General features: G+C 43.2%; 2 protein-coding genes and 2 long non-coding RNA genes across 6 annotated transcripts; 2 read left to right on the top strand and 2 right to left on the bottom strand.

Moving 5' to 3' along the window:
* Nucleotides 1-63,957: 63,957 nt before the first annotated feature.
* On the bottom strand, nucleotides 63,958-96,233 carry CYLD (CYLD lysine 63 deubiquitinase). 3 transcript variants are annotated; one of them, XM_090062290.1, is made up of 17 exons: nucleotides 96,109-96,233; nucleotides 90,100-90,763; nucleotides 88,409-88,711; nucleotides 87,155-87,260; nucleotides 84,011-84,109; nucleotides 83,652-83,768; nucleotides 79,711-80,090; nucleotides 77,890-78,055; nucleotides 76,908-77,049; nucleotides 76,382-76,504; nucleotides 74,562-74,653; nucleotides 73,440-73,506; nucleotides 71,078-71,210; nucleotides 70,245-70,353; nucleotides 68,567-68,685; nucleotides 67,608-67,824; nucleotides 63,958-65,997 (listed from the first exon to the last, which is right to left on the bottom strand). In XM_090062290.1, exons 2-17 carry the CDS (start codon nucleotides 90,604-90,606, stop codon nucleotides 65,813-65,815), a joined length of 2,865 nt encoding a protein of 954 aa, XP_089918416.1. In that variant the 5' UTR covers nucleotides 90,607-90,763; nucleotides 96,109-96,233; the 3' UTR covers nucleotides 63,958-65,812. The 3 variants fall into 3 exon arrangements, with proteins under 3 accessions (XP_089918416.1, XP_089918417.1, XP_089918418.1); XM_090062291.1 differs by having other exon boundaries at nucleotides 84,029-84,109; XM_090062292.1 differs by having other exon boundaries at nucleotides 88,544-88,711.
* A 10,979-nt stretch (nucleotides 96,234-107,212) lies between these two features.
* LOC149857235 (uncharacterized) lies at nucleotides 107,213-138,020 on the bottom strand. Its single transcript, XR_016444283.1, has 3 exons — nucleotides 137,884-138,020; nucleotides 108,431-108,481; nucleotides 107,213-108,316 (listed from the first exon to the last, which is right to left on the bottom strand). It is a non-coding gene; the product is annotated as an uncharacterized LOC149857235 (long non-coding RNA).
* On the top strand, nucleotides 115,238-126,914 carry SNX20 (sorting nexin 20). The gene is made up of 4 exons (XM_090063385.1): nucleotides 115,238-115,361; nucleotides 118,017-118,189; nucleotides 122,023-122,174; nucleotides 125,400-126,914. Exons 2-4 carry the CDS (start codon nucleotides 118,024-118,026, stop codon nucleotides 126,066-126,068), a joined length of 987 nt encoding a protein of 328 aa, XP_089919511.1. The 5' UTR covers nucleotides 115,238-115,361; nucleotides 118,017-118,023; the 3' UTR covers nucleotides 126,069-126,914.
* On the top strand, nucleotides 133,283-137,862 carry LOC149857236 (uncharacterized). Its single transcript, XR_016444282.1, has 2 exons — nucleotides 133,283-133,335; nucleotides 137,429-137,862. It is a non-coding gene; the product is annotated as an uncharacterized LOC149857236 (long non-coding RNA).
* Nucleotides 138,021-144,179: the final 6,159 nt, after the last annotated feature.

Genomic DNA, 144,179 nt, shown 5'->3' with positions numbered 1-144,179 from the left:
GGGGGCAGTCCCTGCCTCTCCTCCCCCCCCCCCCCCCCAAAAAAAAAAAAAAATTCTGCTGGAGCAAACAGCACAGCCCAGCCCAGGGCTGGAAAGCATGCTGGGATGCTGGGGGACTATGATTTAACTTAAACCAGGAGGGAGTCTGGGAAAGAAGTTTCATAAACTCGTTTGACCCAAATCAGTTAAATCTGATACTACGTTCACCCAGGTTTATCTTAAACCATTTTCAAGCATTTTGAAACTGGTTTATGTGCACTGAACTTCTGTTTTCTAACAGGTTTAAACCAGTTTCTGATGACTTAAACAGGTTTGTGTGTAACCTCTGTCCCTAGCCTAAAAGAAACTTCACAGAGCAAAAGATAATGATGATCTAAAACTAGACTTGATTCCATTCCTAGTCTTACACTTAACTTCATACTTGTGAGTTGTTCCATTGACTTCAGTGGAAATGATCATTAGGAAATGATCATCCTGGCCCTGTTGTTATTAGTGAGAGTTTTGTTAATGACTTCAGTGGATCCAAGATTTCATATAGTACAAAAATGAAAGCAGGTTTTAATTTTTGCAAAATCAGTCAGTTTTTATTTTTGCTACTAGTTTTCTTTACTTTTCTAAAATATAATCATTCAGGCTTTCCTTTATGCTTCTGATCTGATTGATCAGTGAGCATGGGGGGGCCATGTGGGTTGACTTATGTTACTGTCTTTCTGTTTGTTTTCTGTCTTTTCTCTTATTGTGAAAGTGGCCTTGTATTGTTAAACAGGATGATACTGAATTCCTTTGACTTCACTATGGTTTGAGGTTGGAAATGGGAGTAGCACTCTCTTAAATTTCATCTACAAAATGGCCTCCACCCATAGAAAAATGTCAAAAGAAACTACTTGCATGAGCTTGTTCAAATGGTCAAAATATTAGACTACTGCCCAGCATGCTAATTTATGTTGTCTCATTGTTACCTTACATTCTTCCCTTTCTCTGTCTGTATCCATACCTTGTATCTTTTCCTACACATGGATTGGACACTTTTTGAGGCAACAACCTTCTTCTATTCTGTGTCTGTATATCACCTACCACAACGGAGTCCTCATTCATGGCTGATGTTCCCAGGCCCCATGGTAATACAAATAATAATACATAATCATACAGTTCTGTGAACTCCACTGGGACCACTCAGTGTGGCTTTAGTAGGCCCATGGGCTTTGCTCCTTTCTGATTGGAAGGGGGAAAGTAAGAGATGGTATCTTCCAAATACCACCTATTTTTACTACCTCTCTCTCAAAATCCAAAATCAGATACCACTTATGGAAAATTGTGCAGATGTGTGACACACTCCCTGCACTTTTCTTACATGATTAATTCAGTCATTCACAATATGATACTAACATTTCCATAACCAGGCATGTGAAAACCAAACAGAAATAATTGGCTTTACTTGTAAATTTCCCTTCTGTGAAGCTGTTTGGATTGTTTGGAGGGGCCTACCCTCTTCCTGCAGAGGGTGCTAAGCATTATTGACTAAATAAGGTCCAGATCCTGTTGCCCCTGACCAGTAATATCTTAACTTTGAAGGGAAAAAAATGGTGTCACGATCTCACAGAATCCTGCACAGAGGACACAGAGGGACTATAATCATTCCTAGGTCTGCAGGTGTAGCAGGTACTTCCTGCAATCCATACAACCGATAAATTGCAGAAGGGCCAAAATGAATATTGGCTAAGGGTGAGAGGAAGCACGGCTGAGGCATTCCCACCTCCTGGCTGCTCCAAGACCCAAGATGGCAGAGCTAATACAGTTTAGTTAATGCAGCCCTAACATGACCTGGTGGCCAAACCAATCCAAAGATAGAAAGAGTCTGCTTCAGTTCAGTCCTGGCATTGGATCCAGCACTGCTGCTGGCATGAATCAGGCTATTATTAGCAGCATAGAGAGGGCATTTATGGGAAAAATAGAATGTGCTGAACAAAACAATTCAGGTTAGTTGGTTTATTTTTAACCACTCTATCAAAATGCTTTGAGAATTAGATCTCTGCCATGGAATGGTTAAAAAAAATCTATGGGGAGGTCTGTTAAAATCTCCAAATGATCACAGCAATTTCTATAGATCCCTACTAAAATTCTATGCTATCCCTTTCAAAATCTATCAGACTGTTTTATCAAGGGTGAAGGAAAAAGCTGGTCAAAATTCAGTGACTCATGAACTGGGTATCTGGTTTCAATTAGTAGTTTATGAGTTGCTTCATTGCCACACTATTATTTAAAGAACATATTCCACAGGATTTGTGTTGCTTTTACAAACTTCACTTCCTTTTTTGAAATAAATAAAATTAATTTTAATAGAAATCAAAGCTATGGCTTTGAATTGACATTTAGGTCCTGGTGAACTGTATTTAATTTTTTATAATTTCCACAAGCAAATGTAACACCCATGCACACTAAGCCTGTGCATGGTATAATGTGTGCTTTTGGCTCTGTGTGTGAGTGTGTGTGTATATGTGCATGTGTGTGTGTGTGTGTGTGATTTTTATGTGGGCAAGATAGCCTCTGTTGTTCTGGCCACGTGCTCCAAACATGGAAAGCTGGGGCCTGTATTTGGGCAAAATATGCCAGCAGAAGATTCTCAAGGGAGATTCAGTAAGAGAAAGGCTGGAGCATGGCACTCCCTTGGGTGGTATCACACCAGGTATATAAGAACAGCTCAACTAAGGTTTTTTTTTTTCTCCTGTGGTTGCTAAGAACTACACAGCTGAATTGGGAGTCAGAAAAACTGTTTTTCATGGGGGAGTCTACCCCCCCCCGTCCCCCCCCCTCTCCCCCCCCCGCTTCACTGGAGAGGTAAGCGAAAGCTATATGAAGGGAAAGTCTCAGGTACAGGGAAAGAAAGTCTGTCTCAGAGTTTGAGGCACCTATTTCCTCCCTCTATCCCCCCTTTTATTTGAGTGGAATAATACCATGGGGATAGTAATCCATGGAGCAAACTGATCAGGAATGGAGTCCTAGCAGTTACTGGCCACATGGGCCTGGCCCCCTCTGTTTTGTAACTGTAGGGCATTTCTACATGTCACCATATGGCAACATTGCTATGGCGCCACACTTTAGTACTTCCTTTTGGCAATCCTAAATCATGGCACACTAACTGCCCATACTGCACCTTGCAAAAGGACATGGTTATTTTTCGCCATTACATTGCCATAGCAGTCTGCTAAAATGGGGTAAAATGGGGGCGTGCACTGCTACGGCAATGTAGCAGCTGATCACATGTAGAGCCGTGTGATTGCTACGTCACTGTAGCACACTGTATGTCCCAGACTGCCTGGGCATTGGTGAAGCCTCCCCAGGAGGGTGCCATTTATACCCTTTGCTTTGTAGTTACTAGTGGGGTTTTTTTATTATATTTAGTGTTTTCTTTTGGTTTTTTGTTTCTATTTTTTGTAACAAATGTGGGGTTTTGTGTTTACATGGCTTGTGAGGAGGGGCGGTTGTTTATATGAAATACCCTAGCACATTTAGTGTACCCAGATTTCTGGATGGGGGCCTGAGCCACTGGAATAATTTATGGGGTATGCCAAAATGTGAATCCAGCCCTTTTGCTGCCAACTGGTGCCCAGCACATGAATTGCACCAACTATTGGTGAGCAGTTACCTATTATGTAGCAAAGAAAGCATCATTTGAATTTCTTGAGAGGCTCATGAAGCCCTAGCTAAATAAAATAAATAATATCTTAAATATTCTAGCCCACCTAAAAGTGCAGTGGACCCTTGCTTATCTAAACCCCAGTTATATGAATAGTCAGAGTATGTGAACTCCCAAGTGCTTAATGGAGATGCAAAAAAAAAAGTAATATATGTGTACATACAAGTTATTTTTTATGCTAGGTTTTTATAATATTATTATAATGTTTATGGACTGTTGCATAGGGTTACTGCTTTCATGCTTCTCTCTCTTTTTGGTGCTATTTTATATTATAGATGTCTCATATCTGAATGTTTTGTATATATGAACATGTGGCATATATGAACATACAGGATGATCCAATAGGGTTTGGTAAAGTGAGGCTTATACTGTAGCAAAAAATCTGGTCCTCAGTAATTGTCCATAGATGTATCTTTTGAGCTTTTTCTCAATAACCTGCAGTCATTTAACCAACAGCATATGAATGTAAAATACCAGTAAATCAAAATGGTAGCATCCCTCATTGCACTTGCTTGACTGTGGTGGAATTAAGTGGAGAATTAGGCCTATGTACACAATGAATACTATGTGTATCAGTCAACAACTGTATTTATGTATATGTATATACACACACATGCACATACATATATAAATATATGTGTATAGGTATCATATATATAATATGAGCATTAGCTCACTAAAAAGCATACACACAAGGAAACACAGGGCCATACTCAGTGAACTGAATGAGCACTTCAACAAGGTTAATAAGTGTTAGGTACTGCTGCCATGAGCCTATCTGTCAAAATAAAGAACCATTTAAGAATTTTCTGGCATTTCAGAATGGAGAGAGTTTTTAAATAATACATTTCCATTGGAATATCAGTAATCTCTAGCACTTACTATTGGAAGAAGAGTGAATAAAGATTGTAGCTCTCAGAGTAAAGCCCCAGTCCTACAATTAGTTCTAGCCGATAGATGTCTGCAGATCAGAATACAAGTTTGGCGTCTTTAAAACCATCACAGTTTAGGACAGATCTGTCATCCCAGCATCTTATAAAGCCTTCTTCATCCTGTTTCAATCACATATTGTATATATTTACATCAAAAATGGAAGGAGAGGAAATTCCTCTTGAAGAGAACCATTTTCTCTGATTTATAAGAATATTCCTTCACATTAATTTTTTCATCCTTAATTTTTTGTATAATGCTCATTTTCTCAGTGTGAAGCTTTTCTGTAATCTTCACCTACTGGGAGACAAAGAATAATTGGCAGGACTTGGCAGAATTAGTGATATTATTGAACCTGTAATTGTCTAGTGTCTCAGCTTACAAGATAGAAAGTCAATACAATATGATGTCCCCCAAGCCAAATTAATATAATGTGAAATGTGCTGGTTCTTTTCAGGAATGGTTTGATATCCCATATAGTGGGTTCATCTACACATTTGTTAGTGCTTAGTAGTTACTGTGCATTTAATTTAGTACTTGCTTAATCAAGTACTAACTAAATGCTCAGTAACTAGAGTTATTGAGTGGTAGAGCTGACGCATAGGTTTTTTGTGATGCTTACTGTGCAGTAGCCTAATAACATTGCACAGTAGCATATTAGTATAGTTTTTGACTGGCATATTACTGTACAGTATTATTAGGCTACCATCCAGCAAGTGTCGCATGTAGACCTGCCCAGTCTGTATCTAGTGATTCAGAAACCATTTAGTGTAAGTAGCCAAGCAAAACTTTCTTCGAGGATAAGTTTACCTCTTCATCTCTACTTTATGACTTCTCTGTGCTGCGTCTTATACAGTAAAACTATTTTCCGACAAGGGAAAATACTGTAACTTAACCCTATATGTACACACTTTACTATGCCATTTCCTGACTTCCAGCATTCCACTTCGCAACCTTATCTTTCTTTTAATGTGGCGTTCAATATGGATTTCATTACTGACCTGAACTTTCATATTTTATTGTCAAGCACATTGGTACTTGCTTCCATTTCATAAATTCCACCATAACATCCATGTCGAACTCTTTGTATACTTCTCTATACAAAAGGACTCCAATCCTCAACAACATGTATAGACATTCTTATGAGGATGCTTAAAAGTTACTGAAAGTTATCTTTTGCATGGAGTCACTGAAAATACAGGGTGATATTTTCACAAATATTCAGCATTGACTTAGCAGTATTAACTGTATGGTTTGTATTTTCTGTATTTAACCATTCTGTAACCACCATCAAAAAAGCTGGTTTCTTTTAAGTAACTTAACCAACCAGTTGTATGCAAAATGAAGTCATGACTACAGTTTGCTACCTGCATTTGATTCACAAAGTATTTTCCTGGTAGGCATATTGTCAAATGTTATTTTGTATGATAAAATATGTCCTTTTGTGATAATCAGGACAATTAATTTTGCAGAAAATCAAGGTCACTCCAGCTGGTAACTTTTGACACAATATAACAGTGTTATAAATGATCGATGTCAACAATTGCCTGGATAAGCCAATAACAAGGCATACGTTCTAAAAGTCATGATCAATGGTTCTGACTTTATGAAGCTAAATCCATCAGTCTGACATTAAAATGTCATAATCCATTGATCTCATGTCACAGTCATGGATTTTGACTCTTCTGCTAAAGGCATTTATATATACCCATTTCATGAGCAAAACCTGAAATGATCATTTCAATGATGCCATTAAAAAACTGACTAGGCAAGTAAGTCCCTTCGCTCATGTCTTAATCTTTATTAATAGCTTCCATCACTTCTAACATAGTTGCTTTGAAACTTCAAATAATCTTAGATCCATGTATTATCTATAAAATGAAGTAAAACACCTGCAGGCTAGAGAGAGCTGAATGGATTGAATTCCCTACTGCGGGTCATTCTACCTCTGCTCTCATGGTTTGTGATGTCAACACAGTCTTTCAAAGAATTTACTTCCTGATATCTCACTGCTGCCCATCTGTTATTTTCTATATCTCCCAATGACATGTCACCAGCGGTAGTGACAATTTTTTATCCAGGGCTGTCAGAAAAAGAACAGCTTAGGAGCCTAGAAACAAATTTCAACCAAAAGTTCCTTTGAAGTTTGATCTGCTATTCAGTGAAGCACAATGTAGAGGAAACAGTAAACATATTGAGATAAAGGGAAGAAAAAGAACAGTAGAAGAGAATGGATGATCATGCACTCTATTTGCATATGCATCCACTGTGTCTTTTGGGCCTTCATTCTTGCAAAGATTTACATGTGTATTTCATGTTAACCCCATGTGTAATCCCACTCATTTCAATGATAATACCCATGTGTTTGAAATACCTATGTGCAAAAGTCTTTACAGGATCAGAGCCATACATGTATGTTGTCCCTGATGGCCTGAGTTTTTAACAATAGACCTAAGTTCTTACTGGATCACTTTTTCTAAATGAAGTTTCTGTTTTAGGGCACTGACAGCTGTGCAGCTCCCCACTCATGGCTCTTCACAGAAAGTGCCATGAGTTAGAGAGACCCTTCCCCCCCTCCCCCAAACCCAACAGACATTCACTGTTGGGTCGGGGGGTGAGGGGTGGAATTGAGCTCCACTTCATAGCTGATGCAGAAGGAGCTGCCTATTTGCAGCCTGTCTCTTCTGGCCCTGTCCCCCTTCCCCCAGCCCCAGTGCTGTCTGCAGGAAGGGAGGGGGAGGGAGCTAAAGACTGGGTTTTGCCCAGTCTGAGCTGGAGGGGGTGTGCATGTGGATTGGAACCCGCCTGAGACACGGGGCTACAATCCATATGCCACACTCCAGCTCAGGCTGGGCAAACCCCAACCCAGAATTCCCTCCCCCTCCCTTCCTGCAGACAGTACTGAGGGTAGACAAACAGAAGTTAATGAAGGCACTCCACTTTGGAGTACCTTCATCTGAGCCCTCATTACATGAAGGTTAATTTGTCATGCAATCAGCTACTTTAAAAGCACTCTGTACCCATGCACTTCTGTCAGAGCACAGCTGTAGAGTGCTTTCAACAGGCCAGTCGTACAACAAATGTCACTTCTGTCAGCACCCTTAGTGAATAGGAGCCTAGTACTGATTTAGTGGAGGATTCCAAACATCCAAATGAATAGGCACTAAACACATTAAGTAAAACCACTGGCCTAGGTCCTTGGGGTTTGCCAAGACCCTGGTGCTGCCACAAAAATCGTCTGAGAAAAGTGTGCTGTTCCCAAACCTTTCCTTCTGCTTGCCATATCCCCCATTACATCCACATACCATGGGAATGGTAAAGGCATGGAAATGCATGCATGGTTATGACAGTTCTTTCTTATCAGGGAATTCCTTAAATAAGTGTTTCTTCCTCTGACCACTTAGGAACATTTTCTGGCTACTTTGCACTTTGTAGCTAGGTGGGGAACTAAGGTTCTGTTCCACTGAAAGCACCCTACTGTATGTATAGTTCTCATTGACGCTAATGGGCTTCCAGGATCAGGTGGTTTATTTTGATCAATGTTGAGTCCTTGAGGCAGAGCTAATTGACTAATTCAATCATATCAGCTATTTAATTAATAAGGAGGGCCAAAATTCCACATGATATGGGACCCCAAGAATGACCTATGATAATAATAAAAGATAATTGCAACCAAGAATTGCATTATTCAGACTTTGTTGTTGACATTATAAGCACTGCCATATGCCATGCAAGCTGTAATATGCACCCTGGTGATCACAGGTATAATAAGAAGATCTCCACTGCTTGGAGGATTTCAGTCAGACTTAGGGCTAGACAATATATATTATTCTAAATTTTTAAAAAATGTTTCATAGCAGTGACAGCAAAACTGTGCCTTGACCACTTCATTCTCTGTGATAAAACTGGAAGAGTTACACTCCCAAAATTTTGGATAGGAATATTCAATCTAAAAGAATGTAACGTGACTGCTATTGATGTTATACTAAGAACTCTAGGGAAACACAGGACCACATGTTTAGATCTGTCTCAGTTGCAGCCAGCCAGCTGTTAGGAAATTTGTAGTGGCCCACATAACATTTGTATAAGGGCCAGAGGGCACAACATGTATAGCCTCTAGGATCCACAGAAAATTAAGAAACTTGGGTGGCAAAATAAAGGTCTGGCAACTGTATTGGAGGATTTTGAATAAACCAAGCTCATCAAGGATAGCCAAAAAACCTCTTCACAAAGAGAAAAGTGTGAGATTTCCTTTCTTTTTCAGTTGCAAGCTCAAAGGACATTACATGTGATCAGTATCAGGAGGGATGTGGAAGGAAGGTAGATCGGGACTTGAGAGCCCCAGGGGTATTCTAAAAAGAAACATGCTTAATACTTTCACAACCAACAGTTGTCGTGTTACTTTTTTAAACAAAGTTCCCTTTGTCCCATCTCCACAGGTGCTTTTTGCAAACACCTATGAGATGCCCATCACATATCCCTTGTCCTGACATCCTAGTCATTTAGAGTAACTGATCACTGAAAGCTGCTGCAGGAATTTGTGCCCTCTCTGAAGCTGTATCAAGGGCTAAATCTTAGAAAATCACACTCTGCTCTGGAATGCATAAAATGTTTGTATCATGTATCAGACATATTACTCTACCCCAACTGTTTATAGTACTGCTGAGCAGTTTTCCTCTAAGAAGTTTTCCCTCTTTTCCTGTATTTCTTCTGTAAATGTAATGTTTAATAGAATGCACAATTCTTAGGCAAGGCTAGAATTTCTGTTGACTCCAAAACTATTTTTCCTCACCAGAGATATGCAATTATTCTTGACATACAGAAGTCATAAAATTAAGACTGCTCAATCTCTACCTAAAACCTCAACAAAGATGCAAGCTCTTCATCATTCCCATGTAGGTATATTGCTCTCATTCTTTCATGCAGTTCATCTCAGCCTCTACCTCGATAATCACTAAAGCACGATAACAACACATTCCTTCATTTCTCTGAGGATGGTGTCATGTGAGAAGGAAACTTTTCTTTGTTGCTCTGATATAAGTTCAGGACATACAGGGAAGAGTCACTGACTAAAGGAATAATAGCAAGAATAGACTACCTAGAAAAGGATTTGTATTGAGTTTTTTAAAATAACATTTTGTGTTAATTTTGAGAGAGGGTAGAAAGGGTAAGCTTTGATTAAGGTATGGGACTGGGAGGATTCACTTCCATCAGAGACTGCCTGGGTGACCAGGGTAAATCTTTTAATCTCTCTCTACCTCAGTTACTTATTTGTAAAATGGGAAGGTAATACTTCCTTTTTGCTCTCCTTTGTCTTGTTTATTTAGGCTGCACATTCCTGAGGGTAGAAACAATAACTCAGTGTGCTTCTATCCAGTGCAAAGTGAAGTGCGACTCCAATCTTGTTAGCATTCTTTAGAATTTACAATAATGCAAATAATAATTTTATGATTTTTTCCCTCTGGTTTGCTAAAGAGCTTCCCAAGGTATATCGATCATTAAAAGCCTGGCTCTGAGAAGCCGATGCATTTGATTTGTAATGAATGTAACCCTTCAGTAAGATCACAGCTGTAATGTTACAACATCACTCATGTAAAGAATAGTCCCTGCAAGAAAACCTACCTGCTCTTTTTTCTCTTTAACCTCAATAGAGCGGTTCTTTTGTTAATTACAGTTACTGCACACTGTGATATTGAAGTGCTCTGTTCTCAAACATATTCTTATTTATTTTAGTCCTTTTTTTCCCAGGTAATGAAATGTCAGAACCCTACTTTTTCTGTTTTTGTAGTATGTTGATCAAAGTGACCTTTGCTTTGCAGCAGACACAAATCAATATAGCGCTCTGCAGCATTTGACAGATAAAGGTGCAACATATAATAAATGGCAATCACTGACGAGGAGAGCAAGAAAATACCTGCCAACTTCAGTTCATACCAGCAATTTTCAGACAATGCAGCATGTTATGTTCAAAGTAAAATTCATTTGTCCATCTAATAACAGAGATGGGGGATATTAAAGGACTCAGTTTTGTTAAAGAAATGTTTCATCTCACAGTAATAATTCAGAGTCCAGTCAGGGTCTACAGTGGTTGGCTGTGTGTAAAGTTATTACATTTTGAACAGAGGTTAGAAGAGCAATTTTTCTTATGATGGGCAGCTGTGGGGGTGGGGTAACTTTTATTTAAGAAATGAAACAGTGGGGTTTATACATATATGTGTGTGTGTGTGTATACACACACACACACACACACATATATATATATATATATATATGTATCAACATTTTAGTGACAAATTTCTGCAGTTCCTGTGAAAAAAATCCTCCACTATGTATTTCACACCAATGGGCACACACAAAACTATTCTTGTAGAAGCCAACTAATTAATTGTATCCAGATATACCTGTTTTTCACATGAAATGCCTGTTCATTGCAGGTGCATTGTGGGGTCTGCCTTGCCCGTCTGAAATCATATGACATTCTTATCCTTCTGTAAATGAAGTCTGTATGTGCTGGCTAAATGGCTTTCCTGGGGTTTAGCTTTATCATAAACTCACATAGTAGGTGAACATTAAAGCTCAGGCCAAGTTTCCTTGCCAAGCCTGTCTGTTTCTGGGTGCAGACAGAAGTGACAGTTTTTGCCCAATCTGGCCATAGGAAGTGGTCTATAGCCATGAGCAAACACAAGTGTACAGCTGCAGACAGCTTCAAAAATGGTCGATTGGGTGAAAATCTGAACCCTTGTTGCATGAGGGGTCAGATAAAGATGTTTCAAAACATAGCAACTTCTGTAACTTCTGTCTGTACCATCTAGTGTTATGGGTTGGGCTCATCTCATTGAAGGTGGTGGTTGATGAATAAATATATATATTAGAATAATTATAAAGAAGCAATAAATGATATAACTGAAACAATTTATATAATTATTATATATATAATATATAATAATATACTTGAAACATTAGGGCTCCAACCAAAATATAGACACACAGCAGTGCTTGCCTACAAGCTGTTTTGTATAGCTTAAGTGGTTTCCATAGGGGCAAACATCAGAAGCAAAGATCAGTGCATTGACTGGTGCAACTGGTTTTTGTTTGGAAGGCTGAGAGAAACCATATGATGACCAGGGATCCTGGAGATCTGTTTGCCATGGCAAAATGCAGAATTTGTGTTTTTCCAGAGAATGTTTAGAGTAGCCAGGAAAAAAATAAAACATACTGAAAATAAAATGCTAGCTTTTCTGTGGATGCCAGCAGGTCTCACAGCCGCTGTGCCACGCCCCTCTGCCAATCAGTGTCAAGGGGTGGGACTGCCAGAAATGCAGTCCTCTCAACCAATCAGCATTAAGGGGTGGGGCCACCACCAGGGCCTTTCAGCCAATCAGCATTGTGTGAGGGACTCGCTGTAGAAAAATGCAGATTTTTATAGGTTTTTTTGTAGATTTTCTTATTTTTTATCATGAAAAAGGTGGATCCTTGATGATAGCCAAAATGCCAAGGAAGGCAGCCAGGAAGCATCAGCCACAGTAGCACTAGTAGTAGAGTTCTACGAAACAAGTAAGAGTCAGAGCTTTTGGGTTGAGTGCTGGCTGTAAGAGATTGGCGCTATGAGAAAGATTCCTGTCATTAGAATATTTCCTAAATTGCAGTGTGTTTGTTCATAGAAGCCTTTGTAAAAGGACGGCACCAGAAATACTTGTCTCCTTCATTAGTTTCTCCTCTAAATGCAAGAAACCTGCAAGGCCTTCAGTTTAAAGTTATAAGGTTGGAAAAGACCAACTCCCTGCACAAGTGCAAGATGTGCTCTTCTTATCCTATCCCAGATAAATGCTTATGCAGCTTTTTCCCAAAAACTCCAATGAAAGTGATTCTGCAGCTTCCCATGGACAAGCATTTAGGCAACTGAAAACAGCAATGAGATGAAGCACAAGGGGTATGGCCCTATAAATGTTTAGAGCATTTGGGCGATGTTGCACAGGGATTCCATTCTTTGTGTAAGTACGTTTGTGTACCTTTTAAGGTTGTCTCTGCAAGTGCCTTAGGGCCTTGTTACATGGCAATTTTAGTTAGCTTCTGCAGTTCTTAACCCCTTGATTAGCTGTACATTAACACCTTTAAGTGGCTTAGAGCACTCATTATTCATCTTAAAGTTACATCACTCCAGGGCAGGATTATCTCTAATCCACATAACCTTGGTTCTGTTCCATTAAAGTGTGGCCACTTCTGTGACAGAATGCCATCACAGTATCTCCCCAAACTTTGCTATCAGGTTTATCACCTGTTGTCAATTTGGTTTCCATGGTCACTGTGGTGAGCAGGCAGCCACCCCCTTCCCCCCTCTTCCCCCCATCTTTCTTTTGTAACCCTGAGTTGTAACCTGAGCTGGAAACATTCCTGAGCGAAAGGGATCCTGCTCCTGCAGACATGAGAAGCTACAGGTAGCCAAGGGGGGAACTCCACATCAATGACCTAATGGCCTGGGGTAGGGTCTTGACTCCTATAGGTGATGAGTGTTGCTTTTTAAACTGATTGATTGACATCAGACAACATCTGCCTGATTGGACCTGGAAGGTGAGGTCACTTAAAAGCACCAGGCATCAGCTAATCGGGCTGCTTCTGGTGGGAACTTAGTGATGAGGTCACAACAGGGATATATAAGGTTCCTTGTTCCTGGAAGGGGCAGAGCCATCTTGGGGAGAGCCATTTCTGACACCATGGGAGCAAATAACCAGACAGAGGGGGATCTTTCCCTCTCTCTCCCTCTTTCCCTTGAAACAGGACACACATTGAACTGGCTGCCTCCAGAGGAAAGCTCAACCCACCTCTGGATGATACTTGTGAGTAAGCTACTTGAAACCTATCTAAAGATATAGCTTGCAGTACAGCAGATGAGTAATCAATGGCTACCTAGCCACACTGTTTGCTCTAAGGTTATTCTGTGCTTCCTTCTTAGCTTGAATCCTCCCCCAAACGTCCTCTCTGTAACCAATAAAGTTCTCCACTGTACCTAGCATGATAGATTCAGTGGGAGAGGGAGAGGGGCATGCCTTTGTGACCCCTTGATCTGGCTGACTAAGGGAGGCTACTATTTGTGCTTCATGCCAAGGGAAGCACCCTAAGTTCTTGCAGTGGATCAAGCATCCTCAAGGTCTACAAGGCCTGTGTATCCCAGGGGGCACAGGGCTGCAGACAGACCAAGACTCCTGGTGGTGGCATGGTGACCCCAGGCTTGCGGGTGTGCTCCAGAAAGGGGGTCAGCCAGACATGAGGCATCCCCAGGGAGGTACCTGGCGTCTGGTAGGTGGTCAGGTGCAGTGAGGTGGGTGGCTCAGCTCAGGAGCACCCTCTACTGGCCCACGACAACTTCCCACAGCTGTTCAACCCAGGTGGAGTCCTCCAGCATCCCAGCATGCAGTGGCCCCTCCCAAATCCTCCTGTTCAGTGGGGTCTTAGACTCTTGGATGCTTCTGCTAACATTATTTCCCATGTGATGGGTTTTTTCATCCTATGCCAAAAGTAGTTGTAATTCTTTTGGTGAAGGGCGAGGAATCTCCATGCAGGAAAAGGTCTGGGAGAAAGGAGCTGGGAAAGGGATAAATAAACAAGAAATCATCCTACTGCTGCTGCTTTCTTTCTCCCCTCCATTAGGTTAATGTCAGATCTCCCTTTGGGTCATGACAGGTCCAGGTCAGTTCCAAGGAAATGAGCATCTTTAGTGCAGGGAAGCAATCCCAGGCAGCAATCCCGACCCTAGGTATCATGTTAAGAGCTGAATGCCAGACAGAAGTAGCTGAGTGCCAGTGCTGGGCAGCCCATCAGTTGTGCTGATCACCACAGATTAGGAAGGGGGCTTGGACCAGGCAGGAGCCAGCATGAGGGGCCTGGTGCCATATGTTTGTGGAGCCAGTGTTGTTTTTGGCTACAAGCAAATGAAAATGGAAACCCTTGTAAAGGCACTGATGCAGCCCAGAGGGCCTGGACAGAGGCAGAGGTGGAGGGAGCAGGCTTGGCAGGGGTCTCTGCAGATGGGATAACCCCAAGGCTCAGACTGGGCTTGGATTGGCGGACAGATAGGGCTAGGAAGGGCAGAGAGATACAAGTCCCAGCACCAGGCAGCATCTCTGCCTCCCTCAGACTTCTTGTTCTTTGTGATTTGGGTTTTACATGGGAGTTGGGCAATGATATTTCCCAGGCATTGGGCATGGAGTGGGCACCCAGGCAGCTGTGATCATAGGCCCTCCCCCCAGCATGGGGAAACACGCTCCCCCCCCCAACTTACTTTGCTGGGACCCAATCCCATGATCTTCCCCCAGGACAGTTTCCTTCCCCCCACCTGGGGCAGCTGGAAACTGGGACTCCTCACTTGCAGGCTTGGTTGACCTCCCTGTGCAGTCCCTTACCGAGTTACTCAGACACTCTCAGGGGACCCTGCCACCTCGGTCCCCTCCCCGCAGTCTAGAACACTGCGGCTGTGGTGGGCAAGGGACAGGTGAAGCATAGAGAAGTAGGGCTGGAAGGGACCTCCTTGCTCACCAGCCCTCTAGTGGCAAGTCACAGATGTGCAGGTAAGAGGCCAGTCAGAGAAAGTTTCTAGACTAAAGATGTGACTGCTTGAAACTCCAAGCTATCACTAAGCCAATCAACATTTGTGCAGCTTACAGCATTAGGTGTAACAAGGCCCTTATTTTCTGTATCCTTTAGGTTACTGAAATTCCACAGGATTAAGCAAGGAAATACAGGAAAACGAGCCTATTTGAGGGATTTTGCCTCACACAAGTTTGCATGACTCTCTATAAGGGAAAGCAGCTAGAATCACAAAGAACTATTGCTAATTTATTTCCATATTGGCAGTAGCATTTGTGTGAGTGATGCATGCATGATTTTCCATGTCCCTAGCTGCTGTTCTAGAGGGCAACTGTTCTTTATTGGCTAGCTCTAGGAAATGCTATGCAAGACCCAGCAGTTTTATGTGGTGGCAGTATGTACATTACCGTCTTTGAGTTTTGAAAGATATATTTAACCTCTATATTTCATAGTGATTTTTTGCATTTGAGCAAAACCAAAAATCTCAAAGCAAAATGCTGTCAAGGACAAATTACTTTCTCCCCAAGATTTCTCAATGTCAATGAATATGAGTTGTCAATGATTTTGACATAAACTGTATCTTCTCATGTTGTGCCAAAAGTGGGGCTAACAACCCAAATTATTTGCAAACTTTACCAAATTTAATAGGTGCCTTGATTCCACTTTATAATTAAACCCAGGAGTTCTCTGTGTTGTATGGTTTCACTGTGAAACTTGGGCAGTTTTGATGGGATGTTCTCAGTTTAATGCATGTCTTCATGACCAGCATAGTTTGGCTGGTTTTTCAAAACTGTGTAGGAGATTTGAACATCAAATGCCCATTAATTTTACTGGAAACTAAAGTTGTGGTTTGGTGCCTGTGTTTCTGGTACCTGGTTTACCATCACCTGACATGAGAATTTTTTACCTTCTACAGGTAAAGATTACTAAAGAGCTGATATTCCAGCTCCATGTACCTTTTGGACCAGAGTGCTCACATTCCTAACACTTCCAAGGTGTTCAAGTGTAAACTTGGCTATGTGCATGAATTTCTATTTATAAATGTTTCCATTGTATCCATAGTATCGTATCCAAGGGCCTCATCACTAAAACCAAATCATTGTAACAGTGACAAATAATTTCACATAGAGTAAAGCAAATTAATTTGCTGCCGTTAAATCTGTATCTGTCATTAATTTGTGACCAAATGCTCCTCCCACTTCATATCTATTCAGTCAAAGACCCAACTGCACAAGCATGTTGTTAAAGGCTGTTAATATCAACCTCTGGCTTCAGGGATGAATCTCATGCAGTCTCTGACTTAAGATGAGGATGAGGTTTAACATGCAGAGTAGGGTATCCTACATCTGCCTAGTTTGGGGTGTTTCCTCTGAAGCAAGTAAGGTTTACCACAAGAACACTGGACAAAATGCACATGGATCTGGTTCATTATAGAAATGCTTGTATTCCCACATTCCTAAACCCTTGGCTTTTATGGGCTGCCAGAGGAAGCTAATTACCGAGTCTTTCTGGGCACCTTGGATTCTTTTCTTTCCATACCTGAATGTGGAATGTGGAATTTTTACATATTGTTGCTGAAAGGCCCTTATTCAGCTGATTTTTTTATTACACTTATGTCTTTAGCTTCCAAATATGAGATATATCTCATCTTCATGGCTATTTTAACAACATACGTTTGATCTAAACAGTCTCAGATTGCAAAGTAACATTATGGCTCAGTCTAATTCTAGCGATTAGTATGAATCTTTAGGGCCTGATCTAGTCTTCTGACTACTGGCTTTGGGCCAGACCCTTATAGTCCTTTTATTTGAATCTGCCTTCAAATGGATCATCCTGTTGCTTCTAATCATTCTTGATGGACCACTTCGATTTCTATTATGGCCTGTATGAGATACGATGACCCAAACTAACCATGGTATAGTAAACAGGTGATGAATTCTCCCCAATATCTATACTATCATTACATTTTCTGTATTCTTTTTCTAACCTTTTTTCATACGCCAATACTGACTATAGCGCCAATGTAAAACTATTCACAGTAATTTAGATCTTTTTCTGATCCACTGAAGTTACTCTGGACTGAATCAGTATTACTGAGCACTTTAAATTGCTCTTCCAACATATCTCCTACCCTTCATTTTTCTGCAGTCAATTTTATCTGCCACCAGAAAATCATCAGTACATTACCATATTAGCATTAACAGGTTGTTAAATCCTTCCTGATTTTTCCACAATTCCACTTTCTTAGTCTTATGTAAAACGATCGTCTTGCACCTTCATAAAATTCTGCCACTTCATCATCAGTAAGGCCTCAGTTGGGGGTTCCTTGCTTGAGTCTTCACATCATCATTTTCAAACAGCTTCAGAAGATTCCTTTTGAACGCCATAGCTTCAGTAGTTCACTGCTGAGTGTCTTTTTCCCATTATGCTCTTCAGCACCGGTGGAGAAATGTTTGCAACTTTTTGATTGTAGATGGGACTAAGGCTACTACTAAGCAGATGTAGGGTGACAAGCATCAATTATCAGCAATTAAACTAACTTGTATAGCAGTAACAGGCCCTGATGCATGTTGGAAGTACAAAAAGGACACTGGAGTATGGTCAAAGGCCATCTTTTTTATATTAAGAATAAAGATGGTTAGCCTTCTAAAGCCACTAAAATTACAAGTACTATACTTACCCAGATCCAAGATGACTTCAAATTTAATATGACCCGCACCAATACATTTATTATAATTTCCACATATAGAATCTAATTAGAGGATGGTCATCTTCAAGTCATCCCCCTCATTGCTGTGGTGGGCAAAGCAGTGGCAGGGGCTGAGGGGCGAGATCCCTGCTCCTTGCCCCCTGCTCCTCTGTGCCTGTGCCTGCCCCTTGCTCAGTGGCATAGTGTGGGTCTCCAGGGGCCAATGCTTGCATTTGCGGTGCCCCTCTAACCCCGTCTGCAGCAGGGCAGAAGGGGGGCAGGGAGGGTGCCCTGGCAGCCAGTCACCGAGCCTGGAAGTGCCAGAAGTGAAACCAGAGGTGCTGGTTGGGGACCAAGTACTCCTGGAGCTGGCAGTTGGCATGCCATTTCCCTCCACCCACCCTCCCCAGTGACTACGGTACTGCCCCTCCTGCCTGGACATGGCTTAACTGAGGTAGGAAGGGGAGGCAAATTTGCCCGGGTTCTTACCAGCATCCATCTGATGTATTTCTAAAATGTGAGAGTTAAAATGCTCATGCTCTGTTATAGTATGAAAAGCCATGACTAAAAGACAAAACTCCAAACTTGCTTAGTCTTTTTCTGGGATTGTATGGCAGGGCACATGTTTTGGTAACTGCTTCACCAAGGCTTACGGTGTGTTTATTTTTCCAATATTTATCCAAAGGTTCCAGACTTTCCCTTATTTAGAAGGAAAATGGTTATGAAGAAATGTTATGATCAGGCTGAAGTTTCAGCAGGCTATGACTACTTTGGGGTTAATGTGAATGAAGTGGCATTGCCAGCTGTGCGAAGCTTTGGTCACCGATTTGATCCAGAGGAGATTCGGCCCAATTTGGTGGCTGAATCTCTGAATCCAAATCAAATTGGGAGATCCATTAAAAGGTACGAATTGAATATGAAGCCTCCAAATTGATTTGGAGATTCGGATCAGCCAGGGAGAGAGAGGCACAGCTGGGCAGCTGCGGTTTTCCCCGTGTCTCCTCCGGCTGTGCCTGCCTCTCCCCAGGTTGGGGGAGCAACAGGAGAGACCACCATGGCTGCCCTGCCTGGCCCTATCCCCTGTCCAGCCCAGCCTCCTGGCACTTAAAAGCCCCGCACCCACTGGCTATAGCAGCCTGGGAATCAACAACAGCAACAAAAAGCCCCATGCTCACCAGCTGCAGCAGGGACTGTGTAGGCTCTGGGGCCATGTGGCAGAGCCCCCCTGTGAAGCCCCTTCTCCTCAACGACTGCCCTGCCTGGCCCCAGCATCCCAGCAATTAAAAAAAAAAAAAAAAAAAAGCCCTGCATTTACCCGCTGCAGCGGCGGGAATCGGGGTCTCTGGGTGCTTGTGGCGGAGCCCCCCCCCATGCGGTGGGGGTGCAGCAGGGATTGCCCCCCACTGCCTGGCATCCACACGGCAGCTGGCCCATGGTGCGGATGTAGCACAGCTCCCTGCACTGTCTGGGAGCTGGGGCTGAGCGCTGCTGGGCTCCGGGTGACTGTTGGAGCCACCCTAGCTCCCAGACCGCACATGGCGTCCTGCCAAGCCATGCTGCACCCGCACTATGAGGCAGGTGCCAAGTGGGGAGAGGGGACAGTCCCTGCTGCCCCGCGCTGTGCGCGGGGGCTCTGCCATGAGCCCTCAGACAGAGACCCCGATTGCTGCTGCTGCAGCTGGGGAGTGTAGAGGGTTATTTGTTGGTTTTTTTAAGTGCCGGGCAGCCATGGGGGCTTTGCCCATGGCTCCCCCTACCTGGGGAGAGAGGCGGGCACAGCTGGAGGAGCCACGGGGGGGCCTGCAGCTGCCCAGCTGTGTCTGCCTCTCCCCGGCAGATCTGAATCTCCAGATTGGTGTTGAATTGGCGCTGAAACTCTGATTCACCCGAATCAAATGGGGACAGTGATTCGAATCTGGCTAGCACTATGGAAGAAAGAGACTTGGAGGTCATCATTGACCACAAGATAAACGTGAGCCTGCAATGCGATGCTGCAGCTACTAAAGCGACCAAAACACTGGCTTGCATCCATAGATGCTTCTCAATCAAATCCCGGGATGTCATTGTCCCCTTGTACTCAGCCTTGGTGAGGCCGCAGCTGGAGTACTGCATCCAGTTTTGGGCTCCACAAGTCAAAAAGGATGTGAAGAAGCTTGAGAGAGTCCAGAGAAGAGCCATGCACATGATCAGAGGTCAGGAAAACAGACCTTACGATGACACGCTGAGAGCCACGGGGCTCTTTAGCCTGCAAAGTCACAGGGTCAGGCGTGAGCTGATGGCCACCTATAAGTTTATCAGGGGTGACCACTAGGATCTGGGGCAACATTTGTTCACCAGAGCGCCCCAAGGGATGACGAGGTTGAACGGTCATAAAATACTGCGAGACCGTTTCGGGCTGGACATAAGGAAGAATTTCTTTAGTGTCTGAGCCCGCAAGGTCTGAAATAGCCTGCCATCAGAGGTCTATGAAATCTATGAAATCACCTGTCCCAGCCAGGTTACTTAATAATCATAGTCCTACTTCTGACCTTGCCTGTATGAGGAAGAGATGCTACACCAATTGGTAGAATGTGTTCAATATAGTATTCTTTCAAAATTTTTAGATAAAGTTGTGTTTTACTTGTAATAAGACAGTGCACTAAGTTGCATCCTGCTGTTAATTACCAGTTATGAAAACACAATATGGTTCTCAGGACCATCATTGTAAAGTTGTGTGTATTAACTCTGTCAGTTTGTGGGGGTGGTCTCCAAGTATCATAAATTTGCTGTGGGGTTTGTCACCCCAACTGGCAAATGCTTGACTGTGAGCAACAGATTTATTACCTGACATAATTAATTGCCTAGATAGTGACATTTCCCATATTATAGACAATTGTGAATTATGAGCCCAGCTGCTAGCCTTCTCATTCACTGAAATCGGTTGATAAATATGTTTATTCGAGGTCAGCTTGGCCTCATCCATTAGAAATATTGTTTTTCTAAACATTACATTGATTTAATTTAACTCTAATCAATTTAAAATGGTTCTGACAATTAACAAAAGCTTCAAATATGACCTTAAAGTAATAGGATTCATTAGCTATGTTTAGGATTAAACTTATCCTAATAGGGCTATTTTTCTTCTGAGGGCATGTAGGAAGCCGACTGGTGGTCAGTCAAAATGAAATCAATTATTATAAATTATACAGTTTAAGTTGATTATGAAGTACCTGCTAATTTGTATAAATAAGGACCTCAAACAATAGAAGCAATTTATTAATAACTATCTGTATCACAAACCTGTATCACACTTTATGTTACAGCTGCAGGGTCATCTGTTAACCATGAAGTATTATATTCTCTGCTGCTAGACATATATGCTAATTAAACCCATAATTAATTGTAACAGTTATAGTTAAAGTCAAAATGCTGACAGCCTTTTTGGCCTATTATTCATGGTAATCAACTGATTCAAAAGGCAATCTAATCAACAATTCATAAGCTAGCTGGGGGATCATAGTACAACGGCAGTACCAGTGACAGCTGGCACCCACAGGTCTTTGACTACAATAAGAAATATAAACCTCTAGAATTGCTGTGCTTCAACATGAAGTATCCCTATTGTTTTCCAGTACAAATACAAGCATAAGTAATATTTAAGAATTGAAGCCCTGATCCAATAGCTAATGAAAATGCAGTATGAGCTATCTTTCTGTAGAATCCATCCTGAGGCTTTAATACAAATATACAGGAGCAATTATAAGAGTTCATTATAACCATTTAATATCCTCTGGGAAACAGCTACAGCTCTCCTCAGGCCTCTTTGTTCCTCCTAGAGTTAAGTCCCATTAGTTTTGCAAAGAAAACTTAAAGAATTTTCACATAGTAAAGCCCATAGTTTATGGGCTCTGCTCTAACTAAATGTCCTGTTCGGAGGTGTCCAGTGAAAACAAATGCAAAATATGCTATACTGGGATACACTTTTTACCAGAATTAGCTGGACATCAGAAAGGGCACATATGCCACATATGATATTTGTAAATCAGAATATAACTGGTTATACAAAGGCCAGGCTAATTGTCTGTCCAGCTTAGGAGACCCTTGAATTCTAAAGACAGTGCTCATTCTGACTGCTTTTGTGGCCTGAGACAGGTCACTTTGGGCCAGATCCAAAAGAGGAGTTAGACCTCTATAACAGAACTCTGGAAGATTTTAGGGACCTAACACTAAAATTCCAAACACTTAAAACCTTTACTCACCTTGATGCCCAGCCTTGGAAGCACTCACAGCTCACCTGGTGTTTTTGCTTTGGATGTGAAAGCTCCCTAGGCTCCTGCAATCCTACCTTCTATATATGCCCAGTTGAACTGCCCTAGTATGAGCAGTGTCTAGCCCCATTTGCATCTGGAAACTAGGCTGTAGGTTAGTCTGGACATAGGCAACCTCTCCTGGTAAAGTTGAATCACTATACAGCAAGAATGCAAGGTGAATGGGGCCACAAGGCATGCAAGCAAGGGCAACGTTAGTTTGTAGCCTAGTTAGGGCTGAGAAAGTGAGGAAGGTTTTGGTTCCAGTCCCTGCTATCATAGATTTCACAGAAATTAGGGCTGAAAGGGACCTTGCAAGATCAGCAGGTCCAGTCCCCTGCCCAAAGGATAGGAAGTCAGCTGGGGTCAAATGATCCCAGCAAGATAGGCATCCAAGTGTTTTTTGAAAGTATCCAAAGTAGGTGCCTGCACCATCTCTGGGGGGAGTCTGTTCCAGATCATGGGGATTTGGACAGAAAAGAAGCTTTTCCTTATGCCTAGCCTAGAATTGTCTTCCAGGAGTTTCTGACCACTGGACCTTGTCTTCTCTTGGAGGTGCCCTGGTGAACAGAAGTTCTCCCAGTTCCTGATCCACACCCCTTATGTACTTAGAAGCTGCCACCAAGTCACCCCCGAGACTACGCTTTTCCAGGCTGAAGAATCCCATGGCTCTCAGCCTCTCCTCATAAGGCCTATTCTATTCTTCTCTAATAATTTACATGGCTCTCCTCTGAACTCTTTCAAACTTCTCCACATCCTTTCTGAATTGCAAAGCCCAGAATTGGATGCAGTACTCCAGCTGCGGCCTCACCAAGGCTGAGTAAAGTAGGAGGATGACTTCCTGGGTCTTGCTTGAGATACATCGGTAGATGCATGCCAAAGTTTTGTTTGCTTTACCGGGTGTGGCATCACACTGGTGGCTCATGTTCATCTTGTGGTCAATCATGACCCCCAAGTCTCTTTCAGTCATGGTGCTAGTGAGTGCAGCACTGCCAAGACCATCAGTGTGGTGTGAGTTTTTCTCTCAACGTGGAGCACCTTGAATTTCTCAGTGTTGAATGCCATCAGGTTTTGATCTGCCCACCTTGTAAGCCTGTCAAGTTCAGCCTGGATTTCGGCCTATCCTCTAAGGTGACCATACTTCCCCATAGTTTGGTGTCATTAGAGAACTTAGTCTATCTACTTCTGACACCAGAGTCCATATTATTTATAAATACATTGAAGAGTACAGGTTCAAGTACGGAGCCCTTGGAGACATTACTAGTCACCATGCGCCAAGTCAGCCGGCCCTGACAGTTTACACCCCAGGGTACTCAAGGAGCAGGCAAGCATCATAGCTCAGCCCCTGGCATGGATCTTCAAGAGCTCCTGGAGCTCTGGTGAAGTGCCCGAAGATTGGAAAAAGGCCAATGTGGTGCCTATCTTCAAGAAAGGGAGGGAAGTGGATCCAGCAAACTACAGGCCCATCAGCCTGACCTCTGTCCTGGGGATGGTCTTAGAAAAGATTATCAAAGAGGCCACTCTTAACAGACTGGCTGATGGCAATATCCTGAGGGATAGCCAACACAGGTTTGTTGTGGGTAGGTCTTACTTGACCAATCTTATTTCCTTTTACGACCAGATGACCTATCACCTGGACAAGGGAGAAGAGATTGATATCATATACTTGACTTTAAAAAAGCCTTCGATCTGGTATCCCATGCTGACCTCTTAGCAAAACTGGATAACTGTGGCCTTGGCTTCACCACAATCTGCTGGCTAGGGAATTGGCTCTGTGTTCGGACCCAGAGGGTGGTGGTTGATGGAAGTCAATCATCACGGTGCACTGTGACCAGTGGGGTCCCTCAAGGCTCTGTCCTTGGGCCCATACTATTCAACATCTTTGTTAATGATGTGGACAGTGGTATCAAAAGCAGACTGACCAAGTTTGCCGATGACACCAAACTCTGGGGTAAAGTGTCCTCACCTGAGGACAGGAGGGTGATCCAGACTGACCTTGACAGGCTTAGGATGGGTGGACAAGAACCTGATGGTGTTTAACACTGAAAAATGCAAGGTTCTCCACCTTGGGAAGAAAAACCTGCAACATGCTTATAGGCTTGGCAGTGCTACACTGGCTAGCACTATGGAGGGACAGGACTTGGGGGTCATGATTGACTACAAGATGAACATGAGCCATCAGTGTGATGCTGCAGCTAGTTCAATGAGCAAAACTCTTGCTTGCATCCATAGATGCTTCTGAAGCAAATCCCAGGACATCATTCTCCCATTGTACTTGGCCTTGGTGAGGCCGCACTGGAGTACTGCGTCCAGTTTTGGGCTCCACAATTCAAAAAGGATGTGGAGAAGCTTGAGAGAGTCCAGAGGAGAGCCACGTGCATGATCAGAAGTCAGGAAAACAGACCTTATGATGAGAGGCTGAGAGCTATGGAACTCTTCAGCCTGGAAAAGTGCAGGCTCAGGGGTGATCTGGTGGCCACCTATAAGTTTATCAGCTCACCAGGATCTCAGGGAACGTCTGTTCACTAGAGTGCCCCAAAGGATGACAAGATTGAACAGTCACAAACTCCTCCATGACCGTTTCAGGCTGGACATAAGGAAGAACTTCTTTACTGTCCAAGCCCCTAAGGTTTGGAATAGACTGCCGCCGGAGGTGGTTCAAGCACCTACATTGAATGCCTTCAAGAGACATGTGGATGTTTATCTTGCTGAGATCCTATGACCCCTGCTGACTTCCTGCCCTTGAGTCAGGGGGCTGGACTCAATGATCTTCCAAGGTCCCTTCCTGCCCTAATGTCTATGAAATCTATGTTGATTCAGTTCCATCAACTGTCACTGTCTGGGTCCGTCCACAGAGCCAGTTCCCCAGCCATCAGACCACGAGATTGTTGAGGCCACAGTTCCCCAGGTTTTTCATGAGGACATCATGAGACACCAGGTCAAAGGCTTTCTTGAAGTCCAAAAATATGATATCCACCTCTTCGCCTTTCTCCAGGTGATGCATCACCTGGTCATACAAGGAAATGAGATTGGTCAGACAAGACCTACACTCAAGGAAGCCGTGTTGGCTATCTCTTAGAATGTTACCTTCTGTTAGTCTGTTGTTAATCGTTTTCTTAATGTCATTTCCAAGATCTTTCCAGGGATTGGGGTCAAACTGATTGGCTTCTAGTTCCCTGGATTTTCCTCCCTTTCTTGAAGATAGGCACCACACTGGCCCTCTTCCAATCATTAGGCACCTCACCAGAGTGCCATGAGTTCTCAAATATCCTCGCCATTGGCCGTGCTATGATGTCAGCCAGTTCTTTTAGCACTCTTTGTTGCATTCCATCTGGGCTGGCTGATCTGTGGATGTCCAGCCTCTTAAGGTATTTCCTCACAATATCTATGCCGATGATGTTTGCCCTTCCCCTGGTGATCCTGCATCTTGTCAGGCAGGGTGATCCCATTGGGCTGATGGAAGACTGACACAAAGTAATGTTTAAGGAGAGTGGCTTTTTCCTAGATGCCAGTTATCAGCTGTCCCAGTTGGTTTAGCAAAGGTCCAATATTGCCTTTTTTTTTTTTCCAACTTCCCACATAACTGAAAAAGGACTTTTATTGTCCTTGATTCTTATAGCCGGTTAGAGCTCTGTTTCAAGTCTTGGCTTTCCTAGCTTGCTCCCTATAGGTGTGGGCCAGTGCTAAATATTCCTCCTTAGTGGTGTTTCCCGTCTTCCATTCTTTATAAGTTTCTCTTTTTAGGTGCAGGAGGTCCATGAGTTCCCTATTGAGCAAAGGGGGTCACCCAGCCCTTTTGCTACTTTTTCTATGGGCTGGAGTGGGCTTCCCTTGTGCTCCAAGGATTGCATCCTTGAGGAGCGACCACTCATTATGGACTCCTTTCCCTGTCAGGTTATGGCCTCAACAACTAACCTCCTAAGCTTGTGAAAGTTGGCTTTCCTAAAATTAAGGACTTCCACATTACTTACTGACTTGCCATCTTTGCGGTAGATAAAATGTTCAACTTGTGGTTGCTGTCTGCCAGCTTCCCTTTGCTTCTCAGGTTGCTCACTAGATCATCCCATTTGGCCAGTACCAGGTCCAGCAGCACATTGCCCCTTGTTGGTTTGTAGACTTCTTGAGACAAATAGAGCTCATCAATGCATGTGATGAAACATTGTGACTGATCGGATTTGTCTGAGTGCTCTTCCCATGAGATGTCAGGGTAGTTGAAGTCACCCATGACAACCACGCACTGAGAGTGTGCAGCCTCAGTCAGTTCCCTGGTAAATTCATGGTCAAGTTCTTGCTCTTGATTAGAAGGTCTGTAGTAGTCTCCTACTGTTATATCCCCTTCACCACATTCCCCCCTTATTCTTACAGAAGGTCTCAAGTGACCCTCCTTGGCTGCCAAACTCTGCCTGTAGGGAAGTGTACTGCTCCTTCACATATAGAGCTACACCACTGCCCTTTCTTGCAACACAATCTCTCCTGGGGTATAGCCATCTATACCTGTGGTCCAGTCATAGGTGGAGTCCCACTAGGTCTCCATTATCCCTATGAGATCATAGTCATTTCTGTTTGGCAGAAGGGCCGGTTCCTCCTGTTTGTTGCCCAGGCTCCTGGCATTTGTGTATAGGCAAGTGAGCCTGCCATCAGAGGCCCTAGGCTTCTCTGCACTCATAGAAGAGCCCTGTCCCTGGGCTGGGGTAGGAGTGAGTTTGTTTGTGCAGCCTGACCTACTGATTTGGTGGTTGATGCTTGGTGGGCTTGCACTGGTGGTTATCCATCCATCCCCTGGCAAACTTAGTTTAAAGCCCAGTCAAACAGGTCAGCCATTCTGGCCAAGAAGAGCTACTTCCCCATGCGAGTGAGGTGGAGGCCATACCTTCCCAATAACTTGCTGCCCCTCTCTCTGAAGTGTAGACTGTGGTTGTAAAAACCAAATACTTCACAATGGCACCAGAACCTCAATCTTCTGTTTACTTCTTGAATTCTTCTCTCCCTCCTATGCCTGTGACCCATAACCAGAAGGACCAAGGAGAAAGCCACTTGCACCCTCAACCCTCTGAGTCCCGCTCCCGGAGTCCTGTAGTCATTCATGACCTGGCTGGGATTGCTCCAAGCCATGTCATTTGTGCTCACATGGATAAGGAGCATGGGGTAGTGGTCGGAGAGCCAGATAAGTTTCAGGATCCTCTCTGCTACATCCCGGATATGGGCCCCTGGGAGGCAGTAGATCTCATGGGCTAAGGGGTCAGGGAGGCAGATCGCTCCCTCAGTACCTCTCAAGAGGGAGTCTTCCAAAACGATCACTTTGCGTTCCTTCTTAGAGGTGGTTGCAGGTTGTCCTTCTTCCTCAGGTGTAGGAGCTGGTGGCTTTGCTGGCTCTCCTGGTTCTGCGACAATTTTGTACCTGTTGTGAAGGTCCAGGGGAGTGATGACCCTTGTGCAGATGCCTTGGGACTGAAGACAATGTTCTTCTAGGAATTATTTATTTTCCATCCAATTGCTGTCTAATTTAAAATACATAGCCACTCCAGGGAGTAGGGACTAGAGCCCAGGAGCTGACTAAATTCAAATATCCCACTTCCTGGGTGAGAACTCAGAGAGAATTCAAACCCAAGTCTTTTCTCTATCCTTCCTCCCTCCTTTCCTGGGAAGTGCTCTAGATTAGGCCAAGTGGGGATGTTCTCCACCCTTCCTCCCACCTGTATCCAAATGGAAACTCTGGTTTTAATTACATAGCGGGAGCCCCAGCTTCTGTTCTCTGTACCCAAAGTTATTTCTGATTATGTTGTTTTTTCCTTCATTTTCCACTAGTGAAGACCAAGTTCTGTTTCACCTGTTAGGTGCCTTAAGTGAATTTAAGTACATAAATGCAATTCTAATCCAACCTGTTAGTGCATCTACTTGCATAATTCACCATCTGACTGTTAAGAGTGATTCACACAAAAGCAGTGAGGAGGATAACCACCCACCTTTTGTGTTAACTGTTTTTCAGGGACTCAAGGAAGGTGGAATAGAATAATGCAAAATGTGCAATGAATCCAACGTATATCATGGTCCTCAGAGCACTCTTTTGAGAGGTGACATATGTGGGGGTTTGAGTCCTCTAAAAGTGACAACTTTGCCACTACATTTATTTTGTTACTAACAAATTGATGGGGGGAAGGGAATGATGGGGGGAGGAAGGGGAGCGGGGACTTAGCACCACCACCCAGCACCCCGCAGTGCTGCTGCTCTGCCTCTGGCTCTGTGCAGCCCTCCCACCTGCCACGTCCCCCTAACCCCTGCATCTGGCCCCATGAACACCCCACCCCCCGCATCCAGCCCCATTAACCCCCTCCACCCCCTGCCACTCCCAGTGCAGCCCCATGAACCCCCCCCAATCCCTGCTGCTGTACCCTGCACCACCACTGGCTCCCAGAAACAGCATGGGGAGGGAAGGTTGCACACTGCAGTGGCTGCCGGCACCCAGTGCCCCATGCTGCCAGTGGTCGACATCCAGCTGCACACAACTTCCCTCCACCACCTCCCCTTCCTCTCTCCTCCCTCCCTCACTGCCACCTCCCCCTCTCTGCCTGCTGTTGTCAGGGCTGAGTGGCAGCAGTGGAGGTGGCAGCCGGGGGGGTGGCATGGTGTCGGGGGTGCTGGCACCAGAAACCCCCACATTCCCTGTCCCACTCCCCTTCCTCCCCTCTTCCTTGCCACCTCCCTCTCCCTGCCGGGGAGGATGGCAGGGATGGAATGCCACTACCCACCACCCAGCACTGTCACCACCTGCTAGGAGCAGGGGGGAGGAAGCTTGCTTTGCCATCCCCACTGCCAACACCTCGCGCCACCGCTGAATCTAAGAGATGGCCTGCCCTACCCCTGGCCCTGCTCCTTGGAGACGGCGGTGGCATGAGGTGCTAGTGGCACAGTGCTGGCCTCGCTTCCTCCACTCCATCTCCCCTGTAATGGTGGCACTCCACCGTGCCAGTCCATCCCTGCTGTCCCCCCTATTCCTCTCTGCTGGTGATGGAGCACCCCCATGACAGCGGGGACAAAGCTGGCCAGCACTACCGCCACCTCCAAGGAGCAGGGCTGGCATGGGGCAGGCCACCCCTTGGATGCAGTGGTGGTATGGGGTGCTGGAGGCGGGGATGGCAGGGCAAGTTTCTGCCCCCAACTCCTCAGTCCCCACTGTCATGGCAGCACTCCGCCGTGTGTGTCTTCCTGTGCAGAGCACTTTGATTGGTTGTTTCAGTAAGTATTGTGATTGGCTGCCAAGACAACAACTCAGAGTGCGCATAAAGCATTATGGACAGACAGACAGACAGAATAAGGCTTTTATTATATTAGAAGAAGATTCTCACCGTGCCCCTCCCTAGACCTTGTGTTTCTTTGCCCAGCATCCTCATTATTTAATTATCTAGTTCCAATCTTCAGGCACATGCAACTCTATTTTGCTATGCTCTAGCAAGCTTAAAGATTCAGCTATATCTACATCACAGGCTGCATATATAGCACAGAGCTAGACAAGAAGTGAGGTAAACTAGGTCACGTGGAGCTGTGACTAAGCTGTTTCTGATACCCAGCCTTAGCTTGTTTTATACCCACCCCAGGCAATTCTACTTTACCCTGAAGTTTGCAATGCAGGCCAATCCTCAGTAGCAGTTGAGGCTTTCCCTGCACACCCCCACACCATTTTTCAGTCTCTTGCTTTAGGGTCACATAGGGAGTATAGCAGGTGCTTGACTGAGGCTCTTTTAAGCTCCACAGACCCCGGTCTATAGACTACTTTACATTGCCTGGTGGGCTCCTAACTGCTCTTAGGAGTGGAGAAAGGTGTCTAGTGGCAGGTTTTGTTCCCACTGTTGTGCCCTTCACCAAGTGCTTCTCTGTCAGAACTGTGTATTTAGATGATCTTTGTGAAGTTATTGCATCCAGCATGTGTCTCCATACTGTTTCTTTCATGCTTTATCTACACATCATTTCAGAGGTAATCTCTGTGTTAGCCAGCCATTGTGGCCTCAGATCCCCAATCCATTTCCAAATATCTCCTTCTGTCCTTAAGTACATGTGAGCCTACAGTATTACTCAGGCAGCAAGTCTTTCTGTGTACAATTCACTTCAAATATGCCGCTGCTTAAACTAGGTTAGCTATTGTTAATAAGATTTGCAGTCAGTTACAGAGATGCATGTCAGATCTACAACAAGAAAATGTATGTACATTGCATGGAAGTTGTTCTGTTAAATCTCATACAGTGTGCGGCCACAATAGTATTTTTCACCACTAAATATATTGTAGCTGTGATTTCTGATGCATAAAATAAAATAAAATAATAATCAACCTTTAGCTGCCATTTCCCCCTAGTTACTGAGCTAAAGTTAATGACTGGCTGAAAAGTATTTGTCAACACAACAGCTGGAGAGCAACACTTTCTTGTAGCTTTATGTCACAGCATATGCCAGCCACTCAGAACATGTGATAATTCAACTGGAGCTGATACTACAATAGCAGATGGGTTGAAGCATTGTTATTCTCACTCTAGCTCCCAGCCCTTGAGGGATCACTAAATAAAATCAAAGCAGATGGACCATTACAAGCTCATTTGTGTTCACTACAAGCACCTCAACCTCCAGTTGTGATATACTGCACCTTTGTATAAAATGACATGTATGGTAACATGACCTAATGAAAATAGCATCAGACTTGGCAAGTGAGGAATGAGGCTGGGAAATATGCACAGATCTATTTATCACTGAGTTCTTACCTTGCAGAAAGCAGTTGTTTTTATCTCTCTCCATGTTATCATTTTATTTCTATACACTTAATGCAATAAATGGAAATCCCAAGGGAAATGAACACTGGGCTCTTCCTTAGAGCCTCTGGAAACTCTACCAGCATCCTGGCCTCTGGGAAAGTTACTCACAGCAAGGGAACTAGGCTCCCCATCTCCCCTGTTGATAGAAAGTAAGTATTTTGACTAAGTAGGTATTAAGGGGCCTAATTCACTTACTTCAATACCTTTAAAAAGCTAGGACTTCTTCTGTGGCCATCCCTTTCATATATCTCTGGGCCTGCTTCTGACACAGTGCTTAGTCCTAATTCAAATATTCTTCTGATTTTAGCCCCTATATCAAAGTAACACCACCCAGCTAAATGATCCTTCCTTGTGAGATCAGAACTGGCTCATCAGATTCTCCTCTAATGTAATGGTTGTTGGGCTTGGGAAAGAAGCTAATATGTGTTAACAGTCAGACAACCAGGGAAAAATCCTGAAGAGACTGAAGGTATGCCACAGCAATCTGTCAACCAGACAGTAAAATCTTGCTTCCCTTTATTTTTACTCCCTCCTCCCCCATCAGGATTAAAAGGTTACAGATTAGATAATTACATTTGCAAAACTAAATCTCCCTACTGCAGTGTGATCTTTTACTACCTGGCTTTTACTGTCCTCTATATGGTGTTAAATAGTTGCCATGTTCTTCACCAGAATCGTTCTGATGTAACGCTGAGAGGTGCCCTGCGCTCCTGAGTCCTTCACATTTTTTCCATTGACTTCCTGTGGATGCAAGATTGAGTTTATACTATCACTTAGATACAAAAATCAGTTAAAAAGTCTTTACAATCTGGGTGAATGCTTCTGTATACATATATACAGGTCAATATTTCATGAAAGCCTACTATAGGCCTACACTGATCCACACTGCTGGATTTTCAAGGCAACACACAGATGTAGCCAAAAAAATAGTTTCTTTAATGGTGATAAATGCATTCAAATGTCTTTGAATGGGATTTGCAAGCTGGATAAAACCTTGTCAAACTACTGTCTGAAACAGCTGCCTCCTGAGGGTTTGAACTGTGTAAAACAATGCATGAATCAGCTAGTATTTCTCACATCAGCAGAAAACTCCAAGGAAGTAGAACAGAGTATTGATTCCTAGGTAGCACATTGCAGTCCATGTCCCTGTTTTTTCCTGGAAGTGGGATCTCTGGAGAAGTTCTAAGGGCAAATTCTCAGCTGCTGTAAAAAGGGCTAGCTCCACTGCATTTCCTAATGTGCAGAAGCCAGTTATCTATATTACCCATTTAACACCCACACACACTTGAGGTTGTGTGTGGTAAAGTGTGTTCTGATTTTATGGCTGTAGATTTTGCATCCTGTAGGACTGAAAGAGAACTGCCTCCCAGCCCCCTCATTGTGTCCCAGCCATTGTCTTAAGATTCCCTCCAAGGAACCTGTGGAACCAGTTTGGTGACTCTGGCCACTTCACCAAGAGGGCTGACCACCTTTGAATGAATTGGTCTGCATTAGCACTGTTCAAATAATGCTGCTTCTTGATTGGGGCCCTGTAGTGATGTCAGAAAAGTTATTTAAGGGTCAGGTCACCTGGGCTGGCTCTCTTTTTTTTTCCTTCTGGGGCTGCTGAAGCCTGAAAGCTGAATTGGGAGCTTTACCTGGCAGGGGAAATACCAAGACCACTAAGGTAGTTTTCCTAGTTGCAGGGCTAAGTCAGTCTGTTGACAGGAGGTAGTACCTGGTAGGGAAGCTGATAGAGAAGCATCTGGTAGAGGAGCTGCAGATTTGTGATCACCTTGGGGACAGTGACCACCAATCAATTGAATTCATTATACAGCATAGGGTGGGTAAGATAACTAGTCAGGTGAAAGTCCTTGACTTTAGGATAGCTAACTTCAGTGTGCTTAGGAGTCTAGTCAATGATGCGCTGGAAAAGAGTATGAATGAGATGGGATTCCAGGAAGGGTGGTCATTCCTAAAGGAAGTAATCCTTTGGGCATGGAGGAAGACTATCCCAGTATGAGGGAAAAGGGGGAAAGGAGCCAAAAAGCTTCCTTGGCTAAACAGGGAAATCTAGGTAAGCCTAAGGGCAAAAAAGAAGGCATATAGGTGGTGGATGCAGGGGGAAGCTACCAAGGAGGAGTATACCTACTTGGCCCACACTTGCAGGGAGGCAGTTAGAAAGACCAAAGCAACTACAGAGCTGAGGCTGGCAACACAAATTAAAGACAACAAAAAGTATTTATTTAGGTATGTAGGGAGTAAAAGGAAGGCACAGGGCAACATAGGACCCCTACTGAACGAGGAGGAGCAGTTAGTGTCAGATGGGGGGACAAGGCTGAGCTATTCAATGAGTTTTTTGCCTCAGTGTTCCTGAACAGGACTCAAGATAAGTCTCCTAATGGGTTCTTAGGTGGGCATCAGAGGGACACCAGCCCACCAACTGTCAATGGTGACTTGGTGCAGTCACTTGGATGGACTGGATGTGTTCAAGTCAGCAGGCCCGGATGAGCTGCATCCGAGAGTACTAAAGGAATTGGCTGGTGTCATAGCAGAACCACTGGCACGGCTGTTTGAGTGCTCATGGTGCTCAGATCAGGTCCCAGAAGACTGGAAAAGGGCTAACATGGTCCCTATTTGCAAGAAGGGGAGAAAGGAGGATTGTAGTAATTATAGACCAGTCAGTCTCACCTCCATCCTTGGAAAGGACTTTGAAAAGATTATGAAGGATCATATTTGTGAGAGTCAAGAAGGAGAAATAATGCAGCAGGGAAACCAGCATGGATTTGTTGCAGGTAGATCATGCCTGACCAATCTGGTTTTGTTTTATGACAGGGTCACAAAAAGCTTAAATGCAGGAGTAGAGGTGGATGTCATTTTCTTGGACTTTAGCAAGGCCTTCGATACAGTATCTCATCCTATTCTCATAAATAAATTAAAAGGCCGTGACAAAGATGTTACATGGTCCGGTGGGTGGCAAATTGGCTTAGCAGTCACACCCAGAGAGTAGTAATAGATGGGGTTGGTATCGACCTGGAAGGATGTGAGTAGTGGGGTCCCACAGGGTTTGGTCCTTGAACCTGTACTCTTAACAATATCTTCATCAGTGACTTGGAGGTGGGTGTGAAGTGTACTCTGTCCAAGTTTGCAGACGATACTAAATTGTGGGGTAAAGTGCACACTCTGGAGAGTAGGGAACAATTGCAGGCAGACTAGGACAGGTTAGAAAAGTGGGCAGTACACAATAGTATGCAGTACAACAAGGACAAGTGCAGAGTGCTGAACCTAGGGCACAAAAATATCCAGCAAATGTACCAGCTGGGAAGTGACCCTCTCAGCAGCACAGAAGCGATAAGGGATCTTGGAGTCATTCATAGTGGACTCCAAGATGAATATGAGTTGTCAGCGTGACTAAATCATGAGCAAAGGTAACCACACTTTTTCATGCATCAGCAGATGCATGACAAATAGATCCAAGGAGGTGATCCTTCCCCTTATGTGGCACTGATCAAGCTGCAGTTGGAGTACTGCATCCAGTTTTGGGTGCCGTACTTCAAGAAGGATGTTGATAGTCTTGAGAGGGTCCAGTGGAGGGCCACTCGTATGGTTAGGGGCTTACAGGACAAGCCCTATGAAGAGAGACTGAGGGACCTGGACCACTTCCGCCTCAGGAAGAGAAGGCTGAGAGGTGATCTTGTGGCTGCCTACAAAATCATTAGGGGGACACAACAAGAGATCAGAGATGCTGTGTTCACCAGGGCACCTCTTGGGGTAACAAGAAAAAATGGTCACAAACTGACAGAGAGCAGATTTAGGCTAAATATCAGGAAAAAGCTTCACGGTAAGGGTGGCCAGAATTTGGAATGGGCTTCCAAGGGAGGTGGTGGGAGGGGGGGGTCTTTAAAAGAAGGCTGGACATGCACCTGGTGGGGTCATCTGACCCCAGCACTCTTTTCTGCCTAGGCAGGGGGCTGGACTAGATGATCTGTTGAGGTCCTTTCCAACCCTAGCATCTATGAATCTACTTTGGCCGAGGTAAGGCACAGTGTCCCATTTTCTCTTGCAGAAGGAAGATCTTGGCTATCTGTCTACTTTATGGAAATGAAAAACTCCTCTCTAGCTTGCTCCTGCAGCTATATGGCTGAGGGCAAGTGAAACTTGGGGGCATGCAAACCCCACACCTCCAGGGTTGGGCCTGCACGCAGAATGCCCGCCAAAGGATTTAGAAACATCTGAAGCCCCAGGCCAGGGTAGATGTTTATCAGTAGTAGGGCCACATGTGGTTCTTCAATGACTCATGATTTAGAATTGATTTGGCTGATTTGGCTTGAAACACGAAAAATTTTCCTTATAAAAAAAGGCTGAATTGAGAGCCAGAAAAGCCTGCTTCCCAAGGGGGGGGGGGGCGCGGGGGTGTCTCTTCCCTTCCTCCCCTCTTCCCCCTTTCACTGGAGAAGCAACCTGAAGCTATGTGAAGGGAAAGCCTCAGATATGGGGAGTGAAAGTCTGTCTCAGGGCTTGAGACCTCTGTTCTCTCCCTTTTCTTTCCCCTTTTGTTTTTTCTGAGGTTTGAGTAGGATGATGCTGTGGTGGGGGTATTAATCCCTGCAGCAAACTAGCCAAGGTTAGAGCATGGCTGGTAGATTTGGGCCAGGGTGAAGCCTGCCCCTGGCACTTCTTGTCCTTTATCCAAGCCTCAGTGCTGTATAAGCCTGGCCAACTTTTTGCCACCTAGTCCAGGCCCAGTGAAATAGGCCTGGGCCTTCCTTCGTCTCCCTTGCAGTTTATGTCCCAACCAAGCAGTGTGGTTGGAGTCCCCCTTCTATTGTTTTACAGCTGTTGTATCTCAGCATAGTTGTATTGCTGATCCCCACTGTACATTTGCTGCATGTCTGGGCCTGGCTTGAGGGCTGGCACATGTTTGTTGCTTTTGTAGCTCTGTGTCGTGACCAATCAGTGTGGTTGGTGCTGGTTGCAGTTCAGGCTCTTTTGCTGGCTTTTCTTTGAGTTCTCTTGCAGTTTCCTGCCCTAGCAGAGCTGGGATTAGGACTAGAAACTTTGGGGTGCAATATGCAGATGAAAACTGAAGTTAACTCCTCAAAGCCACCATTTAGAAGTGGAGATCAGTGCTACAGCTTTGCAGGGAACAATGAGGGGCCCTTTGCAATGCAGTAGGACCTACACTCTTTAGCAGCTCCTTGCGGTGCACCCATGGAGCAGCTCATTGGACTCTCTGGTGTGGGCCCCCCTCTCCAACCCATTGCTAAAGGGCAGGTTTTAGGAGTGCAGGCCCCCAGAACTCCCCATTAGGGAGCCCCAAGTCCCAGACTGCCTGGGTAAGGGTAAAGCCTCCCCAAGAGAGTGCCACCTATAGACTTTTTTGTAGTTTATAGTGTTTTAAAATTATAGTTAGTGCTTACTTCTGTTTTTTCTTTATTCTTTGTAATAAATTTGGATTTGGTGTTTACACTACTTGTGAGTGAAGGGTTGTTGGTTTTATTGGACACTCTAGTGCAGTGGTCTCTAACCTTTTTAAAGTGAAGATCACTTTTTGAAATAAAGCGCATCCCAGGATTTATCGCCCTTCCCACCTCGCCAGGCTGAATCAGGAGCACCCTGCTGGGATCAGTGGCACAGACCTCTCCTGTTTCCTGGGTCTGCTTACTCCCGCCCCAGCCCCAATAATCTCCAAGCCCCAGGGACTCTGGGCTCCAAGTTAGGTCTGCTCAAAATTTCGCTGGCAGTTTCATTTTGACACTGTTTCAACTTGTTTTGAGCTCGAAACAGAAACATCAAAATGAAACAGAGAGCTCCAAAACAGCCTCAAAATGGAAGGGCAAGTCAAAACATTTTGAAATTTTTGAAACTTTTCAAGTTTCAAAGCTCAAGATGCCAGTGACTGTCATCCTTTCCTGAGGTCCCTTTCAATCCCAGTGCTCTGGGGGCGGGATGGAAAAACTGCATACAAGGCAGCATTGTTTGAACTGCCCTGCTTTCTGCTTTGGTCAGTTGAGTGAGGGTGCACCTTAACACACACACAGTGTCACCCACCCATGTCACAAGTTTTGCCTGTAAGCAGCTAGAGATGCAGGGCCCCAGAACCCCGATTCCCCCTGCACCGATCTCCTTGAAAGCTGGCAGGCTTTGTGGCCTCAGCAGGGACTAGCATGCCTGCAATTTTGACCCTGCTGTGGCTTAACACTTACATGTGACATGAGTTGTTTGCTTTCAAGACTTTGAGGTGCAGTTTCCCTGAAACCTTTGTACTTATCTCCTTGAAACTTGGCAGGCTTCATGCCCTCAGAAAGGGCTACGATTCCTGCAAAGTTCATCCAAATCAGGCCAGAAATGACAGTTATAGGTGGTTTCGAGCTTCCCCATTATAGCCTATGGGTGAAACGTCTAAACAGTGTTGAAACAGCAAAACTGTTTCGACGAAACAAAATGGACCAGCAGTTTCAAATCGAAGCAAAATTCAAAACTAAATGCTTTTCTGTCGAAACACAAGTCGAAATGGAATGGTGCCATTTCGTACATCCCTACTGCGAGTTCCTGCCTTCCCGGCTCTTTCTCCCCCAGCCCCTCCCCCCCTGCCAGCCAGGTGAAGTGTGTCCTCCCGGGCCTGGAGCTGCAGTGGCGCTGGTGTGGGGAGTGGCTGGGAGCCTGGGGCAAGTGGAGCCAGGTTCTCCCCTCATCTCTCTGCATCTCTGGGACCCTTCTCAGCCCCAAGACCTTGCCCTTGTTGCTCTGCTGAGGGGAAGCAGGTCCCAGCCTGAGCCCAGTGCTGAGAGCGGGGTGGGGAGGCTGAGGCATGGAACCTGGCAGGCACAGGGGGCAGGGGGTGAGCAGCATCTTCCTGGGCACGGCCTGTTCAGGGTGGAGTGGAGTGCCCCAGAGCCCTCCTCCTCTGGCCCAGGTGCAGGGCAGGTACAGGCTGGGCAGCCCTGAAGCAGGGTTGGGTCCCAGCTGGTCTGTGCATCCTGCCTGGGGGGGTGGGGAGGCTGCAAAGCAGCAGTGTGGGACCTGGCTGTGCAGCTGCAGCCCTGCAGGGGAGTGTGCCAGGATACTGCTGCCACCTGCAGCCATTAGCGGACTCAGGGAGAGCATGGTGGACAGCATGCAGTGGTGGGACACCCCCACCCTACACGTGCCTGGACAAGCCGTCCAGACTCCGACCCTCCCCTGGCCTAGCCACAGCACCACTCATGCAAGGGCAGAAAGTGTGGCAGGGGCAGTGGAGGGTGTGGCTCAGCCCAGCCACATGCATCCTGCCATCATCCCGCTGCTTGTATGTCCTGCCACTCCCAATCATGGAGCCTCTGACAGTCGACATATGCACTCAGCACCCCCAGACTGAAATCAACTGTCAGAGGCTCCACGATCAACCAGTCACTCGAGATCAACCAGATAGTGACCACTGCCCTAGTGATTCATTTCATGTTTTCCAGGTAGACTGGGTGGGGCTCGAGCCAAGGTAAAATATATTTAGTACCCCACCATTGAACCCAATCCTTATTGCTGTTGACAGGTAGTCAGCAGAAGGGTTACACTTATGGTTTAATATCCAGCCTTTCCATCAACCAAACTAATTTGCTAAGATAATTCTGTTTCCAGCCCTCTATAACAATAAATCAATAAACTGATGTTGTTCCATTAAAGCCTGTGCCAGCTATGATCTGACCTTATTATTTTTATACTATACAAAACAGGAAAAATCCAACTGTTTATTCCTCAAACTTATAAAAATATGAGATATTTTGACAAATCATTTGATGTTTTGAGCTTTCCCAGTACTGGGTCACTACTGCATAAAATGAAACTTTTGCAAGACAGTAGTTCATTTATTTCATTATAAAAGTGCTCTCTGAATTATCAGCTCTCAAAGGTAAGAGCAAATGCATTAACTAATCCCTAAAGGTATCAACATCTGACATAGTCTTCTGATAAAGATTAAAATAAAAATTGTGACACGGAGCTAGAGAATCCTTGGTGATGGCCCCTTAAGATGGGAGCTTAGGGACAAATTGGGAAGCTGTCCTATGCTAATTTTACTTTACTTAAGTGTACTGAGTAGAGGAGCTTTTCAACAAAGTATCAATGGGCTTTCCTTCAAGAAATGTAGTTTTGTCATAATTAAAGTATTCCATGGAAATAGGTCAATGTCAACAGTTTTCTAAATGGGGAAAAATTTAAAAAATCAGCTTTTACATTAAAATACTTTATACATTTAAAGTATTTAATGTATTATCTATTTTGTCAGCTGGAAAAATTTCTAAATTTCAGGTTTTTGCTGCAATATGGACTGAAATTGTGTCAGAATTTCTTGGAAAAAGACAGTTTTGTTTTTAGACTAGTGCCATTTAGTATAAAACTGAACTCTATTGTATAGTAAGTTGTATTATCAAAGTGATAAGGCAGAAGGACCCAAGACATAGCTGGCAGGATCACTGAAGCAATCATTTGGCAGAAGCATGTTTAAAGATAATTGCACGTTCCCCTTTAAATATTCAAGGCAAAAGTCACAGGCGAGCTGATAATTTGATGATAGTAATGAGGCTGAAGATGAGTATTCTGGTGTGAATCCATGTATCTCTTGGTTTCATTTACATGTTTAACAGCTGTTTGTTTCTCCGTCATATAAAGATCATCACCTGGCTTGAAAGCGGAGAAGGGAAGTCTGCTCACCTTTGGGCAAATATCTCTGCATTCATTAATAGCTGTTGCCCATCTCATTATACATTTAATTGCAACATTATAATTTATTTATTCATTGATTTATTGCAATAGGTGGCTGGAAATAGAATTATCTTAGCATATTTGCTTTACTAGGTGGGAAACCTGGATAGTAAATAACATGCAGTGTGGAGAATTTAAGTGTGTGCTTGCAGAGCTCAGACAGTATTATCTAGTAGATAGCATTTTGCATTATACTACAACATGTAAACTGGGAACATTAAGGAAGTGAAGGTGAAGCATGCCAGTTATTTAATCATTAGACAGGGAGAGTGGTGGTTGTGCACATCTAACTTATGGGCATTTATCTAGCTCAGAGGTTCCCAAACTTCTTATTGCATACTCCCTTCCAGATTTGCCAGCTGCCTGTGTATCCCTACCAGCATATGTTTTTAATATTTTAATGCCTTAAATGCCAATTATTATTACAGTGAAAATTAAATCTGCTATTACACAATTTCTCCCACATACCCTCCCGGGATGCCTTGTGTACCTCCCCCTCCCCACCCCCCGGTTCACATACCACAGTTTGGGTCTAGCTCATGGACAGCAATATTTATGTGATACTACTGGATTTCTTTTCTGGAATTAAGAAGTAGAAGAAAGATATCAAAAAACAGTGAGAGGAGAAGGAAAAAAATTGAGCATTAGAAAAACAGAAGTAGAAAGTTTTGCACAGCATTTGTGTAAGTTAGAGCTGGCCTTCTGTCAGTACATTTCCAGGCAGCTTTCACACTTACAAAATTAGTATTTATGTAGCTCCTACCTTCACAATTTACTAGCTTTAACTACCTTGCAGATGGAACATTGGCCAGGGATACCACCTTGCCTTTCACTGCTCTGCAAACAAACAGAGCAATTTTGCAAAGCTAAGTAGATGTGGGTAAGATCCACAAAAGGGCTCTAGATATTCCAACTCTGATTATTTCAGTGCCTAATTTCTAGGTGCCTAGCAGAATTCACAGCCCTGAGTTAGATGCCGGCCCAGATCATCAAAAGTACTTAACTCTCTTTGGGCATGTCTATACGTGCAATTATTTACAAATAAATTTACTGTGCATTAAGCTAATGTGCAGTAAGTGATTTTTGGCAGGTGTCTGCATGTGCAGGGACTTGGCACTAAATCTAGTGCCAAGTTCCTCCAGCCTTGCTATGTGCCCCTTGGCCACCAGGGGGAGCTCCAGCCTCCAACATGGCAGCCTTGTTGAAACCAGAGCCAGCTGCCAGTACTTGGCAGCCGTCTTGGAAACACAGCACCACCCTCTGATCTGTGGCCATCCCCTCCCCTGTCCAGGACATGTGTGACAAGTGCAGGGGCAGCATGCATCAGCTCCCTCAATGTTCACCCTGCCTCTCCGTGCCATGGCTGCCCCTGCCCCTGCCCCTGCCCCTGCCCCTGCCCCTGCCAGCAACACCCAGTGCCGCACTCTAGTGGCCCTCTCCAGCCCTGCTCCTGGCAGTGACAACCAGTTCTCCTCCTGGCCATGGTGTTGGCTCTGCTGGCCCCAGCAGACCCCCCTGCCCAGGACCCAGAACAGCCACGCACCCATCAGTGGGGGCCAGAGCATTGGGTGCAGGAGGCATTGACTGACCCCCTCCTCCTGCATTCCCTGCTCCAGCCCACTTGCCTTGCTGCCCACACATTCCCTACCTCTTCCCACCCCCAAGCACCACTCTCAGGCCATGCACATAGTTGAAACAAAAAAGCTTTATTTCCACCACAAGCGCCACCCCCTGCTCCTTTCCTTCCCAACACAGAGAGCCTTTCTACCACCCTCCCCACCCACCAACAATAAAAAACCCACTTCTGGATATGAAAACTATTTACAGCAGCCTCAGTCTCTATCAAAGTCCTGGAGTGGGGGGCTGTGGGATGGAGGTACCTAGGGGGCAAAGCCCAGGGACAGGCACCCAGGATCCCAGCCTTGGCCAATTCCCCCATAGGTCTGGGGGCCACAGCAACCACAGTGAGTGGCAGGTTCATCTGTGGGTGATGCCAGACAGTGCTTCTCAATGCTGGGCGCCCCTTCCTCCACCACCACAGTCCAGGGACAGTGTCCCTTTCTGGTTCTGTGCCTGGCACCTCCAGGTCCTTGGGCACATGGACTAGGGGTGAGCGGCAGGGCTGGGCCCAAATGGGTGGCAGGGGACCCAGGGCAGGGACTGGACCAGGGACACCAGTGGGCAGGAGGTGCCCAAGGACCTCCTCCCGGGGTCAGCCAGGGGCCTGCTGCAGGGCAGTGGGCAGGACCCAGGGACCCTGCGGGGACATGGGCGGGGGGGGCATGGACACAGCCGCCAGGCCCGGGGGGGTGTCCAGGGTCTGGCAGTCAACATCCATGGCCTTCACTGCCCAAGCAGGAGGGCCACCTGCTACTGGGGCATCTCAGTGCTCCAGAGTCTCCATCTGTGCCTAGTGCCCCTGCTGCACCTGGTCCTGTGCCTCCTTCTGAGTGGTCTGCCAAGCAATGTCCTCCACCCACCAGGCCTATGCCCATGTCTCCAGCTCCTCTGCCACCACCAGCAGCCACTGCACCAGGAGGGCTCTATCCAAGGTGTGCCGCTGGTGTAGCCAACACATGCAAAGGGCTCCAGCACTGGGCAACCTGGAGCCCACATCCCCGCTGGGACTGGTAGGCTCTCCCCTGCATCCAGATGTTGGTCCTGCAGAGGCAAGAGACAGAAGCTTTTTGTTAAAGTTTGCAACATTTCAGAGATAAGATGTTCTGCACCAGAGGCTATGCACTGCACAACTTCAGATTGGGGGTTGGCCACACACGGGTGCCCAGGGACCATGGTAAGTTGGCTGGGCAGGCCTGGGCCCAGACAACCACCAGCTGAGCCCCCCCATCCCCATTTGTTCCCCTACACCTGGTGGCCCACTGGGTGCTGGCCATTGGCAACCTGTCTCCCCTGCCTTCGTCCGAGGATGGGGCAAGCCAGGCTGCTGACAGCACCTGCTGCTGCAAGTCCAGACCCCACACTCCCACTGTCTCCCTGCAGGCCAACCACTCTCCTGAGCTGCCACACAGCCCATGGTGCCCGGGCTCAGTATGCTCCTTTCCCCAGACAACTGCGGCACGGGGCTGGCCACACCCCTGCCCTCTCCAGTGGTGCTTCTGAGGTGGTGCCTTGGGGCTGGCCACACTGACACTCTTCCCCAAGCATTCCCCTGCTGCATGTTCCCCAGGGGTGCACAATGAGCTGTTTGTGCAGACACAGGCTGCTGAATAAAGTTTGGAACTATGCATGCTGTGGGGGAGCTCTCTGCATGCTGTGGGGGGCAGAACCCAGGACCGGGGAGTGCAGGTGGACCAGGCCAGAAGTGGGTGCAGGCTGGAGACAAAGGCAAGGTCTGGGACTGAGAATAGGGGCAGGGGAAGGGACTGGTAGGGCCCTCCCCCAGTGCAGGACTTAACTCGTGTTAACTCACTGGCTGGTGAGGCTGGGGGTTTGGTACCAGTCTGTCCATCAACGATGACATCCAGCTGCACCTGGTGTCCTTGTCCCATGATGTATGGCAGGCTGGCATCCAGCCAGGCCAGGCCTCCCCCACCACCACTCCCACCCCCCAGGGAAGAGCTGGTGCTTCTGGCAGCTGGCAGTGTCATGGCTGGCCACTCCTCATGGTGGGACCTGAGGGTGTGGAGCTGGCAAGGCAACCACTGGGCAGGGCTCCCCAAGCTTCTGGTGGATGCAGCAGCCAGGGAGTTGGGCGAGGCAGAGCGCTGAACACCTGAGGGCCCATCCTCCGGGGAGGTGTCACCATTGGAGGGGTGGGGGCAGAGCGGAGGTTTGGGCAGCCACCCCTGCTGGTGTAAACTGCAGGATTGCACCCTGGGTCCCAGGGTGCCAAAATATTGGTCAACTGCTGCATAAAGAGTGTGGTTTTGTGGGCACAACCAGATGGACAATTGTGATGGTCACAGCCCACCCACTGTGCCCACAAGGCCTTGATCTTTATGCGGCCATGCCATCTAAGAGTGCCCTTACTCCTGCATGCCACTGGACAGGGCCTCATAAATATAGGTGTTCAAGTGTCTACCCCATGCAAACTGCCTCTGAACCCCCAGAGGGCCATGAGGTCACCATAATCTCCTCCTGGCTCCAGTTGGGTCCCCAGGTGGAAAGCTTGGGTGTGTGTATGTGGGCAGGACCAGTCCTCGATGGGGAGGATATGGTAATGCATCCTGCTCTGGCTATCTGGGCCCCTGCACAGCTGTTTCTGTGCAGCCAGAGCACTCAGAAGAGGGGCACAGCCAGGTATGGGGAGCCACATGGTAAAGGCAAATGGGCCACGGCACCTGCAAAGACAGGAGACAGCTGGGGGTGAGCAGCAGCAGGGGGCAGGCACTGCCAGGTCATGTCTACATGCGTGTTACTCATCTTTAACCCATCCTAAATTTGATAACTGCATGCAATTGCAGGTATTAACTTTTGTCGCAATTAGCCACTTTTACTGTGCAGTAGGGATACACACATGTAGATGTGTGCCCATACCATGCAGTAAACCAGGCCCTTCAAGTGAAATAGGGAGGAAATGGCTATGACAAGACATAGATGGCATCTAGACTAATAGATCTTGTAGGCTCTTCTACTTAGGCATCCCAACACTTAAAAGTTAAATGCCTTGCTCCAGGAGGGAAATCCTAATCAGTAAGGTGGACCAGCCCCAACAGTTAGTGGGAATGCCAGTAGGCAGCCAAAAATTCAAGATTAATGGAGCCAGACAGAGAGCACACCAAAAGTAATGTGACACCCCTAGACACGTTGTTATGGCACTCTCTGGAAAGGGAGCCCCGAGTTCTTATGGCCATGGTTATTTGAGTTTTAAGATTAAAGTGGAAGTTAGTCAAATGTCTATTGCAAATGTCTCCAAAATCCATTGAAGTGAATGGAAAGACTTGAACTTGAACTTTAGATCAGGCCCAAAGAGAACTACACCTACAGGATGTTGGCTGTGGGAAACTGAGAAAGTTTCTACTTGTTTTGGCTCCCTGCTGTTTGATTTCTCTTTCATAGAATTTCTGGGGCCAATCCTTGTTCCAGTTCTGCACCTGCATTCCTGGTCTCATCAAAGTTAGCAGCTAAACTTCTTTTAACTTCAGGGGGACATCTTTAGTGTTCAGGAGGATGAATTCACTAAAGATTCTCTATAATTTGGCATTCTTGTGCCAAGAAAAATAGCTGTCCAAAGACAAAGACCTGACAGCGGCTAATTCAGAAATAGAGCTGTTCAAAATAAATAAGCAAATGATGTAACAGTTTAGCCAGGGGACCTTTTTATGGAAAAAATCTTGGTTTATGTCCCTGATTAAACTGATTGTGCATATTTGCTGATGGTTTGAAGTGTTATCTTCATGGTTGGTCATGGTATGTTTATTTCAGCTATTGCCAGGCATGGTATATAATTAGTCATGTGGTGTTATCTCTTCTCCCTGATTCTATGACAAGCATTTAAAGAGACATAATGATAAATAATTTGAATAGCTATAATCCCATCTTCAAACTGTGTCCAGACAATTGATGATTAATGACAGTATTGGCACTGATACCTTTTTCACAGACATGTCAGAGGACAATAGGTTTTATTTCATTGTGCTTGGACTTGAAGGTTCCTGCCCATATCCCTCTCCCTTTTGACTTCTTCATTTATTGAATCTCTCCTGGGGCATCTGATAAAAGACGAAGTCCCTCTGAATCATATTTAGTATTTTTTGGAAGACTTCTTTGCTTTTTGTTTGTCAGACTCTCCACTTTTCCACAGTCATAATTATTCTGAGCTATTTTTCCTGAAGCAAGCTTCCTACTGATTCCAAGAAGGATCCCCACTGTGGGTGTGGGCAACCTGAGTGTAGGCGTAGCAGCAGAAAAACCAGCAGTAATTCTGCAAGGAAAAACAATAGCAAGCAATGTGTGATCCAAATCCAGCCTTGTTTATAGCAGTCCTGTCTTTCCAAAAAAGAGAAACCAGGTCAGAAAAACTTATTTTGCAAAAATCACCACCCATTTTTATAGTGTAACTAGCCAATTGCCCATCATGAAGCGGCTTTAGAATCATGGTGGCATGCCCCTATGCTTGAAGCACTCGGATTGGCTGTTTCCGTCAGCCAGTCAGAGTGAGAATAAAGCATTATGGACAGACAGACAGACTTAGGCTTTTATAATATTAGAATTCAAACACACATCTTTGTCTACCTCCCACAGGTTTTCATCTAGCATTACAGATGTTTAAGGTACATATATTTCTCCTGAAAAATAATGGCTTTCATGAAGAGTGGAAAATGTTTGTAACACTCAAAATCATTTTTCAGAATGTTATTTTAAGCGATTTTGAGAGGTTTTGTATCTTACATGGCTGCTAGCATCTCCCCCTCCTAATAGGGAGAGCAGGCTCTATTCCTATGGCAGACTTCAGTGCATTGGAAACAGAAGACTGGTATCACTGTTGTTTTCTCATAACATTTTAAAGATTGGTTTTGCTCCCAGTGCCCAGCAAAGATGTCTACTGGACTCATCCACCCATGGCAATGCTGGAACCCATTTTGAAAGCTCTTCTAAACTACATACTAGTACACAAGTTATGAGCACGTAAGTACAAAGGCTGCAATTGAAGTCCTAAAATGTCAATTTATCTAATGATAAATTGTACTAAAATTCCTGTGAAATGAAAGTATGAAGGAATGCCAAATGATTTCCCTGTGATCAATGGCATTACAATGAGTACAAAATAGCCTCCTAATAAATGGACACTCAGTGTCGCTACCAAGGCTTTGCTATGGGTTTTTGTTTGTTTCATAATCAATTAGACATATTCAAAGCTTTCACTAACATTTCAATAAAATGATTTTCCTTTCAGCATGGACTAATGTCCTTTCAACTTCAGAATAATTGGTTATGAATTGAATTTAAACTATCTTGTAGATTAAAGTAGGATTTAATTAATTAACTAGACACTGAATATGTTTTGCAGTCACTCATCATGAACTGTTTGGGGAAGTTACTTGTATTCTGTAAACAGACTTAAGCTGGAAAAGCCACATGACTGTTCAATTGTGAGGCTGTGTGTGTGTTTACAGTCATATTTGCAGGAAATCTTCAGGTATTTGAATGTCCTGTGGGATACTCAGTGCAATCGGATAATGAGCTCAGGCTTTTTATAAATTCTTTCTGGTCCCTTAAATTGCACGCAGAAATGAATTGGCAGCCACTGGAAAGGTGAGCAGCCATATGTTAAATTAATGGAGCTGCCAAGCAGGTTAGCTTTGCATGAAACAGGTTGCAAGTGGTCTTTCCTGGAGGTAACAAAAATATGGCTTACTGTAGTGAAATATGCATCCAAAAATAGTCAATCTTTTGCCTAGCTGAGGATAAAATAAAGCGGTCTGGGGCAAAATTTATAAATGGACTTACCTAGTGAGATCTTTTCAACTGTGCCTTAGCAGGCTAGGTGCCTAAGTGCCTTTGAAATGTTAGGGATTTAGGGTCTTAAATTGATCTAACACATCATCTGCATCTTTAAGTGCCTAAATTAGGCACTAAATTATCCTCTGGTTGTGGCTATGGCTGCTCTCTGGATACAAAAGGAAGAATATAATAACTCCTGGTGCCTGCAAACTTCTTTGGCTATAAGTGAACAGAAACCCTCCACTGAGGGATCAGACCTTTTCTTTGCCAGGTCTTTAAAGTGTTTCCTTCAGTGACTTAGGATCACCGCTCAGCATTGAGGCTGGCTTTCATTCTTATCCCTGTCTGTGGCAGTTATTGGGAGAGAAGAGAAGTAGTCCTGTCAGTGTGCAAACAGACATTGCCCTTGTGTTGCTATAAAGATTGTTATGGCAGAACAAATTAAAAGCAAACAGATGTCCTAGCATCTTCCAAGTGCCCAACAATGTTGCCAAAACCAAAGGTAGTCACAGTTTGTGATGCCTTAACTGGAAGGATGTCTGCTTGCTTGTTGTATGCCACTGGAATTCCCCTGCAGGGGTTTCTCACGGCATGTATATCTGGCTGCACATCTACAAACTGTGGACCCTATGAGGGTTCCCTCACTTGCAAATGTGTGCCCCAAGTTGAAGTACAGCAACCAGGTCCATCATCCCACAGGATGGGGCCTCTGAAGCCCTGGAAGCAGCAGAGACCCAACTCTGTGGGACAAGGGGCACAATGACATCTGCAGAAGTAAATGAAGTGGATCAGCTGTGCCAGGACACATCGCGGCTTAGCTGATCCTGCGTCAAAGACAACATCTGTTTATAGTCTCAGGGTCAGCATTGACCTGTGTCTGTGACAGCATCATATGTTCTGCTTCTAGTTCTGCCCTAGAGGGCTTGGAAGAATTGAACTGCAAAGGAGGTATGGCAGAAGCCCAACAGCTGTGAGCCCCCTGAGAAAAGAGCAATTGGCCACCATCCCCACTACCATCTGTTTGTTTGGCTTCCTCTAGGACAGTTATTCCCACTCTATCAGGCTGTAGCTGACTGGTGGCATCTTGGGACTGACTGTGGCAAAGGCCACAGAAAATATAGTTAAAAAAAGCAGGCCATTCAGGTGTGTTTATACTGCTGCTTAGGAACACAAGGCTGGTCTCTCTGCTTGTGTGATTTGCATATGCAGGTATCACAGTGTTTGTAGACAGTACAGGTGGCGCAGATTAGCTGAGCCCAAAACAGAGGTGTAGCTATCTCTTTCTGGGCAGGGTTGCTATCATGCGCCAAACTAAGACACGTTTAAGTTGATTATAGTTTGTCTTTCTTCCAGGAGCACTTCAGTGAATTTAATTACTATCAGTCAAACATCATCCACTGACTTTAACTAGCAAAAAAGGGTGAGGATGTAGCTAGTAGATGGCTTTTATAGCTTTTAGCCATTTTCTCAGTCCATGACACTATACCTGTCTGTGCCAATGTGAATTCATTTTTAAGAAGTATTTGCAGGGAATTCTCATATACAGATGTATCAGAATGGGGCTCTTGCCTAATAATAATTCGTTCATCGTTCTCTCCAGGCACTACTCTGCTTTTGTCACACAATTTTTGTTCTACATAAACCCACACAACTGATGGATCACTTCTTGTTTCATTATCAGTTGTCTAGAAATTTCTCCCTCCCCTGCATGCCAGTATTTTACTAAGATTAAACTTTCAGGATAAATACCAGAATCACATTAGCTGAAAAATAATACTGTGTTACCATATTATTATTTCAGAATTCTAAAAAGAGCTCCAATATCACTGCCATATTTTTCCACATTAATTTCTTTCCCCTTTTTCTTTTACAATAGGCAACTTGTTTTCTCCATGCTATTAGTTTTTACCTTGATACTGTTTTATACTGAACCCATTGTTTCAACTGATATTCATTTTCTTCTGATACCCTTAAGAATGCCCCTTATCTAGAGCAGCATTTCTCAACCTGTGGCTCACGACTCAAATATGGATCACAAGAATATGCGAAAGAGTGATGAACAAACTTCAAAAATGGATCAAGAAGCTTTAAAAATGGATTGTCCTTTAAAGGAGAAAAATCTGGAAAAGGGTGGCTTTTCCCTTGCAGACTGGCAGAGTCCAGCCTGCCAGGGGCTGCTTGGGGACCCCCATGCCCCACACACCCACCCCCTGCCCCACAGACTGGAGGGCTGGGGCCTGGGGCAGTGGGCAGGGGGTCAGGACTGAGGGACACTGGGTCAGGACTGGTCATCAATGTTTACAAATTGGTCCTGATACAAAAAGTGATGAAAATGACTCATCTAGAGCATTCTGGTTTGTTTGCTCCTGCTTTCTTTCTTGATTCAGGTCATTCTGCTTTAAAATTGCAGATTTCTACAGATTCCTCATGAAGCCATATGACTTAATTTACGTTATTTTTTCCACAGGAACTTTAATTTGTTGTGCTATTCTTATCATAAGCCAGATCCCAGTTCCATTACCCACATGGTATAACACTTTCCTTGGCATGTGGTTTTCCTGAATTCAGTAGAATTCAGTAGAAGGAATTTAATATGACAGCAGGTGGTAAAATATGGCCAACCTTCAGTTCAGAATTATTCACCTTTCTTCCCCTTCACCTGACTATGCAGGGGTGACACATGGGGTGCACACTTACCCCCTGAGTGTGGCAGTGCACCCCCTACAAAAAGGTGCTGCCAACATTGCGGGAGCTCCTGCTTGCTGCTGCCATGCTCCTGCTGCTGCCACCACGCTCCCGCTGCTGCCATGCCCCCCCAGCCGCCAGGGGCACGCATTGTTCATGACTCCATGCCTACTTTTTTTCCAAGAATCACTTTCTTTGGAATGCAGTAACCTTGGTACTGATCATTCATTTCTTATTATGGTGCACTTGAGTTGTTCCCTTTTACAGATAAGCGACTAGGAGATGTCTTCTGTGTTTGGACAGAATTCCAAACTTGTCTCCTTTGTAACTGAACAATTTTGTGGATGATGAACACTCAGCAGGATTTGTTATCCAATAAATTTTTAGTGGTAAAGTTTACCCAGTCCCTTGTACTTAAAAGAAACTTGAAAGCTGCCCTAGGTACTGTGTTTTCCTGGTTATCTAAAAGCTGATGTCCACAGTTACTTTAATTTTAATTTCAGGGGAATGCTTTAAACTAACAAATAAAGCTGACATTTTTTTCTTTGATGCTTTTTTCCAACAGACTTGTTCAAAAAAGTTTTTTAAAGTTGTTCTGTTTCATTTTGTCTGATTTGTCAGGAAAAAAAACCAAATAAAACATTATAACCCCCAAAAACCAAAGCCAAAAACACCTCCTCCAAAAGTCTGGCCTGAGTTCAGCTTTAAGCTATTAATGAGTGGAGTGGTAAAAGGAGAGGTTTTATCCGCATTAATATTTATCTCTCTAATTATAGATCCATTTATCTTAAAAGCTCAAACTTTAGTTCATATTATTAAAACAAAATCAGGATAAGATGGTAAATAAAATTCTGTTATGAAGGGTAGTCTTTTCAAGCAGCAAAAAGAAACTTTAAAATACTCTCTTAAAATCCCTCATCTGTAGCTGTTTAGAACTGAAAAATAGCACAAGTTGTTATATTTTTTTCCTTAAGGTCAAAATAGTTATGAGCACCTTGAATAACTAAACAATACTTGTAAGAGACATCAAAACACACGGACTTTGGAACTTCAATCACAAGGAATTGAGGCCAAAATATTTTCTGGTTTTGACCTCTTCAAATACTATATTGTCTGGCTCAATTCCTGGTGTTTGGTTGTATTTTCTGAGATCTAAGTCAAACTGTGCTTTCTCTCTGTGGTTATTTTCTCCCACCCCTGCTCCCTCCTTTTAATTCCCCAGCTGGGTGTATTGACCATTTAGGAAAAAGCAGTTCCCTTTGCTTTTGAACAGTTTGATTGTTTAAATAAACTTATTTTAAAATGTGTTTGATGTCTTGGACTGAGTCTGAGAGAAGTTTTGAGGCTGATTCCAGGTTTCAGCTAACTGTACACTAGATAGGGAATAGCTGAATCCCTTCCTTACAGTACTAACAGGTCCAAACAAGGTTTGAAATAATAGTCTATCTGAGGCCATGCAGGCCCTTCTAGTCCAGCTGATCCCAGGCAATGAAAATGGGGTGCCCCCCCTCTAGTGAAGGGGGAGGGATAAAGCAAATAGAATTAGCTCCTACACAAAGGCCACAGTAGGCAGGGATGGAGGATGTACACCTTTTTATTCTTGAACGTTAAAACATATTTATTTACATGGCTTTGTAGAGTTGGAAGAGAATATTATTGCATGTCTTCCTCAGCCCTTTTATGGTGGCATGGCTACAGTATTAGAATAGTAAAAGACTACTTTTGTCAAAAAAAGCTTTGCTGAAGAGCTAACCAAGGTTACCAACACCTCACCAAAGGCCAACCCAGTGATTCAGGTTGGGTGCCCTACATATTACTAAACTGTTTGCATATACTGTTTTCAGTGCCACAGAGATCCTTCTTAGTGAATAGTTAATCAATGATCTTATCCAAAAGGGTTTTTTCCCTAACTTGTGCAGAGTTTTGAAAAGCATGCAGCAAACTAGCATGCTACTTTCCTCCATTAGGAAATACTGTATTATGCATTTCATGATTACATGATGTGGTTAACAGTGAAATTGTCTTGAAAATTAAACATTTTTTTACTATTAGTTAATAGTTAATATTTAATTAATTTATGTTCTTTTTCAGTTTTCTCAGTGCTCTCCTGAAAGAACAGGCCTTGACATAACTCCTTGCTGTATCAGGAAGGCATAATGACAACTATATTATAGAACAGGTTAAAAAAAGCAAGAAAAGTCCTAACTACTACTTCAATTTAAAGTTATGGTACGTAGAGCGTATATGAAGATGTTAAGCTGTTTATAAAAATATATTAAGATGATTATACAATGCTTTTTTAATATAAAAAGTAGTCTGTAAATGCCATTGTAAAGATTACTACAGTCATGGGCATGCTACTATGATTGATACTGGCACTTAAATGTAAATATAGACTTAAGTTTCGGGTTGTTTTTTAACTTCTTAAATCATAGCATGTTTGCTCAAAAGAGAGTGGAAAACAAGAAGCCTCTGGTGGAAGCAGCAATAAAGCCTTTTTGCCACGAGATGGCACTACATGCATGCAGTCATGTAAAGGTAAGATCCCAGACTAATGAACAACAATTGCTTGCCTTATTACAACAAGAGAAGCAAATAAGTTATATTTTGCTTTCAAACTCCGTTTTGTAGGAAGAGGAGTGGAAGACAGAAGTTGGGGGAGGTCAGCTGACACAAAAAGGAATGATTTGTCATATGAGCTCGAGATTATATTTTTTTTCAGTGTTACAAGGTGAGAGAGACCCCATTGGCTAAGTCCTCAACTGATGTAGATGGGTATAGTTCAGTAGTTCATATCACTATGTTGTTTTATTCCAGCTGAGACTTTGGTCCATAATAAAGCAACAGGGTTGAAAACTTATTCATATGGATGAGCAAATGTGGACAAGCTTTAGCTGGCCACCTCCAGTCAATGAGGGAGACATGGAGTGTCTCTGCATGTAAACACTGGATAGGAGGGCTGCAGGGGACTAATACATTACAAAGCAAAAGCTGCATCAAATGAGCCAATCCAAACAGTGTAATCTAAGCAGGTTAGATGTGCTTGTGTGAACAAGTCCCAAATTCAGGAAAATAGTGTCTTTTATTTTCACAGGAGGAGGGGAACACTGGACATTGTTTTTCACACTGGTGTTTGACATAGCTCAGGGAGAGCTATTTACAAAGAGCAAAGAGCTCTTACAAAGCTCCCAGCAAAGAGCTTTGGAAGCGAATGAGCTTTGGAAGTGATTCAGGATGATGTAAAACAATGAGAACTGTTTTAGCTATGTTAGAAAGCTAATCGAGAAAGCTTATCTGAAAGTCAAATAATAATCGGACTTCAAACACTGCATCCAAATCACCTGTAGTTTTTCTGAAGGGGGAAGCGTGAAAGGAAGACAGAGGGGTAGAACTGAAATGTCACAGGTGCAAGCTTTGAGGGAATTCAAGATGCTAAATCAGACTGTGAGCAGGAGCAAGAACAGCTATGTGTTTAATGTTTTCTGCCAAAAGCAGGAACTGAACACAGGTCTCCACTGAACGTTGTGCGTGACCCTGAGTAAGTCATGAAGTTCTGACAAATATATGTCTGTACCAGATACTCCACTAACGATGAGGAGGGTAAGGTGATCCCTACCCAGGCAGTTCTGTCACTAATGTAGGGGAACAATATTTCTATGAAAGGATACCGTGGCAGAGCACCTTTGGGAGGTGCTTGCCACTCGAGGGCTTTCACAGGCTCTGAGAGGAGCCTGCTTTGGCGGAGCAGCAGGGGGAACCTCCCCAGGAACTATTCTGTGGGGGAGCTGTGTGGCCCAGCTCTAATGCGTGGCCATTTTAATGTGACGGGCTGGCTGGCAGTGACTTAGACCAGGGGTTTTGAAAGGGCAAAAGATAATCAGAGGACTTGGGATTCCCTTTCCTCACCAATCAGGCCCCAAAGACTCATCCTCCATGCCCCCCAATTGCCCCCTTGGGTGACCTGGAGGGGGATAAAAGAGGCAGTGTTGCTGACTCAAGGGAGACCAGCAAGGGACCACAAGGAAGGAGATTCAAAGAGCTGGCAAAGAGCTGGGTCAGCGGGGCAGGAGCCTGGAGTAGGACCTGCCCCAGGAGAGCCTGAAGGAGTGGGACCTGCAGGCAGCAGTTGGACCCTCAGCAGCGCGGCGTGCGGCCGGCAGGAGAGGCCCCCGCTGGGCTCCGGGATCCCCTACGAGAGGCTGCAGCTGGCAGGAGAGGCTCCCCAGATCCAGCAAGCATCTGAGCAGTGACCTGAGAGGTTCCCAGCACTGCTTCCAACTCCTCCAATTAGAGGCCAGGCAGCTTGACATGAGGCCAGGGCTCTGGGACTGTCAAGACCCCTGGTAGTTTGGCACAGCAGCTGTGTGGTTGAGTGTCTGCTTATCACACAAGAGATCTAAGTTCAAGTCCCAGCTGGGGTGGCTTAGGGTGAGTGAGCTAATGGGGAAATTCTTGCAGTGGAAAGGGGCTGTTGTGCTTTCTCACCCCTAGTACCTAGGCCCTGTATTCCTTGTTATCTGACATTTTGTACCTTTTATATTTCACCAACCAGTATTGTTCTGTTGTTTGTGTTTTACATTTTGGTTAACCCTGTCTTTCATCAACTGGATGAATATGGCTACGATTGTTAGTAACATGTAAGATTGTAACAACCTTTGTTGAATCCTGCCCCCTCAGGGCATTGTAGGGTCCCCTATACCCCCTGATTTATACTGGTTAAGTTCCCAGTATTGTTCTCTCATTAAAAGGTATATGGTTAAGTTCCCATTGGTGGTCTATAGGGGGAGGAGAGTCCCTACATTTCCCGTAGCACTTGTGCACCTGCTTTGATCCCTTTAATTGGAGAGGGAGTACCTCTTGGAGTACCACCCAGGTTACATTAAGATCCAGGCCAGCAGAGCTGGAGGCAGCAGTCTGCTGCCTGGCACCAAGGAAACAACATCTCCTGGTGGAGCTGCTGCTCCAGTAACACTAGGAGGTACAAGAGCACATGGGGATGGTTAGGAGGCTCTTGGTCCTGGGCATGACCCAAATTGCACCCTGCCAGGGATGGGTGGCCTGATGGGGCTGTTCGTGGTGGAACAGTCCCCCAAAAATGCCAGGCCACTTACCACCCCGGTGGAAGGTGAGTAGAGGCACCTAAACCCCAGCCCTCAGGTGGGTCATTTAACATTGCAGGCAGTTGGGGGCCAGGTATGGCTGTGGCCACCTGAGCTCATGTGGGATGCAAGACCCTGCAGAGTGAGAATGGTGGGCCAGGCATGCCGGTGAGTGGCACCTGAGCCTGCAGGGTGTGTGTTTGACCCCAGGCCCCAGTGCAGGGGGCAGAGTATGTGCCTCAGTGGAGGCAGTGGGGTAGAACGGGGTGCAAAATGGCACCTAATGGCTTGCACCAGAGGGGCAGTTGGGAGGCCCTGAAGAGAGTGGAGGCTGAAATGAGGCCCTGTGAGGAAAGGGTGTGAAGTGGGTCCATCTGACCAGGGGGCTTGAGGGTAGGCCCTGGTAACATGGGGGCTGAGTTACGTCCAGGTAAGCCTTTGGGCGCCTGAGGCCACAGGCGGGCCAGAGGCCAATTGGGTAGGGCAGCTGAAGAAGTGCTGCAAGTAAACAATGGGGCAAGTCAGGAGCCCCTAATTCAGAGCAGCTGGGTGAGCGACCTGGTGAGGGACTAGCGGCAGAGTCACTCCAGTGTTCTGCACACTGCCCAGCACTCACTCAGATAAGGGTCGCCCGAGAGGCTCTCCCTGCTTGCTGGCCTGGGAGTGCAGGGAAACAAGCCCCAGGACCCTCCGGGCGAGGGCTGGGTGAGACTGGCCTACAAATGCAGATATAAAATGTAGGTGCAATTAAATCACACCAATGCACATGTAGACACAACCTAGCACTAACTTTAGTACCAGGTCTGTCCAGCCACTAGGGGCACATGGCAAGTGCGCTAACTTTAGTGTAGACACCTGTCAAAAAATCACTTAATGCGTATTAAATTTAGTCATGTTTAAATGCATGTGACGATGCACCCAATATGAAGTGTTTTACTCCTCTCTTTATGATGTGATGTTGCTACCCTTAAAGCAAGTTCAGTGGGTGGGGGGAGTTGCAGATACAACATTCTCATCTCGCTAAATTATTTTTTCAGACCAAGAAAAATAAAGGCTGCTTTAATAGAAAGGAGTTTTGTAAATGAGCTAAGACTGATAGTAGTAAGGGACGTTTTGTTTTAACTTTCAGGTATGTGCAGAAGAAACTTTGGCAGGTCTTTTTAAGCATTCAAAAACCAACCACTGAGAGTTAAATTCCTGTGTCCAAACACCACAGAGAACATATTTGGATAAGCAGTTCTTCAGCTGTTACAAGCAGTGCCCTCTTGTGACAAGATACTAGAAATATGCACTTCCATTTCCAGAAGTAGTCACTGATTAGTATGTCCCAACTACATGGCAAATGACATGCTCCTTGTAGACACTGTCTACTGATGAGTTTCCAGGGTTTTTTTTGAAGATATTCTTAGTGGAAATAGTGAAGTCAGTCTAGGTGCTGTAGAAAACAAGTCATGGTTTTACTGAAAAGCCGCTCCCAGATAAGAAAAATTAAATTGCAGAAAATATTATTATACTCACGATAGTCTTTCCACTGCAAAATATTTGCACAGTCTTTAATAATTACTTGCATTGAATCAAAGACCAGTGAGGTCAGCTGTCATTTTTGTTAAACATTCAAATTGATACTATTCATTTTACAATTCCAGTGTCTTTCCTATCTGTGTCCTTAAAGCAGGGGAGGGCAATTATTTTGGGTGGACAGTTGCTTACTGAATTTTGGCAAGCCATCAAGGGCTGCATGAGTAGCCCCACCACTTTTCAGGTGCCCCGCCCGCTGGTCACCATGTGACCAGAAGTCTCGCCTCCTGACCCCTGACCTGTGCCACCAGAAGTCCCACGCCTTCCTCCTGGAACTATTCCTTTCAGCAAAATACCAAAGTATATTCTAAAAAAATCAAACATGTACTACAACATTCATTAATTTCATTTCAAAAAATATTTTTCTCATATGTACATGTGTTTGTGTAGTGTACATAGAATTGATCGTATAATAGCTTAAAATGAACTCTTACTCTTGTATATTGTGGGAGGGTGCTGTAGGTTTGTCAGCATGTGCGGGGCTGTGGGGGGGATTTTTGAGGAGTGGAGCGGTGTGGGGGTGTGGGTGGGGATGGGTTTTGTGGGGGGCTGTGAATGTGTGGGGGAGGGTGGCTGAGAAGGGTTGTGGCTTACGTGGAGGGGGGAGGATTTGCCTACAGCCTGCCCCCGCCAGCACTCCTGCAAGCCCAGGCTCTGCGCTCCTGCCACTTCCGGCCCTGGGGCACTGGTACGGATTCCATGCTCCTGCTTGCTGCCCCTTGTCCCCCACCTGCCACTGCTGTGCTTCTCTTGCGGGCCACTCGAGCACCACATCCCAGCTGCTCTTGCAGTCCTGCCCCTGCAGCTGGGAACCATATGATGCCGGAGCGTGGTGGGGCAAGCAGGGAAATGGCTGTGGCAGACGGTGGGGGGCAGGAGGGGGCAGTGAGCAGGCGCACAGGGTGCAGTGACAGCCGGGCAGGAGCGTGCAGCTCCCGCGGGTGCACTGGGGCCAGTGCCAGCGGGACCCAGAGTGGGGCAGCAGCAGCGCAAGGCCTGGGCTGCCAGGGGCTCTGTGGAGCTGGGCTGTGCTGCTCAAGCTGGGAGAGGAGGGCCCCTGCCAGCCCAGGCTCTGCGCTCCTGCCACCTCGCTCTGGACCTCAACGGTGCTGGCCCTGGTGCACTAGCATGGGTCCCACGCTCCCACCCGGCTGTTGCTGTGTTCCACACATCTGCTCGCTGCCCCCTCCCCTGCCTGCTGCTGCCATTGCCCCACTCTCCCGCTCTGCCTGCTGGCCAGCATCACGTGTTTCCCAGCTGCAGCACTGGGACCACCGGAGCTGGCCTGGCCAGTCTGAGGACTGAGATGATCACTCACAGTTCTCCCCTGCCTCCCTCCCCACCTCCTTCTTATCTGTATTTCCCTCAGTGCAGGGAGGCAGGAACAGTCCCAGGCCAGAAGCCCCTGCTAGGCAGAGGCTTCTGGCTGGGGCTCAGGGGGAATGCAGGTGGGATGGGGCTGGCCAGATTTGCTGCTGCAGCTGTTTAGTTCTGCCGCTGGCTTCCCTGGGGTCTCACTATACCTGTCTCCTGTCATTTTGGACAGGCAGCCAAAGGCAGATAAATGTCAATTTTCTAAAATTGTTAGGGACCCCACAGGCCAGATAGAATGGCCTGGCAGGCTGGATCTGGCTTACAGGCTGTATTTTGCCCTCCCCTGTCTTAAAGCATTGGGTTTCTCCTTTTCAGTAGATTTACTCTAACTAAAAATTAACACTACATTGAGGGGGAGGGGAATAAAATAAAATGAATCTCTTTCTCATTACAAAAAGTTGACATTTTAATGTCAACTACTGAGCAGATCATTTGTTTCACTAATCATTGCTTGGTGTTGCTTTGAAAATTGAAGAGGCTATTTATGTACAAAATATCAGGTATTTATTGAACAGAATACAAAGGAAAAATCAGACAAATGTATTATTGCCTTGTTGAATGTAAGCCCTCAAAAAAAGACTGGACATTTAATATGGCTAACAAGAATAGGCAGAGTGATGAGAGTAAGGACTTTTTAAAAAACAGAATCTGGCAGGGATGTAAAACCTCAGGGACCACCTGTACTTAACCAGTGATGAGAAGAAATTTTCCCTATTGAAAATAACTCTGTAATATCCTACTGCAGTATTTATTATACTTTCCAACATAACAGCAGGTTCTAGTCAGAGAGACATCATTCTGTATTAAAATGGAAAACCAAAGTAGCAACTCCTACCATTTCCTATGAAATATTCAGTTTAGAGGCTCTATCAAAAATGTGTAATGGAAAGCTAGTAAAAAAGTGAACTGATCCACACTGTGCTCAACATTTCTATTTCCAATATTCCCATTTAGCCTTTAAGAACCCCAAAGAATGAAGGGTCATAAGAATGACATATGTAATTGTTATTAATACAAAAGTAATAGATAGGAGAGTCATTTCCATTAGCAGCTCAGTCCTAAATTTATTGAAAAAAATGTAAAACTAAACTAGGACAACCTGATACAATGGGTTTGTTCCCCTAATCATTGCTTGAGGATGCTTTTTAAATGTAAAACACTGTTTATGCACCAAACACTAGATGTTTATTGAACAAAATACCAAGGAGAAATCAGGAAAATGTAAGACATGCTTCATTACAGAAAGGAAACAATTAACTCAAATCTAAATGGGCAGCCTTGTAGGTAAAATTTAATTCAGTCTTGGAAGTGTAAGAGTCAAAGCTACAACATTTTTCACAGCTCCATATGAAGCAAAATATCATTAGTAGGGCTGTGCGAAGCTTCGGTTGCTGATTCGATTTGGAGGAGATTCAGCGTGATTCAGTGGTCGAATCTCTGAATCTGAATCAAATCAGGAGACTCATTAATCTCTCTGAATTGAATCAGAAACCTCCAATTTGATTTGGAAAGATTTGCCGATTCGGCCATAGGCACAGCTTTATGTTTTTTCTACATACCTCAAAGTACCAGGCGGCTCATTAACACTGAGATGGTGGGGCGGATGGAAGCACTTCCAGTCCACTTCTGGGTCTGCTGCCAAGCACATGGCAGGCTCCTTCGCACTCCTGTGGGACGCTCCATCTGCCCCAGCATCTCAGTGTTCATGAGCCTCCTGGCTCACATACCTTGATGTATGGAGAAAAAACATAAAAAGCTGTGTCTATGGCTGAATTGCTGATTCTCCAAATAAGAATCAAATCTTCAGATTTGGATTTGGCCAAATCAAATCGGGACAGTGATCCAAATCAACTAGTCAAATCACTGCCCCTGAATCAGGCCGAATCTGAATCGAATATGGTCCACTTTGCGCACACCTAATCATTAGGGACTGAGGTGACCAAGCTCATCCAATCAGGAGAGGGTGAAGTGCACAAGAAGAAAAATACATAACAGTGAAACAACTGGCTCCCAATGGCCTTGATTAAGTCCTCTGATGCAGTCAGTGCTTGATTAAAAGGTAGACACTCACCACTGACAGTAGGGAACAGTATTTACTGCATTTCTAAGAGCACAGATCAGAATCCACATCACAGAGACTTTGGAAAACTTCAACCCAACAGAGTTATATCATTCTTCTGCCCCATCACCTTCTTCCAAAACTTGAAGTAGCCTTTTGCAACGACTCATCCTATGCTTCTTGTGCACTAAGTGGGAGGTGGGTTTTGCAGTGCCTTTTTTGCTGAACCAATAGATTGAAGGATGCATTTGCCTCATTAGAACTTTTCCAAGTTTGAGCTAGCCCAAGCTTGTCTACGATGAAAACTTTGGATAGTGATGAGAACTACTTCACAAGTAACATATGCAAAAATGTATTTTAATATAGCAGGCTAGTGTTTAAAATAATCTTTATGCACACTGGGCGCATCTACACATGGAATTACAGCACATGAATACACCGCAGAGCTTATTGCTCCAGAGTTTATTGCTCCCGGGCACAGGCTCAAGTGATGTGCCTGGAAGAAATAAACTCTGGAGCAATAAGCTCTGCAGCTTGTTCATGCACAGCACATGGAGCCAGGTGAAAGCAGCCCTAGCTGACAGAGGACCCTAGGGGCCAGCCTACCAGCCCAGGGCTGCTCCCCGTGGCTCAATATGGTGTAAATTTATCTACACCATCCTAATAGAGGCATATGTGTAGACACCAAGATGTATACTGCGCAGCTAATTAGTCAACTGTGCAGTAAACATCTCATGTAGGCACACGCCCAACATAGCAATGAATCATGGGTCAGGTATTAGAGAGAATGCCTCAAATGTTACTTGGGCAATATGCTCTTAAGCCTTAACCATGAAGAATCCCTTGAGAACCCTCAAAAGTAACCTACAAGGCAATTTGAGTCTGGTCTTAGTGCGAACTAGAAAAAGTATGACATTTTTCAAAGCTTCAGATGTGTACTGCAACTATGTTTGGGCAGACCTTACATAAATCACAAGAAAAAGCTGGAGCTTTGTGTAAGGCACTCCTTGCTCTTGTTTCAATTGACCAAACCCTCATTTCTGAGTTTATTAATCAGACTACTGAATATATAGGAGGTCATGGCTCCTAAGCCTTTGATTTGTAAAAAAGGTATTTTAAAGTAATCTCACTGGGACAGTACTTCCTGCTACGGTCTTACAGAATTTATTTGTGTGGGTTTTCTTTTTTTTTTTTAGCTATTCTTGAATAAGAGAGGGATTTTTATAATAAATTTCTGTTGTCTTTTGTCAATTTAAGGGGGCATCCACATCATTACAACTGTGTAAGACCTGTATGGGGGAAATTTTCATATCACCCACAACATAAAAAAGCAGGTCAGCATCCAAGGAGAGAAGTCCAGGGGGTAGACAGAGAAATCCCCAAAAGTTCTTTTTTTGCATTGTAGAGTAGCAACTGCTTTACAATGCAAACTATTGCATGGAGAGCTGTCCCTGAAGTGGATTGCAATCAAAACTTTCATCCCACATAAAATAAATTCTTTTTCACATTTTAACTAATCAGTCTTCAAACTTAAGTTAATTGCCTCTCATATGCCTCCCTGATGTACAGCTCACAAGTATTTGTGAAACATGTGAGATTAGTTTTACAGTTCATAGATTTAATAGATTTCATAGGCATTAGGGCTGGAAGGAACCTCATGAGATCATCTGGTCCAGCCCCATGCTCAAGGGCAGAAGGTCAAGATAATTGTGCAAGATAATTGTGCAAGCACATCTTGAAAGTGTCCAGAGTAGGTGCTTGCACTACTTCTGAGAGGGGAGGGGGAGAGTCTATTCCAGACTCTGGGGACTCGAATGGTAAAGAAGTTCTTCCTTATGTCCAGTCTAAAACAGTCTTCCAGCGGTTTGTGACCTTTGCACCTCGTTTTCCCTGGGGGAGCCCTGGTGAACAGATGTTCTCCCAGGTTAAGATGAATACCCATGATATATTTATAAGCTGTGACCAAGTCCCCCCTAAGCCTACGCTTACCCAAGCTGAAGAGTCCCATGCCTCTCCTCATATGGCCTGCTGTCTTGACTTTTGATCATGTGCATGGTTCTCCTCTGGACTGTCTTTAGCATCTCCACAACCTTTTTAAAGTGTGGAGCTCAGAACTGGATACAGTACTCCAGCTGCAGCCACACCAGGGCTGAATAAAGCAGGAGAATGATATTTAGGGTCTTGTTCAAGATGCACCCTTTCCAATACCGAAAACCATAATGTGGAAGCAATTTCCATTTCATACATGGTGTCTGCAACCCCCCCTCCCCCAAAAAATGGGGTCATCATGGACTGCACTCTGCTCAGACCTCCCTCTCCCCCCTCCCCCAGTCACTCTAATGGAGAGAACACTGACCAGAGAAGTGGAGGCCAGGGGGAGGGAAGAGCGGTATGAACCCCACCTCTCCCACCTACTCCAACCATACCCTATCAGGAAGCACCAGAGCCTGGATAAGCTCTGCATGGATGCTGCTTGCAAAAATAGGGCTTAGGGGGGTGGGGGGAGGGAGGCACTTGCAGAGGGTGTTTCTTCTACTCCCACTGCTCACCCTACCTCTTAAGTGCCCACCTCTATCACCCCATGCTGATCACAGTCCATCTCACAGTTTAGCAGACTCTTAAATTACTGAGTCTGACTGGAGATTCTTTCTTATACTAAGGTGGGACTGTAAGGTGGAATGGCCCAAGTGGCCATGTCCATTTAGTAAGCACAGCACACTCCCTGGAGGGAGTGATTATAGACTTAGCTAGAGAGACTGCATCTCCCATGTAAGGTCTGGGAGCTATGCTACCACTTCCCCTTGACCTGAAAATAGAACAAGGTATAGCAGCAGCAGCACCAAGAGAGTTGGGGAGAAAGGACACTACCAGCAGCCTGTAGGGTGCACATTTTATTTCCCAGAACCAACAGCAGAATGGGCTAAAAGGGGCAGAATAGTGCCAGTACACGTCACTACCAGGTCCTACTGGGTGAGTACAACAATCACCTTACTCAGCAACAACTCTCTATTACCAGGGCAAATTTGAAGGCTCAGGCTAGCAAAACTTTCCAAGGCAGAAAAAGGCACTCTCCCTCCACCTGGGTGGGTTGAATGTTTTGCTTGGTGCATGTGCTCCATTGTAGTTAAAGAAGTATGCACGCAAGGGTTCCTGGGGCTAAAAGGGAGTACAGCACACTACTGCTCTGTGGACCTAAAAGCTGTGAGTTTGGTGTAGGGCCCTGCCCTTAGCAGGGAGGAGCTGTTAGGCTGGTCACCCTAGGCATCTGCTTTATGTACTTCAGCTCCTGGTGTCATTGCTACAACAGCACCCATAGCCATAGAAAGAACCATAGACTGACTTCAGTAAACCTGCCAAATTGAGAGGTGGGTCCATTTGAAACTCATTCTGGGAATAAAGGCCATTCTTATGGCCTAGGGCAGCATAGCGAGCAGTGCCCATGCTAGCGTGACATAGATGATGCACTGAGGCTAGGAACAGATGCTGCACAAGTTGTGCTTGTGTTTTTCTTGGAACACATATCTCCCTTTCAGTCAAGGTCAGCAAGTGGTTGAAAGCACTGCTACCTTTCTACCTAGTATTGATTCAACAATGCAGCCCCAGGACTTTTCTGACACACTTCACGAAGTCCCAGGATAAACTGTTAGTCCTTTTTATCTCATGAACGTTTTTAGGATTTGTCTTAGAACAACAGACACAGATATCTGAACAACTGTCCTTTATGCCAGAAGAAAATGGTCTATTCTGTAACAAATATAATATAGGTGGTAGGCAAAATTAGTAAACAAGTGGCCGGGGCAGGTCACAGCAACAGTTCCCTGTGTTGGTATAGTTTGTGTTTTACATACAATGACAGCAGGTGCTATTCTCACTGGACCCAAGCCCTGCTCTCTGCTCCTGGCCTTCAAAAGGGGTGCATGTTGACTCCTAGTTAGTCTAGAAAGCACAAAGGGTACATGCATTCAACAAACTGGTAGCTGTACCCTTTTCACAAATTTATCATCTAGTGTAGTGATAACCCAGGAAGAAAAAGACAGGAGCAGGAAATAAACACACGTCACTTCCTGCTGAGATACAAGGCACAGTCTTATGATAATACACAGGGCTTACCAGCCACCCAAAATGTTCTACGCAGAAACTTCACCTCATAGTAAAGTTACTGCACATTTTTCAAGGTGTAAAATTTAACACAAAATTTCAGATATTACTTGCACATCATGTGTCTGATCAGATTTGCCCATGCAGTAAAGTCAACTTACTATGTTGTAAACATGTTCTGTGTGCATCTTGCAAAGCTTTTTTTTTTTTTTGTTAACTACTGTTACATTTTCCTATACATCCTTCTATAATTCTAACCTTCTGCTCATCACCTGCATACCTAACTTTAGCGCACAGATTTAGTTTTCCAGGTAGCACAGTACAATTTTCAAACCCCTAGCACAGATCAATCAGTGTTCAGGGCAGGGGGAGGGGTGCCTACCTTTTGCAGTCAAAAATTAGTCATGTATTTACAACAGGATCATCAATTCCTATAGCCTTAAAAACAGTGTACTGATATCAAAATATTCATTTTAAATGATACAAGTACTTTATCTGTTTTGTTTTCCATCCATCCTTTTTACAGAGTTGATCCCAGAGAAACAGTTACTCATATAAAACAAGTCTTAAAATATACACTACAACCCATAATAATGCAATGTATAACCTATTATTTTCACACCATCCAGATTTTGCTGCACATATTTTAGACAAAAAATAGGATTTCACTGCAAATAAGATTGTAGGTTTCCAAGTAAAATAGCAATTATACACTGTATACATTAGTAACTCATTTTTGTTATGTACTGGGTATCAAGTAAAATATTAACTGCTTTTTTAAATCTAATTTTGCCTTTCTAAATATTTTTAGCATTTGTTAATGATCCCTTAGCAGGCAGCAGCTTAATGCACTGTAAAACAGGCCAAGTGTCAGCTTCACATAAGGACTTCAGATTCTGCTTTCATAACACTCCCTGAAGCAATAAAACTACTTCGTTGTTCAGTCTGCCATCCACTCACTCCTATATAATTTATTGTTCCGTTCCACAGAAGTTTTATTTATAAAAAGACACTTAAAAATAGATTTGTAGTTTACATATATCTACTTTTACATTGAACATTTTAAATATATTGCCCCTCTCTCCAAAGAAAAAATAGCATATACCAAAGGAAGGTTTGTTTGATTTTCACAAGTAAAAGATGAATTCATAGGGACATGATGATTTCTGAGGGCATGGGGTGTGGAAGCTTAGAATCCACAAAAGTACACAGCTAAGGGTTAACAAAAACCACACAAAAAGTAACTACTTTAAAATTAGCCTCATTAAAAGCCAAAAATATTCCTTTCTGAAGGCAACTGTTAGCTACAGAGCTACAAAAAATACCCAGAGATTCATCATCCTTGGTCCACAGAAATACACTGAGCAAATACACACAGCATATATGTTTACATTCTCAATGGACTAAGGAGGTTTCTCCTTTTACAATTTAACTTTTAACAATTTCAAAATCTATATATAATATATAGATATACATCTATCCATCTATATAGATAGACAGATAGATATAAATATCTATATATACATATAGGTAGATATAAAATCAATGCACTTAACTTAAAGCTTTAGATTTTAGTAACATCATTTAGACTTTGTTTATAAAACAAACAGACACAAGCACACTTCCTAGAGTGCAAAATGCTTCAATACTTCAACAACAAAACATCACACTGTTTTTAAAATATTAATTCGTTCTAGGAGTCAGCTCTTCCCCTTATCGTAGCATCCATTGCCAGCAACGGTTGCATCCAAACAAACTAAGGAGTACAGCAAATGCAACAGTAGAAATCCGCATACAGTTCCTTCTCTAGTCGAGAGGATGGTGTTCATTTGTACAAGCTCATGGTTGGGCTTTGATACATGCACATATAAGCATCACAAAGTAATCTTCGTGCACATCCTTGAATTTTTCGGGAGTCCAGTGAATGCAGTTCCTCTAGAGACATTTTTAAGTACTCTCCAACTTCTGGGCACGGGGTAACTTGAGGAATGTTAAAGCCATTCTGGCCTCCTTTTGCAGAGAAAGCAAGAAGAGAAACAAGATTAGGTTAGAATTTGAAGCACTCCCTTCATCATCATATGGTGCTTTGAGAAGAGCCAATTAAACATCTAAAAACAGGGCTACTGTGGGTTTCAATAATTTCTGGAATAGGTCTAACGCTTCCCATCCCTCCCGCCAAGACCTGCAACTGCCATAGCAGGATTTTGTAATCTTATGGAAACCTCAAATACAAATGTAAAATTAGGCTTAAATTACCTTCATCCTAATTATGTGCATAAACCACGAATTGTTATATGAATTGGTCTAGCTAGTACAAGGACTTCACAGTACAGTCAAACATCACTTTTGTACAGCAGAAAAAGCCAGATGCAACTTCTTAATAACTTTCCTTCAGCTAATGGGATTTTAAATCAGGTGTGCTGAAATAATCCTGCTCAGAAATAATCCTGGTCACAAAAAAGTATGGGGGTAAGAAAATTAACATCTCAATCAAATTGTGCTGGATGCTGTGTATAGTCTGTCAGATTATGTTTTTATTCCTGTTCCCACAAATCAGAAGTAAATTGTAAAATGACACGGATTCTACTTGCACATCATCCAAGCTGCTAACAGACCACCAAGTACATCATGATGTGCACAAGCAACCATGCTCAACTTTCAGGTCCTAGGACAAGTATGTAAAGCTCTTGGACAGAAAAAGGATTTACACCTCTGCTAAAATAAACAAAATCAAGTAGAAAAATGAGCTTCCGGACTGCTGTTTTTCTGAGTCACTTTTCAGAGGACAGCACCATCTGAAGGAAGATGGTCACATAGCTTTGACCGGCAGGAATATAGTTACTGAATGACTAAAATGCGAGCTGCATTCTTGAACTAATTAAAAAAAAACCCTAAAGTCACACTGACAGCTCTGAAGCATTTCAGAACAAAGCTCAATAGCCTTCTGGATATAAGAAGATAAAGGAAGCTTTGATCCTATGGCAGCATCTCATCCACAGCAGGAAACAAGATTCCTACTTCTCACTCTCCCCAAAGAGAAAAAAAACCCAAAACAAACAAATAACCTGGACTCGCAAATACAGTCTCAAGATTTCTGCATGCCAACACCACCATCCTCAGGAGGCTCTGACTTCTATCTATTACTCTGATTCTCTAAGGCACTAGTACACAACGCACTGTCCTCGGTTCACCACCATTTAATGAAACACTAACTGAGAGAATGTTAACATCAATGGAACAGAATGTTGTTAGTGGATAATGGCCTCCCACTGCTAACTAACCAGAGACACCTTCAAAGCAGTTGGCACTGATTCTGCACTACAAAGACTATTTCTATTATACCAAACACAGCTACAGTTTGAGTCATTTAGAGTCTGCTACATTCTGGAACAGAGAAAAATGGCAGTTGCACTATTTAATAATTATATGATGTACTATGTATCTTGGCATTTGAGAGAGCTTCTATTTAGAATTCATGGCATATTTGAACAAGTACATGTTTTGTTACTGGAAAACTTCTGAAGTCACATATTCAGGAAATAACCTATGAGTGAGTTTAAATTTCAAAACACAGAAGCAAAAAAGACCATTTAATAAGGAAAAACAAATTAATGATATACCATCCCGATCTGCCATGCTGTCAAAGAAGAGCCAGGCGGAGTCATCTCTCCCATATTTAACAAATGCTACATAGTGGCTTGTTTCTATGCAGAGAACAGCAAACAACTCCATTTTCTGGCATGGGATACATCCATGTCTCCAATCCCAGTCTGGTAGATCTTTAGGAAGTGACAATGGATTGAATTTATGATTTTGTCTCCTGGGATGAAGGTGAACCTACAGTTAGATCAAAGTTTAAAAAAAAAAGTCAGTTTTTGGGTGGGTGGGGGAAGATGGAACTTTCCATTTTAGTTTTGGCCTCTCCCCATGCTGGTCTCACCAATGTGGCTAGAAGGGGCAACTATAGAGAAGAAGGGAGTTCAATTCCAGACATATTCAGTGCTTGTCATCTCCATGCAGACTTACAGAAGTCAACCTCCAATAAAAATGCTGTCAATGGTGACACCTGCCCCTGGGAACTGAATCAAGACCATGATGGTTTCATGCATGCCAAATAGGTACTAGACAACTAAATTTTCAGTCACTGCCACCTAAAGCCAAGTGTGAACCAGTATGAGAATGTTAAAAGTATTTTCTTCTTTTAAAATTTAATACAAACTAGTAAGGTAAGGAATTCTGACAAGCCTAGATTACTGCTTTCCCATCAAAGGCTCACAAAGCTGGACTGTAGGATTGCCAGATGCTATGGTAAATGCTGTGCAAAAATAGTTAAGGGTCTGCTAAACATCCCAAACAGAAGCTTTACTTTGCTAATGATGCCTGTATCCTGGTAACAGCCTAATAAAAAAGAAGTTTTAAAGTTTCAGACTTGCTCTCTTGTAGCAGTCAGTGCCTTCAGATATTACTATAGCATCCCAAGCTAGATAAGGAATCATTGAGAGAGAGAGAGCGAGCTCATACACTTGTATGCAGACACAGGAAAGAAAAAAAATAAAACAAATCCCCTTCTCCAGCTTACTTGTGTGTTGCAGGTTTTACAAAACTGCTTGATTTTGCCAGCAGAAATGTCAGTATCTTCATAACATTCTCTACATTCAAACATCGCAAGTCCTCCACATATACGGCATTGTCGAGGAGCTGCATTTTTGTAATATAAAAAGATACAATTGACGTTTCTTTTCAAGATTGTATTTTTAATTAAAAATAGATTATTTCAAATGGAGATAATCTAGATGAAGCCAGTCAAAGTCGACATCGCTAATTAAACAAATTAGATCAAAGCAGAGACAGGGAGGCTGTTCCACAGTAACCATTTTGCGCTTGTGCTTCTTTCCTGCAGTAAATGAAACTGAACTGGGGCAAGTTGACCATCATTTAATTCAGGTTAAGATGTCCTACCTTTGCTTCCATTATTGGATAGAAATGGGCAAAGAAAACAGAAACCATAGAATAGACAGCATGCAAGAAGTCTCTCCCCTTCTTTTGTAACTATATTCATTTGTTCCCTCCATCTTCTAGTAGAAAGCAGCAGAAATAAACCTTACTAAATCCCAATTTCAGAAGTACAGTTGACGAATATGTAACAGTCAAACACATTTGTAAAAAAGGGGTGCAAGTTATTATCACAAATTGTCTTCCCTTATCAATCCACTGGGCGTTATATTATTTAACACAGCTTAGCATTTAGCTCTATCCAAAACCTAAACAAGATGCCATGCAACTTGAAAGGCGACAATGAAGATACTTAGAAATTTGTTTTAAAATGTTTAGTTGAGGACATTTGGAGTGATTTCAATGAGTGTTCTTCCCTGAGTTACACAGATTAACAGACATTACATACAATTTGTACAAGAGGTGACTAACAGTGCAAAAAGATACAGTCATCCTAGCCCTTCCAATGTAAACACAAACATGTATCAACAGCTAAAAAAAAGATTACTACTACATGCTTAAAGTTGGCACTTTAGCATCCATTGTTTTTTCCCCAATTTAAAAAGGTGTCGATGAATATTTTTCCATTTTCATAAAGATAAAGAATACTTTTCCTTTTGTGAAATAAAAAATAAATAAAATCAAGCCAACTTTGACCAAACTTCATGAAAAAGGGAAAAAAAGATACCAGGTACAGAGTAACCATTCAAAATTACCTGCAGTTCCACAATATTCTATTCTTGTGTTGACAGTAACACACCTTACATTTGAATTGTCCTTAAAAGTCATAAAAGTCAAAATACTAAGAACTCTAACTTTGACTATGGCTTGAAGTCAGAAGTACAGGAACTTTTACATGTGCTCCAGAGGATAGGGGCACATGACACTTTAACTGGAGCGGCTCTCAGAGCCACTCTAATTAACGTGCTGCTGTATCTCCTGTATCAGCGTCCCCATGCTTTATAATGGCAGTGGGGGAATTTGAACTAAAGCTCATTTGAGGAGCTTTAGTTCAAGCGCCCCCACCATTTTTAAGCGCGGGGACACTGATACACGAGACGCAGATGGCTGCTAGAGTGCAGCAACTGGAATTCCAGAGGATCGGAGCAGCCTATATTCATAAGAGATCTCATTTTAAACAGCTAAAAGTTCAGTTTTCCAAGAATGAAACGATCAAAATGTTCATCCTAAAATGAGTTGCATTAAAAATGTAGAAAGATGCTAAATATAAATTTCACATGTGGCCAATAGTTGTTTATACTTACTGTCTTCAAGTAAGTCTGTTATATTTAACTCCAGAGAAGGAAAAATTTTGTTGAACATCTTGAAGTCCTTTCCAAATCGAGGCATCTGAATAATCAGACATGAGGGTGCCTAAGAAAAGTTTCAAAATGTGATTTAGATCTTACAAGTTTCATATACATATTTGGTCTAATTTGTACATTTTGTAAGTCGTCACCTAAAATCCTATAAACTTATAACTGTGTCCCACATTTTTAAAGTCAAATAAGTCACCTGTTTAAGTATCAGCCAACACCTAATAAAAATAATTTAATGTTTACAATAACACTGATCCTCTGAGAGATTTTCTATTTAAAGGAAAACTCAAATCTATTCATTGCAGTAGGTACTAGGCATGCTTGCTTAAACCAACCATGGACTAACTCCCTCCTCTAAAAAGCCATCCTATTAAAAATACTATAAAGAAATCTCAATTCTTTAATCCTCTGTAAAACAAAATGATTCGCAAAAGAAGATTACCAATTATTTATATATCAAAATATTTTAATAACTACAAACTTAAGCCATAAATCCAAGTCCCTTTGATTCTATTAATACACACACATTTTATATATAAAATCTTTTCAAAGTGTTTAATAAAAGAAATCTAGTGTCATGGTAATCTTCTGACACCAGCAGTTCAATACTATCCTTCTCAAGCATTAACACATTTTCTACTAATATCAGTAATTCCGTCTTCCCAACACTCAAGACACTCAACACTCAAAAAGACACCATAAAAATCTCCTGTTAATAAGAACCGTTTAAACAATTGTGACCTTGTAATAAAAGTTACGAAGTATGAACTATAACCAACCTCTGCAAACTTCAAGTTGCTATTGATGAAAGACCATTCCAATAACTGCTGAATTGTTGGAACGCCAACTTTTTCATTTTTGTCCATAAAAATTTGATAGAAGTAACAATCTTGCACTTTTTGACCTGCTGATCTAAGAATACAGATAAAATATATCTTCAAAATATTGGCATTTTTAACAATACAGCTGAATTGTAATTTGAGGCTATTCTTACCATAGAAGAAATCTATTGCATACCATCCATTCCCTTGTTAACATACTTGTATTTTTACAGATTGTAAAATGTTAACATTTTTAGATTGCCCTCAAAAAATGTTATGGAAAGTTGCATCTAAGCAAAGTTCAAGTTGAGCTCAGGAAATGTTTTGGGTTTGTTTGTTTGTTTTTTTATTTTGTAGTAAGGTCTATGCAAAGCATCAGAAACAGATACTCTAAGGCAGTCTTTGTTGTGAAATCTGAGAAAACATGCCAGTAAAGTAAGTTAGAAAAAAGGCCAAAGAAAGTAAATCTGGAGAAGAGTGAAACCAAAGTACCACAGGGAAACCGTAAAGTTAATATAGGGCTGAAACATATTTTGTTCCAACACAAAGTGTTCTCAGTTTTATATTTTTGATATTTTTTTGGTTGAATTACACCAAAGTAAAGCTTTAAAGGGAAATGTTTCTGTTTGGAAAATCGAAATGAAATACTTTATTTTTTAAGATCACACATGGTCCACAAAATTTTACATCAGTGGTCTCAATATTTCTCAGAATTTTGCCCAATTCAAACACAAAATCAAATCGCATCCTCCTGAAATAAAATCTGCAAGGAGGGCATGCAGAGTACCCAAGAATCCGTAACATTCACATGGGAGAAAAAGAGCATGTGAGAAAACTTAGTCCCCAGTCCCACAGACATCAGAGGAAAGAAGTTAAAGATGGAGCTGCTTCATTACAGTTGAGCAATGTGATTGTCAAGCTCTCCAAGTGCCACGTTGTCATTAATCTCTCAACCCCAGAATGCAAAATAAAAGCTGCTCATTCCAACTTTAGCCTTTTTTGAACTCAGACCTAGAGTGGTGGCCACAGCATCTGTGTGTTGACCAGGATCTGCCACTATTTTCTAAAAGCATTTTCTATAAAGTACTAAATATTTCCTTAGCTCCTTTCAGCAAAAGGCTGATAAAAGACCAGGGAATCTCAAGCTGATCAGAAGCAGGAAAGAACAAATCTCCTGCTCCACAGTGTGCCTCCTCATCTCCCACCCCTCAAGCCTTAGAAAATTTTTCTCTCTGGAAGCCCCACAGGAGAAGGCTATAGTATATTTAAGGAACATCAACAGTAGATAATATGGATACCAGAGTTAGCAGTTTGCCCCGTTTGAGAAGCAGGACAAATTACCCAACGCTGATCTCCATGCTGCTGCAGTTAGCAACTTTGTAAAACCGACTGAGATACTGCCACACTACATTGCAGGCTGCAATATAATGCCCTTCGTTATCTCAACCCCAAAGTTGCAAGGCAACTCAGGATTTATTGCAGTCCCTGTAAGAAGAGGAGTTCCCAGTAAAAGCAACTATTGAAAAATTCTCCTGCCTAATGAAATTTTCTAAGCAAAGAGCTACATGAAGCTAGGCTAGGTTGCTGTATAGAAGCTTTAGCCCCTCTGCACAACAGCTCCTATATCCCACTAAACCTGTAAATCTTTGCATATGTAAGTGATGACGCCTTTCCAAAACAAGGTTTGGGGCAAAATGGACCCCCACTGTGCTATTTCTAAAGGACGAATGAAGAAGAAACTTCAAGATGATTTTCAGAATTCTCTCTCTGCTATATAAAAAACAACATTCACAAAAAATAATTAGGCCCTACAATTTTACAAACCCTGAATGCATGTATTTTTGCAAGAAATAAGAAATCCAAACCTTGCTGTCCCTTAAGGCATAGGCTTTTGAATTTTTCTCCTGAAACTCAATTTCCACTGCTTACAAACCGCTTCTGCAGGCTCTGCAGGATCCCCAAACTATAGCCAGGTTTAGAAATACACTGTGGTGCTAGCTATGCCAGTACAGGCAGGGCATAGGGCAGGCATAATAAGTGAATAATAGTTGAGGGGACCACTTCAGTGACCCCAAGAAAACACAGGTCCTTCTGGCTTCTAGGAGCATGTCAGTGGTAGCAGGAAGCAAGACCAATGTGGTCATCAAGTCTTGCTGAGATTACACAAAGTACACATTAAACCATGGGAGGGAAGCTCCTCAACAGAAGTAACAACCCTCTCTTCAGCCCCTGGCACTGCCCTAGCATTAGTACAGAAAAAATTTAGCTGCAAGAATTCAACATGTAAATCTTTATTGCTTAGACAAAATGGGCATTTTACCTGATTTTTAACAGTGGTTCTACTCTTAAAATATGATGAAACAAAATATTCAAGAATTCTTCTGGATCTGTGCAAAAATAAAGTCATGTTAGCATGTTAAAGCAGATAAAAATCTCCCAGACAGAGTTCTTAAATAAACTAGGGAATTTTATTCTAAAGGGAATTTAAGTTAATTCCATAAATTTCTGTAGCACAATAGAATTATCATCAAATTATCTCAACTGCCAGATGAACATTAAGTGATATCCCACTTCAAAGGGAGTCATTTGACTCTAAAATTTTCCCTTGAGGAAAAAACTTCTGCCAGCACAGGAAGTAGGGAAAAGTAAGAGAAAAGGGGGAACAAAAAATAATACAGTATCTGCTAATCTATACAAGGATGTGTACCGTAGTAGAAGTGAGGTTTGTCTAAATTGGAAGTTAAGCCACCAATTTAATAGTGAGTAGGCCCCAAGGGGAAAAGTGACAGAAGTCAATACCAAAGGAAGGGAAGAGCTGTTTCCTTTCCATTTGTAGTAGAACAGACTGCCACTTTATAGCAGCCCTGAGCTTACGCAAAAAGAAAAAGGTATAATTGTCCAAGAACTAAGTGACTGTGTATCAGATCTTGGTAAAAAAAAGTCACCTGGGTTTTATTTTTACATATACTTAATTATAAAATGTATTTATGTAATTAAATGTAAAGTTGAGCTTCTCTAGGGGCACCATACGAGTAGTTCTTAGGGGAAAATGTGAGTGCAGAATATAAGCCTTATGAACAAGCTCCTGAAGGTCATTCCATAGGAACATAATGGCCTTCCTAAGAAGGTCAATACTCCCAGCTTTGTTTACAGACTTTATTTGTGAGAATCACCCTCCTGCAAGGGAGTTTCAGTTTTCTCCTTTACCTGCGGTTATGAAGTGGAGAGACTGCTACTAGAAAAAACTGTTAATTTAGGTTTCCTCATTCACAAGTGACCAGTGCCAGTACCTGTGAATTTTTCAGTTACCTACCCCAAATCAAAGCTTTGAAACTACAAACAGTTATTTATATAACTTAACCTATATTTAATTGTATTTTATGTTATGTCAATCCCTTCTTAGTGAAATGCCTCCCCACATATGTGGAAAAAAATGACTTACCTTTTTCCTCAGAAGTAAATCCTGATGCAGCCTCAACTTTTTCCAATATTTTCCTCAGTTTCATTATTTTAGTGGCGCACACATACCCATATCTAAAGAAAGGAATTGGTGTAATGAATAATTAACTAATCCTTCACATTAATACCCAAAGGCTTGAACACAGACATTTTTCTCACAACTTTTGTTTACTGACTCCTACACAGTATCTGGTATTCCCCTCTCTCAAACCTAATTGTCAAGACCCTCACTCTTCTCTGGTTTGGCCTCCTATATTTTGGGGCACAGCACCGCTGAATTCTGCAGTGCATTACAATTTCTGTGACCGTTTCAAGTAATGTGAAAACATGAAACTTACCATTATAGCATTCCCCATTTTTTCCAAATGACACTTGTACATAAAAGTCAGTTTTAAAACGGTTTTCAATTTAAAATTGCAAATGCCTCCATAATTATTGACGTTCCAATATGCCACAGAACATCATGACAACAGCAGATACCACTGCAGAAGCTGTTCTAATTAGAGAGAGAGTCTGACATCTGGGAAAAGGTAATAAGCCATCAGTAGCTGATACCAATAGGTAGTTGAAGCTTTGGTCATTTAGGTCTGCCCGTTTTCCCTCCACTTTACATCTTGTGAGAAGGTGAATGGAAGACTTGAAACTTGACAGGGATGAATTATGAAATGCTGCATAGGTGGGGTGCAAACTCAGATACAACTCTTATTCATATCACAAGTCTCAAGATATTAGGTTTTGTTAACCCTATGTGCTTATGCCCAGGTCACCAATGAGCTAAGCACAGACAACCAAAAATCCCAAGCCTGAATCAATTCAGTCTTCTTCACAGGTTAGCGTAAGCTGCATAGACTGAAATGATAAGCAAATAAACACACATTCACTTTTGATTCTAAAAATGCAGCCATATCCTTGCAGAAGCCAGGGGTCACTAGAGCACAGCTCCCTGCTTGACTGGAGCAGACAGTTTGGGCCAAAGCTAGCTCCACCCATCATGCAAAGGGGAATGGAGTTGCAGGGGAGGTGCAAAGCATCATGGGATGCTGGGGGACTGCAAGTTAACTTGAATCTGGAGGGGATCTGGGACAGAAGTTCAATAAACTGATTTAACCTAAATCAGTTAAGTTTGATAATACATCCACCGAGGTTTATCTTAAACCAGTTTTGGGCATTTGGAAAGCAATTTATGTGCACTGAACTTCTGTTGGTTATAGATCCGAACCGGTTTCCAATCGCTTACACCAGTTTGCAGAATTTCTGTTCCTAGCCACAATGTCTACTGTCACTTCTGTGTTTATGCATGGTTTTACTACAGCAAGAGAAGCATGCTTGTTTCCATGTGAAGAAATGAAAGCACTGCTAAAATGTGCTCTTACATGTTTCGTTACACCAAATAGATTAAAAATTACAAGTACTATTTCTAGTTTTACAAATACTCAAGTAGTAATGGTATTTTCATTTAACTCCTCTGATACATCACATATGTCAGGAGTAGGTAACCCTCACTACAGGTGCCAGAGCATGGCAAGAGAAGGCATTTTGCTTGGCACGCATGCCTTGGGGCAGACGGTAGGGAAGGGGCCAAGGCTGCACTGCCATAACCAGGATCAGGCCCTCATGGCTCCCCCTCACCATCTTCCCCTGGCATGCCAATATCTTACAAGTCAAGGCTGCTGGTATTTTTGGCACCCTGCCCAAAAACAAGTGCCAATCCCTGATGTAAGCAGTTATGTTTATCATGAAATTTAGACCTGAAAAAAGAAAGTCATTGGTTAGTTTTGATACTATTTCTATGCTTCTACTTACATCCTAAGAGGATTTACAATCTCTGTCCTCAGTAGCTCTTGAGTTTCACTATAATACTCTACATCATTCTTTTCTTTAGGTCTAAGTAACACAGTATCCAAAACTGAGCTAAAAGAAAATAAGCTGGAAAAGAAAAGAAAAAGTTACTTTCGTTCTGCAAAATGGACAAACTTGCATAGCTGGGAAACGTACCATAATTGAGCAACAGGACAAACCAATAAAGGCAGAAGGAGTAAGTAAAGCAGTAAACAAGAAAGGTAAGAACAGAGAATAAAAGAGAGCATATATACATAAACACAGTACTGACTGGCTACTAGTAAAAGGATTCAGATTAAGAAGTTATTTATCCCCATCAGTGAATATAACACAATACACACTCAGACACCAATCTGATCCAAGTGAGTTCCACTCATTTAAAATGAACAGGTGACATACCAGGTCACTCAGCAACAAAGTAAGACATACTATGTTTGTAACATTCCTCCCACTCATTCAACATTATAGGATGAACAAAATATATACATACCAGAATAAGGTGGAATCCAAGTAACAGGAGTTGTAATGACCCTGAATCCCTTTCTTCTTTCCAATCATTGTCTCTAAGCCTTCTTTTTCCATTTTTGGGGGAGTGTTTTCTTCCACCACTTCACTTAAGTATCCTCCAAAGGCTGAAATTTTTTTTTTTCAAAAAGTCACTCAGGAACCTCAAATACTACCTCCACTGAGATTTTCCTAACAAGTGTTTAGTAACCAAATCATTTCTTCAAGTGAAAAAATACCACAGTCCTTTCTAATCCTAGAATAGCATTCATTGTGGAATCTGCTTTGATTAGGGGAAACAATCCAATGTAGATGGTACACAGTCCTTAAACCAGGTTGCTAGGTTAGGAGGCCTACTGCACTGAAACGGAGTTTTCACCCAATGCAAATCACTGAGTTTCTCCTTGTTTTTAATTAATTGTTTGTTTATTTATTTTACATATTCCGTTTCCACAATCTTTTGGTATGAATGTTCAGAAGCTTAATTTCCCTTTGCCAAATGCATCTAATACAAGATAGCATAATGGGGAAGCCTAAATATTTAAGGATGGAGAGGCTCAGGCTCAGCATCAGATACCAAAGCAGTCCGAATCCAACGACACAAGGATATTAACGTTGGCCGGGAAAACATCCCCCATTTTAAATGGTTAAATAAATCCTCAATAATTCCAAGTGTAAGTACACTGCATGAGACACACACTAAGCATCACCATTATACAATCTTTCAGACTGCAGTAGTGAAAAAGGGCTCAGACTTCTTTAAATTAATAAGCATATTTTCTCACTTTAAAGTTTCTGAAAAAATAATTCAGAGAAATGTTACAACTGTATTCTGCATATTACAGTCCACCATTTGCTAAACAAAATGGCCAATATTAGCATTAAAAAAAAAATCTGTGCAATCTGACTGAAACCAGAAACCATGTCAATAACACATTGTAAATTATTAAGAAGAATATATTTAATACCTAGAGAATTGCAGCGTTCAATCTGGTTGGAAACAGGTTGCAGAGATGCAAACCTAGAATCTGGCCTGCAGCTCTTAAGTTTAACAAAAAGAGCCTTCTTTGGGGCACAGGTGAAGTATCGTGTTCCCTTAAATGTGCCATCTGTACAGCCTGCGCATTCATCTTCCTAAAAAACAAAACAAAAAACCCCACACATGAAAGGGTTTAAACTTTTCATAAGCACTGTTGGTTAAAGGGAAAAACAGCTCTAAAAATTGCCATTTCTAAGATTCTGGAGTGAGATGTCCAACAAACTTTCCACCTTACAATCAACTCTATAAAAACTTTCCTAGTGTATAAAAGTTTACTTGGAATGCAATTCAGTTAAAGCTTCAGTTAAGCAGCAATTTGTATTTATTTACATTAATTATGATATCAGCATCCTCCAATTGCTTTATAGTTATGTAAACTACAGTAGTTTTGGTAACATGTTTATTCCATCCAAAATAAATAAAACTTGACATTTGAATAAGGGGAAACACTATATACACAACCCCATTTTAAACAGACAGCACGTGTATAATCTACAACAAACTACCATAATGGTATGCACACAAAAGGAATAATAAAAGTTTCAGAGTCTTAAAGTCACCTCTCCGTGCCCCCATCGCTACAGGGGGGGGCAGGCAGTGGAGAGAAGGTAGTGTGGAGGTTAAGCAGCTTGCCTCTGCTTGTGGTCTGCCCCCATGCCACTTCTTCCCCACCCCGTTTTACCCTTGCTTCACGCCAACAGCCTCTATCCCCATTTTAGCCTGGGGCACTGAGCATGGCCCCAGCTCAGCCCAGCCAAGGTAGCAGCCATGCAAGTTGCACACCACTGCTACAGGCTGTGCTCAGTACTCCAAGTTGCGTGTGGGTGGAGCCTGGCAGTGTGGTGAAAAGGTAAACTGGGGGAAGGAAAAGGGGCAGGTAGGGGAGCAGAGGGGAAATGGCAGGGTACAGAGGTGGTGGTGGGGAGCAGGATGCAGCTATGGCCCTAACCCCAGGTAAGAGCTGGATCTTGAGCCACAGCCACCGCTTGCCTGCACATAATTTTAAGACTAGGGGCTCCCTGCCCCATATCTTAAGTGGTGGGGGGGAACCATGTCTTAGATTTGAGTAAATATGGCAAATTAAGTTGAAGTCTTGCTATCTCAGGAATGTTATTACTAGCACTAGAATGTACAGAAGCGTTCAGTCTGCTAGCGTTCTACATTCTAATATTATAAAAGCCTACGTCTGTCTGTCTGTCTGTCGGTAACACTTTACTTGCACTTTGATTGGCTAATGGAAACAGCCAATCAGAGTGCTCCAAGCATGGAGAAGCGCTGCCATGATTCCGAAGCCGCGCCAAGGACTGGACAGCAAGTGGGGGAGCCGAGGCCAGCAGCACAGTTTTAACTATGCTGTAATCCAGAGGTAGCCAACACGCAGCACATATGGCCCAAGTGCCATGGGCAGTCTGCATGACATGTAGCAGATGAGGAAGGGACCAGGAAACAGCAGCATGTGCCAAGAAGCAAAGCAACAGACTGAACAGGTTGCACAGAGCAGAACACTGAGTAACAGATCAGGCAGGGGAAGGAGATCAGGATGGTATTCAGGAAAAAGTGCGGTCTTGATTTGTGGTATGCCTACCAAAAAGCCTGGCTCCACTGCTGTAAATGGATAGATATATTTCAGGGAGCCCCACAGATTGGCTTTTTTGTTCAGTAATCTATTTCTTAACTACAAAATTCTTCCATGTTACAAAACAAAACAGCAAAAAAGGTAGAAAACAAGTTTAAAGGTTTTATTATTTACCAGTTCCAGTCCAGCTAAAACTTCATTAACCCCTGGTGGTTGACCAATCCAGCGAATTACTCCATAGAAGGGAGGATTCTCCTTTACCTCAGCCAGCGAACCTGCTTCAAGGCCGTGCGAGTTACTGACAGGCACTGCCGATGACGGACTCTCCTGGCTGGCAACAGTGTTCACATCCCCAATAACTGATTGGACAGATAAAGAGAGAGGACTATGTCCAATAGTGCCATTAGTGGCGGATGCTTTTGTCAGGCTAAAAGGCAGAGAATGAAATCTATTTTCAGTCGATACACAGTTTGTTAGAGGTGGCTGTAGTGGCGGTGAAGAATGCCCAAATCCAGAAGATGAGTCAGTAAGTGATTTTGCAGGATCTTCAGCAACTACAAACACAAAACAATAAATGAGTTTAAAACTGAATTAATAAATCTACCTGTCTTGCCAAAGAATAGTTTTGGCTGGGAAACCATTCTCTTACTGCAACTACAGGTGGGATATTTTGGGCCTAATTGTTATCAGTTTTTGTGCAGGGACCCTGAGAATGGAGAAGCACAAGAAACCTCCCGAACTGCATCAAACACTACTACAAAGAAACTAGGTATATCTTGCTGTGCACAAATACTCTTGGAAGCAAAAGACAGCTGGGGGAGGAGTTTAGATTAATCCCATCCAAGTCCATAGTACCCAATACAATGGCTCTCAGAGGGGAACCTGCCACAAAGGTGGTAGTATAAGCCCACTTTCCCAGCATGTCAGGAAGTTCCAGATATGTCCTCTCTCAGATGCACTATGCCATCTGCCCTTCCTACTGAGGGAAGACTTGCTAGTCCCCCACTTCCTGCAGCACAAGCCAGTATGCAGATGATAGAAATCTGTGTACTTTATATACACACATACATAAGCTGTGGTGCAGTTTTTCCAGACCTTGTAAAACCATTGTTTTTCCTTCTAGAATAGTTTTTATTCACATTCTGTTTCCTAAGCAAACAAACAGTTTGTTACATCACATGGTGGAGAGCACACATTTCATAGTCACTGCCAATAGGCATAATACTAAAATTAGGCATAATACCACCAATGTTTACTTAAAAGAAGCTGCGCATTGTAAGGCAGCAAGGAACAGGGATTTTTCTAGGTCAGAAGAGAGGATGCCAGCAGGGAACACTGAAAGGCTTATCATGAAGATAAATATAGAATATAAAATTTTCTTCCATTGCCAGTGTTTATGGTTGAGTTCCAAAACCACACATTTTATAGAAATACATTATGTGGAATGACTAGAACTATAGAGAAGTCAGACTCTTAGTACGCAGGGCAATGTGAATCATGAAATGACTTTAAGGTGAGCAGCTGTAATTAACATGTGTCTTACGTCTGCCTGTCACTAGTTTTAGATTACGTATCTTCAATTCAAGACGTTACTTGCACACTGTTGTATTATAGCATAATTTGGTTCTAAAGGAGAAAGAATCTGTCGCCAAATGCTCACAGAATAAAGTAATTCACTTGTTATGAAGGAGAATAAATAAGTCATGAGTAATTCAGTGCTAGATAAATGAGATCACAACCAGATATACTAGCGCAATACTATTTTTAAGTGCCTTGCATCTTGCCTCAACTCCCTAGCTAGTCAACAATACACAGTTGGCATTTACAGAGCAAACAGCCTAAACCACCTTTTTTTCCTTGACAGCTTTATAGTTAAGTGATAAAATCTAAGTAAAAAAGAAAAACCACAAACCCCACAGAATTACCGCTTACTTTTAAGTCAGAGAAATACCTTCAAGTAAGCTGATTTTATAGAGAAGTGGGCTTAGCATTTCCTCAGCAGTCAGGAATGATCTTAACTTAATTCCATTTTTAACAGTTTATTAAGCAAAGAGACTCTTGCAGTGTGTTTCTGCTATAAACCTGTGTTTTTAGCCATTTAATTATTTTTCCAATTTCAGCCATAAACACTCATTACCAAATGGAATACTTGCTATGAACCTAGAAGCAATTTTAGAGGCTAGTTAGAGACTTACATGATGTCCAAAACCAATCAAAGATTTAATGAGGCTTTAAGCATTTAGTTTAATTAAAATAATTGTTTTCATTTTTGTGTATTATACATAACTTTAACTGAATATTTTGTATACAGAACTATTAAACTCCCATTAGTAAGAAAATGTATTAATTGCATAAAAAGCTGGCAAGATTTCATAGACATTTGGGCTAGAAGGGACCTTGGAAGATGATCAAGTTTAGCCCCCCGCCCAAAGGACAAGAAGTCAGATGGGGTCATAGGATCCCAGCAAGATAAGCATCCAATTTACTCTTGAAGGTGTTCAATGTAGGTGCTTGAATCACCTCCGATTGGCAGGGTGTTCCAGACCTTGGGGGCTCGGACGGTAAAGAAATTCTTCCTTATGTCCAGCCTGAAACAGTTTTGTAGTAGTTTGACCGTTCCAACTCATCATCCCTTGGGGCGCTCTGGTGAACAAACGTTCCCCCAGATCCTGGTGGTCACCCCTGATAAACTTATAGGTGGCCATCAGATCACCCCAGAGCCTGTGTTCTTGCAGGCTAAAGAGCTCCATGGCTCTCAGCCTGTCATCATAGGGTCTACTTGTCATCATAGGTCAAGCAAGACCTACCCGCAACAAACCTGTGCTGACTATCCCTTAGGATGTTGGCGTCGGCCAGTCCATTAATGATGGCCTCTTTAATAAAACTTTTCCAAGATCTTTCCCAGGATAGAAGTCATGCTCATAGGCCTCTAGTTAGCCGGATCCACTTTCCTCCCTTTCTTGAAGACAGGCACCACATTGGCCTTCTTCCAGTCTTTGGGCACTACACCAGAGCGCCACGAGTTTTCTAAGATCCGTGCCAGAGGCTGGGCTACGATGCTTGTCAGCTCCTTGAGTACCCTGGGGTGTAGATTTTCAGGGCCAGCTGACTTGAAGGTATCCAGCTTCTCAAGGTGTTCCCTCACAAGGTCAGCATTAATAGAGGGCAGGGGATCTCCATCACCCGCACCTTCCTGTCCCGTAGCAGGCATGGACGTCCCATGGGACTGATGAAAGACTGACACAAAGTACCCATTTAATAGGTTGGCTTTTTCCTGGCCACCAGTTGTCAGTTGCCCCATCTGGTTCAGCAGGGGTCCAATGTTGCCCTTGCTTTTCCTCCAGCTCCCCACATATCTGAAAAAGGACTTCTTATTGTCCTTGATGCTCAAAGCTAGTTGGAGTTCAGTTGCAGCCTTGGCTTTCCTGGTTTGCTCCCTGCAGGACCGGACCAGTGCAGAATAATCCTCCTTGGAGGTGAATCCTGTCCTCCAACCTTTGTAGGCTTTTTTTAGCCTCAGGAGGTCTGCAAGGTCCCTGGAGAGCCAGGGGAGCTCCTGTGCCCTCTTGCTGCCTTTCCTCTGAGATGGAATAGACTTAACTTGTGCATTGAGGATCGCTCCCTTGAGGAGCAACCACTCTTCTTGAACTCCCCTCTCCCTGGGGTCATGGTTCCTTAGGGCCTCACTGACAAGCCTCCTGAGCTTGTCAAAGCTGGCTTTCCTGAAGTTAAGGACTTCTGTGTTGCTGACTGACTTGCCAGCTTTACGGCGGATGATGAAGGTGATCAGCTGGGTATCTTCATAAAATAATTCTCTCACTCAGTAATGAGCATCTGAGATTATTTCCTGTGTTATACATACCCAACAAGGACTACATACAATGCACTTAAGGACTCATCTATTCCAAGCAGGACTGAAACGCTAAGGTTTTCGGTTAACATTAAGCATACATCTGAGGACCTGTCAACAAATGTTCTGCATAAAAAACAACAGATAAGTTTGCCCCAAAAACATTTGAAAAATAAACTTACTGTAATTCAAATTTACCTTTCCAGTATGCCACATTTAATAAACACACATTAACACAAAGGGGGTACAAAAGGTACCACATTACCTTCATCAATATACCATGGGTTTTTTGATTTAGACTGTGGTTGAGAATCAACTGAAGAGCCATTTAACGTGTAGAAAACTTCAGATCTGCTTCTATTTCCAGGCTCAGAGGCAGATCCTAGAAAACAAAGCAGATTTATTTGGACATGCAGAAAGTCACCATATGTTGTTTTTGTTTCATAAAACAAATTATTCTTGCAAAGACAGCTATTATCCCTACCCAACCCAGTTCTGTGCCAGAAGTTCCTAGAATCCAGAGAGAACTCCCATGGAACCCCGCTTTGCATCTGAAGTTTTATGAAATCAGCAACATTTGTTCAAAAGATTTTGAACACAATCATAATTACTCTTAAAAAGTACCTGTAATTTTGGGCTTACTATGATTGAATAAGCTTTTATCACCACCACCTCTTGAGGTAAAGGCAAGTTTAGGAGGTCTTCTGTCTTGTGGTATTGTCTCTAGAATACAGTACAAAGAAGTTTGAATATATATGGCCAAATAAAACAAAGTCTTCAAAATATCACTTTATAAAACAAACAAACAAAAAAAAAAAGATGTCTCATTTTCAGGAAACTCAGGCCAAAAACTTTTCAAGCCTGGGTTCTCAAGGTTAGACTATTAAAAAGGTAACCCAGGTTTTTTTTTTTCCCCCACAAATAAATAATACACCTACAGGTACATATAGCTCCCTTGCAATTATTTGGGAGTAGGGGGTGAAAAAGCAAGCTGATTTTAGTTGTTATCCAAGTATAATGTCAATAAACTAAACTTGAGTACCCAGATTTGCAATTTTAACTTCAAATATGTTAGCCTTTGCACAAGGAGCATTATTCAATAGAAAACAGAATGTTCTGACCTTCATGCAACAAAATACTGGATTACTCAGTATTTGTGCTTCCCAATGAAGGAAGCTGTTCTAATACACAGCTGCAAAGTTGTTTTTAAACCAAAGACAACATGGATTTATTTTAACAGAAAACACAAAGATGTTCTTAAGAACCTAGTCTTACATGCTTGTGGAAGGAAGTGTACAGTGGTTTTCCAAACCTTATTAGGCCCTTGGATGCTACCAAAACAGAGAAAGAGATTATTCTCTCCTGCTCTCACTTTTGGAGTTTCATTTCTGTCATGGACTAAAATGCCTCCAGTTAAAGTATCACAATCAGCATTTAACAAAACCCTAATGTTTCTTTTTTTAAAAAGCAGTTCTACAAAATTGTATCTACAAGTGAAAATGAAACAAAGCTCTCTAAATTCTCCGTTTATGGTATGCACTTGGTAGTAATTTGCAAAATCAGTTTCAGTTTTTTCCATATATTTAGATCATGAATGGAAGATTTTAAGACAGTCTGCTGCTAAAAAAAAGCCTAAGATGAACACTGCAGATAAGGAACCATAGAGGTGGCCAATACCGAAAACAGGATTTCAAAACAGACGTATATTAAAATTACTTATACCCAAGCACATCTAATGATATTTATTATTAGACCATGGTTTGTTTGTTTTTTTGCCATACTTAGTTTTTTGGTCATAATAACAGAACACTTATTGGCTGTAAAGAAACAAAAAGTCTTTTCCCCCCTGACTACATAACATATGGTTTTCCCCTACTATACTGGAAAGAGCTGACAAAAATTAAGAGGATCTAAAAGAAAAGGATAATAATAGAAAGTGCCTATATTAAATGTTACGTAAATAAATACAACCATATTTCCCTTCCCCTCCCCCATTTTGTGCAAAATAGGACTAAATTCAGCTCATCGTTGAAAATAGCAAGTTACCATGCAAGCAGAAAATTGCCATTTCTTCAGCACGTCGTCAGAAGATTCAGGGCATGCTAGATCTACTTTAAAGAGTTCAAATGGAAAAAAATTCCCATGTTTCTGAATAAGTATGGCAGTTCAATTACATTTTTGCAGTGTAACCCCTTAGGAGTAATACTATTACCACACTTCAGTTACTTTGGTTGGAGGACATGAGATTATCTCTACTCAACCATCCAGAGAAATATTCCTTCAAGAGATATTTTTTTAAATAGAAATATTTACCATTTAAACATAAAGCATGTATCGACTTATAAGATCTTAGAATTTACTATGACTAAGTTAACAATAATTGTATTTTAATAGTCCTTTTAAGCCTGTAGACCTAAAGTTCAGTGATCTGTTTAAGCAGTTGCATAACTTCACACAAGTGAGTAACTTCACAAAAATACACTCTAAAAAAGTATGCATATGCCCAAACATCTTACAGAACTGGGACCTTACACAGCATTTCAGAAAACTGACAAAAACAAAAAACAGTTTGGTAACTAACTGGTAAACTCAGTTCAGTTTAATACATTTAAAGTGACTTATCACCTACTTCTTTATTTTTGAAGTCTACATTTGTTTTAAAAGTAGAAAAAAAACATTCGCAGAGTCTCACTCCTCCAATAAATATTTATCCTTTTGTAGCTGAATTTTAAAAGGTCACCAATGAAAAATGCTCGCTCTTTTGAAAGCGCCATAGTTTTGTTGTAGCCATGATGATTCAGGGAATAGCAAGACACAAGGTCTGTTTGGGAATAACTTTTACTGGACCAACTATGTAGCTGGAAAAGATGTCAGACAAGCTACTTTGAATGTTTATGATTTTTACTGATATAACTGCAATAAACATTACCTGCCATTAATACATGGGAGTTAAGAACTCTTCTCTGGAGAAAAAGCAACAAGAAAAAAAAAAGAATCTAACACGCTATGTGGCTTGACTAAACAAACAGAGTAGCACATGTACATAATGCTTCCATGAGTGCCATTATGTATATGTACCACTTCATGACACATCTGAACTTGAATGTACTCAAGGAAAAAGTTAGTCACTAAATTAGAAAGAAGTGGTACAGGCTGCAGCTGTAAGACTGCAGCCCAAAATTCCTGGGGAACGGAAATAAATATAAGCATTTTTAATAAAGTTTTTAAAAAAGGACAATTATCAGTTGAGGGTGGGGGAATTACATATTCTTTTGGGACATTTCTGTGCCTTCATTAAACACACTGCAGTTAAACCGCAGCTACAATTCACAAATTATCTGAAAAACAAGCCCTTGTGCACAAAAGGACTGCAATTACTAGATGTTAGTTTGTCATTTGAAACTATTAACATCATAAAAGTTTCTCAGAAAAGGTGCCTATGATTACTTACTGTTCATTCTGTGCAGTGTTAAGTCATAGGTTGTTACTTCTTTATTCTATAGAATGGCTTAGATTTCATATGCGGGAGAACAGGTTTCTAGTCAAAGTATTCAGAATTGCTCAAAGAAACCAACAGGTGAATAATCAGAAGCTATACAGGAAGGATTACACCACTGCTGCAAGTTTTCAAATGAAAGGACTAAATGAAAGGAGTTGCAGAGGCCAAGAAAGCTAAATCAGTGGGATATATTGCTATGTTTTAAATGCACTTGCAAGGCTTTGAAAAATGTTAACTAAGCAAATGTACATGAATAATACTAAAGATACCTGGAATAACGTCATTGATATGCAAGAGAAGTGTACTTTCAACACTTGCAAAACTGCACAACTGTATGCCATTGTATCTTCCATCCCAGTTTCCAATAGGATTGTCCTAAAAATAGAAAAAAAATGAGGATTTCAAAGTACTGTCCAAGGGAAGTGTTGCAGAGCTTTTAAAGACTTATCCATGGGCTTAGATACAGGTTTTACCTTTGTGGCAAAAGCAGAAAACTACAAGGTTTGACAAATACTTGCTTAGCTACAGCATTATATATCCTGAACTTTGTACATGATTCAGGATTTTCAGTCTCTCGCTCATTAAAAAATAATAATAGAAAGAAAAAGGGTTTATATTTTAATATAAAACTTAGGCCTGTTAAAATAGTACGATATGCAATGTGATTCTATTAACACTGGCTTTGATACAAAAATACCAGATAGAGCTGATGCAGTCATACACGATGAATTACCATAATATTTTTAATTTTTTTTTTTTTTTTTTTTTTTTACTCACATGAACAACGCGTGTATTAAAAAAAGAAGAAAAACACACACTAAAATACTAGTTTTAAATATATTCTTAGCAATGACAAAAAAAATAAGCTTCTTCTTCCTGGCAAATAGTCCCTGCTTCAATAAATGTGTTATCTACTAAACTTATTCTATACAACTAAAGAAATTAAAGACAAGCACTGTAGCTATTCTTACTGCTACTACAGTCCACTAAAGAAGCAGATCACAAAATAGTCTCTCAAAATCTCAGAAACTGTTTATTTTAAAAGTCACGAACAAACAAAGCAGACATGACAAATTTCATACTTCAAAACCTCAGCAAGTCTCTAAAATATATAGCACGAACACAATTACATAAAAACGTTGTGTGCAAAATGAAAAAGAACAAATCAGAAATGCACGATTCTATTGTAGTTCTCTGAAAACAAACAAGCATATCCTCATAAACCAAACTGGTAACTTAATAATATTGAGAATGATAACTAGCATGGCAAGTAGCTCAGTGGAGGCTCCTTAAAGAACCCATATTGTTTGCCTGACCTGTTTAAAGTCAAGTAATATATTGTTACCTGATACTAAAAACAGCCACTAAGTGGCATCTTTACATGTTGGTGCTGATTTCCCCACTTACATCATTAGCCTCCACTGAAGTAGCTTGTAGATCACTGCTTTTTTCTTCTATATTGCATGTAATTTACTATTTAAAACACACATGCAAAAGTAATTTAAGTTGGATTAATTTCTTACCATGTCCACTCCAACAACGTATCCTAAACTTTCGTTTCCTGGTAAGACATCACAGAATATAACTGTCCCATACTCTATACTTTCTCCTATCTTCAGAGAAACCCTGGAGTTGATCTCTAGAGGAGGAAGTTCTACCTGCATTGTGTCAACTGGAGCTGCATAGTCATTCTCCAGTTCATTGTCATCATCTTCCAGCAATTCTAGTTTGTCCAAAGCAACAAAAACACCACAGTCTTCATCACATCTGAAAAGCTGCTTGCCTTGGTACTGCCCATCAGTAAAACCTTGACCACGACCTTCTTCCTGGATTTTGGAGAGAAAAATAAAAAATATCAACCATCCTCCAGAAAAGGACTAAACAAAAGGTACCATTTTGAAGGAACTGCAATAAATCGGTGATGCCTCTACTGTCAATTCAGCAAGGCACTTTAACAAGTGTGCTACCATAAATACCTGGTGTCATTTTACATCAGTTCCATGACTCCACATATGCTTATAGATACCTATATGTGCTGAAGCACCTTAAGCGGGGCCTTGTTTACTAAACATGCAAACATATCCTTGCTGGTATTCAAATTTTAACATTCCAGCAGTACAGTTCCTATCTTTTTCTCCACACAAGGCTACAAGGCTCTTAAATGAAGAAGTTAAGTGTTGACATAAGACAAATTATCCTGCTGAAATGCTGAAAGTTTCATTCTATTGATATAAAAAGGTATCACTGTTATAGAGAAACAAAAAAAAAAAAAAAGGAGAGGAAGAAGGTGGGGGCCCACAGATGCAGAGACTGAACACATCACTACTTCAGAAACTGCAACTGGAGTACCTTTACTTCCCCTCAAAAATCACTTTAGAATACAACAACTTTTTTTCTTCTTTTAAAGATGGTGGTAAAGCCTGGGGTATGAGTAAGAATGACTTGGCTGGTGCTCAGGTCAAACAAGGTAGTATCAGTAAGCTGATAAAAACAACCAGAAGCTATAGCAAATATATCTGGTCCCTAAAATTGATACTGTACATCTGTCAGTCATTAACAAATTCATAACTGATGAAGTTGCAGCTAAACCAAACAGGAGCTACGGATAGAAGTAATTGCCATTTCCACCTCTTCAAAAACATACATTTTTTTCTAAGTGTGTAGATTTTCCTACCACTCTCACATTTATTGCCAATATTCTTCTTCAGGCCATAATGTAACTATCAGAGCATCTTCTAAAAGAACATCTTTTTAGAAGCATGCAACATTAAAACTCTGCAATAAGCACTGGCTGCCAATTAGCTTTCAAGGAGAATATAGGGTGTTAATTTTAAACACATACAGACCTAAGTAAACTCGTATTTACTTAACTGAGACTGCATCTTCCCAATAAAAATACTGGTAGCACTCTTCTTACAGAGGAAAAACAAAAAACAACATACTTCCTATGGGCCCCAGACCTTTGGATTTCACACCTTCAGAGCCTCAGTTCCCAGACTCTGGCATGTGGAGTCAAGTCCAAAGTGCAGTGATATTAGCTTGTTTAAGATTATTAAATAAAGGCAATTTTTTGTAAGAGATTAACCAAATAAAGTTATAAGCTGTGTTCTGGATACCGTGTCATCAGTTAACTGTTCAAGAAGTACATTTCTACGTTTTATAAAACTAAAATAAGTTTGTCTCATCTAACATGCCAAGTATGCAAGAAACTTACCAGCAGTTCCACTCCAAAATATATCCCTGATAATGATCTTTCTTGTAACAGTGGTCCTCTGAAGCGAACAACTCCAGGAAATTTATCTTCTCCAGATCTCAGCTGTACTCTTACAGGTGACCCAACATCTATATGGATGCCTTTACTTAATCTACTTTTGCTTTTAAACAAACTGTATCTTTCTTCACAGTTGGTAATGGCCAAAAGCAATTCAGCTAATTTTTCTTTTATTTCTACCACATCTTTCTCATCCACTAATAGGACCGCATGTGGCTGTTCCAGAATCTTTAGTCCAATCTGTATTTTCTTGCCTTTAGAAGGGATATTTCTGCTGTGTCCCATTGAAGAGCGATCTTGAAATAACTGGCCTATGCTACCCTTAGGTACTTTCAAAAGCTTTTGAGTTTGCTTGTCTATGACACTGCATTCTTGGAGAAGCAAATAAAAGACCCGCTCTTCCCAATAGGATGAACTCGCCTTTTCTTGACTCCATAAGCCTGAACTCATTGTGATTAAAATGGTTGTAAGTGGGCAGTTATATTCAAGGAAGAGGAGTGACTGACATTCTCACAGTACTGGTTAAGAAAAGTTCTGCTAGAGGGTCCAGACTTTATACAATAATTCTGTGTCCATGCGGCAAAGAGTTACATTCATAACAAAAATCCTAGAATAAAATGAAAAAAAAGATAATAAAAGTTTGAGAGCAACTGTTAGAAGTTAAGCAAAACAGAGTACATTTAAAAATGCACAAATTCTTCATTTTTCCCCAAGCAACAAAAAGTAGCTTGATAATGCTTACAACAAACAAATGTCTGTACATTTTGGTTACATTTATAATTCAGTTATTTATGGTTTATTTTTCTCCAGTGCTTTGAATCAGGGAGCTATAGAATGCAACAATCACATACAAGTAAAAAAAGGAAGCAGCAGTAACTTTAATTCTAATCAAACTGAAGAAAAGAGCCCAAAATTACAGGCACATTTTGAAAAGGTTCTCTCTGAAGTGAGGATCTTTTATAGAATTTAAATACTTTTTCTGAATCAGAAACAGTCAAACACCTGTGTCATACAACACACATTACATGCTTCCTCTGTAGATTAAACAATTTTATTACAAGCTATTACATGATTGTCAAGCAGATAGACTATGAAGACACAATAGGAATAGCAACATCAATTTTAATAACAAAATAATTTACTGTAATAATAAGGAACACTAGAATTACTTTACAAGTACAACCTATATGGGACCATATATCCAAAACATACTATTTATCTTATTTAAAAATATTTAAGAGAAAATATTACTGTTCATTCAGTGTATCATCTTGCTTTTTAAAGTGTTCTATTTAGAACACATCAACTTTACTATCCAGCTGGATAAAATGGATTATCAGAATGGAATATAGAAATATACTTCATGTGTTACATCCTATATTCTGGAGTTTAAAAGTTAACACTTAAAATCATGTGGACAGAACCACCATCAAGCAGATTACATGTCAAATGAATGTTTCACTAATCGCTTATTAATTTGCCTCCTCATTTTTATGCTTCTTTCCCCCTCTTCACATATTTTCCCTGCTTATGTTCAGGCAAATCTCTTGAAATCTATTTCTAGTCCCATCACACAACCCAAGACCAATTTGGGCAGCTATTCAGAAGCAAAAGCAATTAATGACCATTAGGAATACATATTTGTTTTCAGTCTTTTTTTTTAAGACCAGAAAAGTACTTTTTTAGCTTTCTTGTAGCTCAAAAAAGTTCTGCTGTAAGAGACCAATAAAAGATGAATGGGAAAATGTAAGCACTTAAAACTTTCCTTAAGCAGTAGGCTTTCACATACTTCTGCACTAAAAAACAAAGCCTCCTGCTGGTACTGTTTGACAATAATATAGCCATTCAGATCCTGAACACAGAATCTATTTAGTCTTTCCTGAATCTGCATATGGGTGTCAATGCCATTGGCATTCTGCATCATGGCAGCAACTGGTAGGTAGCACCAGTGGATCCGTAAGTCTGTCTCCATTCCAAAAAAACCCAATAAGGGTGCACGTGTGGTTTGCAATGCTGCAAACCTGTCCACGGCACTGCAAACCGTGAACATTTGCTCCACTGCTAATTTGCAGTCTGGCAGGTTTTTCTGACACGGGGAGGTCCTGGTGTCAAAAAAAGAAAGGAAAAGGTTGCACAGTGCACACATCTGTGTGCCCAAATTGCAGCTGCTATAACCATAGAAAACCCCCAGATAAGACTGCTGGGGCCAGCCCAGGTACTGGCTCCAGCTTTTCCTACCCCACCCAGAGCAATTTGCCATCTGCCAGAGCACACATGTAGGGGTGTGCCCACACACAACTAGCAGCTGCTTTTTGTCCCCACGGAAATGCACGTTCCCGCTCATGGGGATGCACCCTTGAGATGCATCTGGGCAGTTTCAGATGCCACTAAGGTGAAATCTGGAAGTTTGACTGTCAACCTGTTTTCAAGTTAAAGTCATGATAATGATGTTTAATGACTGCTTCCCCCTACATATCAGTGCTTAACTGAATTGTGACAATTGGAGCTCAGAGGTCTCTGTATTTCTAGAGTTAGAACCAGGTTTCAAGTCTTACATCCTGATCCTGTAAGGACTGATGAATGCTTTTACTTCAGCTGGACTACTTGAAGTGTGTAAAATGAAGTAATGATGCACTGAGTGTAAAGTTAAAACACAACTTTCAGTCACTGCAGGATCAAAGCCACAGTCATTCCAAATATCATATGCCTAAAACGTAACAGACATCAATCTCAATGCATGAGAAAAAACCCTGTTAGTCAATCTGCAAAAATTTAGAAAAGAATAAAGAACCTCTCTTAAATGAGTTTCTTTTGTTGCTACTGTAACGATTGGTAAAGCGCTAGTAGTATGCAACAATGAACAGCATAAAAATATGAGCCTATGAACAATATAATCCAACATGTTCAAAAGTACCGAACTTGACTGAAAATCTTAATGCAGCTGCTATACATAATATGATGGTGCCATTATACTATAAACAATTGTATCAATCTTCCAGTTTGACTAATCAACAGAAATGAAAAATAATGAATTAATACCACCATTAAATATTGAATCAAGTATTTTTCTAAGTGCAGAGACAGCTACTAGTTAGTACTGAAGGTAGCTTTCCATTAGAGACCCAGTACTCAGTCCTTTACCACCAGCTTTGTAAAAGAGAGTGTATATTTAGGTAACTGTGAATGGCTACTATGTATGCTACCTTAACAAACTGTCATCATTAGGAGCAAAACACATCTGTAATTTTTGTTTGGCATTATTTTAGTAGGTAAATCAAAGATTACAATGGGTATAGCATGATCTGGAACAAGTTTTTGCAACTTCAACTTTATTTTTATTTTAGTATATATAATCTATTTGGACCATCCCCAACTGAACATACCATTGTTTCAATGGGATAATGGATACAGTAGTTAAAATATACACAGAATACAAAATAAACAGCACCATAGGAACATGAGACACAAAACCATGTTTGCTTTCAACATTCAAATTAACTCATGCTAAAGTTAATCATAATTTCTCATCTCCTTATACTGCATATGCTGTGTATGACCAAGCATGTCAGACCATCATAATAGGTCAAATGAGACTAACATCAAAACTTTCCATTCATTTACAGTCTTATTCCGTGCTCATCTACATTAATACCCAAAGGGGCCTGTGAGTTAAGGGGGAAAAACATATTTAGATTAATGTGATTATAAAGTCACACTATGGATTTATAAAGTTACAAAGTTTAGACCAAAGTTTGGTTGAGTTTGAAGCTTCCCTAAGCTTTTTCTGACCTGTCTTGATTCTCTGTAATAGTATATGCTAGGAACTCATCTGGCCAAGTAAAAGGTTTGTTCTGAAATGTGAGAACTTTGTTTCTATCCTGCAATAGTCTGACTCAGGCTAAGCAAGAAGGTTAATATCACCTATCAAGTTTCAGCACAAATATACACAAATCCATTGCTTTCATTCAGAGTTAGAAAGGCTGCACTGTTTGACCTGTCTCTTGTAGATACCCACATTTAAAAACCACGTATTGAACAGTTACAGAGCAAATTAATATACCATTTCTAAAAGTCTAGTGAAGACAGCCATAATCGAGTGAGCAAATGGCAACAAAAATATAAGATAGCATGCTTGCAACACAAAAAAACCCATGCTTTTGAAAAAACAGACTTTCCATTGCCAATGTGAATTTACCATATCATTTAGAAAATTTAGGACCTTTACAACAACCTTAACTCAAACCAATGAACTGTTGGAGGTCTGGTGTTTTTAACCTGTATTTATCATTAAGATGCTTAGTATTTTATTTTAAGGAATACTGTAAAGCAAAAAAAAGAGCAATATTTATTAATTGTCAAAGAAATGGTTTGTCCCTTGTTTAGAAAAGGCACCACATTGTAAACATGGGCTACTTTTGCAGGTGTGTGTGTGATGAGGCAACCACCACCATGGCATGGTAAGAGAGTAGCAAGTAAAGCTACTCAGTTTACTTACTGTAAGCTCTCCTGTGCCTTTGCTAGGGAGGGCAGCATATAAATTTCACAGCATATAAATTGGGGTTTGAAACCCCAAAAATTCACCTTTAAATTTCCACTTTAACTTATACACCATATCAATACCTCGGCTGGACCCTGTGCTAGCACCCTGCCGCACAGGAAGGCAGCATGCTGGTGGCTAGGGGCTTCCCTGGCACCAAATGAGGCCAAGCCAGGCTCCTGCCTTCCCCCGGCCCCTGTCGAACACCCCAAAGCAAACCCCATGCCCATCAAGTCTTGCCCGCCTCTCCCACGCCCAAGGGTCAAGCTGACAGCAGGCTGGGCAGCCCCCAAGTTCCAGGGGGGCCCAGTCCTTCCATCTGCAGCAGCAGTGCCCACTGGCGAGAGGGCCGGGTCCTGCCCCAGCTCGGAGGCACTGGATCCAATTTTCCAGTGAGCCTGCCTGGGCTTCCAGTGCCATGGATGCTGTCCCCACCACCAGTGCATCCAGCCACCCTCCTGCTGCCCCCCATGCTCACCCACAGCCCCTTCCCAGGAGAAGCCAAGCATCCTGCAGGCTACAGGAGCCCATTAAAGGCAGAAGCAGCAAGGGGCCCAATCCTTTTTTTCGGTGGAGCCTGCCTGTCTCCTCCCCTCCCCCCCACCATGCCCGGGGCAAGCTACTGGTGGACAGGGCAGCCCCTGAACTGCAGGGGGCCTAGTCCTTCCCTCTCTCACGGTCCAGCTGGGTGGCTGCCAGCCGCCTGGGTGCTGCCCCAACTCAGAGGTGCTTGACACAACACTCCCACGAGCTGCCAGGCTTCTGGTGCCTCCTGCACCATCCCCGCCACCTTCTCCTGCCACCAGCTCACCCAGCCACCCTTGTCCAACCCTCCCAGTGAGGCAGGGTCAATGTATACACCAGATCTACAAAAACCCTTACGCTTTTTAAGCAGAAATACAGGGCTGAGGTCTGTCTACACCACATCAACTCATACACCGTAAAATACGATAAATAAATGTCAACAGAATGCCTTTTCCCTTGTGCAGGAAGCGCATTTTGATCGCAGTGCCAGACGAAGGCTGTAACGCCGAGACACAAGGCAATCAGACTGCCAGCTCTTCCCAGCTAAGCTGACAGGCTGCGTCTTATCTGCAGAAAACAAAATACCTTCGCTTTGAAGCCCCCGGATTCCCTAAGTGCAGCTCGTCAAACAAACTGGGGTGGCCGGGGGCGGGGCTTGTTACTAATCTGCCTCCTTGCTTCTCCGGTGCTGGATCCGTCGGCAGAGCAGCGCCCCACCCGGGCCGCACCTCCGCCCCGCAGAGCCCAGACCCACAGCCCCGCGCCACCGGGCCTAGCGACGCCCCGCGCGTCCTGCAGCGGAGGAAGCGTCAGGCCGCGAGCGCGGGGGGCGGCCGCAAAGCGGGGAAGGGGCTGCCCTCGCCTCCCCGCGGACCCCGAGCGCCGCTCACCTTCGCCTCATCCTCGGCCGGCGGCTCGCAGCGCTGCCCAGGCGTCCCCCGTACAGGCCCGGCACCGCCCCCGGGACTTTCCCAGCGCCCTCCCCCACGTGGTGCTCCTAGCTGCAGCCCCACACCCCCCCAGCTCCTCAGACGCTGCCGGCGCCCGGCCCGCGACACCTGCCCTGCTCGGCGCCCGGCACCGCCTCCTGCCATTCTCCGCAGCCAACCACAAAGCGCGGAGCCGGCTCGCCTGCCTCCCGATTGGCGGACAGCGTTGTCACGGGAGGGCCCGACTCGGGGATTTCCACTCCAGCAAGCTTCGTTGCGCCGCAAGAGGAGGCGGGAAGAGAAGGGAATAGGGAAATCGATCCGAGCGGGCGGATTGGCCAAGCCCTTGGATGCTCGCTTGCCGATTGGCTGCGGCGGGGACGGGAGCGAGGCGAAGGGCGGGCAGAGAGGGAAGAAGAGGGTGCTTTGATTCCATTGGCTCCCTGAGCCGATATACGCTCTGGCCATTGGCCGTCGGGGGTGGAGGGGTAGAAGAGCTGAGCTTCCAGCGGGGAGCGGAGGAGGATGGAGCTCCCTGACCCCCTAAAAGCCCACCTGCCGGGGCCTTGTCACCAGTGCAGTGGCCTGGTGGACCCAGGCCCCTCCCCAGCACTTGCCAAATCCCTCTTCCAGGGTTGGAAGGAGACTTGACTCTTGGGGGGGTCTACAAAAAAGATTGGGCTGCCCATCAGGCTGCCTTAATAAAATCAGAGACCCCCCAGGTTATGATTTTCAAATCTTAGGGGGGGGGGGGCCTCCTCTCTCATGGCATGTGTCCCCCCAGCTCTGTCCTAATTCAAACCCTGCCCTCTTCCCTTAGTTATTCAGTCACAGGGTACTAGGACTGCGCAAAATGGCACCGTTCTGTTTCAACAGAACAGGGTTTCTTTCAAATTTCATTTAGATTCGAAACCGCTGTTCTGTTTCATGTTGTTGAAACAGTTTCGCTGTTTCAACACTGTTTCGCCCATAGGTTATAATGGGGAAGCTTGAAACAGCCTATAACTTCGTTGTTTCTGGCCTGATTTGGATGAAACTTGCAGGAACAGTAGCCCCTTCTGAGGGCATGAAGCCTGCCAAGGTTCAAGGAGATAGGTGCAGGGGGTTCAGAGAAACTGCACCTGAAATCTTGAAAGAAAAAAACTCACATCACAGCGGGGTCAAAACTGCAGGGGTGGTGGCCCCTGCTGAGGCAACAAAGCCTGCCATGTTTCAAGAAGCTAGGTGCAGGGGTTTGGGGGAAACTGTACCTCAAGCTGCTGACAAGCAAAACTTGTGACGTGGGTGACACCGTGTGTGGGTTAAGGCACAGCAGGGTGAAAGCTGCAGGTCTGCTGAGGCCACGAAGCCTGCCAGCTGTCAAGGAGAAAGGTGCAGGGCTTCTGGGTTCTGGGGCCCTTCACCTTTGGCTGCTGACAGGCAAAACTCATGACATGGGGGGTGTTTGTAGGACTGTGTCTGTCTTGGGGCACAAGGGGGTGAAAACTGAAGGCCTGCTAGGCCCTGCTGTGGCCACGAAGCCTGCCAGCTGTCGAGGAGATCGGTGCAGGGGTTCTAGGGCCCTGCACCTCTAGCTGCCTACAGGCAAAACTCATGACATAGGTGGGTGACACTGTGTGTTAAGGTGCACCCTCACTTAACTGACACCAAAGCAAAAAACAGGGCAGTTCAAACAATGCTATCTTTTATGCAGTTTTTCCATCCCGTCCCCAGAGCACTGGGATTGGAAGGGACCCCAGGAAAGGATGACAGCCACTGGCCAGCTACACAGTCAACAATGAAAGCACTCCTTCACCCCACCCCACCCCACCCCACTCCACCCCCCACTCTTCCCCCTTCCTCTCCTTACTTTAGTTTCTGTTTCCCTGCAAGCAAGCCCAGCTTGAGCTTTGAAACTCGAAACGTTTTAAAAATTTCGGAGTGTTTCACTTGCCTCATTTTGTTTCAAGGCTGTTTCGAAGGTCTCCGTTTCATTTCAATTTTGCTGTTTCGAGCTCGAAACAAGTCAAAACAGTGTCGAAACGAAACTGCCGGAGAAATTTCGCACAGCTCTATAGGGTATGGCCCTTTCCTCAAGCCTCTGTGTGAAAGGTCAGATTGCCCCAGGTCTGGTCCCTATGCACCTTCTCGGTTCTGATCCTTGAATTTTTATTTTCGAGCTCGTCTCTGGCAGAAGCAACCCCTTGTTTCGAGCGTGATCTTTACCTTGGCTCATTGATGGGTCTTGAGATGACTTAAGAGTCACTCTGATGTGCTTACCAGCTGCCAAGCTGCAAGCCTACTTTAATAAACGTAACTGTCACTTAATCGCAGGGACTGAAACTTTGGAGGAAATGCTAGTTATTGCAAGATGCATATAGAAATTATGAAGTGGCAGTGCCTCCACATGTATGACCCCTGTAGTGCCTATGAAAGCATGTGCCCAGCGTCTTAACCAGGCTCCAAGGGGCAGGCCATCTAGCCCTTTTGGGTGCAGGAAATGTTCACCCGATCTGGCCACAGAAAGTGGTCTATAGCTGTGATCAAACACAAGTGTATAGATGCAGACAGCTTCAAAAATGTCCGACTGAGTGAAAATCTGAACCCTTACTGCATGAGGGGGGTGAGATGACCTTTCAAAATAAGACTGTCTTCTGTAAGTTTTGTCTGCGCTGTCTGGCAGTCTGTCGCTTTTTTCAGAATGGGAAGGGAGAAAGGGAGCAGGAAGACTTCAGTTGTGGGGGGTTTCAGCACCTGCTAGAAGGTGGGGCAGGTATAGTGGAGCCCCTTCCGCCTCAGTGGGTGGCTTCAATTCACCCACCCCACCCTCCAGCACCAAGAACCCCTAGATTGGTCTGCTCCCTTTCATAGATTTCATAGACATTACAGGCTGGAAGGGACCTCATGAGATCATTGAGACCAGCCCCCCTGCCAGAGGCAGGAAGTCTGCAAATGATCCCAGCAAAATAAATATCCAAATACCTTTTGAATGAGTCTAGAGTAGGTGCTTGCACTACCTCTGGGCGGAGTCTGTTCCAGACCTTGGGCACTCAAGCTGTAAAGAAGTTTGGCCTTATACCAAGCCTGAATCGGCCTTCTAGAAGTTTGTGTCCATTAGACCTAGTTATCCTAGATGATAAAGCCATCATATTTAACGATTTCTTTGCCTCCATCTTCCTAAGCAGGGACCAGAACAGCCACCCCCCCACTGGGCCCCCCCTCAGGCCCCAGGGGAGGCACACCTGGGCCAAAAGTTAGTGAGGAACTAGTTAGGGAGCTTCTGGAGGGACTGGACATGTTCAAGTCAGCTGGTCCGGACGATCTCCACCCTAGAGTACCAAAGGAATTGGCAGAGGTCATTGCAGGACCCCTGGCCCAGCTTTACGAGCACTCGTGGTGCTCTGGTGTGGTGCCGGAGGACTGGAAGAGGGCCAACGTGGTTCCCATCTTCAAAAAGGGGAAGAAGGAGAACCCAGGAAACTATAGGCCAGTTAGTCTTACTTTGATCCTAGGCAAGCTGTTTGAGAAAATAATGCTGGCACACATCCATGAGGGGCCAGCGGGGGATTTCATGCTTAGGGGCAACCAACATGGGTTCATCAGTGGCAGGTCCTGTCAGACCAACCTGGTGGCCTTCTATGATCAGATAAGCAAATCATTAGATGCAGGGGTAGCAGTGGACATAGTCTTCCTGGACTTTTGGAAGGCCTTTGACACTGACTCTCACCCCGTTCTCATTAAGAAACTGGGGGACTGTGCTGTCGACACCCACACAGTCAATTGGGTTGCCAACTGGCTGGAGGGCCGCATCCAGAGAGTGATGGTGGATGGGTCATTTTCAGCCTGTAGGGATGTGGGCAGTGGGGTTCCACAGGGCTCCGTCCTTGGGCCCGCACAGTTCAACATCTTCATCAGCGACTTGGACGAGGGGGTAAAAAGCACCCTGTTCAAATTTGCTGATGACACTAAGATGTGGGGGGATGTGGGCACTCTAGAAGGGAGCAATAGGCTACAGTCGGACCTAGACAGGTTACAAGAGTGGGCGGATGAGAACAGGATGGGATTCAACACTGACAAGTGCAAAGTGATGCACCTGGGGAGGAACAACCGGCACCATACCTACAGGTTGGGGAACTCCCCTCTTGCCAGCACAGAGGCAGAAAAGGATCTTGGAGTCATCATTGACTCCAAGATGAACATGGGTCGGCAGTGTGGGGAAGCAGTCAGGAAGGCCAACTGTACCTTGTCGTGCATCCACAGATGCATCTCGAGCAGGTCCATGGAGGTGATCCTCCCCCTCTATGTGGCACTGGTCAGGCCACAGCTGGAGTACTGCGTCCAGTTCTGGGTGCCACACTTCAAGAGGGATGTGGAGAGCATGGAGAGGGTCCAGAGGAGGGCCACTCGTATGATTGGGGGCAGCAGGGCAGGCCTTATGAGGAGAGGCTACGGGACCTGAACCTGTTCAGCCTCCAAAAGAGAAGGCTGAGGGGGGATCTTGTGGCCTGTTACAAACTAGTCAGGGGGGATCAGCAGGCACTGGGGAAGTCCCTGTTCCCCCGAGCACTGCCAGGAGTGACCAGGAATAATGGTCACAAGCTAGCAGAGGGTAAATTTAGGCTAGATATCAGGAGGTGCTACTTCACGATCAGGGCAGCTAGGGTCTGGAACCAACTTCCAAGAGAAGTGGTGCTGGCCCCTACCCTGGGGGTCTTTAAGAGGAGGTTAGACAAACACCTTGCTGGGGTTATTTGACCCCAGTAATCTTTCCTGCCATGGCAGGGGGTCAGACTAGATGATCTGCTCAGATCCCTTCCGACCCTAGAAACTATGAAACTATCCCTTGGGAAGCCCTGGTGAACAGCTGTTCTCCCAGATCCTAATGCTACCCCCCTTATATACTTATAGGCAGCCACCAAGTCCCCCCTGAGCCTTCTCTTCACTGGGCTGAAGAGTCCCATGTCCCTCAGCCTACAAGTGCGCTTTGGTTCCCCCCTGGAACCAACTTCAGCCCGCAGGTGCACCTTGTCTGGCCCAGTGGTTCCTTGACACTGCCTGACCAAGGCACCACCTGGCTGTTGCACGTCCTGCTGCCCCACAGGCAAGCAGCAGGGCTGGGGCAGCTCCATAACTGGACTTTCTTTCTAGGCAGCCTCAGCAGCAGCAGCCCCTTCTGGCTGCCACTGCAGCTGCCCCCAGCCCCACAGTAGCAGTGGGGACCAGTGCACGCAGCCCTGACCCTGCATGCCCCACACCAGCTCTGGGCTTGCCTTTCCAGGCTGAGCAGCAGCAGCGTAAGAAAGAAACTGCTGCTTAGCACAGGGCAAAAGTGACCCCTCCCTTTTGCCACCACCAGTGCTTCCAGGTGTAGCCACTCACGCTGGGCTACCCTGCCTCTACGCCACATCACCACTGCCTCTGTGTTGCCCCACAGGGCAGTGCTAGCAGTGCAGAGCAGACACATGGTAGCCTTGCACAGGCTCTGGGTGGCTACACCAGGAAATGCCAGCAGCTGGAAGGAGAGGGGCTGCTTTTACCCCATGTTGAGTAGCAGTTTCTCCCCCACTCTGCTGCTGAGCCTGGGCCCCAGTGCCAGCTCCAGGCTTGCCCTCCAGGCTGAGTGGCAGCTGCAGTGGTGGAACCAGGCAGAAATTGTTGCTTGGTGTGGGGGAAAAGCAGCCTCACCCCCTCGATGCTGCCAGCTAGTTTTTGGTGCAGCCACCTGGAGCACAAAGCAGTCCAGAGGCGGTGGTGACAGAGCCGCACAGCAGCCTGGCACAGCACAGTGCGTGGTCTGGGCAGCTGCAATAAGAACTGCCCAGTGGTGGCATGGTGGGTGGGCTGCTTTCTCCCCCCATGACCACCAATAGTTTCTGCCCAGCCACTGCTGCCATTGCTTAGCCCAGACAGGCAAATCCAGAGCTGGCATGGGGTTGGGGATGGGCGCACTCGTCCCCGTCGCTAATGCAGATCTGGGACCAGCCAGAAGGAGCTGCACCAGCCCTGCTGCATGCCCAGGGTAGAAGGACACCATGGCCGGGTGGTGCGGAGTGGCCACAGGCCACACTGGGCCTGTGCACTGTTGGCAGTGATAGGTGGCATAGGGTGCATAGGCTCTGGGCTGCTGCAAGGCAGGAATAGGGGCAGGGGCTGACTGGCTCAGGGGGGTGCATGCAGGGGCTCCCATGCATGCACCCCCACTACCTTCCCCACTACCTTCAAACCTTCCCCTCCTCCAAACCCCACAACCACACCCTTCCCCACACCCCCCCCCCCCCAGAAACACCACACTCATCCACACGCTCTCCCACACCCCCCACATGCATACTAGCACACCTCTGGGGTAGTGCCGCTCACTATTACATGCATAAACCACACATACCCCCACACACACCCCCAGCCACACAAATCAGGACAAAATATATTTTGTAAAGAAAAATAAAATATGTTGTTACAGATGTTTGATTTTTAGTAAATAATTTGTTTTTATCCAGTTCCAAGATGGCAAACCCCCTTCCCAAAAGGAATACTTCTAGGGGAAAGGGGAGGGACTTCCAGTGACAAAGGTCAGAAGTTAAGGGTGGGACTTCTGGTTCCAAGATGGTGACCAGGAGGCAGGGTGCTTGTCAAGGGGTGGGGCTACCCTGCCACCCCTCAACAGCTCGCCAGAACTTGTTAAGCAGCCCTCCAGGCAAAATAATTGCCTGCCTCTGCATTACAGTGATCCAAGATGGGCACACATATCTTGAATCCCACAAACTTTGATCCAACGTGATCATGCCTGAAGTTACCTTAGACCAGGGTGGACAATTATTTTGAGCAGAGGGCCGCTTACTGAGTTTTGGCAAGCCATCAAGGGCCACGACAGGCAGCCTAGGGCAGATAAATATTAATTTTCTAAATCTTTTAGGGGCCCCACAGGCCAGATAGAATGGCCTGGTGGGCCACATTTTGCCCACCCCTGCCTTAGACACACGCTGAACCAATGGGGCTGTGCAGATATAGCTCATTCAACATGAAATAACAGCACAAGCACATGAATGTTCACTGGATACACAAAGACCACACATGTGTGTCCACACATATCCATTGCATATGTTATAATTCATTGTGACTAATTATCCATGGTCCTTCATGGAAGCATTTAACTCACCAGTCCTTGCATTCACGTTACACATCCAAGTTATGTAATGAATCTGTGTGCACTGTACATATGGCTCAATCATTGTGTTGTAAATATAGGCATCCATTGGAAAAATATTTTACTCCAGATGACCAGAACTCTGGAGATGTAAAAGCATTAAGTTTCCCCATAAAGTTGCATTAGAATTGTCCTTATCCTATTTGCATACAGTCCGATACTAAATAATTTACATGAATGTTCAGTTACTTAACCTATACACAGACCAGTTAGACTGGTACTTTCCCAACTGGGAGGGTGGAGGTGGGCCAGCAGCTTGATGAAAATGTTCATTTAACACATGATGATAAAACATAAAGTTTTAGTTTATTGATTAAGTAATGAGAGAACATGCTACATGTCCTAATACACAGAAATATCTGAATTTTCAATAATAGGAAAAATTATAAGGAGATATTGTTAAATTATTCATTTTCCTCATGTAGGATTCAATTTATATTGCATACTAGATAGCCTATAATAAGCATAATTTGTGATTTACAGGCCTGATCAATGACAAAGATTTCCATTGACTCTAGTGGGGTAATTATTTTTCTATTCAGGAAATTTACAGCCACATCTGCTCATTAGATAAATATACTGCTTCAAAGGCACATAACATTCTTTAAAGGAAGTCTTGTGCAGACTTGTCAGTGCTTTCCAGCAGCACGTTTTCCAATCAAAACTTCTCCACGTTCAGAAATTAACCATTACAAATTTACTTCCATGTAATTTTTGTATGTTCACTGAACTTCTTTTCTTAATATGGAGTTTAAAAATACTTTGAACTCTTAGGCAATGCAAATATAAATAACACTATTATATGCAATTTTTTAATAACATCCAAATATAGCAGCTGTTTAACTGAGCCATTATTGTCATATGAATGCTGTTCTATTTTAAACAGTTAACATCAGTGTTATATATATAGTGGAAGCTTCCTAAATAAATAAATAATGAATGAGGGAATGAGCCCATAAATAGAAGATATACTTTAGCAGAAAGGCTATCTTTCAATAGTATTCATATTATATTCATATGTGTATGCACACACACACACACACACACACACACACGCAGAGTTACATATGAAGTTTCTATTTTATATAGACATGGCTTTTATATATATAGTTTCCTTTTATACATACAGATCCCATGACATTTTTAAAGGCAAATTATGGCTCATTTCTTAAAACCACAGGTTTGTTTTTAAGTGGGGCGTTAAATAATTGCTTTCCTTGACACTTTATAAAACAGCATCCATTTCTCAAGCCTTCTGCTTCCAACAATGAGTTCTTAATTAATATAGGAAGCTACAAAAACTTATCATGTATAAAATCAAGTAATGAAAGACTGCATCATATTATATATGCACAAGTTGGCCAAATTAGCTTGACCCTTTCCTAACTCGTAAGTGCTTGACTTTGCATCCTTAACATTCTTTCTCACATACACACACGCGCGCGCGCGCACACACACACGTGTGAAGCAGGTATTAGTGTGTGATATGACTTCTGAAGTTGCATATTCATTGAGTCTTATCCATTTTGAAACAAATGTAAACTTGTAAAGAACATATATTTTCCTCGGCTGATCAATATATATGCATATATAGAGAGATTTTAGTAATACCTGCTGCACACATTAGTTTCAACAGCCCATAAAGTTTCTTTAGTTTAAACTGGGTACATCGGCACGAGCTATGAATGCAGCTCACTAAACTTCAGCACAGTCCACACAGTAGTCAGCTGATCCTGAGCACAGTGTCTTCACGTTCCTCTGGGACCGCAACAGCTTGAGCTGGAGCAGAGAAGCCCTGGACTGGCAGCAGTCCTGCAGGGTGAACTCCAGGCTCTGGGTGGTGGCATCAGGCAGTGGATGGGCTGGCTGAGGCACAAGACTGCCAAAACTGCAGTGCCATGTGGCTGACCTGCTAAGCCTGCTGCCAGTGCAAGGCTCCTCTGCCCCAGCTCAGACTGCTGTGGTCCTAGTCACCATCTACACATGCATTTCTTGTGCAGTAAATGACTCCACCATAAGATATTGTCCCCAACAGTACTGCACTGTAATACCAGCACATGTGTAGATGGTGACACTTTACTGCAGAGCTAATTACTCAACTCCACAGTAAAGCTCATATGTAGATGCACCCACCAGGTAGTGTTCTACTCCAATGTTCTCTAGAATCCAAAGAAGACAGCAGATATCACACAGCAAACAAATACCTGAGTTGCAGTCCAGAATCAGGGCTTGAGAACATAGTTGTGGACTGAAAAGTTATAAACTGAAATATTGCACCTTTGCTCCTTTTGGTAAAAGATGGGAGGATGCAAGTAAGGGCTTTTTATTACTGTTGAAGATAGATGAGATGGAAAGGACTTAGCCTGCATGACAGAACCCAGAATAAGTTTGATCAGCTGAGGAAAATCTATTTTCTTCACAACTTTGCATTTATTACAGAACAGATAAGACTGGGTGAATATGCAACTCCAAAAGTCATGTTTACGTAACAAAAACTTGCATACACTAAGATTTGGGTATAATATCACATCTATATTAGAAGAGAAAGGCAATTAGCCATGTTAGTCTGAAATCAGGCAGAAGGCAGGAGAGTGGCAGGTTAAGACTAACTTGTTCAGAAAGATGTAAGCTTTCATAGGCTACAGTCTACTTGGTCAGATGTTATAATGTTATATGATGTCAGCTGCTATGCCTCTTTGTAGCATCTGACTGAGTAGGATGTAGCCTATGAAAGTTTATGCCTTTCTGAATTAGTTAGTCCTAAAGGTGCCACCCTGCTCTGCTTTTATGCTGGAAGTAAAGGTCACTCCATAAAAACAAATTGTATTCTGTTAATCCTCAAGATGGCTATCCATACTAAGCAGAAGAATTTTCTTTCCTAATGAGTGTTCCCTTTGTAGTGCTATAGGATACATCACTATGTCTACTCTAAATCCTATTATACCAAATTTCATGGGATTTACAATTTATACAAGGAACTCCATATAAATATTAACTGAAGTATATCATAATCACATTTGAAAAGAAAAATAACTTGTTAAATTCATAACACTGAAACCTATAAAATCTTAGAAAGTAGTCACTGCATGCACTGATTAGTACCTCAAAAATTCAAAACCAACTTGAATATTTAAAAAATAATTGCAGCCCACTATATTATGTATTCTACTCTTAGATATTTTGGGAGGAAAAATTACCAAGTTACTTCTTGTAGAAAATCTATGCTCCCTGCTGAGACTAAATTTAATAATTTGCTGTTACAGGCCTAATAAGCCTGCATACTTTCATAAGCTATCACAGAAGGGACAAAGAACCTGGTTGTTTTTTACACTAAGCCCCTTTTATACTGCTCCAATAGTGTAAAGTGGCCATAGATATTTGGCAGTATAGTCTTTAAAGTGGATGCACTATTAAGCTACTCTCACTTCGAAGGTCTTTTCTTTTTTTTAACATTGACTCAAGAATATACTTTTTCTTAATAGATTTAAGTAAGTTTCTTAAAACACATTCTTGGTAAAAGAATGCACACAACATTATTGTTTTTACAATATTAACTGATTTAAAGAAACAGTCAAATTTGACCATGCAGTTAAACAGTATGCAAATTAATACAAAATATATTTTTCTTCTGTACCAGGACTGTAGTTTGACACATGCTCATCATAGTTTCATCCATACACACATTTAGGTAGAAAAAGAGAATAAAAATCTGGAAGAAGCATCTCAGAACACTGCTTATATATCAATATTGTTATAAAATAGAATTCCTATAAATGTGTTAGGCATTTCTGCTGCATCTTGCTTATCCTGTCACTTAAACTTTTTTGAATCATGAGGTAAGGTATACACGGATTAGGTACACAGTTTGATCCATAAAAAGAAAAAGAAGCAATACGACAATCAGGTCACTTGAAGTCATGTTTACTGAGGCATTTATTAATACAAATATCACAGCCATGAATGTGATGACTAAGTCTGGGTGTTCGACAGCTTTGGTAAGTATTCTCAAAATACAAGCCTGATGATAACTTCATGTGCCCATTACAGCAAGGTAGAGTCTTCAGTGAACTACACTGTAGTCACAAAATAGACAAGTTGTTTCTCTGAGGCTATTTTAACCTGGTACCTACTACCCTATATATTTATTCATTTGGAATTGTTAAACCCAACTGACTGGATAAATCAGATGTGTATTACCCTCCCAAATGGGTACAGGACAATAAAGACAGCACAACAAAGTAAACATTTTTTAATAAAGAGAATAGTATCCATTGGAACAACTTACAAAAGATCATGGTGGGCTCCCCATCACTGGAAAGTTATAAATCAAGGCTAGATACTTGCAGTAAAAGCTGTTCAAATATGAATTAATTCAGAGAAATCCTATACTGTATATTACCCAGAAATAAGACTAGATCACACTTGTCCCTTCTGATTTGATAATCTATGGATGTGTGACTAACATGATCTTTGACATAAGCATGCTCTCACATGGCAGCTCATTCTCCCACATCAGCCCCAAAGAAACTGTCAGATTTTTTTTTCCTAGAGTGGATGTCACATCCCACCAACAAAAAGGATGCGATAGACTCAACATCTTTTCAGGAAGCTATTTTTAATGCACTGAATTCCTGGGCTAGGGACAGAACTTACACATAAACCGGTTTAAGTAATCAGAAACTGGTTTAAACCTATAACAGAACAGAAGCTCAGTGCACATAAACTAGTTTCAAAATGACTGAAACTGATTTAAGATAAACCTGGGTGAATGTAGTTGTAACAGGTGCTAGTAGACCCTGTTACTTTGTGGAATGGAGGGGAATACAGCCACCAAAGACAGAGGTGGGGTGCCAACAAGCAACCAGCCGTAAGCACTGCCAGCTGTGAAGAATGTCCCAGCAGGAAGGAATTAAAGAAATTAGCGCGGAGGTGGGAGCCGGTGCAGATAAAAACCCAGTAGCTGAAACAAGAAGCTGCCCCCAGGGCTACCTAGGAGGAAGATACAGCCAGTGAGGAACTGGAGAGGGACATGCTTCACGAGATGCAGTGGGCTTAGTCAATGTGAAACAGATGTCGATGAGGGAACCAGCATCAGGTACTTACCAGGGCTGGTGGCACTGAGAGAGATGACAGGGAGCTTGAACTGTGCAGGACCTAGAAGAAAAAAAAGGGAAAGAGACTGTGAGTTGGGAACATGGCAGCTCCCAAATACCTACTTTGTTTCTTGATTTGTACCAAAAATCTCCCCTCTGCCACCATATGGGTCTCTGAGTCGGTAGCTGGCTGGGTGGGAATGAGCACAATAAAATCTATGTCTGGGTTAGCTAAGCACTGGAAGTCCAGCTGGTATTTCTCTGCACAGGATTAATAATCTTCTTTTGTCCCATCAAAGACATGGCAGGTGAGTTAGCGAGTAGAGCAGGGAGTTGGTCACCCTTCCCTGTAACAGTAGTATCAGACTTAACTGATTTTGGTCAAACTGGTTTATGAATCTTCTGTCCTTCATGGTTCAAGTTAAATCAGAGTCCCCCATCATCCCAGCATGCTTTCCAGCCCTGGTCTGGGCTGTGTCATCTGCACCAGAGAGCATGGCTGGCCCTGCCCCTCTGCTCCCTTGGTGGAACAGTGAGAGCTGGCTGACTAGGGATGGTGGGCAGCAAGCCTGGCTGAGGATGCAGCCCAGTTTATGGGAGGTAGGGGGACTGCCTCCCCCAAGCAAACACCAGTTGGGGGCTGGGTCTGGGGGTGGGATTAAACACCTCTTCCCCCACTCAAACTTATTACTGGCTGCCACTATGGACTACAAATCCCACAGCCACCTGGAAGCAAGAAAAGGAAGTGATGAGCAACACTGCAGAGTCCTGCTGCTGTAATTTTGGACTGCAAATCCCAGAGACCTCAGGGGCAGGAGGAAGAGGAAGCAAACACACAGCCAGAGAGCCATGCTCTAGTGCCCCTGGCTTCTGGCCTGAGCCACTGTAGGCATGTGAATTCATTTCCTGAATCAAAAGTAAATGTTTGCTCACTTCTGTTTCAATTTAATCTGTGCAGTTTAGACTAACCTGCAAAGACTGAATTGATTCAGCCTTGGGCTAATTGACTGTCTGTATCTAGCTTTTTTGACTACAGTAGCAGTTCTCAACCTTATTAGACTCAAAGCACCCCTTGGAAAATGTCAACTCTTATCTTTTGCTTGTTTTTTGACTATGGAAAAATACTAGAGCAATTCTTCTGTTGCAAAGAACTGAAAAAGACCTTAAGAGGTCAGAATGTTTTGACACTATGGATTCTTATTTGAAATCTCTGGGTTTATCCCGTGAATGATGTGCAGGCATTTGCACATCTAACTGTTAATATTGTATAGCACCCTTAAAAGGATCTTGCAGTACCCCAGGATGTTGTGGTACCCTGATTGACATTAATTGGACTATACGGCTGTTAACAATCCATTTCCCCAGTAATGCCGTACCATTTATATCTGTATAGGTAGGTAGGTACATGTGTAGCATCTTTTACAATCATGCACTCATCTGTGAATTTGAGACAAAGACAATGAAAGTATTTTCATACCAAAGACATCATGAGTGAACCAGTGCATGAGTATCCTTGCCTTAGTCTATGCATGATAGAACATGTTCCTTCACTAAAACCTTCCATAATTTTTGAGTAGTGAAGTGTATTAAACATATAGTAAACATTCTCTTGCTACAGAATATTATATTACTATTTTTAGTGTGCATGTATAAAGTGTTAGTGTTCAGTTGACCAAATAAAAAAAACTCACTCAAATGCACTGTTGAAATTAGATTGGAAGAACTTTTATAATAAGAAAGGTAAATTTTCCTCATTCTCCTTGCCTTCTAAAATACAGGCAGTATTTACAACTAGCTGAGTTATGACAAACGGCACTTATGACCTTTGTAAATTATGACGCTCTTTGGAGGTTCTGATGGGGTTTCGACTTTACAATGCTGGACACAGCTGCCTCCAGTTGGTAAGTGTTGTGGTAGGGTGTGGGGGAGAAAATCAAGACCCCCGCAGTGAGGGAGCAATTGGGGCTGAGGCTGGAATGGGGGCTGCCCAGTGGGCAGGGAGGGGGGTGCAGGGAGCAGGTGGGCAGCTCCCACCGCTGCATGCTGCCGGTCTGGGAGGACATGGCGGGGTGTATGCCACCAGATCTGCATGGAGTGGGCGGGGCCGGGGCCGCACCAAGCTGCACTCCGGGCCAGTGGCAGAAAGCACTGGGAGCAAGGGCTATGCCCTCCTGCCTCCTGCAGAGCCGCTGCACTGCCTCCAGACAAGCGGTACGCAGGGCATGAGAAGGTATGTGCCTCTGGATCTCCATGGGGCTAGCTGGGCAAGTGGTGACAGGTGACAGGGCATGGGGGGGCACATGCCCCTGGATCTGTGTGGGGCAGGTGGGGCTGGGGCTGCACTGGGCTGTGCTCCAGGTGTGTGGCAGGAGCTGCAGCGAATTTAAGGGTGGCTGCAGCCCACTCATAGACCCCGCTTTGCCACCTGCCCTGCTCTGATCCAGGGGCATACTCCCCCCCATGCCCTGCCCCTGCCACGGCTGCCACTCACCCAGCTGGGGCAGGGTGGGGCAGAGCAGGGCGAAGCCATGGCTCATCCAGGAGACACAGGAAGGCCAGGGTGGCTCTGGCCACTGTGTACCACTTGTCTGTAGGCAATGCAGAAGCTCTGCTCCACCCCAGATGGGTGAGCAGCAGGAGGGCATAGCCCCTACCCGCATTCCCTCTAAGCTGTGTGGTATGTGCAGCCATGCAGGTGTGCCTGGCAGCACGGCATGAGCACGCCTGTGCAGCCACACACACCGGGCAGCTTAGAAGGAACGCTAGCCCCCACATCCAGTGCCTTCTGCTGCCCACCTGGAGTGCAGCCCTAGCCCCGCCCCCCACCACACAGATCTGGGGGCATACGCCCCTTCCCATGCCCTCCAAGACCAGCAGTGGGAGCAGCAACAAGAGCTACCAGACGAACCACCAGACAAGCAGCTCCCAGACTGGTGGCCTGCGGCAGTGGAAGCCGTCCATCCCCTCCCCACATCCCTCCCACCCCAGCTGAGCCACCCGCGCCCCAGCCCCTGTCCTAGCACCAGCCCCAATCACTCCCGTACTGCGGGGACATTGATCTGACTCTCCTACCACAACAGACTTACCAGCTGGGGGCAACTGTGTCAAGCATGGTAAAGGAACCAATCCCCAGAGTTTGGTGGCCACATTGTTCCTATGGGAAAATTGTTTCCGAGTTACAACGTTCCTACTTAAGACGCAGTTTTCAGGAATCAATAGTGTTGTAAGTCTGAGGTCTGCCTGTAAACAAAATGTTTTGACTTAAACGTGAAAAAAATCTCATGTTTGTGCTCTTTGATTCATTTCATATGCTTTGTTTTATTGTGTTAATAATGGAGGGGATGTAAAGGAAATATAATTTTTTTATTCTGTTAATAATCAGAGTTGTACTGATGTGCAGCTTTTGACTGGTGTGGAATTTTCCGATTTCCAAATCATTATTTTTGATAAGTCTGGAAGTAATGTTTCTACTCAGAGAACAATGCTTATAATAACTGTGTGTGTATATTTCTATAGATTATTTAAAAGTGAGTTGCTTAGCTTTAATTTTTTTCATAGAACCTTTTCTATGATTCTAGGAAATAACTGAGCGTGTAGATCTTGCTTAACACATTGAAACATGTACCGCTACCTCACCACTTCCTCATCAAGATAAAGCCACATACATTAAACACATACATTAACCATGCATTAAATATTGATCATATTAAGACATTAAATATTGTTAATTTTAATGAAATCCATTATTTCTGTTTGCCATTGTCATTATCAGGATTTATCATTGTGCTAAAAAACAGTACCTGTTTGCTGAAACAGCTATACCTCAGAGCTGAATGGGCCTATCTCCTCACGTGCAGATACATTTTATGCCAGTGGAAGGCTTCTTTTGCCAGTATAATTTAAATCCGCTCCTCCCATGGAGTAACATGGGGACACTAAATGACTATAGGTAATTGTATATAAACTAAATGACTGCCAGTAAAACTGCATCTGCTTTAAGGCTTTTGCCTAAATAGAGCTAGCTGTTAAAGGGATCATTTTTTAAACTTAATTAACATATGTAACACCCCCACACACTTGGGGTTGTGTGTGATAAAGTGTGTTCTGGTTTTGTGTTACATATTATGCCTTTTCTGGGACTGAAAGAGGATCACATCCTCTCCCCAACATTGTGTCTAAGCCATTGTCCTAAAATTGCCTCCAAGGGACCTTTGGAACCAGTTTGGTGACTGGCCACTTCTTCAAGAGCAATGACCACCTTTGAATTGATTGGTCTGCATTAGCAGTGTTTAAATAATTCTGCTTTTGAGTGCGACCAAGTGATGATGTCAGAAAAGAGATTTAAGCTTCAGGTCACCTGGACTGCAGCTCTGTTTCCTCTTGTGGCTGCTGAAGTCTGAAGGCTACTTACCTGGCAGGGGAAATGCTGTGATCGCTAAGGTGGTTTTCCTAGGGACGGGAGATAACTGCTTTTCTGGCATGGGTAGTATCTTTGGAGATAATGTATAGCTAAGCTCCCACTTTCATTTGCAGTGGGAAGATCTTGGCTTTATGCCTACTATATGGAAATGGGAGACTCCTCCCCAGCTTGCTCCTGTGTCCATATGAGGGCAAGCAAAATTCAGAGGCATCCAAATCCCAAGCCTTGAGCTTGGGCCTTTATAGAGGATCCCTGCCAAATGATTTGGAAGTATCTGAAGCCTCAGGTGGGGTGGAAGATATTTGCTGGTAGTAAGGACACATATGGTTCATGAATAACTCATGGATTTGGAATTGATTTGGCTTGAAACACAAAAAAATTTCCCCCAAAAAAGAAGCCAGAAAAATCTGCTCCCTATTCAGGGAGGTAGGGGATCTCCCTACTCCTCACTGGAGAAGCAAATTAAAGCCATGTGAGGGGAAAGCCTCATGTACAGGGAGAGAAAACCTGGCTCAGGGCTTGAGATCTCCCTCTTTCCCCTTTTGTGTTTTCTGGGTTTTAAGCTGAATGACGCTGTGGCAGGTCTATCAATCCCTGCAGCAGACTGACCAGGAACAGGGACCTGGTTCCTGCAGCAGACTGACCAGGAACAGGGACCTGTGTTGGGGATTGTAGTGTCTCAGCACAGTGGGATAGCTGAGTCTTCATGTCTGGGTTGCAGCCGTAAGCCTGGGCCCTTTCTGCTGTTGCATTTCAGACCACTTGTGTGGGGCTGACCCCCAGCCATATGTTCGGCTGGTAGATTTGGGCCAGGGTGAAGCCTGCCCCGGCACTTCTTGTTGTTTATCCAGGCCTCAGTGCTGTGTAGGCTGGCCGGCTTTTTGACACCCAGTCCGCGCCCAGTGAAATAGGCCTGGGCCTTCTTTTGTCCCTTTCGCAGTTTATGCCCAAACCAAGCAGTGCAGTTGTTCAAGCCCAAGCCAAGATTGGCCTGGCCCCCCTTTTTGTTGTTTCATAGTTGTTAGGTCTCAGCATAGCTGTATTGCTGAGCCCCTCTGTACGTTTGCTGCATGTCTGGGCTTGGCTTGGGGCCTGGCACGATTTGTGCCTAGCACATGTTACTTTTGTAGCTCTGTGTCCTGACCAAGCAGTGTGGTTGGTGCTGGTTGCAGTTCAGGCTCTTTTGCTGTTTGGCTGGTTTTTCTTTGAGTTCTCTTGCAGTTTGTTGCCCCAGCAGAGCTGGGATTAGGACTAGAAATTTGGGGTGCATTAGCTAATGAAAACTGCAGTTAACCCCTCAAAGCCACCATGTGGAATTGGAGATCAGCATTACACCTTCTCAAGGAGCAGCAAAGGGCCCTTTGCAATGCAGAAAGACCTATGCTGTCTAGCAGCTCCCTGTGGTGCAGTAGACCCACGGAGCAGCTCACTGGACTCTCCAGTGTGAGCCCCCCTCTCCAGCCCATTGCTAAAGGACAGGTGTAGGAGTGCAGGCCCCCAGAACTACCCATGAGGGAACCCCAAGTCCCAGACTGCCTGGGTATGGCTAAAGCCTCCCCAAGAGGGTGCCACCTATAGACTTTTTTGTAGTTTATAGTGTTTTACAATTATAGTGTTCACTTTTGATTTTTCTTTATTCTTTGTAATACATTTGGATTTTGTGTTTACACTGCTTGCGAGGGAAGGGTTGTTGGTTTTATTGGACACCCAAGTGATTCATTTAATGTTTTCAGGTAATCTAAGTGGCAATTCGAGCCAAGGTAAAATATATTTAATACCGCAGAATTGAACTTGGCCCTGTTGCTGTAGAAGGGTTACACATAGCTATCCCAGCGCACAAGTTTTATGTTTAGTCTGACTCTGAGTTAATTTAAGGCCAAGTCAGCATTGTCTTTTATTACAGATAGAATGTGTATATGGAGGTAGATAGTTACTCAGAACTGTATCCATGTAATAAGTCTATATTTTAAGGGTACTGTATTTGTGCCTCATTTTGAAAGTTTAAAATTTTTCACACAGATTTTCAGTTTTTGACCAGCTCTACTGTATACTTTGTTTTTAAGCCAATTATTTTCCTTTAGCCATCAGTACATATATAATTTCATGTATTATAAAATATCATTTATTATAAGGCTCTCTTGCACATAAAGTTTTGTGTTTGTCTCTGTAATAACTATATCTCTTAATTGGAGACCTGATCCAGTTGTTGCTTGAGCCTGATGTAGTTTTGCTACTGACAACAGTGAAAATAGACCTTATCCTGTTCTACAACCAGTTCAAAGAACTACTTAAGGCAGGTACAATCCCTTTCGATTTCAGAGAACTAACTACCCACTGAACGCTGAGTCAACTGAATAAGGAAGTTAGATTTCAGTACGACTTCCTTCTTCCTCTTTTGTATAATATAAAACATTCCTGTTGGAGAGAGACAAGTTTTTCTGCGTTTTGAAAATCAAAACCTCCCATGAAATAATATAGACTACAACCTCCTCACCATTGCAACCCCTTCAGAAATTTACAGGTGAGTCTCCTGTATATTTTATTATATAATAATAGTAAACATTCACTGAAACATTTAATCAGAGTAACCAATTGTCTTTGTGTAACCTGGTTTCATTTTACTGTGTCTTTCGATGTTACTGTAAATAGTCTAACCTTTAGCTAAAATAATTTGCATTGTTAATATGATAAAAATCATAGACAAGTCTTTCATATGTAATGCTGTTACTTTTCGACACACATTTGCCCAAACTTCATTTCTGTTTATCAGCACAGCAGCAACTTTTATTCCAACTGTTTCTCAGTATTTCAGGATGTTCATTACAAGCCCTGTTTTCTTTTCAGAGTTTCTATATCTTAAGCACTATATTTTCTATATGTTAAACAAAAATGACTGTGCCACATCAATTTGCATTTTTAAAAGTGAATTTGAATTGAACCTTTTGGGCCTTTTATGTTGCAGACGTTCAAACTACATCGCATAATTTAATCTGATGTTTTGAGATTCCTGTTTTTATATCCCCATTAAAAAAAAAGTAAAACTTTGCAAATGCTAACCCTCTACAGGGAACAGTTTTCTCTGGGGCAAAATAACCGGATCCAAAAAACTACTGAAATAATTGCAAAGATTTTTTCTTGGTTTAAACAAGCTTTGGATCAGACTCCTGTTAAGGTAGAAAAGTGATGTTTGGGGAACGCTGCTTGCCCTTGTCAGGGAGAAGACAACTCCCCTTGTTCTTTCTATAGGGAAAAGGAATACATGCTCCCCTTTACCTCCCTCTGCCTCAGGGGAAATAAGTGCTTTTCCTTTTTACAACCATACAGACTCTGATTGACAGAACAGACTGCAAGCAGTTCTGTGTTGGAATTTCCCCATGTTTGTGTCCAGTATTGCAAACAGGCTTTCTCGGCAACTGCCCAGGAAGAGCACTTTGTATAAATATTACAGAAGTAAGAACCAAGCAGTCTGCATCAACACAAACTTCCCATATATACCTTAGCTCTTTATTCCTCCAAAAGGCCCTCTTCATTTTATTCTGCGACAGGATTAAGAGTACTTTTTTAAAATAAACTTTTCCTACATTACTTATTTTCCTCCCTTTCTTCAGCCAGTTGTGAGCAAAAAGTTTCTATTGCCTAACTAATTAAACAGAAATCAACAGTGAAGTTGCCAGAGGCTCTTACAATTTTTTCACTATTAGTGTAACAATATGATAGTACAAATAGCTGTCACTGAAATTACTATAGTTCTCGATAGGCTCTGTGGGCATTTTTACATGTGATGTTGGACCTGTCACTGGGCACTTTAATTAGTGAGCCATGCTAATTAAAAGTGTCATGCATCATGTGTATTAGTGTCCCCATGCTGAAAAAATGGTGGTGGGGTGCTCTGAACCAAAGGTCATTGAACATGTTTTATCTCAAAGTGCCCCGCTGCCGTTTTTTCAGCGCAGACGCTGGGGACGCTGATACACGCGACACAGAAGGGTCCTGGAGCGTGTCAGTTTCTGTGCTCCAGCACTGGATTTTCAGAGCAGGCTCCATGCACATGTATAGGAGCCTTAAGCTTTAGGACCTCCCCATACAAACATGCAGTAAAGACGAGTCTAGTGGCACAGAATTCACAAATCTGGCACAAGCCACCTTGCAACCACAAGGTTGCAACAGACAAGCAAAGGGAATGAGTAGAATATGCTTCTGCATAATAAATAGAAGCCTCAGTTCTCCTCCTACCTAGGCATTGCTAGAGATGATATGTCCATCAGATAAAATGGAAAATTTATAACACTACTTTAAGTTTGCGAGCCTTTTACCCTACACACTAGAGCAGAGGTTCTCAATCTAGTTGCTGTAGTGGGCTGCATTTGCAGCTCTCAGTGTTATATAGGCCACACGCCACAGCTGAGGGTGCCTCCGGCTGCAAGGGCTATGGGACCAGGACCAGGGCCCACAGACCCCTGTCCCCCCACTGCAGCACCAAGCCCTGGCAGTTGCTGGGGCCAGAGTAGAGTCTGGAGCCCAGCTGCCACTCCGCACCCCATGGGCAGCATATCTGGAGTCGAGCTCTTGAGGGGATGGGGAGGGGTGGATGCAGGCTGCCTGATGCAGGCTTGGGACTCCCTGCCCTACTGCCCTTCCCCCAGGGCCTCCACCACCTAGCAGGTAGGACCCCACACTAGCAAGCAGGGATATTCGGTGCTGCTGCCAGGAACCCCACACCAGCTGCGCTGCCACAGTGAGGTGCCCCCTGTCCATCCAGCAGCGGCAGTGCCACAGAGTTGGGCCCCACACTGCTGCTGGGTGGGAAGGGGGCACCTTGCCATGGCTGTGCAGCCAGCATGGGGCTCCCAGCAGTGGCACAAAGCCTCCCTGCCCTGCTCTGCCAAAATAGCTCCCAATACTTTCAGTCATAGCAGGAGCAGCCCTTTGCAGCTAGTTATTGCTGATATTTCTAGAACACATAGCCCTTTAATTTTGGTTATAATTACCTAGATTTAAAGCAATAGGAACTCTATGGTTCTTGTGAGTTCAAAGAGGTCAGTGGCATTCTTTTCATGGATCTCAGTCAGTTACAGCAAGCCCCACCTTCATGAAATAAATTATTACCTTGAATAAACCTCCTAAAGTTCTTAACTTGTTTGATAATAAGTACATTTTTGCATTCTGTCTCCGACAGCTTTGCAATGGACCGAGACCAGTGCTACACAACAGAAGAACCTCAGTTAGAAACTTCAACAGATATTACTACATTTTCTGAAATCACTCAGTCAGATGAAGAAGAAAATGAAATTGAAATTGCAAATTCAGTTCCACCAGACAATGAAAATCCAGAAACTGTTGGCCTTCCAGGTTAGATTTCATCCTTACATTCAACTAACTTTCCATGCCCCCAGTCAATGTTATTGATCATTTTATTTAAGAACTGTGTGCCTGATTCATTCCTGCATTATGACAGTTTTACATTGCTTTAATTCTACTGAAGTTTGTGTTATAATGACATATGACTGCAGTAACACAGTGGTATATCAGTTTTTTTCTTTCTGCGTTTCTCACTCTCACACAGTTTTCATTTCAAAATCCTGATCCTAAAACTTATTTCGGGCCTAAGTTATGCAGAAGTAATCAAAATTAGTTTAAGTGATCCATATAAAATAAAGTGCTAGTCTCAGGTAAGATCTCACATACAGCACAAGATCTATGTTTGACTACTATCTGTTGTCAGTCTCAGCAAAGAGACTGAGGGCTGAATGTAAATGATAATGGAAAGACCCATTCGATTCCAGTGATAGGCTCTCAAAGTCAGAGGACCAGAGGTTGGTGATACAAAGAGCAAGTAAGTTTGTGTTCACTAACTGTGGCTAAGATCTCCAAAGCAGTCACTATTATTATTAGTAGTAGTAGTATAGTAGATTCAAATTTGGTCTTGTTTTTCTGCAAAGCTGTTGTGTACAGTATTAAAAACTATACATTTAAGAAAAAACTAGGCTATCCTTCTAGCTCCTATAAAATGAGATTTGAATCAAAATAGCAAGGTGAGTAAAGTAAGGAATCCATAGATTCACAGATGCTAGGGTCGGAAGGGACCTCAACAGATCATCAACTCCAACCCCCTGCCTCGGCAATAAAGAGTGCTGGGGCCAGGTGACTCCAGCCAGATGCCTATCCAGGCTTCTCTTAAAGACCCCCAAGGTAGGGGAGAGCACCACGTCCCTTGGAAGCCCGTTTCAAATTCTGGCCACCCTTACCATGATGTAGTTTTTCCTGATATCTAGCCTAAATCTGCTCTATGTCAGTTTGTGACCATTGTTTCTTCTTACCTCAAGAGGCACCCTGGTGAACAGAGTATCTCTGATCCCTTGCTGCATCCCCCTAATGAGTTTGTAGGTGGCCACAAGATCACCTCTCAGTCTTCTGTTGTGGAGGCTGAAGATATCCAGGTCCCTCAGTCTCTCTTCATAGGGCTTCTCCTGTAAGCCCTGACCATATGAGTGGCTGTCCTCTGGACCCTCTTGAGCCTATCAAAATTCTTCTTGAAGTACGGTGCCCAAAACTGGATGCAGTACTCCAACTGCAGCTTGATCACATAAGGGGAAGGATCACCTCCTTGGATCTATTTGTCATGTATCTACTGATGCATGATAAGGTGTGGTTAGCTTTGCTGGTAATTTTATCATGCTGACAACTCATGTTCATCCTGGAGTCCACTATGACTCCAAGATCCCTTTCAGCTTCTGTGCTGCTGAGAGGGTCACTTCCCAGCTAATAGGTGTGATGGATATTTTTGTGCCCTAGGTGCAGCACTCTGCACTTGTCCTTGTTGTACTACATGTTATTGTGTACTGCCTACTTTTCTAACCTGTCCAGGTCTGCCTGCAATTGTTCCCTACCATCCGGAGTGTGCACTTCACCCCACAATTTAGTATCATCCACAAACTTGGACAGAGTACACTTCACACCCACCTTGAAGTCACTGATGAAGATATTGAAGAGTACGGGTCCAAGGACCAAACCCTGCAGGACCCCACTACCCACATCCTTCCAGGTCGATACCGACTTGTCTACTACCACTCTCTGGGTGCTACCGCTAAGTCAATTTCCCACCCACCAGACCATGTAAACATCTTCATTAACGATGTGGACATTGGAGTCAGGAGTGGACTGGCCAAGTTCGCCGATGACACCAAACTTTGGGGCAAAGCATCCACGCCAGAAGATAGGCGGGTGATCCAGGCTGACCTGGACAAGCTCAGCAAATGGGCAGATGAGAACTTCATGGTGTTTAACACCGATAAATGCAAGGTTCTCCACCTTGGGAGGAAAAACCTGCATCATCCTTATAGGCTCGGCAGCGCTACGTTGGATAGCACTACAGAAGAAAGAGACTTGGGGGTCATCATTGACCACAAGATGAACATGAGCCTGCAATGCGATGCTGCGGCTAGTAAAGCGACCAAAATGCTGGCGTGCATCCATAGATCCTTCTCGAGCAAATCCCGGGACGTCATTCTCCCCTTGTACTCGGCCTTGGTGAGGCCGCAGCTGGAGTACTGCGTCCAGTTTTGGGCTCCACAATTCAAAAAGGATGTGGAGAAGCTTGAGAGAGTCCAGAGGAGAGCCACGTGCATGATCAGAGGTCAAGAAAACAGATCTTACGATGACAGGCTGAGAGCCACGGGACTCTTTAGCCTGGAAAAGCACAGGCTCAGGGGTGATCTGATGGCCACCTATGAGTTTATCAGGGGTGACCACCAGGATCTGGGGGAACGTCTGTTCACCAGAGCGCCCCAAGGGATGACGAGGTCGAACGGTCACAAACTCCTGCAAGACCATTTCAGGCTGGACATAAGGAAGAATTTCTTTACTGTCCGAGCCCCCAAGGTCTGGAACAGTCTGCCAGCGGAGGTGGTTCCAGCACCTACATTTAACACCTTCATGAGTAAATTGGATGCTTATCTTGCTGGGATCCTATGACCCCAGCTGACTTCCTGCCCTTTGGGCAGGGGGCTGGACTCGATGATCTCCCAAGGTCCCTTCCAGCCCTAATGTCTATGAAATCTATGTCACAGCCTTTTAATTTAATTATGAGAATAGGATGAGGTACTGTATCGAAGGCCTTGCTAAAGTCCAAGAAAACAACATCCACCTCTACACAGCATTGCCCTGAAGTGGCCAGAGCACAGTGTCCACTCTGGCCACTCCAACCATTCCAGGACACGTGACAGATTTGGCATCTCAGCCCAGTCTGGGGATCTAATCTGGCCTGTAAATTGGTTCTGTGCCACTCATTCAGCCCTGTGGCTGGATAAATTTGACACCCCTGGTCTATGAGAAACAGCAGTTGTAATGATGTCCTACTCATGCATTGCCCACTTTGCTACCTCATAGCCCATCTCAACAGAAGTGCTCAGATTCTAAAATGATCTCCAAAAGCTGAGATGTGTCTGTCATTGCTGAGCCAAGTTTCCCTTCAAAGTAATCTTCCATTTGTAATGTAAAACTAATGACATTCTGGCTTCAGTTATACCCCATAGGCAAAATTATAGCTCCACACAAATGAGCAGGAGCAGTAAGAACTTTTCTTTCTTGCCTTTAATAGTTACATGGCCCTTCCCCCTTGGAGTGGGTAGGAAGGGTGTGATTGCAGGTCCAGCCACCTACTCGCCAGACAAACCATCTACTTGACTGCAGGAATTTGAAGAGCTGCTGATATAGGCTACTGAGAGACTACCTCAGCTTCCCATGTTTGTGCTTTACTAGGGAGAAGTGTGAATGAGTCATGTTTCCTGTGGCTTCTCCTGACTGAGTGCAAGTTACATATATCATCTCTCTCTCAAGATTGTACCTGAAGTTGCAACCCAGCTAAATTATACCTATGTATATTGTTTTGCCGGTTGTGTTTTTTGTGAGGCAGAGTTGTTGCCATCATGTAGGTAAGGTTACTTTTGGCAGGCAAAATATTTCCTTTCCATTTTCAAAATGGTATGGTAGTCTCAAGTGTGCAGAAGTTGTTCTTATTAGCAATCAACTGATGTATTTTAGTAGTCCTACAGTAGTGATATACATATTACTAATGCAATTATGGAATCAGAAAATCCTCTTACTTCCCTGGAGAATGTACAAGAGGTTTTTTTTTTCCCCAAATACACTGGCTGTAGTATGAAATATTAAGCATATTGTTTCAGATACCAGTGAGGCCCTGAGCCCTCACTCTTCAATGACAACTAAGGAGCTTCAAGAATACTGGGGAAACGAGAAACGCCGCTATAGACAAGTCAGACTCCTTTTTGAAATTCCATCAGCCAGAATTGTAGAACAGCACTTCTCTAAATATGTGGTAAGCTACCAAATGAATATGTAGCATGATCATTAATTTGTATTCACTCTGGAGGGGTCTGCACAGCATGGGTCTTTTCATGAAGGCCTTGCTCATGGCCAGGTTTTACAGTCCTTGCTTACACCAAGCAGCAACCTACTCACAAACTAAGACACTACTCAGTGTGAGCACAGCTGCCAGATTCTTGCCCTAAAATGCCTTTGACAATCAAGTCTGCAGCAGTTAAAAAAATTATACATTTTTTTCCAACATGCCAAGTTCCTCCTTGTGTATTAAGAAAATTAAAGCAAATACTTCAGTGAGGTTCTGCTAATATAAGGAACTAGGTTATACTCATGTAAACCCTGTCTTGTGCCAACACAGCCTGTCCACAGTGGAGAGCCAAAGTGGCACAAGTGAAAACTTCTTTGATGCAGACAGAGCTTAAAACTTTGTATTTTCAAATAGATCAGTATTGGCATAGATCCTTTTGCATGCACGGAACTCCAAAGTTTGCCCTATTTGTTATAAAAAACATGAAGAGGGAAGACGGGAACTAGTAGACTTTCCAAGGTCCCTTCTAACCCTACACTTCTCATATTCTGAATGACTGTAAATATTAAGTGAACCAAGTCAAATTTTGATAATCTGGAAAACCAGAGTTCTATTTCCAGTCATGATGCTAGCCTCGCAGTCTGGATTATCTTGGCCAAGTGATAACCTGTGTTTCAATTTCCTTACTTGTAAGATTAGAATAATGACACTTACTTACCTTCTTTATAAAGCACTTTTAGAGATGGAAAGCACTATCAAATTGCTTGGAATTACATTATTAATACTCATATTACTCATGTTACTGAGTTCAGTAGGACTACTGTAGGGATAAGTTACATGTTATACTTAGAACATGCTAAGGGCACTTGAATGCAAATGTTCACATGTTAAGCTCATTAACTCCTACTAAGTGCCCTCTGAGCACCTCAAAGTTATGTCACCTCATGCAAGGACTAGCTCTGGGCCATGCTACCTGGCTCATGTTAGGGTAGTAACTTTAGTCTGTTCCACAGCCTAAAGAAATTTGTGGTCCTCCAGCATCCTAGGATGCACTTCTCCTAGCTTCTACCCCTACCCAAAACAAGGATAGAGTCCAGGTGTCCTGGCTCATAGCTACACCCCTGCTTATACGCCCTCCAATGGCAAGTCAGAGCTGTGCAGGCAAGAAACAGTATTAGCTCTAAACATGCAACTGCTTACAGCACATTCTAACTTTAACGCCATGTAACATCACACAAATTTAATACTGTCTATGTGTAATATGTAACTTCAGTCTTAGAACAGTAGTAGTAATAGAATACTACTAGAATGGTAATCAGCTGTTTGATACAATGAAAGTTTTTCATGTCTTAGCTCATGTGATCTTATTAAATCTGTATAGGTTCTGCTACTCTTACACAGGCTGAATATTATCAGACTCTGAGTAACCCCATTAGCTTCAATAAAACTGAGGAATAAGTTACTATTTGCTTTGCTTAGGATGGTAGAACTCGAGCAACTAACTACATGAAAAACATGTTTTACTTTACCAAAAAAATGTTGAACAAATTTGAGTGATTTTATTATATGAAATCTCCATTTCTGCATGGTCATTCCACAAAGAGAAGAACATAAGTTCATCTAGTAGTTGTGAATTATTCACTAAGCTACCCTTGATAGTCAGATTTCTTAAATCATCATCAGTTTATGTTCTGTACAGTTCTCTTGCTCTCTTTCAATATTGTTTTGGATATACGTAAATAGTGTGTACTCTGTTATCAGCAGGGCAAAGTGTAGGAAAATGTCAGCGTTAATGAATGAAAAGAGATCAGAACAATGGCAGCTCAGGTTTGGGAAGCTTCAGAAAAGCTTGCTTTAATGATGATTTATCAGGCTTAAAACTGAACAACAACAGAATGAGACAGGTTCTTATTCTACTGATGTTTTGCAACATCCAGTGCCCAGCAAAAGGGAACAAATGACTTGAGCAAACCATAAACTCAAACCTAATCCAGTTTAAATCAAAGGGAACAGGATGAGCTTGTATATGAACAGTGTCCTGACTTAATCTAAAGCACACTGAAGTGAATTGACCGCGCTCTCAGTTGGTGTAAATAGACAAAGCTCACCTGACTGGCACAGAATTACACTGACTTACACAACCAAAGGAGACTTCTTCAACTTTAATGGACTTTTTTACTTAGTCATGTTTATTAAGCTGTCTTTACTATAAATTTAGTGCAAAATAGAGATGAATTTACCTTTGAGTACTGGTAAATTGTTACTAATGTTCTTCCACCAGTTCTTAGAGAAAGGTTTAGGATAGCAAACAGGTTGTTATCCAAATGTTGTATTCTCTTTTACCAATTTTTTGGAAAGGTGCAGGGCTTGTATATTAGGACAATAAGTTAGAGAAAAATGTCTCTGGAGTGCTCCTTGTCATTTTGCATATGTCAGATGTTCCCACCAGGACTCTCCTATTCAGAGCCTTAATAATGCTCAGAAATCCCTTGAAATGTGAGCTACAAATAACATTTCTAACTATTACAAGAAATAAATGTTATATTCAGTATGAGGTCTGGGAAATCCATGCAGTTTGTGGATGATTGATTGTAGCAACTGTATTTGTTACGAAAGAAGTAGTTACATTAATGCCCCATATTACTTCATATATTTAACTGTTATGAGCAAATTGAGTTTACCAAATTAAAGTCTCCAATCAGCATTGTGCTGAATCACCTATTAAAGTAAAACACTTACGTTCATGCAAAAACATCTCTCAAAAGTCTAAAACATTAGTGGATGGGAACAAATGACTTGTCAACACCCATCTCATAAATCTTATCTTTTGGAGGAACCTGCTCTAATGGTGGGAATTGATTGCCAGTCTCAGATGTCATATTGCCAGTGCAAGCCCAAAATGTACGTACGATCTAGACTGCTACATTTTAGATCTGAACTGATGCAGTTTGCACTACCAAAGATCTTTCAAGCCAACACACATTCCACTGATACAAATTATGGCCTTCCTTGTCCATATTTATAGCTCCAGCAGTGCAAAACACCTCTGTAACTAAAACCAGGGCAAAATTCCAATCCAAAAAAAGCCAAAGTTACGTTTAAAATAATGTGAAGCTGCTGTGTGACAATAACTTGATGTAACAAGGCTTCAAATTTTACTGCTTTTTATTTTTTATTCTATCCTCGCTTTAGATGTACAAAGTCATTGTTATCCAGACAGGTAGTTTTGATGTCAACAAATCTGTCATTGAGCGTCGTTATTCAGATTTTGAAAAACTGCACAAAAATCTTTTGGAGGATTTTAGTGAAGAAATGGAAGATGTGACCTTTCCTAAAAAAACTCTGACTGGTAACTTCACAGAGGAAATAATCAATGAGCGAAAATTAGCCTTCAAGGACTACCTGAGAATTATGTATTCCATGAAATATGTCCGGAGATCCAAAAAATTTATAGACTTCTTCGTGAGACCAGAGCTGGAGGAAGGTTATGGGTGTCTGAGAGGAGGACAGTACGCTAAAGCTTTGGAAATACTTGTGCAAGCAATTGCTTTGCAAGAAAAATTGACAAAACACAACCCTCTTTTAATAGTCTCTACACTCTGTGCTATTGTTGTGTGTCACAAAGACCTGGAGAACCCACGAAGTGCCTATGAATATGGAGAAAAGGCTTTATTACGCCTACAGCTGCGCACCAGCCATAAGTATTATACCGCATTGCTAGAGACAATGATCACTTTGGCATATGAGCTTGGGAAGGACTTTGTATCCTTGCAAAAGAAACTAGAAGAAATCAAGGCAAAAAGACACCAGGCAAAAGTATTTACCCTAAAAGAACTTGCAGTTCGAGAATATGTACACTGAGTAAGTACAAGAAAACAATTATGCTTCTATTTTATTGACTACGTAGAGTCAAAGAAGACAATGGACTCCAAAGTGTGTTCCTAAAGCAGTTGAGCCTGGAGCTTATAAAAAAAACTTACAGCAAAAGTTAGGACTATGGCATTTCCAATATATAAAATGTAAAAGACACACAGTCACGTTTCTTGCATATTGTATTAGCTACAGTCCAAAGTACATATGGTAGACTTGGTTGGCAACCAGAAAGTGGCTGATATGCATGGGGTTCTGCTAATCTTGCAAGCCCATCTCAGTCAACACCTGAACATCAACTTGCTTCACCACTCTATGTAGTAGACAGCACAAACCCAGGATTAAATGGTTTAAATAGCAGCCAGAATGTACAATCAGCAGCTTGATTATTTAATTGCTTTTGCAAGGTTCTAGGTACTAACAAGCAGGCACGGCCTAAACACACGGGGTTCTAGAAGGAACCTCAAGAGGCACTTGATTTTAAGCGGGGTCTTTAAGAATAAACAGAAGCCTGGAAATGCCTTGTGCTATTTGCACATTTAAATAGGTACCCATGTTATGGCTTGCTCAGTATATAGTACCAAGAAACACCAAAGTTTCCTAAAATGGAAATAAATGTGTGAATTGTTTTAGCTTGTTCATTTTTACAGCGATTTGTGCATAGCCAATTTCACTGTCATCTCTCTAATCCCTCAGAATAGAGCTGCTAACATAGAGGAGTCCCTAAATATGTGTGGAATCACAGACTTTATTCTTTTTTTGCTAAAATTCCTTTGCAAGAGTGTGTGCTAACCATAGGAAAATGTTTCTAGAAGAAATAAAAAGAAACATTCAAAACATGTTCTTCCAGAAATCACGTTCATATTTCCTGCACCTGTGACTGAAGTATTGTCAACGAGCAGTCAGCCATTTCCAGATATGTAATATCAGGTGGTCTTAGCCTGCTGCCACTGAGGTTAGCAGTTGTTTTACATTTAATTTCAGTAGGAATATGACTATGCCAGTGGTCATCTTTTCACTGGCTTTAGGGTTTGTATTTAATGTCCTTTTGTAGCTGATAGGATTTCATAGCTTGCATCACATTCCCTTTTTTGAGCAGTTTTTAAATGCAGCTTTGACTTAAGTGAAAAATACATCCCACATGTAAGGTGATGGAACATCTGGCTAATAAAATGGTAGCTTTAATACTCATAGTCAAGCTGTGAGACACATGGTCAGCAGGCAATCTATATAGAGCATGAGTTCCTACCCAGACTTCCAGAGTTTGGTGTAATGTGTACAGTACATTAGTTTTAAAGTCTATTCGTATGAGAGAAATGTCACAAGCTGGCAGTGAAGTTTCACTGCTGATCATTTCAGGAACCTCACGTACAGGTACAGATATGGAGCTTGCTCTAGTCCTGACATTTCTGTGAAACTTCATGACAGTTGGGACAATCTGTACTTGCCTACGCTTGGAAGGCATTATCTTTACTCATCCATTTTGATGGTTCTCTCAGAAGTGCTATTTGCATAATTATGGAAATCATTTTTAATATTGTAATAAACTGGTTAATGTTTGTGTGGACTTCCTCCCTCTTCTGAACATAATCATAATGTTTCAGCTTGCTTTTGGATCAGGAGGAAATGTATTCTGCCTTTGTTTTTACTCTTTAGCTGTAAGGTCATTTTTCTGTAGCTTCCATAAGTACATGTTATGAGCTGTTATAGTATGTCTATCAATGCTGTGAGCTGTCATAGTATGTCTAGCTAGTGACAGTGATCTAGCTGATCTTCATTTAACACAAATAGGAAATTGGGCAATAATGAATTGTAATCCTAGTAGTTATAGTGCAATATTTAAAAACAAACAAGCCCCCATACCTCAAACTGAAGTCAGTGGTATCTATGGGTATTCAGCCCTTCTGAAACATTCAGGCCCTTCAAGAATCTCTCTGTGGCCCTCTACAACCCCACAGAAAGAACGCAAGAGACAGCATTGTTCCTCAACTGCACCAGCTGAAAGGCTCAGCTGGTTTAAAAATGCTTTGAATATGGAAAGCATTATTGGTGCCCCGATGGCCCAGGGATGAATGCCTGAGAAATACTTTATGTGATAAAAATATACAAACAAAATAAAACTGTGTTCAAACACCAACTATATTTTAGTCAATAAAAATAAATTATTAACAAGGAAGTACAGAAAAAAGCAAACACACACCAAAACCTTAATGCTTAGTAATAGCAGAAATAAAAGCCATTGCAGGGGAGTAGGGGCTAAACATCCTCAAGCAAAATACTTCAGACTAAGAATTCTGGAGGACAACTTGACAGGAGCCGTCACAACCCTCTTGCCTGACTGCACCTGCCTGTACTTAAGCACACAAAGTGCAGGGTTTCAGTAGGACAAAACAGTTAGTCCTCATAGTTTATGGAAGACAAAAGTCTCCAAAACTTTCCTACTTCTGATCTCAAAATGGACAGGAAGAAAAGGAATCCATGATCCCACTCACCTCCTGAACAGTTTGTGGAATAAGCATGGAAACAGTCCTAACAAGCAGTTTCTGGTTGGCAGCAGCAGCTGAAGCAAAGGTGGTGAACTGGCAGCAGCAGCCACCATTCTCATGCCTCCACTGGTACCCAGGGCTGCTTATCCACTCCTAGTGATGCTACTGCTTAGAGTGGTAGACCCTCCTAACTTCCCATGCAGTGACAAAGGAGCTTACAGAAGAATTTGACTTCAAGTAGCCCCTAGACCAGGGCTGGGAAATTATTTCAGCTGGAGGGCCACTTAATGAGTTTTGGTGACTTGTCAAGGACTGCAAGGGTAGCCCCAGCCCTTGACAAGTGCCCCACCCTCTGGTTGCCATTTTGGGACCAGAAGTCCCACCCCTAACCTCTGACCTTTGCCACCAGAAGTCCATGCCCCTGCCCTCAGAAGTACTCCCTTTTGGGAGGTGGGGGGAGGGTTGCCATCTTGGAACCGGAAGTAAAACAAATCATATGCTAAAAAAATCAAACATCTACCATAATATTTTAAAATTTTATTTAAAAAAATATTTTAGTCCTGATTTACATGCGTTTGTGTAGTGTATATAGAAGTGATTGCATAATAGCTCAAAATAAAGTCTTACTCTTGTACATTGCGTATGGGGGGTGTAGGGTGTGGTTGGGAGTGTGTGGATGGATGGGTGTGTGGATGTGGAAGGTGGGTGTGTGAGCATGGGTGTCGGGTTTGTGAAGCAGTGGGTGTGTGTGGGGGGGGACAGTGAGGGGGTGTGGGCAGTAGTGGGCAGGGTGTGGGGGGGAGGAGATAGTCTCCCCACCCTTCTGCACCTATGGTGCACAGCCCCTGCCAGTGGCAGCAGCATTAAACAGCAGGCCCACAAGGCACTCATTGGCTGCACAGGCAAAGCTCTCCAGTGGTGCATAACTCTAGTCACTTTTGGGAGCTGTACATAGTGGCAAGGAGTGGGGCCAGGCCACCCTGCCTCCCTGCCTCCACTGCATGGGCCTCCTCACATCTCATGCATCCTGGCCAGAGCCATGAGGACCTGGCCAGAGCCATGAGGTGAGAGCCATACACAATGGAGCCAATGGCCTGGCCCCACTCCCTGCCACCACATGCAGCTCCCAGGGGAGCAGGGAGTGAAGCCAATCTAGCTCCATTGCATGGGGCGCCCTGCTACTTCCAGTGGAGTTCAAGGAGCTGCATGTGGCAGCAAGGAGCAGCAGAGGTCACCATCTCCATCATGCTTGGTTTCCCCTGGTGGCATGCGAGTCCCAGGAGCTGCATGTGAGCTGCGGGGAGCCCAGTGCAATGAAGCTGGGCTGACCCCGGCTCTGCACTCTTGCTGCCTCACTGGGCATGGGCCCTGGGCACTGGGCTCTGCAATCTGACCCAGCTGCAGCTTCTCCCCACCCCACAGTGCTTCCCTACCTGCTATCCAGAGCACTGCAGCAGGGTCACGTAAAATCTTGGCCTGGAGAAGGAAAGGATTAAATCCCATTTGTGATGTCTTACTTTGAAAAGACATGGCTGATCCTGCACTACAGGCTTTCATTGGTATTGCTATTTTAGTCAGGGTTGTGAGTGGGGGTGATTTGTGACCAACAGCTAGGCAGCTACTACATAAGTATATGTTGTTATTTTTGTACTTTAGCTTATTTTACTGAATGGGGCTGGCATGGCAGTGCTCACAAAAAAGCTGGTTTTGTTGGGATCAACTGGGTCCTTGCTAGGAACACTTGGCCAGTATAATATCCAAGCATAGCTACAAGCTTTCCTTGTGTTGACTAGCCTTTGCCTCAGGCTTAAGGGGTTATTGAAATTGCCCCCATCACCAAATATCTCAAAAAAGAGACCTATTAGTTTCCATGCTTTACAGAAAAACTGCGTACTAATTACTAACTGAATTTAGGACACAGATTGGAAAAAAGCAATCTGTTCATTGTGTAATTCTCCCATTCTGAATGGCTTTAAAGGAAAGTCTTTTTAATGGTGTATCTGTGCTAACTGATTGACCAGAACTTTTTATCATTCCTTGGTGCGGAAGTCATTCATCTCAAGAGCTATTCAGGGAGAACATATCAACTGCCTCATTTAAAGAGCTGGGTTTTATTTTCTGCTTCTTTGACACTTTCACTCAAGAGCTTTCTCACATGCATTGGCAAAACCAATCACACATATAGCCCAGGGTCAGTTAAGAGACCCTAAAAAGCTGTACATCAATTTGTGATTTCATTGCCATTACTAAAAAAAAAAAAAAATCCCAACCAATTCAAAAAAATATATCCCCTATTTCAACATGCTGAGGCTAAAAAACTCTGAGGACAAAAGGCATTGCTTATTAATATGTTCAAGGTTGATATTAAAAAAGTAAACATTTGAAAGTAGAGGGATAGTATTGGGCATATGATATTGATAGGGAATAAAGAGAATGGCAGCTATGTTCCTGACTGCATTGGAAAGTTCCACAAGTCACTTGAACTCTATTCCTCAGCATCCCCCCAGTAATGAACAACATTTCCTCAACTTACAAGTTATTTAATTAGATAGATTCATTAATGTTTGAAAGATAGGATGGCGATGAATGCAACAGAAAAGCCTGTGAAATATGCAAAATGAAATAGTTTAGACTTCAGTCTAGAAATGTGCATTAAGGCACATTTAAAGATGCAATAGGATCTGTCCCATAAGCCCAATAATCATGCCTCCTTCCATGTTCCACATGCATGGCAGTACATGTGATTTTAGGAACAGAGATCAGATTCAAATCATGCCCTACTTGCCAATGCAGAAGCAGCTCAGGATCATGATCAAGTTGAAAGCTGGGTGCCTGACAATCAGCTGATTGTCAGCTGGAGCAGAGCCACACCAGAGCTCCAGCCTGGTCAGCCAGTTGAATGATCAAATGATCAGATCAGCTGGAGACTCTGGTGCAGTCCTAACCTTACCACATGTTTGCTTAAGACATGATGGAAACCAACCATAAAAATATTACACATTTTGTGTACTATTTTGTGTGTGTGGTTGGTTTCCTTTTTTGTGGCACCATGAATATGTGGCCATGTTACAATTAAATTTGATGTGATTAATAGACGAATCGCATGGTAAGCATAACATCTGCCAAGAGTCCAAGAGGAAGATCAGCGAAATCTATAAGCACATATTTTACTTCTAGGTTTTTTTCCTTTAAATGGAAATGAATACATTCTCAGGCAAAAAAGTTGTCAAACTTGATACTTACTGGGCACATCTACACATGCAGAAGACTGCATAGTGTAGTACCAAGTGTAGTACTAAATTAAGCAGTTACTAAATGACTACACAATAATCAGTGTCAGTGTCAGCACAGTCCCAATGCAGCATGGCTATTTTTAGTAGCTACTGCACAATAGCAATGAGCTACTGCGCAGTAGCACTGGCATCACAGTTTATGCCCGGCAACACTGCATTGCTATAGCAATGTGCTATGGCAATGTAGTGTCTTGTGTAGATGTGCCCACTGTTGCCTATATAATTAATAGATTATTAGTAACACAATCTTATTTTAGACATAAATGTTACTGTTTCTCCATAAGAGTTCCAAATAGTTTGCTTCTGGCATTGGACTGCAGTTATGCCATGCTGCTGAATCTGACCTGTAAAAATATGATGCCATTTCTCATTTCAAAATTAACTGGAGATAGATGAAAGACATTAAAAGAATTCTGCTTTTTTATTTTGCTCATTTAACAACAGATTTAACAACAGATTTGTTTCAGTAGTTTTTGCAATATTTGTGTTCATTTTCACAGTACTGTGGAAACTGGACTTCTCTAACTGGGAATGGAATACCTCAACTGACACTGAGAAGGATGGATTTAATAAGGAACGAGAGGCACAAAGGACAGGGTTTCCAAAGCCCTTTCATCCTATGACATCATTTTTCACTGTTAGAAAAAAAAACACCCACCACATACAGAAGTATTTTGTACAGACAGACAGAAGGCAGAAAAGGTGGCTCTGAATAAATTAATCTCTAAGATGCTGCTCTGTCCTGCCTTTTGCCAGACTTCAAATTCACATGGCTAACTACCTCTCTTTATTAGATAGGAATTGGAAAAACGAATTGTAAGCACTCTACTCAGCAAAAACGTAAGTGGGAGGGGGAAGAGGTAGGGGGTGATCGGGGCAGCAGTCCTGGACGCTTCCTTTGGAACAGAATGCAAAATAAGAGCCTTGGTAGCTGGTGGCTGGAGGCACTGTTGCCACCTGCAACACACCAGCTGGTGCTTCCCTGTGCAGCGCTATTGTCCAGGGTATATAATTGCCCTGTTATGCCTCCAATACTCAGCTAGTCTACAGGATAGCAGCCTAATTTGAATATGAGGGAGGCCTTAGGAAAGGTTCACAAAAGCAAACGTTTAACATTTTCTAAACTTCCCTGACTACCTCCTCTACTTCATCTCTTTCAAATGTAGTTTCCATGAGAGTGTCAAAGCCCCAGGGGCTTCTTAACAACCCTCTCATTACTAACAAACAAAGAACATCATTAAAAAACCCAGTTAAAATGCATTTCAATTAAACCACCACGCAACCAAAAATAATATTACAGTCTTTGCAAAAACTCCTCCTTGATAAAACAAATGGAGGACTGGAAGGAAATAGTTGCCCATTGATGCCCTGTTCTTACTGCTGCCATTCATCACCCATTATTTTCAGCATTTATCCAACAGACAGAGCACTGGATAGACTTGGAAACCCAAATTCCAGCTTTGGCGTGCCAGTGGTCTGGTAGGTAACACTGGATGAATATAATCTTCTCTCTACATCCTGGCCTCCACAAATTTAAAATGGTTGGATGGGTAAGCACAGGCAAATATACTGTATAATACATAGATATAGATTCATAGATTCATAGATTCATAGATGCTAGGGTCGGAAGGGACCTCAATAGATCATCGAGTCCGACCCCCTGCATAAGCAGGAAAGAGTGCTGGGCCTACATTACCCCAGCTAGATACACATCCAACCTTCTCTTGAATACCCCCAGGGTAGGGGAGAGCACCACCTCCCTTGGGAGCCTGTTCCAGACCTTGGCCACTCGAACTGTGAAGAAGTTCCTCCTAATATCCAATCTAAATCTGCTCTCCTCTAGCTTGTGGCCATTATTTCTTGTAACCCCCTGCGGCGCCTTGGTGAATAAATACTCACCAATTCCCTTCTGTGCCCCCCTGACGAACTTATAGGCAGCCACCAGGTCGCCTCTCAACCTTCTCTTGCGGAGGCTGAAAAGGTCCAGTTTCTCTAATCTCTCCTCGTAGGGCTTGGCCTGCAGGCCCTTAACCATACGAGTGGCCCTTCTCTGGACCCTCTCCAGGTTATCCGCATCCTTCTTGAAGTGCGGCGCCCAGAATTGCACGCAGTACTCCAGCTGCGGTCTGACCAGCGCCCGATAGAGGGGAAGTATCACCTCCTTGGACCTATTTGTCATGCATCTGCTGATGCACGATAAAGTGCCATTGGCTTTTCTGATGGTTTCGTCACACTGCCGACTCATGTTCATCTTGGAGTCCACTAGGACTCCAAGATCCCTTTCCACTTCCGTGCCACCCAGCAGGTCATTTCCTAGGCTGTAGGTGTGCTGGACATTTTTCCTCCCTAGATGCAGCACTTTGCATTTCTCCTTGTTGAACTGCATTCTGTTGTTTTCTGCCCACTTGTCTAACCTGTCCAGGTCTGCTTGCAGCTGTTCCCTGCCCTCCGGCGTGTCCACTTCGCCCCATAGCTTAGTGTCATCTGCAAACTTGGACAGAGTACATTTCACCCCCTCGTCCAAGTCGCTGATGAAGACATTAAAGAGTATCGGTCCAAGCACCGAGCCCTGCGGGACCCCACTGCCCACACTCTTCCAGGTTGAAACCGACCCATCCACCACAACTCTCTGGGTTCGACCCTCCAGCCAATTCTCCACCCACCGGACTGTGCAGTAATCCAAGTCACAGCCCCTTAACTTGTTCACCAAACAAAAAGTAAAAAAAAAAGTAAAAGTAAAAGTAGTTGTTATCAGTGGATCTCAAAACACTTTACAAATGGAGTCAGTGACATGGTCTTCATTTTACAGATGGGGAAACCAAGGCAAAGGGAGATGAAGTGACTTGGGCAAATGGCCAGAATCACATCCAGGTCTTTGTACTCCCATTCCTAAGGACCACAAATCCATACTACCTTGTATCAGCAACACCAAATAGGATTGGTCTCAGCAACCAGCAAAACACAAAACATTTTTTGTGTGTTTAAAAATCTTGAATTATTTGTAGAGTAAGATATAACTCTGTGTGACTAACCCCAACCCACATTCTGGTTGTACCAAATAGTTAGAGCCAACTGCTCATGGTAAACCCAACATAAGTTTGAATGATGAATAAATTTGTGTAAACAGTATGGCATTATCAGCCCACTCTCTTTTTTAAAAAGGCATGAACAGAAGCCTGGTGTCAGAGATTAATTTAAAACTAGAGCTGGTAATTTTTAAAAAATACTAATCTTTGACACGATTATGCAGAAGAAAAAGGGCATTTAAAAAAATTTAAAAGACTGTATTTTTCAAGCAACTACCCTTAGGACACTCATGTTCCAGGCTTCCTCTCTTGTACTAACCAGGTGCCTGCTGTGTGATGACTCTGACCCTTCTTTATAATGTTACTCTTTTTATTATTGTTACTGGATCTTTTTCTCTTTTCTTCAGCATCTCTGTAAAAAAGTCCATCCAAGTGCAAGCACAAGCAAGTACATATAAAACAGTCCGGCTAACATCTGTCTTGCATGTCTGGCAAATCACAGATTGCATGCATGCATGTGCGCACACATAAGGAAAATTTAAATACAATCTGGCCAGACCATCTCCAAGAATCCATGGAGAATTGCATTACAGTCTATTGCACTTTGGCCCATTTCCATAAAAATTATTATTCCATTTGGAGCATTAAGTAGATAAGACTGTTTACACAACTTCCTAAAATAAATAAGGAAGCCCATGAGGATGCCTAGTTACTTATGAAACATGCAGGCAAGATGCTCCCTGTGCAATGCAGCATCTTGTTTACAGGGAATCCTGTGATCTTCTCTATTGCATACTTATTATTAACTCTTGTTATCTGCTTCATCACTGGAGAATAATATCTGCTTCCCTACATTTTAACAAGGCTAAATGCTTTCATTGCATTCAGCAGATTTACACAGGCAGCATAGGAGTCCATTTCAGGGCATAAGTTGGAATTCAGAGAGACTTTGTGGCCCAGCAGCAGCTGAGCAAATCAAGTCAAGAATGTTTATTTTTAATTAGATCAAAGGCAAGGACAAGAAGTGTTGAAAAATTAAATACTGTTGCAATTCCGTAAAACACTAACTGTCAGCTCCTGTTTGGATGAGATGAGAATTCATCCAAACCTGTTTTCATTAAGATCACTTGACACAAAAAATTCATCCCACTTTGCGGGTATGCATAAACTGTACACACACATGCACACACATACACACACACACACGCATGCACATGCAAATGCAGGGTACTAATTTTGATCTCATATAAGATTTCATAGACATTAGGGCTGGAAGGGACCTTAGAAGACCATCAAGTCCAGCCCTCTGCCCCAGGGGCAGGAAGTCAGGTGGGGTCATAGGATCCCAGCAAGATACACATTCACATTTCTCTTGAGGTTTTCAAAGTAATTGCTTGAACCACCTCTGGCGGCAGGCTATTCCAGACTTTGGGGGCTTGGACAGTAAAGAAGTTCTTCCTTATGTCCAACCTCAAACAGTCCTGAAGGAGTTTGTGACCATTTGACCCCTGGGGCGCTCGGGTGAACAAACATTCCCCCAGATCCTGGTGAGCACCCCAGATAAACTTATAGGTGGCCATCAGATCGCCCCTGAGCCTGCACTTTTCCAGGCTGAAGAGTCTCCATAGCTCTCAGCCTCTCATCGTAAGGTAAGTTTTCCTGACCCCTGATCATGCATGTGACTGTCCTCTGCACTCTCTCAAGCTCCTCCACATCCTTTTTGAATTACAGAGCCCAAAACTGGACACTCCACAAGGACTAATTCTATTGACATCAATTACATTATAGTATAAGTGAGAGCTGAAACAGGTCTACTACATATATAAAACACACACAAAATCTGTATACATTATGGCCCAAATCTTACTCTACCTTCTGGGCATCAAAGTAGACTGAAGTGCCTAAGTACAATTCTATTCCCCCTTGTTCAGGTCCTGAAAATCCATGAATGCATCTCCTTTTGTAACATACTGGGCATATGTACACATGCATTAATGCTCTGTAATTATGGCACATTAAGTTTAGTACCTGTAATAAAGTACTAACTTAATGTGCCGTAATCGGTGCTACTGCACAGTAGCACCAACGCAGGGTATTAGCATGGTTTTTGTTGTGATGCATACTGTGCAATAGAATTCATCTACTGTGCTTCTAATGTCTTGTGTAGACATGCCCACTGTCACCTTATCTTTAAGACTGAGTCATAAAAAAGCAGCAATGGAAGACGAAGGCTCACCCACCTTTTGTATTAACAGTTTTCCTTCCAGGGACTCTAGCAGTATGGAATGGGATCACACTTAAACACCTAAATCCACTTATGCACCTAAAAATGCCCTATGTATCTATAGAGGGTGGATATATAAAGTATAGGTAGATAGAATAATGCAAAGTTTAATTAATATTTGCCACGTGCTTGAAGATCCTCACAAGGGATAGTATTACAAGTGCCAATTTTGCACACAGGTGGTTGTACATATGTAGAATTTGTAAACATTCTGTTTTCTTTAGAAACAGCAAATGCCTAAAAACCTTCTGCCTTTATTTAGGCAATGAAAAAAACCCAAAGGAAAACAAGGTGAACTGTTTTTCGTATACTAGTATCACTAACTTAAAATCACCCTAACCCAGCTGTGCTCCCCAAAAGGTACGTTTATTCCAGCCAAGACTCCAAAGCAACTTGAAAGCAATTCAGACTTTAATTGAAATAGACTTTGAAATCCTGACTCTTTTCTTAATGATGACAATTTCAAAAAGACTTGTCTCTGCGTGAACAACTACCTATTGTACCGCTAGATGGAGCTGCAGCATTTGAAGGGACACAGAGCCTTCACCTTCTGCCAGATGAAATGAAGAGAAAATAAAAACTTTTTTAAATGACCAAAGGTTTAAAATGTTTGAAATAAAGACTTTCTCCTCTAAAAGTCTAACATTTAAATTTTTAATGTACTTAAAATAAAATAAAAAATCAATTCCGTTGTGAGTTTTAGACTCTAGCTCTTACCTTTCTAGTTGCCCTTAAGGACAATTTAACGTATCCCTTTATCAGGCAGCTATATGAGCAGTCTAGAAAGCTGAAAGAGAAAATATTCTTGCAGGCTTTTAGACCTGGTGAGTTCAAAGAGAGAGTCACTGCAGTGTCTCCATTCCTACAGTACCTTTTCCTTCTGATCAAAAGGAACCAAGTAAAACTTGCAACTCTTAAAAGAACTATCAAATAATGAGGGGAGGGGAGTAAAAATAAATGAACCCACAATGCATTATGACCAGAGCTAGGGAAAAGTTTATTGGTTCAATTTTGGTAGTCAGTACTCACAAATGTGAAACAGAGCTCTGAACTAGTTTTGGCCTGGCCTACTTTAGAATAGCCTTAAACTCCATTTGCTTAATTTCACAAATATATGTAATTTGAGTTTAGCTTTATCGTGTTGTTACTTATATTAAATAAGAATGAACCATGTAATTGGGCAAGATTACTATTAGATTCATTACCCATCTTTTCTCTCTGCCCTGTTTTATGCAACAATGCATCATAGATGCTCTTGGAACTGCTATTAGCAAGTGTCAAATTGTGTCAAACCCAGGTGCAAGTGGGCATATATTTCTATGAACTTTCCTGGTGATTTTCATTTTGTTGTTGGAATGGCCTAGATTTTGATGCTGCCTTCTCCCCTCACTGTAGTCCAAACATAGACAAAGATTGAAAGCAGCCACCCATTGCATCAAGATTTTTTTTCAAAGAGAGATTTCAGAGGAGGCTGCCAGCTTTCAGAAGGGCATGGGAGTCAGGGCGAGGAGACAAAGCACTCTAGCAGCAGCAAAAAAGAATGAAAATGATGCCAGGGACTTTGGAAGATTCCCCTTGGGAAGTGAAACCTTTGAAGGGGGTCTCCTCCTTCCCATGCAGTTTTTTTCAGCAGCCCTGAATAAAGAAATGTAATCTCAGAAAAGAAGACACGGATTTGGTTGTTACTATCATTGCACCCACCTCCAGGAATAGCAGCTCAGTTGGGTTGGCAGGAAGCCAGGGACTGCTGTGTATTCAGTATAACCTACAGTGTTTTTATAGTGTTTTATATATTCAGAATACTTTATAAATATCAGACCAAATTAATCAATTGTTTATGTCAGCAAAAGCCCTGGAGGAAGGCTCTGGTTCCCATGAAATTAGAAAGTCTAACATGAAACTAGTTTGTGGTGACTTGGGCTAAGGACAGGCATTACACATAAACCAGTTTAAGCGATCAGAAACTGGTTTAAACCTGTAACAGAACAGACATTTGGGACACATAAACCAGTTTGAAAATGACTGAAACCTGTTTGAGATAAATCTGGTTCAATGTAGTATCAGACTTAATTGATTTGGGTCAAACTGGTTTATGCAACGTCTGTCCCAGACACCTTCCTGGTTTAACTTAAACCAGACTCCCCCAGCATCCCGGCATGCTTTCTGGGCTGGCCCCTCCCCTCTCCTCCCTTGCTGCAGTTCTGGGAGAGATTTGCATGCACAGAGCATCTGGCTGGCTTCCTCCTGCTCCGGCTCCTGCTCCTTCTCCCCCTACCCCTACCCCTGGTGCTCACAGCTCAAGCAGGGATCCTTCCCTCCTCCCTCCCACAGCACGGATGGTAGCCAGCATGTGGTATGCTAACTAATGCTGAGAAGTGTCTGTGTACGGCAGACAGGACAGTATCTTTAGGGCTTTTTGGAACTAACCAACAGGTAATGTCCCTCTTTGGAATGCTTCCTTCCTTGCAAAGAGTAGTTCAAGCTCTTCTTAAACAAATGAGAGGGGCTTTGTTATCTGGTGGGTTGTTAAATACTGATAACAGAGCTGATAAATGTTCTGCTATTAAGAGGGGTGGGCAAAACCCTTCTCTAATCAGAGTATCCTGCTGGGGTATGGCCATGCCCCCCTCTCAGATCAGCAGTATGGAAGGGAAGGGAGGGATGCTCTAGTACCCCCTGGCTTCTAGCCTGAGCCACTGCAGGTATGTACCTGAATTTCCTCAGTCCAGAGGGGATGTCTTTACAGTTACAAACTGTAATTTTAGACTAACCTGCAAAGACTGAATCAACTCAGGGTCAGGCTGTCCCTAGGCTTAAAGAGTCTGAGTGTGGACAGCCAGAGAAGAAACCACAGGAAGGTCAAGTGTGTTACTCAGGAAATGTGTGGGGGGGAGGGCAAAGAATTCTGGGAGGAAGTAAACAAGCAGTTCTAGACAAGAAGACAGAAGAGTTGAGCTCCAGACCTGGTGATTCCTTTTTCAGGCCCAACTAGGAGCTCCTGGGTCAGGGTGGGCAGAAACTCCTTTTCATTTCACTGCATCAAGGAATAACAGTTTGCTCATAACCCAAGAGAGATACCTGTGAACCCAGAGAAAGAAACAGAAAGAAGGGCTTTGATGTCAACTGTTATATATTTAGATTTTTATATTTATCTTCAGGGGTAAGAAAACAACAGTACCAATTATATATCCCTGCACCAACTGCAATCCCCCAACTTCAGTTTCATTAATTAGTTTGATCCTCTGTCTTCATTTGACTGGTTCTCTCAGCCACAGAAACAGGTATATTGGTTTATGCTTTCAGAGTTTCAGCTGGAGGACAGTGCATTCTCACATACACCTTGTCATCTACTCAAACCCCTTCCCTCCCTGCACACCTGCATTAAGAGGCCAAGCAGGACCTAAGTCATAGTCTCTATCTTAGAAGGAAAAAAAATAGAAATTGAGTATACAGAGACATTCCAAAATAGTAGCCTCTCACACATTTAAATACTAAATAACTACTATGATACTATAGCCTGAAGGAGATACTCTGGTCTTATCTAAACCTGACATTTTCTTTCCTATTATTGCCACTCCATAGCATAGAGTAGATGAGGGACGATGAATACAACATACAAGCAGAAAATGGAGTACTGAGACACAGAAGGTGCACCCCCACCTCTATGATGCTGGAATCTGTTGGAGCACAGTAATTACCATTAGGACTGTGAGAAACAGCACCATTTCGCTTCGACTTCCATTTCACCATTTCAACAGGACAGTGTTTCAAGTTTTGTTTCATTTCAAAAGCACTCTTCTGTTTTGTTTCATTGAAAATGTGTTGCTGTTTTGACACTGTTTCAATGTTTTGGCCATAGACTATAATGGGGAAGCACAAAACTGCCTATAACTTTGTCATTGAAGCCTGCCAGGTTTCAAGGAGCTAGATGTGGGAGTTTCTGGGAAACTGCATCTTAGCCCACTGACAAGCAAAACTGGTGTCATGGGTGACACCGTGCTTGGTTTAAGGGGCAGCAGGGTGAAAGCTGCAGGCATGGTAGCCCCTGCTGAGGCCATGAAGTTTGTTAGCTTTCAAGGAGATAGGTGCAGGGGTTTCTGGGAAACTTCACCTCAAGCTGCTGACAGCAAAACTCATGACATGTATGACTGTGTATGTGTGTTAAGGCATGCCCTCACTGGTACTGGAGCCTCTACATGACATGGTAGTGTGCCCCAATGAGGGCTCCACCTCCCCTACATCCTCATCTCAGTCCACCACTTTAAATAACAAAAGGTAAAATAATAACTTAGTGAGGAGCAGCACAATAAAACCAGCAGCAAGTCAGGCAGCCAAACTGTGACAGAGCCTTTCTTTTCTCTCCTGCAGGAGCTTCTTCTCCAGCATGTGTGTTAAGCTGCACCCACGCTGTGTCCTTCCCCGCTCTTCCCCCTCCTTCTGCTTACTTTCTGTTTCTCTGCAGAGAAGCCCAGCTTCGGTTTTGAAACTTGAAATGTTTTGACCGCCCTCATTTCAGTTTGAGGCTGTTTCAAAGCCCTTTGTTTCATTTCAATTTCGCTGTTTTGAGCTCGAAACTAGTCGAAACAGCATCAAAGTGAAACAGCCAGCAAAATTTCACACAGCCCTAATTACCATCTTCAGCAGACTTGATTAATCGAGCCTGCTCCGACATGCTGTAATTACAGTGTATTAGAGCAGCCTCCCTGATCTGTATAGGCATCCCATATGTAATACCCACAGGGGTATGCCCTGCTTGCTGGTTTCTTCCCAATTCTACCTTGCCTCCCATCGCTCATCAACCACACCTTTGATGTTGTTTATTGTTGATGGGAGGGTCCTTGAGGTTCAGCAGTCATCTCATGGGATAAACTGATCTGTCTACCCTGACCAGCCACACCTGGGGCCTTTTGCTTTCTCACAATACTTCCTCTTTAAGGAGACACACCCTGTGGGTTTCTGGGGCACTTTTTGGGGTCTCAGCTGTCACAGCTATTCCTCTTTTCCTCTCTGGCCACACCCTTATCCTGGGCCTACTGTTCAAGACCTCAGTCTCCAGGGTTTGGCCTTGCCTGAACAGCAATCCCCTATTTTGGGGCCTGACCTCTGGTGCTTTGCAGAGAAGTTCCTTCAAGCACCTTGTCTGAAGCCTCCTCATCACCCCTTATAGCCACGTCTGGTCTACTGGTAGATCTAACCAAAACATAAAAGCCAGCCTCAGGGCTCTGAAACAAAATCGTTCCAGCCCTGGGTTAATACTTCCTTGTAGCCTTGGAGTTCCCCTTAGCTTCTTCTTCCCAACTCTCTAGCATTGCCTGGGCACTGGTCAACCTGCCTTCTGCAGCTGCCTTACACAGGAGCTCCCTAACCTGCAAGGCCAGGCTGCCCCTCTCCCACTCAGGGACTGGGCTTATATTCCTCAGCCCAACCCCCTTCCAGCCACCTGAGTGCTCCTTTTGTCTCTTTCCGCAGTGCCAGATGCAGCCAATTGCCTCATTAGCTGCCTGATGCCTGGCCCTTTACCCACTCAAGCCTTTCTGGTAACAGAGGGACGAGTTTCCTTATAAAGGAATAATTATTACTGCCATGCTAACACACACTGTACAGCTTGGAATGATTGCTGGCCATTGATTTTTCCTTATTCACTCATTCCATAAATCAGCAAAAAGCAAATGTACCATAATCATTCCTAGTTGCATACATGGAAAACTATGCCTGGTTCTCTGAAGTCTTTCCACATCATGTAGTGGACTTTGGATCAGACCCCAGTAAGCCTATCAAAAAGCAGGGAGGTAAAGAACACAAATACGTAGCCAGATTTTTCTTTACTATAATAAATGCTGCCATATTACTTTATTGGTGCTTTTGTTGTTTTGTTGTTTTTTCCCCTCACTTTTCTTCATCCTAAGGAATTTTACAAAGAATTCTGGTAGAGATGTGCTGTCCAGACATAAAATTCCTAAACTTTAAACATGTCTTTTCTGGTAATCAGACTGCCCTTTCTAATTCTGCCATAATACCTTCTCAGTATCAGCTTAGATATTGTGTTTATCGCCTTATAAGCTGCTGCCAGTCTCTGTGTGAGACAGCTGGCCTGTTTCCCCAGGCCAGGAAGGACTCGATGCCTTGCCCAATAAAATTCTTTTGGGGAACAGCTTTAACATGAAAGAAACCAAAATATCAAACAAAAATGTTCTTCTACCTACCCTGGGTTCCTCTTCACAGAAAATCCTTCCCTTAAGATCCCCCTGCTTCATGACCTTCTATGAAAGCTGGTTGTTCTCTCCTGTACCCTCTCCACTTTCTTTTGGAAACCCTGTTTTCCCCCCAGATAGGCTTCCTGAGAAGATTGGCTTGAGTCCACTTGATGCTTAAAGACCAGACCATCCTGTTAAACAACTAAAACTCTCAGGAACTACAGATTTGAAAGACATTTCACTTCACTCATGCCATATCTGAGATTAGTCCTCAAGTTGTCATCATTTCAATTTGAAAGATAGGGAATTGCTATGGACTTTATCTAAGAAGAGCCCCAAACTTTGAAGTTAGTCAAAAGCAGTCTTTTTATAGTTCCTCTCTTTCCTCTGGCTTCAGGTATGGAAAAGGCCACTGTTAACTGCGATTTCTACATGGAATGATGAGATCTGTGGCCCTATGCCCTCCAGTTTCTGAGAAAGCTACTATATAATATTGTTTGCATTATTATTGCTAGGACGTAAATTGGGTTCTTTATGTTTTTTATAACGCCAGAATAAATACATTTGAGGGTCAGGTTTAGACTATCTGTGCCTGGCTTGTTCTGGTCGGACCTGACAAAGAATGTGTTGCAATCAAAATCTCATCTAACTCTACTCCAGGTGTACAGTTGGTCCAATAAAAGATATCACACTAAGACATCTTGCCTCTCAAGGTACATGTAATAACTTACTGACCTTCCCAACAGAAGAATAGTGGATTGTGCCCTATCCAGACTACAGCTGCAGCAAGCCTGCTGGGTCTTCTGGCAGCAGAAATCT

This window comes from Crocodylus siamensis, chromosome 9, assembly GCF_052110815.1.
Source record: "Crocodylus siamensis isolate JL-2025a chromosome 9, ASM5211081v1, whole genome shotgun sequence".
Classification (NCBI taxonomy): domain Eukaryota; kingdom Metazoa; phylum Chordata; order Crocodylia; family Crocodylidae; genus Crocodylus; species Crocodylus siamensis.
The sequence above is the reverse complement of the archived record's forward strand: the minus strand, read 5'-3'. Positions and strand labels throughout refer to the sequence as shown.

Excerpts from the sequence above, each read along its gene's own strand:
- SNX20 (XM_090063385.1), top strand. The coding sequence starts at position 118,024 with ATGGACCGAGACCAGTGCTACACAACAGAAGAACCTCAGTTAGAAACT. Across the intron at positions 118,190-122,022 it reads AGAAACTGTTGGCCTTCCAG|ATACCAGTGAGGCCCTGAGC; the intron begins GTTAGATTTCAT and ends ATATTGTTTCAG. Across the intron at positions 122,175-125,399 it reads AGCACTTCTCTAAATATGTG|ATGTACAAAGTCATTGTTAT; the intron begins GTAAGCTACCAA and ends TCCTCGCTTTAG.
- CYLD (XM_090062290.1), bottom strand. The coding sequence starts at position 90,606 with ATGAGTTCAGGCTTATGGAGTCAAGAAAAGGCGAGTTCATCCTATTGG. Across the intron at positions 71,211-73,439 it reads GAACCACTGTTAAAAATCAG|ATCAGCAGGTCAAAAAGTGC; the intron begins GTAAAATGCCCA and ends CTGTATTCTTAG. Across the intron at positions 67,825-68,566 it reads GTAAAACCTGCAACACACAA|GTTCACCTTCATCCCAGGAG; the intron begins GTAAGCTGGAGA and ends ATCTAACTGTAG.